Here is a 136,965-nt window from a genome sequence, read left to right on the forward strand (position 1 = left end):
TCGAAGATTTGAGTGATTCAAAGATTTTGTACACAAAGGTTTGTTTTCATCATTGGGAGTCATTCGGATCTGAGCACGAGCGGCACTGATTATCAGATCCATGCAGATGAAAGGAGTCAGTCACCTCCAGCTGCTGTGCAAAATCACATGGAGGACAATTGTGCTTCTGATGCTTGTCTTTTGTTTCCTAAACTATACTCCAAGTGATGTGGGTAAAAATCTGGGCACTAGAAATTTTTGAATGGAGCTAATGCATCCACATTCCATTACTCCTTCATTGAGAACATAATGACCCTCTCCTTCACCTGCTGGTTTCATTCCGTCACCCAACACGACAGGAATCTACTTGAGCACAAAATCTTGGTGTCCGCCGAAATAATTTGCCAACCCCTCAGACCTCTCTTCTGCTTCCATGAAAGCCAAATTTTAAAAACAGCCACGCCCTCTGCCCATGATATATTTATTATATAAATGCAGAGCTTAGCTTACCTCACAGTCTCTTACCAATGGCACAATTTGCACAATTTCTGTACAGTTATACATTATAAATTATTTTGATGTTCATAATTTGATGCTGCTACCTTGTATGCGACCTGATTGCCCCTCAGAGATAAATAAAGTTAATTCTGATTCTGATCTTGTTAGTGGACTTTTTTGTTTGTTTGTTCTGTGTTTGTGCTCTAAATGTCATTGAAGTTTAAAAACATGTTCCCTTTCTGCATAGATAATCATGAGTACTCACAGAGCAAAAGGAGAAAGAGCTTGCATTAACACACCTTTACATTTAAAAAACGGGACACAATTACAAGACTCATTTTATGTTGCAGTGCAAAAATGTGTTAAACTAATTCACCAAAAGCACCAAACTTTTTTTCAAAAAATAGTATAGTATAGTATAGTATAGTATAGTATAGTATAGTATAGTATAGTATAGTATAGTATAGTGACTATTTTCATTTTAAAATGAATTAACCCTTTGTCTAAAATGTGTTGCAATCTAAATTATTTGGAAAAATAGAGTAATTACCTATTGTTTTACTGATATTAGACTCGCTGACCTAATCACTAAGACAAAAGAAGTTCCAAAAAGTATCAAATCGGATGATCATAAGAAGCCATACTGCAGTCACAGGCAGTAAATAATTGTTACAATTGTAACAGACGGTAATTGTTTCCTGATGAGGCACAATTAAGTCATCAACTACAGATGACACATGATGTCATAGACTTCATCAGACTCACTGGAAGCCAAAGCTGCACCTGTTTTAAAGTCAGGCTCCTCTTATGATATAATGATACAAATAGCTCACAATACATTTGCAAGTATCAATAGTCATATGTTATAGAATGTTTCATGCCATATACCGCAATAAAACTTTGGTTAGGTAATATAAACAGACTTTTGTATGGCTTTAGCTCTAGATATGTGATGGGGTCAGCAAAGCTGTCTGTCAGGAGGGGAAGGCAGGCTGAATATGCTTGTTTCATCTTCCACCTGGGAATGCACAGGATGCCTTTCACTCGCAGTGCTAATGGACCTTCCTGGGTGGATGTCTGAGTAACTGGGTTAACAAAATATTGTTATTGTGTGTAGTCTCAAAATCCAGCACCAGGGGACATTTAACTGGGGCAGATTGAGCAAAACCAACCGCTGCGGTAATGGACGATTACAAACAGATCGTGTTACACCCCTCAGCCAGGACCATCTGCTGGTGGATCTGTGATTTAACCATAAGCTACGGCTTCGCCTTCTATCTCCAAGGATGCCCTCAGCAGTTTGGTGGCATGGTTTGAGAATGGAATAAAATCGTCTCAATACGTTAAATTGTTTCAATGTCAAACAAGTCAGAATGAGTTGTTGAAATCTGACAATCAGATGTGAGTTAACTCATCTAAGAGTTGCGTTACCAAGATCAGTGAAGGCTGGAGGGGCGTGGTTATTCATGAAAATTACATCATTTCAGTGTCCTGGATTCCGTAAAACTCTGATTTGTGTGTTTGATAAACAAAATAGTTTTACACATGTAGTGACAACTAAATGCAGAGGCTCTAAAACCTTTCACAGCTTGAACACTATAGTACAGCTGTCAGACCCATGACTAGATCATAATGCTAGACTAAACTGGCTTAATTATATATGAAACGTTTGAAAGATGAAGGAAGGCTGCCTAGAAGAAGATCAAATAGATTTATGGATTGAGTGAAAGAGAACATTGAGTTTTTCGATGTGAGAGTGGAGGATGTGGTGACCCCTGAAGAGGCCAGATGAAAGAAAAAGAATATAGGGAATTTTTATTACGATGCCCATAGTGGCAGTTATAAAATGTATTTACAAGTAATACCGAGAATATCATACAATTAATTAATCATTACATATAGACTTCTACATTTTTTTTTTTTTGTAAATATAAGCAAGGCATTATATGGCCTGTTAAGTATAACCAACTCTACCTACTGGTAGTTATTTACATCTAGCATTGAAGCCAGAATAATAGCTAGAATATCATACAATAAAAAAATCATTATATTTAGATTTTAAAACGTATTTTTTGTAAATATAAATAAGGCATTGTATGTTAAGTTTATCACTGCTGGTCCTGAGACATGGGACATGGGACATAACAAACTTGCAATTTAACTGATATTGACCATCAAAGAGGAAAGACAATCTTGAAGCCACACATCCTGCATCTACTGACCAAAAAGTGAAACTAAATGTATTTCCAATAGTTCACCACCACCTTAATTTTAGAAGAATCTCTGTTTCTATGCTGAAAATATCATGGGAGGGCTGGAATATCTGTGGTGAGAGTGAGACCTGCAGATTAATAAACATATTGGTTCTGGGAGGTTCTTTTCTTGTTAAAGGGGATATTTCCGCTCCTTATTTGATTTGGCCAAGTCAGAGATTAGGATTTCATTGTTTTTACTGCACTTTGTGTGGCAAAGAGGATTTCAATTAACTAATGTGCAGATTACCATCAATCTCTCATCCAGAAGCCAATCTCATCCTCCCTAATTTGTTGAGACAAACAGATAACTGGGAATCTTTGATTAGCTTCTTGTGACGTCCACGTCTGGCAGGCTGATGGTCTTCCCTCTCTCCTGCTGTCTATCATCCTGCGACAGGAACAAGCAGTTGGGGTGGGATGGTTGAAATGTTCCCATTACCCCTATTATCTGTTTCTTGATTTATAATTTGCTCAGATCAGCAGGTAGATTCACACAGGATACTTAAAGCCTACCTCAGTGGATTCATTCATCAGAGATTAGGGTTTGTTTGTTTGAGCTGCAGTGTCATGGTCCCGACAGAGGATCCCTGGAGTTTTAGAGGATCTGGGCGTCACCTACTTTGTTTTGTCCCCACTGCAGACTCTGTGGGACCAGATAGAAATCCAGCAGACAGTGATGCGCAGCTCAGTCAGATTCACTTTGATCAGTCATTACACAACGCAAAAGAAGTCCATCCTCAAACAAGACAAAAATACCGGCCAATGCAGCAAGACAAATTTATTTCAGTTTGTAGATATGTGACAAGACTGACCTCAATATAAACCTCTGTCTCACTTCGCTGTGCCTTGTTAAGTGATTGCATGTCACATAAAAGATGGCCAGATAAGTGTTTTAGGTGAACTGTGCATAAGGTTTCATTATGTGTACTTTGTAACACATTGTCTATCTGCAAGTACATTTAGACTGGTTTCACATGTGACCATATTTACCAGCTCTATTATAGGCCAGGAGGAAAAAATGCAGGCAGCATGGTTGTTCCATTGTAAATATACTTTGTCTGGTGTAATACAGAATATTAACAAAAAACTCACTATTACTCTCATAATCCAATGGCTAAATCAAACGCAACGGAGCAAGTAAATGTTTTCTGTTCCAACACGAAATACTATAATGCATGTCTGAAATTGGTTTTGCAGAAGGCCATCACCAAAAATATCACGCTGAAATCTTTTTATGTCTCCTTGACTCAAAATGTGTCTTTTTTTATGTAAATATCCCTGTAAAATGTCTGATCTTGAAATAACTGACTTGCACCTGTGCAATAATTGCATCAGGGTGCTTTTTGCTGAATTTCTGTGGTGAAGTTGGTAATTTCTCACACCTACCAAAAATCTGACAGTCACACCTCTGGCCAACTAGACGTGTTATGTCACTAATCACTGTCTGCCTCTGGGACATCCAGAGCAGACTGTCAGTCTCCAATAGGCTAACTTACACTGCACAGGATACATTGCCATCTCATACAGTGGAAGTCCTTGTTTTTAACCACAGGTAGACTGTGGCACTGTCAGTTGGAGCAGACCCGAATATGGCATGCTCAAAGCCCACTCTTCAGACAGACATCTCAAGGATGAAGAGACAACACAGCAACAGGCTCACTGCCATCTGCACTTATTGCCAGATTAAACAGTGGAAGATTATCCAGTTTGCTGGGGCCACAGAGGAGTCCAGTGGTTTGTTTTGGCTCAGGGACATAACAGCTTAAACAATAGCCAACGCTGCAAAACACAAAATAGGAAGCAAGCAGTGGGAGTGAGCAGGGCTTCATATTCAAGTCATTTGGCGAGGGAGAAAAGGTATATTTGTTACTGCCCTCCTCTAAAAGTATATTATTGGTCTGAGTAAGTGTAAAACATTTAATCTTCAATAAAACTTGATTATTTTAGTGGTGTCTATTTGAGATACCCTCAAAATGACGCCTACTCATTGAAGACCAGTCCAGTTCTGAACTGGTCACCAGTCAATAGCAGGGCCACGTACAAAGACATACAACATTCACTCACTCATTCGGAGTAATTTTCCCAATTTTTCCAATTAACCTCCCACACGTTTTTCGACTGTGGGAGGAAACTGGAGATCCCGCAGGAAACCCACGTAGACACGGGAGAACACAGAAAGGTTCCCTCGACACAATCGAACCAGGGTCCTTTCTGCTGTGAGGTCCAAGCGATTATGTATATATATGTATATGTATATATATATATATATATATATATATATATATGTACACACACACACACACACACACACACACACACACACATACACATATGTATATCTTCTTCTCCTTACCACTTTTCCCTCCAGGGGTCGCTACAGCAAATCAACTTTCTCCATCTAACCCTACTCTCTGTATCCTCCTCTCTCACAGCAACTAACTTCATATCCTCTCTCACTACATTCATATATCTTCTCTTTGGTCTTCCTTGAGACCTCTTGCCTGGCAGCTCCAATTCCAGCATCCGTCTACCAATATATTCACTGTCCCTCCTTTGTACATGACCAAACCATCTCAGTCTGGCTTCTCTGACCTTCTCTCCAAAACATCTAACATGTGCTGTTCCTCTGATAGACTCATTCCTGATCCTATCCATCCTGGTCACTCCCAAAGAGAATCTCAACATCTTCATCTCTGCTACCTCTAGTTCTGCCTGCTGTCTTTTGGTCATTGTAACAGTTTCTAGTCCATACATCATTGCTGGTCTCACCACTGTCTTGTATATCTTTCCTTTTATTCTGGCTGAAAGTCTTCTATCACATAGTACCCCTGACACTTTTCTCCACCCATTCCAACCTGCTTGGACCCGTCTCTTCACCTCTTTTCCGCACTCTCCGTTGCTCTGGACTGTTGACCCTAAGTGCCTGAAATACTCCAGCTTCTTGATCTCCACTCCCTGTAGCCTCACCGTTCCACCCGAGTTCCTCTCATTCACACACATATATTCTGTCTTGCTGCGACTAACTTTCATTCCTCTCCTTTCCAGAGCATACCTCCACCTCTCTAGATTTTCCTCAACCTGTTCCCTGATCTCACTACAGATCACAATGTCATCCGCAAACATCATGGTCCATGGGGATTCCTGTCTAATCTCATCTGTCAGCCTGTCCATCACCATTGCGAACAAGATGGGGCTCAGAGCTGATCCCTGATGGAGTCCCACCTCCACCTTGAACTTCTCTGTTACCCCCACAGCACACTGCACCACTGTCTCACAGCTTGCATACATGTCCTGCACCAGTCTAACATACTTCTCTGGCACTCCATACTTCCTCATACAATACCAGAGCCCCTCTCTTGGCACCCTGTCATATGCTTTTTCTTGGTTTACAAAAAAAAAAATGCAGCTCCCTCTGGCCTTCTCTGTACGTCTTTATTAGCATTCTCAAAGCAAATACTGCATCTGCAGTACTCTTTCTAGGCATGAAGCAATACTGCTGTTCACAAATGCTGACCTTTGCTCTCAGTCTAGTTTCCACTACTCTTTCCCATAACTTCATTGTATGGCTCATCAACTTTATCCCGCTATATTTGCCACAATTCTGCACATCTCCCTTATTCTTAAAAATGTCCACCATCACACTTCATCTCCATTCTTCAGGCATCTTCTCACTATCTAAGATCCTGTTGAATAATAGAGTCAGAAACTCTACCGCTGCCTCTCCTGGACACTTCCACACCTCCACAGGCATATCATCAGGACCAACTGCTTTTCCACTCTTCATCCTCTTCAATGCCTTCCTCACTTCACTTTTATGAATCTCTGCTACTTTGAGGTCTATAATAGTCACCACTTCTACCCTTGCCTCTCTTTCATTTTCCGCTCTCTTCTAGCATCTGTCAATACATTTCCCTCTCTATCCTTAATCACCCGGACTTCCTGCACATCCTTTCCATCATTATCTCCCTGTTTCTCCAGCCTGTATAGATCATTCTCTCCCTCTTTACTGTCCAACTGAGCATACAGGTCATTGTACGCCCTTTGTTTTACCTTTGCTAACTCTATCTTTACTTTACGTTATATCTCCCTGTACCTCTTGATATTTGTTCCGTCTCTGCATCACATCAACCATGTCTATACCTTTTTTCTGTCATAGTCCCAATATTCAAAGTCCTTAGTCTCAGTCCCACACTCTTTCCTTTCCTCTTCTCTCTTTGCTTCCGAATATGCTTTCCTCCTCTCCTTCTTTGACCCACAGTAGCCCAGTTTCCATTGGTTCCCTGTAGTACATACGCAGAACCAATGGCGGTCGTTGTTAACCTGGTCCTTGACCGATCTGTTATGATCTGGTTATTATGGTCTTTTTGCATGTTTGGTTTTGGCAAAAGTTTTACGCCAGATGCTGTTCCTGACGCAACCCTCTGCATTTTTTAAGGCTTGGGACCAGCTCAGGGAGACACTGCTCCGTTCCCCCTCGAGGCTGGCTCGGGGAGACCCTGGCCAGTGCTGCCCTGAGGCTGCATTACATATATACATATATCTAATTAATTTAAGACAAACTCTCCAGATTCATCAGTTTGTAACAACTACAACAAACTGAGTTTAAAAAATGTACCTTTTCACTCAACGAAGTGCACTTGTCATCTTTCATCATTGTGATATTCTACTATTTGGCATTTTCTACCAATACACTTAACTGACCTTACTTTACTAGGAGTGTCAAAGTGTGTCAAAATGATGAACAGACTGTTTTTTGCTATTGTTTTTTGTTTATTAATTACTCTGAAGGTATTTCACATGTTTTTGGCTTTAAAAGAGGGTCACTGATGGAACCCGGTTCAAGATGTGGTTCTGTTCTGGCTGCAGTGGCTTGTCATCATCCTTTTAGAGAGCCTGTCGCTTTGGATTGCCTTCCTCCTACCTGTCCCCGATTGTGTTGCGTGTGTCCCACAGCCTCTCCCTCTCTCATGCCTAGGTCCACCTCTGTGTGCTCAACAGATAAATAGCATTCAGGTCACCATGTTGGGTGTAGGGGGGTCCTCAAGTTTTTAAGCTGTTGCGTTGCAGCAGGACACATCTTGGGCTGCAGCCATATGAACCTCTGTGATTTATGGGCCTGTGGTGAATGCTTCAGAGGGCATAATTAGCCAATCTCAGTCTGTCATGTGCAATAAGAGTTGAGGGAGCAGAGGATCCATCATCCTTGCTCTGAGTCATTTACTAAGTGCTAGTTTTTGTCTGTTTTCTCCTCATGGCCATAGCCCTGTGTGTTACAGTGCTGGCTTTGTGTGGTAACACCTCATCTCATAGTTTGTGTTTTCTTTCATTACTGTAATTAAGTAATTTGTAATGATGATCCATCTGCTGCTATCATAGGATATTTAGCAGCGGGTTGAAATGGTAATAATGGTCTTTACCCATACTGAACTGGTACAGCAGGATTCATTGCTATCTTGATACGTGGTAATAATAAATACAGGTTGCCTACACAGAGTGAGCTCATCTTAAATATTCATACTAGATCTTTCTTCAAAAATCCAGTACATGCTATGAACTGGATTTTTTCTTTGTGAGCTATGAAAAAAAAACAACAACAACGAAAGCACGGGAACTATTTAATTTTACAGGATGAGATTGGTAAAAGTATGTTTCTGTTCCTCAATAATAAAACAGATTAGACTTATTCATTAAGAAACGTTGCTTGTTTCCGAATATTTTCATTCAGATGAACTGCATTTTTGTGAAAGACTATATTCCACTCTGAGGAAAAAATACAGTTGACTTCCTTCATTGAGGAAATGTGGCTTTGGTTAATAGTCCAGGATCTTAGACAAAGCTTTCACACACTGAAGGAATCAGTGTCAGTGATAACCGTTTGTGTCATGGGAAGTGGCCATTCAAACGTAGCCACATTGCTCTATTCCCATTGGGCGGTTAGCAGTGAGGCCTTCAATCAGCAAGTCTTAGACGCTGTGCCAGGTGTCTGCTGCCCTCCTCTGAGTTTGCTCATGCTAATGTCCTCAGCTGAGACGTATTAATCATCACCAAATTAATCAGAGGCTGCAGATGACTTACACCCCACATCTGGCTTGACTGTGTAGAAGAAATGTGACCACACTACAGCCATGGCACTGACACACATATCTCAGGCCTATTTGGTGACCCAAGTTCCAAATGCCATGAATAGAATAGGTTGATGGTATTTGTATGGATTGCTATTTAGTGTTTACTTTTTGCATCTTCACTTCCCTTGCTTCATAGGCAGGGAAAATTATTCTTTCTTGCAGGGGCATAAAAGTCCGCATTCTCTGTTGATTCACAATGTGGGCACTCATCCTGGTTGGTTTCAAAACAAAGCTGCAAAATTCTAAGTTTAATTAGTTGAAATCATCACAACAATTTACTTAGAACAAAATGTTACTGGTATGAAGTAAGCCACTGAAGCCATTCATTAGCTGGACTCAGTAGAGGACATGTGTGTGATCTCAATTCAGTTAAACAACATCCACGTGTGGCTACGTTTCCGGGCAGACATGGATATCCAGAGCCACAAGGGGATACACTATCTTTCCTTGCCTTTGTCTGCCTCAAATGTGGTTTTACACTATAAGAGCTGTGCATATTATTTTTCACCCTGATAGCCTCAGGATACTAGCACCTAATGTAGGCAACATCAGTTCGCACACTAAAAACTCCAAGGCTCTGCACACATTTATAGTCCCTCAACATATCAGTGAAGTGTTATCCCAGAAAGAGATTAAGCATTAAGATGTACAAAATATATGTAAAATCCCAAGGATACACAAAAACTGAAGAAATCCAAACGTAAATTAAACACCAGTCATATTTGCTTTGGATCTGTACTTCACTCTGTGTGGTCTCAAAAGACACAAAGAGCTTAGCTGGCCCCTTTTTCACTAAGGGGCAATGTGTTCAATGGGGTAAAGCCCTGTGTTATATGAGATGGCCTGTTTTGCATCTCTTAACCTATGACAGAAGTTCCCTGTTATCCATGTAATTAAAAGCCATGATGTGCAGTGGGATGCTGCAGTCATGCACTGTAGTTCATGTGTAAAGCTGGCTGGGAAGTGTACATGCCTTGAAGGCAGACATCCTGTGACCTGGAGTGATGATGGAGGTGGAGGAGCTGGCTACAACACAGTCTGTGCAAAGTCAGTGGTGCAGGGGTAAAGAGAGCGAGCCAAGAGAAAGAAAAGGATTAAATGATCTCATATCACTGATGCAAAAACCATAGTGTCTCTCCTACTTCAGACATCCTATTTCTTCAGAGAGATGGTGTCATCATGCCAGAATCAAACTTTTCTGATTCAGAATGTAGTCTTGTAAATTGCAATTCTTCCACGTGGCTATTATTTTACTGAGTGAATGCATTATAGCTAGGTAAATATTCAATTATTTGGGAGAATCTTGAGTTTGAAAATAGTACTTGTGCATGCAGTAAAACAGTTTTAAATAGTTTGTATCTTAAATAGTATCTTGACATTAAGTCCAATGATTAAATAAATGTACATATTTACTGTGAGTCACTGCTATGTGGTCAAGTTACATCTTTCTCCACCCATTTGGAATTTATTTATATGGTCAAATAGCACATGCTTGTTCATGCTGAGATATAACGGCTACAAGAACAGCAGTATGATATCAAGTCAGTGGTAAAACAAAATATTGAAAAAAATTATTGTCAGAAAAAATTCCAGTCTATTGAAAGGGAATATGAGTTGAAATTCTGTTATGAAAATTTAACATCATTAACCTCAATTCCAAAATGACAAATTTCCCCTCTTTGTCTCTGGGTGTTGAATCTTATTGACCACTTTTATGGCGTGTGGTGCTGGCAGGCAGTGACATAAATTAAGTCTTTTTGGTTTCTCCCACAGGCACAGAGTGACAAAGTAACACATGATGAAATGAATAAACATTAGGCTTTTATAGTTCCCCAATGTTTTCACGGCTGATGAAGCAAGGCTGTGGATGGTACATTCAGGTTCCTTGTGTTTTGTGACATATTATCCGGAGTATGAGTAACATAAAGAATAACAATAGCATAGTAAACTGATAAACTTGCTCCTTTTTGGAGCAAGTTTGAAGAAAATGTTCTGCGTACGTATCCTTTTCTTACAACATTAATCAGAAGTCCAACAATGTGGTTTTCCTTAAAACAAAAATCAAAAAATTGATTCATGCTTTTGCCATTGACTTTTCTAATAAAATGTTGGCCTGAAATGGAGGAAAGGAACAGAGCAGTCTCAGACATGTGCTCTTGACATTAGCAGATCAGCCTCTTGGCGGAGGGAGCTCAATTCTTCAGGACCCCAACCTCAGAATTGATATTATCCACAGGAGGATCACAAAGTACTATATTGTAATCATATTCTTTTTTCAAATCTTATTTTCTCTGTGCATATTTTTCTCTGTGCACTCGCTCACAATCATTTAACAGCAGGCTAAAAAAAAAGAAACATATAACATAGCAGCACAAGTGCAAGTAGATTGATTGTCTCTTATTAAAGCTGAACATATTTCTGTAAGTATATTATTTATGTTCCTAACTGTAATTGTGATTTTCTGTTAATTCATTTGCTTTGCTTTGACCAGTAGAACTCTTGCTGACAAAGTTAGGACTCTTTCCATCATATTTTCAATAATTGTATTCTGCATGATAACTTGTTTCCCTTTTGACTGTCTGTTCTAAAAATGTGATAATCATTAAAGCCACGCATCATACCCCTTGTTGATGATTTATGTTTTATAATCCATACCACCTTTTCATCTTCCACACTGGAGTTTCTCTATGTTGGTCTACTACTCAATTTATTTCACATTATGAATGGTTATTCACATTTCTAATCTCTTATGGTGACTTGATATTGTCGTTAGCTAATATCATGTAGTGCTTTATTGCTCTTTCAGAATGAGTTCTACGGGTAGCTTGTTATTCATGGTCGACTATGCACCTTCTTTCTAATAAACAACAGCTCGTGTTAATTAAAGTTCAACGATCAGGCTCCAGAAGCGAAAGACTGAAATTGAGCGATTGCCCCACATACCAGCCTCATCCCACATCCTGCTGCCTGGATTGCCCGGAGACTCAATCCAACCTCGGCCAGGCTATTTCCACTTCATTGATTCTGTCATCGATACAGATGATGGATATCCACCTAACAAGCATGGACTCGAATCTACTGCCCTGGCTCTTTCTCTGGAGTACAAAATGTTTCTTCAAGTATCTAGATCATATGTAAAGGTAAATAGATTAGACATTAAAGGTTACATTGATGCTGAGTTAATCAAACTGTAAAGACAACCCTGGCATATAAAGCAGACAAGTCAACTGGGTTTATTTGAGGAAACATCCCAATGGGTAGAAAAGATAGGGCATGTTTTGTTTTTCAGTGTTGTGCGCGTGACTTGCTACTCATCACGAACTCAGGTAATTGACCAATCAGTAGCACTTGCTCAACTCTGTACCCCCACGTTTTAGCAACTTACGACAACTTGCTTTATTGGCCTTCATTGATTAGAAATCTGTTTCATTTCAGCCCTCAGGGAATCTCCGCAGCCATCCTTTCTGAGTGCACATGAGACAGAGGATTTATATCTGTCAATAAAAACCTTTGGTAAGTGCTTCCTGACCCACTAAATCTAGCCTCTTTTCCTCTAAAAAGAAGGAATTGGTTTTCCAGCCGGTACAAATCAAGACTGCTAAAACACACATTTACTTACCTCTAATGACAGCTGGGACTGTAAATAATCACCTGAGCTGACACAAGTCTGGGGTGGAGGGTATATACATCCACCCAACATGATCACTCTTCCTTACAACCAGTGAAAAAAAAAGGTGTTGTGTCCTCTCTTCCTCACTGGCAGCTCTCTCTACATATTTTACCAGGTGATGGAACAGGATTGGGCTTTGGGGAAAAACATAACCATGGGGCAGTCAAATTCTTCCCAACCCATCATCTTCTTTGCTGGAAAACATGACAAAATGGCTTCATAAATGTTTATTATGATTTTGCATGGAAGACGGCACGACTATGAACTGAAGCTGCTTTGTGAGCCATGCATCTGCTCCACTTTTCCATCTCTGTAACATGATGTGAATCTTTGAATGTTGCAGCAGGAAGAATACATTTCATCTGTGAGGTGTAAGCAAATTCTTTGTGATGGTCCACAGGGGCCCCACTCATCGCTCACCATTACCTGCCTGGCTTTTATAGGCAGTTCATCATGCGCAGGTTATTGAGCTCTTGAGTACGAGTCCCAGCCTGGATGTCTAGAAGTAATTAACTCCCAGCTAAGAGTCCTTTTTGGCTCCACTTCAGCTGACATAAAAAAATAAAAAAAGTACATCGCAAGGAGACTCTGGGAAGCGGCCATTTTGCATTAGATGATATTACATCAAACATTCCTGCACTTAGAAACAGACAGGGACACGGCTGGCTGGCATCGCTCCGAGGGGCACGTGCCAAGCTGATGCTTCATACCAGTCCAGTGAAGTGTCCTGCCGCTCCTGACCCCTGAGTGTTATTTATCTCCAGTCAAGGATTGATAGACCATTATAACACGCTTGTTCACACTGTTCTCTTAACATTTGGTGATGGCAAAAGCACAGAATTAAATGATGACAATGATCTATTCTGAGGACAAATGTTCTCAGCCGACGTCTATGGGCTGTTTCTCCTTCCTCTTGCTGGAAAACATGTGGTTGGTCACAGATGTAAAGGACTGGCAGGGTGGATAGGTATTTATTTACCCTGGTACTGATCATGGAGCAGAAAACTCACAGATGCACTCTAACAAGTTATATTAATCATTTTTCTATATCAACATAATATTAATTATGCATCATATTCTACTTAGATGAGTCAACAGGAAGTACTCTCATTTCTGCAGGAATATCTGCTCTCTAATCTATTCCTGAAACTGCTCCTTCACATTCATTCTTCCACAGCATTTGCCTAACATTGCACCTGTTATAATTATCTTATGAATCTAACCTGCCAAGCTTAAAATGATTAATTTTTGGCTTTGCCAAAAGTGGATCAGTCAGTCTTTGTAGGGATCAGGGAGTAAGAAACACCTGTGGAAGCAATTCAAACAATGGCAGCAGCTTCTAAAGGAGTGGTCTAAGTCCTGAAGAGCTTTGTGAAAGTACTGCTGTTTGTTATATTGTAAGTGAATGGAATTTCAACACTGATGCATGGTAAGAGACCCTCTGAAAGTTATTGTCAAATAAATGTTTTGGATCGTTTTCAGCTCGAGTGCTGATAGACCTGTGACTTGGCCTGACAGTTTTGTTAGCTTGTTTGTTTTTCTGCATCCAACTCCCAATGTTTTTGCCTCCTTCTATATGCTTAGTGAAATCATATAGAAAACAAACCATTTGGGCTGTAAAGTCACTATTTCCAGTGAATAGTTTAGAGCATGAGTACCATGGACTGAAGACTGCCTATATGGCTTAATTAGAGAATTAATGTTGAGATTAAAGTTATTTTCCATATAAATTGATTGCAAAAACTAAAAACATACAATGGGTATTATTTAGCATCAATTGTATAGATCTATCAACAAAGAAATGTATTTCCTTGCTTTGATATACTGAATATATACTTACAGTATACTCATGCTCATACTTTTTGCAGATGATGTGATTCTATTAGATTCATCAGGCTGTGATCTCAACCTATCACTGGAGCAGTTGATTGTGAAGTGGTTAGGACAGGGATCGGCCCCTCCAAATCTGAGACCATGGTTCTCAGCTGGCAATGGGTTGAGTGCCCGCTCCACTACCTCAAGTGGAGTTAGTGAATGATATACTAAAGATTATAATGTATATGTTAAACAGAATTAATGATGGTAGACTAAATTGTGGAAATGAAGCAGAAGTTAAAGGGGTTCCTTGGATAGTATTGCCTCACTCTGGTCAAGGACTAGGGTGAAGGGGTGTCTGGTATATCGTGCAATCTGTAAGATCCCCTGGGCCAAACTGTGATGAGAGGCTGAAGTTTACCCTAACTGATACAGATTACTGCAAAATACATGAAACAACAATAATGTGGGGGAAAGATGTGAATATGATGTATGGAATTCGTTCAAACAGAAGTGGCAGGACTTTGTAGTTCTGGTTTAACTACTTGTAATTTTGCAGTACTACAACAGCATCTAAACCAATCCTGAAAACCTCAGTCCATCTCCTGCCTTTTTTACATTGCTATCATCAGTTTTTTCTCATTTAGACAGAGCAGCCAAGTGAGACAAGAAGCTGTGTAAAAGTTTAAAGTGAAAGATGTGTGAACTCAAGACTTCCCCTCAACTCAGGGGAGCATTGTTGTTGTTTTTCTCTGTAGCCAAGATAAATATTCTCAATAAACATGTTGAAAGGTGAAAGGTTGAAAGGTGCCTAATCCAGTCTCACCATATTCAAGATAATGTAGACATCTCTACAGTGGATATATTCACAAAATCAGAAACTTAATCAGAAATCACCTAGATTGAAAATTTGAGTTTTGTTAAATATTTGCAGTTTATTTTGACATTAAAACTTTATTATGGTATAGAATTACTGTAAATGCCAATTTTTCCTTTCTTTCCAAGGATGAACTCAATCTTTGTGTATGTTGCTCACTCACTCCTGGGTTTCTCCTGTCGAATCAGCTGAGAGATCCACTGAAAGGAAAGCCAATGGGAGATGCTCCTCCTGAGCCTATGGGGATCAGCCCTGTGGGTCATTTTTTTACTATGTTAGGGAAAATTCTTCAAAAATATACAAATGATGATTTATTTTTGTTAGTTTCCCTAATTTCATATATGTGTGTTTATGTATGTGCATATGTTTTTGTATTAAACCTATCCTTTGTGTTTCATGAATTTAGTTAAATGGAGTGATGTTGCACCTATTTGATGAGTCAAGCAGCTTAGATAAATGAAACAAGTTAGTACCTCATAAATGTGGATCTTTCACAATAAAACAGGTACTAAGCTCAAAACCCAGTTTAGAATAAAAATGTCGGCTCTGCAGTGGGAATTTATCTAATGCCACTTATATTTTGCACAAAATTGACTAAATCAAATTTACTGAGGTGGTACTTAACAAATTAGCCCAAGTGATTCCACAACACACCAGGCCAGCCATTATGAGTCTGTTGCCATGGCCACTCCTCCCCCTTCTTTGTGTGAATGTGTGTGAGTGAGTGTGTATGCAGGTACCATCTGCTGTCCAAGTGACAGTACTTTAATAGGGGTCAAGATGCGCAGCTCGCAAAAGCATTTCATAAATACGCACAACCTCTTACTAGGGACTAAGTTCCTTGAAAATCAAGGAAATAACTCAAATCCAATTTATCAGAGGACCAAGACCAAACCCGCATTTACACACATTTGTATGATACAAATGTTTTTGAGCATCTACATAGGCGGTATGTGTATCATAAGAATGCCATCTAGTTAAGAAAATGACACAGAATCATTAGCTTTTTCCAAAAATGAAGAGCAGTTTTGATTATTAAGAGAAGTGTTTTGGTCAACTGCATAACCATGTCAGAATATCCTATTTGGGAAGGGTACAGCAGCTCAGACAAATATTCCGGGCCTGAATCGTGGAGGGGTATCAAAGTAATTACTAAATTCTTAAAATCAAGTTGAAAGCCAATGTTTAGTTTGAAAAGCATCATTAAACTGGGATTGCATCTTACATTTTGTCTGTTCTTGTTAACAATCCTGAAGCTCCTTTTTGCACAAGCTCAAGTTTTTTTCTTGCTTAAAGCTAATTCAATTGTTGAGTCACGGCAGAATACAAGTGTGAGTGAATGTCATGGATAGCATGTCCTTGTTTGTATGTTTTCAAGTAAATGAGATTAGAGACAAAGGCATACCAAGGTTTCTGATAGCCAGTGGAGCACTAAATGTCTGAGAGATGATTGGATGCTCTGACGTATGATCTCGAGACTAAATCTCCGGTGTCTCAGTTTCTCTTAGGTCCTTCAAGATACTCTGTAAGACTTGAGAGATTTAAGTAAAGCTGTGGTTCCATTGGAAGATGAAACTATTTGTCATCAGCATAATGATGGAAACAAGCCCTGCCCTTGAATAACTGGGTTGCAGCATATGCTTACAAAGTAAATGTATTCACCCCTGAATGTGACCCCATGGTTTTATACAAAAGCGAGGGTATTCGCAGGGAACCTAGAGAAGATGGAATTGAGGTCAACAACTATCACCAGTACAGTCAGGTTTTTTGTATTCTAAAAGCATGATACAATGATAAAAAGAGGAAAAATTAGAATATCAAAACTCAAATAAAGAAACCCCCAATGTGACAAATACCACTGGAAACTTAAATATTGGAATAATTGCAAACATATATAATCCATCCATTGTCTGCCGCTTATCCTATTCAGAGTCGCAGGGGATGCAGGAGCCTATCCCAGCTGTTATCGGACAAAAGGCGGGGTACACTTTGAACTAGTCACTAGTCAATACACAGACAGAAAACCCATTACTCTCTCATTTGTACATCTGGGCAATCTTCCCAATTAACGCGCTGCATTTTTTGAACTGTGGGAGGAAACCAGAGAATCCAGAGGACATCCACAGACAGGGGAAAATGCGAACTCCACAAATAAAGAAATCTGTCGGAACCGAACTGGAGTACTACATGCGGTGAGGCTGAAGTACTAAGCACTGGGCCACCACCAAGTTGCACACTGTGGTTGGATATGCCATGCCGTCAAATTTCCTTGTTCTTATTGATTATTGGACAACATATGTCTCAGGATACCTATAGTCTGTCATATGTCACTTTATCCCCGATACAATATTCTCCAGCTGAAGACTCCTTTAATAGCCCATATCATCTCCCTTGATATGGCAGGCAGGATTACATTTGTCCAACTACCCAGAGAAAGCCTTTAAAAAGCATCTGATCCACCGATGAAGAAAAAAAGCATTAATTTAAGATAAAAAAAGATGTTATATAACATAGATTAGATTCTCTACCCATCAAAAAAAGAGTTTCAAACAATTTCTAAAGGCTACTTGGCCTTCTAGGCTTCTTGGTCCATCTAGAATAAAATAAACAAGCTGTTTATGTCACATTATTGAAAAATAACATGACCATTAGTATGCAAAGACTCAAATGCAATGGTTGTATGGTTTTTACACTGTATTGTATAATAAGGCAAGTTTTCATTTTAGTGTACACATATTCATCATTGTTGCTATCTGCGATAGTTATGAGTTGCATATTAGATCATTATTATGCATTGTTAGTGATTCCTTATTTTCATTTCTGCATTAAACAAGTGATGGTAAAGTGAATAAAAGGCTTGAGAGATTTTGCTCAATAACCTCGTAATTACTGCTTCTTTATTGTAAAGGAGGGCATTGTGCACGTATTATGATCTCAATTTGTTTTGTTCTCTATGACTCAGGTTCAGGTTCAAGCACAAGAACAGTCATCCTCTCTTAATAACATTTCATAGCCGTTGTGACATCTCTTGTGTCTCAACACAAAAATTCAAGTGTTAGTAGTGTTTAAAATGAAGTCTAAATTGACTTATTTTTCATAACTAATCTTCTGGAAGACTGATGCTAATTGACCCGAAATGTTTCTTCTTGGAGTCAGACAACATTAACATGCAAAATAAAGAGTGAAATGGTATTTCATATGAGCAAATATGCATACTAAAAAGCAAGTAGTCTATTTTATATTGATTGTGTGCATAAAAATGTTTCTTACAAAAATATAATTGTACAATTGCAGATAAGAGAACAATTCAGTTTGGTTTGATCAAAACACGATTGTTGATTGAACCTAAATAAAGATGCTTGAATATAGAGGCAGTGGTAGGGAAATGTTTTCCATTAAAGGAGAGTTACTGGAGTTCTTGAGAAGCCCCTCCATCCCCTCTGCTCCCTAGCAAGCTCCACTACTCCTGCATGCAGACATTGAAGCAGGAGTGATCGCTGAGTGAGTGACTGTCATCCTGCCCTCAAGGCAGCAGCAATGCATCACTCCACATCTCCTGTCACACATTTTAACACAGACTTCACACTCGGACACATGCCTGAGCGGGAGGAGGTCCCACACAGTACAAGGCACAGCTGACAGCAGGTGTTCTTCAGATACTTTGGAGAAGATACACACTGTGGAATATATGACAGTCAGATTGGATTGTTTTAATCTGGGAGTCATTTGGGAATCCAGATGTGCAGCAGGAAAATGTGTCTAAACAAAAACAGAATCTTGTCATCAGAGTAGAGCTGAGGGAAGAGGTAAAAGGAAAACTGAAAAAAGGGGTCTGATTTTTGCATGTCTGATCCAGTTCAAAAATGAATTCAATGTTTCTCCAGCATAATAAGGATTAGACTAAGCCATGTTTGGTTTAAATGTCTCTAATAGATTTGATATGACACAGATTAACTAATTTTCAAATACTGATATTGAAAACTTTTTAATATTCCTTCATTTTCGGAGAATGCTTTCCTCAAGGAGGTTCAAAGTGATTCTTTCTTTAGTTTTTAACAATTCCACTGTGATTTCATAGAATTCTATACTTTTTTCAATAAAAACTTAACCCAGTTTAAAAAAAGTGGTCCAAATTATCGAATTCCAAAACATAGAATGTTTGACAGGAAAAAAAATTAATTTGTATTTGATATGTGTGTGGAAAAAATACAGTACTTACAAAAGAAAATATTTGATATTTTTGCAGATCTTCCACTCTAATCCCAAAGGTTACTTTGAGATCAGAGTGGAAGAGAAGAGAAGAGAAGAGAAGAGAAGAGAAGAGAAGAGAAGAGAAGAGAAGAGAAGAGAAGAGAAGAGAAGAGAAGAGAAGAGAAAAAAAAACAATTACAACGATCAAGACTTAGATAAGAGATTTTGCTTGCGACTTTAAAAATAAAAAAAGCAAAGAAAACCCTGGCATCACACAATTAGTGATAACAGTTAATACCGGGTTAATGAGTGGACTGGCCTCGTGTTAAATTACGCTCCTGCGCTTCCTGTTGATGCCGTGCCGCCTGCTGCTGCGGAAGCAGTGGGGCAGCGTGTGAGGCGATGACCCTCCTCCTTCCCATCATCCCCCCCCTCCACCCCACCCTACCCCACCCCGGCAGCACCGACCAGTCCTCAGCCTCAGCCGCCTGCAGCCGCCTCTCCGCGAGACCTGGGACTTCAGCCGCGTCGTAAAAGCACCAGTTTTCACTCGTCGACTTCCTCCCTCCCTTGCCCCCTTTCTTTCTTTCTTTTTTTCCTTTTGCTGAAGTTTTTTTAATCATATTTGCATCCTTGAACTTTCACTTATGATTCGCGATCATGGGGTCAAGTTGTGGTTTCTCACTGGGAAACATCGCTGTGCTGCTGCTGCTGCTGCTGACGGAAGGTAAGTCTTCATCGCCTCTCCCTAGGAACCAGCAGGAGGATGAAGTTGCAAGGCTTTCTCCCTTAAAAAGGACTACACATTCATTTTTCGAATGCAAATGGAATTTGCAATGGAATGAGACATTTTGATTTTTTTTTATTCTGTCCATATCTGCACTATATGGGATCGTTTTCAAGGATCTTGTACTTCTCTGTTGCCTCTCAGAAAGGATCTACAGCAGAGACACAGTTATTTGGGATTTTCTTGTGCCTTTTAAGTGTTGTGTTGGAAGCAACATAAGAAATACTGTTCTCATGTCAAAGCTGATGTGCAATATTTTGGAGGCTGAGTGAGAAGTATCTTAAATGGCATTACACAATGCCAGCACTGTTTCCTGTTGCAGAAAGTGATCCCTGCATTGTACACGGGATGTTATGCATGGTATGGCACATAGTAACCTAGAGTCAAATGAATACAGCCATATATCATAACATTATAATCCCATTCACAATCCCACAGCCCAACTGTGCCAACACTGTGCTCCCATGCATCTAAATTTAAAGTGCTTCTCATAGTTTGGGAGTTTGCCTCAAGTATGCGATGCTCGGACAAATATAGGCCATTGTTTGTTTTGTGTGAATGGGACTTTCGAATTGTCTTAATAGAGGCTCTAATCACAGCTTTCATCAAATGTGTATTTGACAGGAAATGAAACGAGGCAAAGATATTTTTTCTTAATGTCTTCTGTTACATGTCTGCAAAACTGGAGTTCCCCATAAACTATGGGCCTATTTAATCACTCGAGGGGGCTTTCACTTGCAGCGTTGTTAAAATGATTAATGAAAATTGTAAGGTGCCACACTTATATGTAATGTCCGGTGATTATTTGTCATTTTGACAGCAGGTTTTCAGCATACAAAGGCTGGCCGATATAGCTGTACGTATATAGAGCATCGTGCGCAAACACGATGCTCAGATCCCACGTTATGTTCATTTCCATCCCAGCTCGGTTTTGGTGGGTTGTAATCGAAGGAGGCATTTCTCCTGTTAATTCAACGTTGAGCACTGTTGGTTCTGTTAAATTTCCAGTGTCAAGGTTGTGATGGTAATAAATTGGTGCTGAAATCCACATCCTACATAAAGCAGAGACCTTCACCTGCCCGTGTATTGCAACAAAAGACCTACACTTGTTCAGAGAAGAGAAGCAAGTGGCAGGCAGGTGTGCAGCAGCTGCTCCTATCTCTGGGCAAACACTGGGTGTTTGTTTTCTTGAGGAAAATATCCGCTGTTATACAAGTACACACTGGTCACATTGCAGGTCGCACGTTATTTGCCCCCAAAATAACACATCCAATTGATTTTAACTATGGGTGTGTGTATGAGTCAAGTATTTAGTCTCACCTTTTAGAATTTGTCTTATATCTCAATGTCATTTGTTGTGGCCAGTATTAACTGGGGTCATTCCCATCCCTGGTGTTTCTGGTTACTGATTAGTTTGGTGTTTCTTGCTGAGGTAATCAAACAAAGGAAATTGGCAATCAACGACCAGTGACTCACTGCGCTTTGGGGGTAAAGTAGAAGAAGTAAGGAGTTCAAGACATAAATTAGTGCGAAAAGGGAGGACGACCGGAGTTGAAAGATTATGAGTGGAAATTGCATTCTAGCCATTACAGTTAAATCTAGGGGCTTAGATGTTTTTTTCTTTTGCATTCGATTAGATTGATCAAATGTTGGGAATTGATTTTTCACAACAAAGGAAGGAATATGCACATTTCATATATTTGTACAGATATTTGATTATTGATCAGACTAGACTGAAAAACTGATGGACTGCACTTTTGTTGAAAAGCTTTTATCTTTCTTATCTTATTAAACAATTTGCAAAACCTGTCAAGAAAATCCTCTGAAATTTCCAGCAAATCAGCTGAAATCTACAAAAAAAATATATAGATAAAAATAGCATGTGAAATCATCAGTCATCGAACACCTGAAAATTACAGACGTTTAATTAGTACAAGCATATTATTAGTATTTTTTTGAAATACAATTATTTAAACATGCTGCTTCAAGTATATATGCTATGTCAGATTTTCTTAATTTCAATTTTTTGAGGTGATTTAATTAAAACTAAATTGGAATTATAACATTTATCGAGCTGCGGGACAAAATGTTTTTAGGTTGTGTCTGACAGAATATTTTCCAATTTATCAATCCTGTAAAACAGACTATTTCATTTCATGATATTTATTGTATTCCTTATCACCTTGCGTCAATTATAATTTGACAAATACTTTTCAGTGGGCTCTCACTTGCTGTCCATCACCTCCACAGATGTTTTAACATAAAAGCATTGAGCCATTTACCTTGCACTCTGACCATGTTACTGTATCTTTGACCCTCTTTGTCCTTTGACCTTTGAACCCTTTACCAAGTGGTGATCCCAGAGATGATCCCATCCCCACCCTCCACCCGGAAAGCCATTGTCCCCCGCCACTCCTTCTTCATGCATCTCAACGATAATTCTTATCAGGGTCGTTTTCTTTTGAGAGGAACCATGCCGATAAATCTCATTTGATACATGCTGATATTTGATTTAGTTCCTTATTACATTATATGATTCAGCAAAGCGTCTGTTTTGTGTTGCCCATGGAGGCATCATAAATCTTGTCAGCTGTCTTCGCTACCTGTCACTACGTCTCTTTTAGTATAATTGGAAAACACAATTCAAGATATTTACTTTCATTATTATTTTGATTTGGAGCTTTTGCCAGATACAAGAGCTTGTATTTTGTTTCCTGACATGTGATGGGGTACTTCTCATTCTTTCTTCATCGGTCAAACATCTTATTGATAATACCATGGATTAGTTTTGGTTAGAGGGAGGAAAGGATGTATTTTGTTTTTGTCATGCTGATTGACTTTTTTTAAGCCATGTGGAAAACAAAGGCTTTACCATGTGATGTTAAACCATCTGGCCACCCAGTTCTCCTCGGCATCCCGGGCCCTTGAATGATAGGCCACAACTAAGAACAACAAAATTCTGGGACTCCATCTGAGGGAAAATTTATATTAAATAGATAATTCATATATTTTAATACTGACACCTTTTTTAAATTCCCAAAGTTCACCTCAGTTATTTCACTTGAATGTTCCCAAATTTCTAGGAAAATGTAACAAATACATTGGCTACTTTTATGAAATCTTTGAAAAATCAGCAAGTAGCTTTGCAGTTATCAAGCAATTGCCCAAGAATATCAACAAGAAGTTGCAAAACCATGAAAAAAATGAAAAATTGGGTACCAAACATTGTTTCTGTCAGAACAATGGACAATGTGTTCTTGTGCACATGGAAAGGTTCTGAGCACAGTGCTTCTGAGATTTTCCCAAAAATGAACTGAAAGGGGAATAGAATTGCTACTTGAATTGTGAACATGGACATCTAATTTATTTTTATCTAAAGTATTGTAGCATTTGGCAGATTGGATAATATCCCAAATTAGATTGTTTTGTTTTTTTCCATATTTTTTTAAATTGTTGACATAGTCCAATTTGGAGCCATAGAATAAGTGAAAAAAGATGCAGATGAAAAAATGGAGAAGAAGAACTCATATCTTCTAAATAGGAACAATGCCCCCCACCATTGTTGAGGGCTTGCGTCTAACCCTGAACTGTTGCTGCTGGAGCTTCACGAAGGCTGTCAAAGCTCCCAGGCTGATCCTCTAGTCAGTTTAGGGTCACATTTCCTTCTCATGCATGGCTAGAATCTAATTTGCTGTGGTGAAAGGACAAGGAGACATTGATTGAAATTTTACCCCTGGGGGATTTTGTCCTTGTTTCACAAAGGTCCTGACAAGTTATTTTCCAGTTGCTTAGTAGTGTTTGACCCATTGTTTACAAGAGCACATCAAATCGAGAGCGATCAGAGTTCATCTGAAGCCATGCTGACCAAGTGATACTGCAGAATTTGGGCTGCACGAGCTTCTGATTGAATATAATTTTGCGAACACAGTAACCAGATTATTCTCTTGGAATTTCTGAACATTTAGGTCTATTTAGGAACTGACATTAGCCTTTCATCTAACAGGCATCGCTCAGTGTCCGTTTCTGTGATCCTTTACTTAAATTGAGTGGGCAAACATGTTGGAAAATATTTTTCCATCAGCCACTTATTACTTCCTCTTCCAGCCGTTGCAAGAAATTTTGAAAGCTCTCGTTCCATTCGTGCTGAACGATCCACTGCCTTAATCTGCCGATGGAGAAGCATCATAATACAATCCATCAAAAGCTCTGTGAAATCTGATGCAGTGACGCAGAATGTAATGCAGAGCTAAATAGCTCAGAGTTAATGCTCATTTTAACATTTTTTTGGCTCTTACTTATTTACTTGATTTAAAAAACTCAGTATGCTTTTCATTTTAAATGTATACACGAATGTGTGTGTGTGTGTGTGTGTGTGTGTGTGTGTGTGTGTGTGTGTGTATGTGTGCTCACAAGTGCAATGTACATGTACACGTAAAAGCCCAAACAAGATACAAGACAGCAACAACAAGACAGTCTATCATATGAATATATTAGATAAAATATTCAGCAGTGACTGATTTAGAACAGCATACTCGTGTTTATTTGGCATTAAAAATCAAGTTAAATGTTAAATTTACCACTTAGAATGATATGCCAATAAATATTACCGTTTGGTCAAAATTTGGATGACAAATGACAGTTTTAGCAAAACAGCTGAACTGAATACCGAAACTGGCCAAAATCATTTTGTGAAATCATATGTTCCGCTCTTCAGACCAAATGCTCTGCATCAGAGCCAATCACACTGTCCAAGCATGGAGAATTAACACCAATAATCAAGGTAGAAATGTAAAACCTTCTGCAAATCTACTAGTTATGGTGCTTTATTGGACACACTTTTACAAGGAAAGATTAGGGAAGATTTAAAGTTTCATTTGAGCACATTGACCTAAGGTCATTTTACCCTCAGGGCTATAACATTTTGGTTTCCCCTGCACTGTTATATAACATTTTTGACTTGTTTCATAATGTTGGACACTTGGTGGGGACAGATTTTAACACCTGGATAAGGAATTGCACCCTGAGTTAACAGTAGGCATTTAACTCTACCTTTCTTTTACTTATTGTATTTTTTGTAATAATTTTTACTTATCCCAAGCTGCTATGACACTTTAATTTCCTCATCTCTATCTCTATCTCTATCTCTATCTCTATCTCTATCTCTATCTCTATCTCTATCTCTATCTCTATCTCTATCTCTATCTTTATCTCTATCTCTATCTCTATCTAATAGAGGAAAAATGGAACACTGGAAATTGTTTTGATACCCCTTCATTTTACAATGTCACCTCGTTTTACTCTTTCAGTCAGATTAAAATAGACAGCTGCAAGATACAGACAAAATCTTCTTTTACAATTTGGGCAATTTCATACACAACTAAGTATATGTACAATATTGTCATATGTAGGTATTGTTTCATGGTGTCTTTTGGACCTATCTAAAGTACAAACTGCAAGAGGGAAGCAGCTGAGCCTGTGGTTCTACCTTGGAATCAAAGATTAGTGTCATGTCTCGCTCCTCCATAATTCTTGAAAGTTATTGGACTGGGACTGGGAGTAGTGGAAAACAAAAAACAGTGATTGATTGACAAATAGTAAAAATATAAAGCACTTCAGCAGCTTTCTTTTTTGTAAATCTAGCAATAAAAACAAAGCTGAGTAATATCGATTTGATAACATATAACTGCTGTCTAACAATATTAGCATTTTGTCATATCGCACAGCTCAGCAAAATTACAAATATCTCTTCAATATCTCTTCATAGTCAAAATTACCAGCAGGAGCCAGGAATCCGACAGTGATTTGGAGTGTAGCAGGACATTATGACACTTCAAAATAAACTTTTCATTTTCACTCACCATATAACAGCATCTAATACAGAAAAATAATCAGTAATTTACCAAGTAATTCTGCATCGGAACTTCTAAAAATAATAAACAGTAGATAGTTATGTCCAAGTCCCATAGATAGAGTTAGGATTCAAGATAGTATGGAAGATAGACATAGACTCCGCAGACATGTCTCTTCCACAGACATTCACTATCCTCAGAGGATTTATCGTCCTGTGCATTCAAAAGTTCCTACGTGTCTAATCCTTTGATTCACGCGTGACCTTCTCATAAACAACAATAGAATTTGCATCATCATGAACATCCCGTTCAGCTCGTTGATGATCCATGCTTTTTTAGACTAGCATTTTGCACACCTCACCTGAGGACAGCCTCAGTGAACTGCTGGCATACACTTGTAAAGTGTTGAATGGTCTGTTTTTCTGTTTAATAGCTGGACATGTCATTTGTTTGGGCTGTAGACTTTTGATGTCGTCTCCTTGTACATGTGAGTGAATCTGATGGCTTTTTACTGCTACTGCGATGAGCATAAAGATGTTTTTACAAACTAGCCTAATGACTTAGTCTGGAGCAGTATGATGTACCACGTGGTCAATTGCTGAAGCCACTGTCGGTCCCAGAGGAATTCCTAAACTGAATTTACATGTGCGGCTGACCCCTGAAGAGATGCTCTATTAGATTTTTTATTGACTGATGAACATGGTTCAGTGGATCTCAGCTCTTATACTCTCCTAAGGCTAATTGGATTACATCATGGTCTAATTGATTACTATGTGACGCTATGCACCTGAACCAACTACGTGGAATATGACAACCCCAAAGTGAGCTCTCTCTGAGGAAAAGGTAACATATTGTAACGCTCTGAAGAAAAGTTTGATGACTGGAAATTACTTCCTGTCCTTTTCCCGAGAAAGTGTTCCATCATAGTTAGATGTGTATATTTATTTCAAATATTTTCAGATATAGATTAATTATCAGTCCCCCTGTATTTTGAAAGCACTCAGATAAATTTGGGTACAGTGACTAAAAAGCATTTCATAGTAAATAACTTAAAATCCTTTCTTTTATCCAATTTTACAGTTACTTTTAAAGGACTCTTGCTTATATATAAATATGAGTGAGTTTGCTGAAAATATTGAACTGGCGAATGTCATAATTCATGAGTATGGGGGCTCTTTAGGGGCAGCTGTTTCAAAGGGTCTGTAACTATGTTTAATGTAGCTACTGTATCCTGGATGATATGATGCATCTCAGCACAGGAATATAAGATGGAGAGATTTAAAAAAAAAAAGTTATGATCAATAATAGATTTCATAAGCGGAATTAATGCTTTTTAGTTAATTGAATCCTTGGCAAGGACTGTTCTCATAAGTTTTACATCATTGAAAGCGGAGTAATCTTGATAGGTTTCAAAGTGTTTATATATTATGACTTGGTGAAATGTGCCCTTGATGTCACGGCTACTTTGTTCCAGGTGATTGATGATTTGAAAACTTTGAAGCCAATGTTGGCTGGATGGTTAAAATTCAACTAATGTATTAGAAGAAATATAACTGTGTCTGAGCACAGCAGTAGTGCCTAAAAGACAGAGACCATAATGTGCACAACAGAGATCATTTTACACATGCATCCCTCAGCTATTCTCCCTGTCTGGCTCATCAGTGGAAAACAATCAGCATCACTGTTGATTTTTATGGTTATTGATTGGTCTGCTGCCAGATCCTCTCCAATGAGTTGTTTCCAAGGACAGATGTAGTGTGTGTTGACCTTGGGTAACTGAGGGTGCCAGGCTGAGCTCACACCACAACAGAGGGATCACTGAGGGAATTAATCATGTAAAGAGGCAATAGGCAATTGGCCTGGTCTACCATGCCATTGACAAGGATGTTCAGTAGGAGTGGGGATGTATGTTTTGTTTTAATTGAGACTTCCTTAGAGGTAGAGTAGTTATCCTGTGGGTCAGTGCAGCACATGAGCTCATAGCTGGTAAATCTATCAGCCGAAGCATGCATTGAGCTAATTGAGTTCCCGTCTTTGTCTAGGACAGTGGAGGGGGCGTCTCACTCTATCAGCTCCCTCTAGCTCGAGGCACAGTGTGGTCTGTCGCTGTTTGAGCATTTGGTTCCAAATTTCAGAAAGTGGACAGGTTGTGATCACCTCATGAAAACTCATCAAGGGGAAAAAAGGAAGAGAGACCACTGTTGTTTTATTTCAGTGTTTTTCAGTGACACTCAGCTTTACTCACTACTCAGAGGTACATATCTAATAGAAACAATGATTGCTACAAGACTCCTCTTGTTCAAACATAACCTTTATTTGCAAAATTACTTACTGGCACTTTTGAAGAAGTGACACAGTGTGCAGCAGGAACAGTTTTATAGGTGTTTGGAAGCAGTAAAAGACCTGCTTATGATAGCAATGTTTACACACACTCAGTTATTGCAGGTCAAGGTTGTTCTAGAAAGAGCTTGTCCATCCACATGTCAGAGTCTTGACTTCCCAAAACAGTCGTACATCTCTCAGCCATTAGACCTACATGGTGCCAAGAGGTAAAATATCATTACTGTCTGTATTCCCATCATTTGTGTGTATCATTTGCGGATGGTAATGAGTCATGCTCAGAGGCCTGCTTGATCCATTCAATTAATTAGTTTGGATGTAAACTGCTTGCTTTCAGTTGGCTTCAGTCCTGTAGAGAAATTGAATTTTGAATTATATAAATGAATTGTGAGGCATGGGGTTCCGCCACTGCTCTTTTAAGCCCAGACCAACATTCATAAATACATTCAGCTTCCACCAGTGAGCATTATGGCCTGGTTTTATTTGCAGAGGCAGCCATCAGGACTGTCTTTCCTTTTTTCACTTTGGATGTTGTCATAAGATTTTAGCTTATACATCGTAAAATACACTCCTGTTTATTAATCTTTGGGATAAGGAAAACAAATTGTTTTCTCAGGTGGAATTACATTGGGGTTCATATCTTCAGGTCACTTAACACCCATTGTTCCTGATTTTTTTTTTTTTTTTATAATTTCTTAATTTAATGATTTGACTGTAGTCATTCTGTCTCCCAAAGGTTGGGCCTCATTCAAAAAGATAAGGGCACCCTCTAAAGGCGATTGATGGTATAAAAAGAGATCTGATTAGATGAGATGAGAGATACTTTAATGACCCCAGGCTTGGGAAATTGTGTAGCAGCAGCATCAGCAAGACATACAAGAACAAGACATTCACAAGTTAGCTAAAAGTGAAAAAAGTAAAAAAATGAAATAAAAATAAATAGACTTTGAAGTGTATAAGTATGAAGTATGATCTTTAAAAAGTCTCCATATTTGCCAATACATGGAAATAAATAATGAGCAAAGTGGCAATGTTGAAGTAGCACAGTGACTGATTAGAGTGAGTTATTGTATAGGGTTATGGCATGAGGTAGGAAAGATTTCCTGTATCTTTCCGTTCGACAGCGGAGCTGTATCAGCCTACTGGAGAAGCTGCTCCGCTGTCTATCCAGATTAATTTAAAATAATAATCCTAACCCTGGAATCTTTTTGTTACTAAACAACATGTCATATCATGTTTCAGACTTTTTATCATGTTCTTTTCAAGATTAGAATGCTGAACCATTTCTTTTTTCTCCATATATCGCTAAATGACCACAGAAAGAAGTCGATACTTATAATACAGACAACTTCATCAACATACATCCCACTTATCATTTTTGAAACTGCTTAATGCTCATTTTTCAAGATCATTTTAGATCATACTTTATTTACCACTCCAGGTTGTGACTTGTGGCTTTTAATCCTCAAGTAATGGCAACAATAATTTCTTCAAGCATAAGGCTACAATTGAGTACTCATAAAATATTACTTCGAAGTCTACAGAGAATAATCAAATATAGAAAATAACTTGAACCTATGAGAATGTCAGAATCAGTGCTTTTTTAATTCTAAATTCTTCGATGATATAAGCATCAACAAAATGACCTATGATTGTTGAATTTTCCTCAAGACAAATATTTTTATTGTTACTTTTGAATGTTTTCTTCACAGTTTTATAATTATAATTTATAATGGCTAACCGTAATGAACAGTCTAAACTGTGCACAATGGCAACTTGTTTCTGCTTTTGATTACAAATATCTGTCTGTAATTTTAATTTCTGTCTTATTTTTAGGCAATTTCTTTTTACTCACCTCATTCTTATTTGAAAATGACACTTCTGAGCATGCCATACATTTGAAATATTAATTTATTTCATGATATATAAATAATATTATTTCTTGTTGGTTTTTATTTTAATCTTTACTGTGAACACAGTGTTAGTGCCAGTACCATCTGCAACTCAGAAATAACTTTAGATAACATTTTGTAAATCTTAATATCTTACACATCTTGACCAGATGTCAATCACATTCCTTTTTCAAGCTGGAAAACAAATCAAGATTCATCAGCAAGATTCGATCAGTCAGGACAATGACTCCCGTCATCCCTGCTAGATTAACAAGCGCCGAGGCTGTTTGTTTTAGTCTCAGGAACACTTTTAATGAAAAGAGCTACAGCCTGCCTGAGTGAATCTCAATCTTTCACAAAGGACAGCCACATTTTATCCATCAATTCTGCCTCCTGTCATCCAAGTCCTGCCAAATTAAATCAATGTCTGAAACCAGAGCTGAAGCTTCAACTGCACCAACAGATATAGAAAATCTAGTTTTGCAGTCTGCTAATGATATTAGTATTCCCCCTAAATGGTTGCCTACTCTTGTCAAAGATGACCATAACAGGGATATAATCACAGGAGGAACACTAACATCTCCATTTTCCTCTTGAGAAAAACAGTCTGCTGCAGCCCTGTATAGAGCAACCCAATATGCTCACGTGCGCACGCATGCACACACACACACATACATACACATAACCATACCCCTCATCCCCCCTATGGCAGGTAATGATTCTTTTCCCCCATATCATGTGATCCCTTGTAATTAAACATCTGAAGGTGGATACAAGGACGGTCAGGAACCACATGTTATTGACCACATGATAAATTAATTAAAAAGCTGCATAAGTGTTATTTGAGTAATGGAAAGGATGAAAGATTTGTCAGAGGATGGGAAGAAAAAAATATCTGATTCCTTGTATGTGTTAGTTTACATACAGTTTCCTGAGAGTATTATAATCTGATATTGTTGCCTAAATGTTTGATTGTCCTTATTGTCCCCCACTGATGATTACCAAAATTCAATGTCAGGCCTTACTTTTTGGTTACAACACTGTTTTCTCAATCAAATTCCCCTTTTGTTTCCTGCCCCCCCCCCCTTTTTTTTCTGAGAATCTGGTGTTTTTTATGTCTTCGTTCTGCAGGAGCTGAAGGGCTATACTTCCCTCAGAATGAATACATTGAGACGGTTTATGTTGGCCAGCCTGCAGGGACACCGATCCTCCAGATCCACGCCATGCTGGACAATGACGCAGAAAAGCCCCATTTCTACCTGTGCTGGTGGAGTATAATCAAAAGACCACCGTACAGCTCCTGGTTTCAACTGGACATCAACACCGGAACATTATCCTTGAACAAAACCCTGGAGGAGAGTGACTTTGCCTCGCTAAGTGGGTTGGATACAAAAATTTAGTGATATTTTAGTGAAATGCTGCCAGGTGTCCTCTACAGAGGAGAGTAAATTACTTTCTTTATGGCTATGCTCATTGCATACTAATAACGTTCTCCCATCAGTTTAATAATGTTAAATTTAAGCAAAAAAGAGTTTTGGCATCAGCAGGAGTCTGAGATTAAGGGGGCAGTTCATCTCAAATTCCCAACCCAGCCAATTGCCTTCAATTCTCAAGTAGACCACATTTTTGGTTGCTGTAGAGATGGAAAGCATAAGTTTCAGGACTTCAGTTCTAAGAGCAGTGTTCTACCAAGTTGGTTCTTGGCAGTGTTCTACCAAGTTGTATAGAACCTAATGGTTCTACACAACTGCGAAACCACTTTATTCCGTCAACTATACAAGAATGCAAGTGTAGATTTAAATAATGAAACAATTAAGCAAGGTTTGGGAAAACATTGTTATTTGGAGAAAAAAAGCCATTAATGCTTTATTGCAGTATAATTTTTCAAAAAAAGTGGTACAAAAACTGACCAAAAAAAGGGCGATACTGCTCTCACAGCAAAGACCCTGGCATGGGATCCAAGGGTTGGGATTTGTCATCTCCAGACTCCTGTTCTACAACATCAGGTCAAACACATTATGTTTATGAAATAAATTCATCAACATAAATCCTTCCTCCCTCCTCACAGATCATAGCTCACATACTGAAAACATTCTTGTTTGGAGAAAATGTAAGTACAGAAAAACAGTTCTTTGTAAAGTGTCTAAAAGGAAACATGTGGATTATATTTCATCACAGGGCCATCATTTTTGGGAAGAGGTAATGCTGTCCAGTGTTTAAGTAGGCTAGAAAGAATAATTTTGTTGTACTTCAGAGGGCAAACATTGCTTCAACTGATGCTGCCAAAACTATCTGGTCAAATCGCACTACCGGCAAGGAGATACATAGACTTGTTTGGTTGTTGTTTTTTTCATTGAGAGGAAAAAGCCCTTTTTAAAATGTGTTTTCTGTTTATCTTTACCTTGTTTCAGATCAGAAGTCATGGTCGGTAAAGAAGCTGCTCTTACATGTTGTGGTGCTACCCAACTTCACTAAGAAGTCCCAGTGCATCAACAGAAGCGCCCCTCGGATCACCTTGGACTTTGTCAATGCCACAATGCCGCAATGTGCCCAGACAGACATGAAAGAACTGTGCTTCCCTCATAGGGACACATCCAACCCCCACATCATGGAAAATAGGTTCCCTGGGGCTTTTCGACAACTTCAACGTCTTACCAGGCTAAACATCTGCCCCAACTACACCATCTCTTACAACGTAGAATCAGGTTAGAGATATGGAATTTCCTTTTGTTGCTAATAATAATCCAAATGTTTTATGGCTTAACACTCACACACTCCTCTTGTAATAACAGATGTCCCAGCACCATTTGCAGTAGATGAGAACACCACTGAGCTGCTGGTGACAGCTCCTTTAGACCGAGAGGAAAGTGAGCGCTACCGGCTCCTGTTGGTTTGCACAGTTCAGACCGAAAACGTCATAACCAAAGTTGACACTCCGCTGGATGTTTTTGTCAATGATGAGGATGATAACACACCCTACGTCAATGGAACAGACACAGCAGATGTTCTCATCAGCTTTAATCGCACTAAAGTGAGAATATAAAACTGGTTTTAGAATCTTTTTTATCAATATTTGCTCAGGATTGAAATGGTCTGTCCTGTCTCTTCAGGGTGGCTCCTTTGGGACCTTGTTTGTCTTTGACAGGGATTTAACTCCCATCATAGACAAGACTCACAACAAGTATGTGGGGACATTACTCAACAGCGACCCCTGGACAAAAGAAACATTTGAAATAAAAGGTAGCTTCTCTGAAAAAAAAGCTGCTTCTAGAGCCATAAGGGAGACCATCCATGACTACCGTAAGTAACCCAGGGATGGATTGTCTTTTCACATGAAGGCATCGTGAACAGACATAGTCATGTTTTTTCTCGGCTCTAGAGCTCGTCCTCAAGAGGAACCTGTATGTGAAAGAGAATCGCACCCTGCAGCTGGACTACCTGGTCAATGACACCACTTATCCTGGCCTAGAAGGAACTGTATTGCTTCACTTCAACATCACCATCTTACCAGTTCACATCCGCTTCCAAAATATTACACATATATTCACATTGACACGCAGAGCTTCTCTCTATGCACAGGTAATCAATACAGTTTGCTGTTTCTTGTCAGTTGGTATGGTAGTTTAAGATATTTACATAACATAACAGGTGATGTGTACTCATGTCACATAACCTGGACTTGAATCAAACTCTTGAAAGCACAACCTGTATTTGTTTTTTGTGTGTTTATATATCAGCTTGGTGGAGTTGTTCCTCATTAGTGTGTGAAGAACTCACGAGGACTTGCCTGTCACTTGAGAAATACATGTTTCAGCTTGGGGCTAGACTCAACTTGAGACTTAAATAAGGACTTGAGTATAAAGATTTGGGGCTTGACTCTCAACATGGCTATTAAAAGTGGAGGCTTACTTGAGATATGCACAGCATTGATGTGGTCCCACCTCACAGCAGTGGGGTGTTAAATTCCACTGTCACACTGAAACTGAAACACAAGCTGAGCTCAAAACCACCTTCTCTTAAAATCTGACTGCAAAACATAAAGAATGTTTTAGGTTGTCAGTGTTCAATTTTTTGAACAGTTTTTATTTGAACCTATATTTTATCGTTTTTCTTTTGTTTATAGAAAAAGAAAAAGTTTGTGTCAATGAGGAATACAAGTTATCAAACTCATTATTATGTAATTTTGATGGATTGCATAAGCTGTGGTCCTGTCCTGTTTTTCATTAATTTCCAGTTCTCTATCGATTTATGAACCTTTTCATATCCAATCCATATTCAAGCCTCCAACGTGTCTGGGGTGGGGGGTGCGGGGTACAAAGATATTAGTTCTCGTGCTTCCCCTTGTCAGGTTACATAGATGTTGTCGAACACAAGTACTGACACATCATAAACTGATTTAACCCTCAGCTGGTCCCAGATATCGCCTACATCCCAATATTATTGGGAACGTTTTTGGAATATAATATTTGTCATCCCATGTTGTCTGTTGTGAAAACATGTTTCAAGCTATAAGAGAAAATAGTCTGTCTATATTCTTGCCGCTGCTTGAAGCTGGTTGTATCTAAAATACTGGCCTCCTGACAGTTTTGAATTCGAGCAATCACTTTACTTCTCCCCAGACCTTTATGCAAAATCATTCATTATTCACCCCTGCCAAATGTAATGTTCAGTGCTTCATTACACTTTTAAAGAGAATCCAATTTTAAAATTAAAATCACATTTGACATGACTGACACTCAAGTACGATGATCAGCCAGAGCTACTGAAGGCCAGCCATGTAAATGACGTGAAAATATTGTTCTCATCAGTTTCTATAATAATATGCGCTTTCGGATTTCAGTACATATGCATCTTTTCATTGAACATTTTGAATGTATTCAACCTTTATTTGAGCAGTTTTTTATTCTATAATGATCAAGTGTCACATTCTCATGTGGGACTCCTTGTAACACAGTACAGACAGTAAAAATAATCAAGAAAAGCAGAGAAATAGCATTGCTATAACAATCTTGCATTAAGGCAACCCATAATTAACATATTCTACCAAAGTTTTGAGCTTTTTAATTTATAGTTTATAGTTTAACAATAGTCTGTAAATAATATCAAAGTTACTAAAGAAAACATCCTCAAAAGCTTTTTTTGTACAACTTTAGAGCTCCGGAATATTTGACATGAGGATCATGCTATAGAGACCTGCAAAATATCCCTATGAAAATCTGATATGATTTGAAAAAGTATTTGATAAAGAAAATAATGTTCAAACAGCATTAAAAATTGAGAATAGAATATTAAAGCATTTTACCTTGTCCTTCTTAGATTAAAAAGTAATAAAGACTGTTTTTTTCTGTTTATTAAAAAGAATATGTTTGTATACCTGGATGCGCACATATATTTCTCCTTTATTTCCTCATATGCAATTAAGTAAAACACAAGTACTGGTAAATCAATACACCATATATTGTGAAATGAGGGAGAGTGAAAGAATTGAAATGAAAGGATTTTCCTGGCTATGATTGTGAATCTCCAACCTTAACGTTATATTTGTGCCAAAGCAGTAATTCAGTGTTCTGATATATAAAAAGCACTTACTTGCGCTAAAAATTAAATGCTGTCCACTATCTGTCTCATCCTGCTACCAGTCAAATTGCCAGTTCCAATAATTCTGTCATTCACATATAAATCTTGCATTCCTTCTTCTGTCAGGTTGGCAGAGTCTGTGTGGAAAACTGTGAGCAGTTTGATGGCTTTAGTGTCACATACCGCCTCAGGGTGCCAGAAAGGAACATGTCTGCAGATGTTCAGTTATGCTATGCAGCCATAAGCATCACACAGGCTCCCGATGAAATGTGGGGGCTGCTCTATGTGAACGATACTGAAGTGCTGCAAAGACCCGAGTGCCAAGACCTGCAGTATGTTGTTGTAGCCCAGGAGGAGGAAACACAGCAGGAGGCCAGCATTCAGATCCTTATCATACTGGACAATGAAGGTGAGACACCTGAAAAAAAAATTCTACTCCAGGGTGTGTCATAGGCTTCGCCTGGACAATAAAAAATGACTTCAGAGTGTACACCGGGCTTGGGCTGGGCAACAAATGCTGATTACTTTTTTTTTTTTATTTGACAATTGAAAATCCTCTGCCTACTAAGTAGACTACCATGACAATGTCGAATCACTTTTGTGTTCAGTAATGAAAAAAATGCCATTTAAGAATAGTTAGCTTCAAATGTAAGCAAAAAAATCCTGAAGCCCAAAACTGACCCAAAACTCAGCAGTTGTATGGTAACAGTTTTGAGAGTTTTACAAGACAAATTTAAATAGTCAGATAATTCACCTTTTATGGTGTATTCAATGGTGTTTTTTTATGGTGTTATGGTGTTTATGGTGTCATTTTATGGTGTTATCAATGGTGTATTAAGATGCCCTACACATATATTTCTATACAACTAGGATTAAACCACTACTAATTATGACTATCTTATACAATGATCAAATAATAATGGTTGAGTGGGGGATGTGTAAGATTCCTTTTATTTAAATGCCTGTGAATGTCGTCTGAGTTCAGTAATCTTCTACTGTCACCCCATCCTATACTGAACATCTGTATAAACTGACTGCCTCAAATAACTTTACACTGAGTGTAAGCAGCTTGAAAATTGCTTGTGTTTAGATGAGACGAATTTTACCTTTTTAAGGATCCAATCATACATGATAAATCACAACAGCAGCCACATATTTGTGTGTGTATGTGTCTGGCACTGGCCAAATAGGAGCCAAGGCCAATCCAAAGAGCCAGCAGTTCCTGTCCTGTGCAGAAAACAGACGACAAGGAGACTGTGAGTCAACCCGAGGACTAGGGGCAACAACAGGGCGATGCCAGTGGAGGCAGGGCACAGAGAAAGGTGCTGGCTTTGTAAATATGATGAAACTGTTGGTTACAAATTCAAAAAACACTTGTTTCTTTTACATTCATTGCATCTGGTTGGTTTTTATAAGAAACAAATGAGGTCATCTTGTTGAACATGTTTTCCTTTGAAGTGGTTAATGAGATCCAGTATGTGTATCTTTTTGTAACAGGGTGTGTTAGGAGTCATGAAAAATCTGCTACTTATTCTGCTAAACACGATGACCTCAAAAACATGATTGCTAAAACCAGTCTGAATCAATAACTGGAAAATCTTAGCTTATTCTTCAACAGAAGAAGTTTCAAATTCACTTCTTAACTCCCACTCAAAGTGTTTGGGTAAAAAGTGTCAGTCCTGTGATTGTTTTTCTTCTTTTCCCTTCCTTTGTTTTATATTTTAGGCATATCTGAGAATTACTCAACCTGCTCTCCTGACCTGCGGACATGTCCTGATAGTTTTTGTGATGCTGTTGAAAGCAGAGATTCTTCCATTTGCCCACAAGACTGTACAAGTAAGCAGTAAATGTCCTGTTCCTGTTTGTTTTCCACTGGCAGGGGCTCCTGATATATTCAATATAGGAAATATTAGCCAATTTGGTTTCGTGTTGTTTGCGTCTTTAGAGGAAACTGTCATCGGTGGTCATGAACGAGGACTGAGGAATGGGATCCAGGCCGGCTATGGAACCTGTTACTGCTATGCAGAGAAGTGTTTCTGTGAGAAGGAAAACATTGAGGGTAAGCTCTTAGACAGTGCTGAAGAAGAGAGTGGCATAAATAATCAATCAAAGTATAGTTTTGAGATTAACACAAAGTTATTGTCACACTTTGCTAAAGTTCACAATATAGAAATGGCATAGCAATGGTGTGGCTGGTCCAAGTTGAAACTATGCCTTTGTGTGCTACTTTTAATCATTTTGATCATGACAGCGAAATGCTGTATAATGTGACATCCTCTCCTTGGTCTCCTCCAGACGTGATATGCGACGACATGTGTAAGACAGTCGTTGCTACTGCTCTGCTGCTCTCCTTCATCATCTCCATCCTCCTTTCGTCATACTTCATCCACCGATACCACAAGAACTCACCCAAGCCTCCGATAACTTCTGCTGAGATGACTTTCCGCCGACCAGCCCAGGCTTACCCCATCAGCTTCCCCGGCAACAACCTACGTCGAGGCTCTCAGGAATCCATCGAGACTGACACCTTCAAAATACCCGTAAGCCTTTTTTTTTCAGATAATCTTCCTCGCTGTTGAACCATTCCATTATTTTAAAATTGTGATATTATTCTAACAGGAGGATCCAAAGTGGGAATTTCCTCGCAAAAACCTGGTACTTGGCAAGACTTTGGGTGAAGGAGAGTTTGGGAAAGTTGTCAAGGCAACAGCTTTCCGGCTGAAAGGAAAAGCTGGTTACACGACTGTAGCTGTGAAAATGCTTAAGGGTAAGATGAGCCAAAGGCCGAGGAGACAGAGCTGTGAAGTACATCGGATGTGTCTTAAATGAATGCCTGACATGATAAATGGTTTCAATATTTCAATGACAGAAAACGCTTCACACAGCGAGCTGCGTGACCTGCTGTCAGAATTCACTTTACTGAAGCAAGTCAACCATCCGCATGTCATCAAGATGTATGGAGCGTGTAGCCAGGAAGGTGAGACCTCAGTCTGCCTACTCTGTCAGGCCAGGTGTGTTGCACATGGAGTTCCAACACTGTATTTTTCTGAATAGGTCCATTGTATCTGATTGTGGAATATGCCAAGTATGGGTCACTCCGCAACTTCCTGCGTGAGAGTAGGAAAGTTGGCCCAAGCTTCATGGGAAGGGATGCTCACCGAAACTCCAGCTATTTGGAGAACCCAGATGACAGGGCGCTCACCATGGGTGACCTGATTTCCTTCGCATGGCAGATATCCAGGGGCATGCAATACCTTGCTGAAATGAAGGTGTGCATCCTCTCACTCAGCCCTCAGAAAGTTCTGGATGATTTGAGCCAATAATTAAAACTTACAAGGTGTATTTTTGGTCCACCAGCTTGTTCACAGGGACCTGGCGGCACGAAACGTTCTTGTTGCTGAAGGACGAAAGATGAAGATCTCTGACTTTGGTCTTTCAAGAGATGTGTATGAAGAGGACTCTTATGTAAAGAGGAGCAAGGTGAAAAACGCTGACAGGAAAACACTAAATACAGTTTAGATCTTTAGAGCTGAAGTGAACAATCTCGTCTTTGTTTTCTTTCAAGGGCCGTATACCTGTGAAATGGATGGCAATTGAGTCTTTGTTTGATCATATTTACACAACACAAAGTGATGTGTGAGTATAAGCAGCATGAAAGCTGAAGTCTGACATTTTGGGAAATATAAGTTTGATTTTTTTCAGCAGGTAAAGTTTAAAGAAGGAGCATTCAGCACTATTGTAAACTTTAGGGCAGAGGCCCTTGAACTTTTCATGTCATGACCTGGTTTTAAGGTTCCAGATAGTTATGAACTTTGATATCGCTGGAGATTCTTGAATTTACCAAATGTGACCACAATAAATAGTGGTCATTATAAATAGTGGTCACAATAAATACTGGTCATCACTAAATATTATCAGTTCTTAATCTTGTCTTTACTGTTTTGATTTTTATTTTGGATGATAACTGTCACAATACTTGTTCTATAGTACTTACTGTCAAAAAGGAAACAGCGTGCGATAACAACATGGCTGACTTTTTTAGCTTTTGCACATTTTTTTTGGCTAGTGCTGATCCTCTGACATAAGCCTTGATAATAGGATACAGTAGGTGTGTTCCCAACATTTCATGTTATTCTTTTAAGAAAACAGAGCTTTTCCAAAAAATGTTGTTTAAGAAAAGCCACATTGGTTTCTATTTTTTCTTACAGCTGGTCCTTTGGTGTGCTGCTGTGGGAGATAGTGACACTGGGAGGTAATCCATACCCAGGTATTGCACCTGAACGCCTCTTTAACCTCTTAAAGACAGGCTACAGGATGGAGAGACCAGAAAACTGCTCAGAGGAAATGTAAGGTTTAATTTTTGTTACTTCACCTCATCTCATCATAATCTGGTAACTGAGAGCAGCGTCGGGCAGCCTGGAAAATTATTCTGCATGCAGACTGAAATGTTACTTTTCCTAGCCAATATGCTAAAAAAATAATACATTTCCGTGGCAGGTATAACCTCATGCTCCGATGCTGGAAACAAGAACCAGACAAGAGGCCAATGTTCTCAGATATCAGCAAAGAACTGGAAAAGATGATGGTGAAAAGTCGGGTATGGTGAACACAGTACATAACATTAAGAGAAGATGCCCTTAGACTTTTCCAGGACAAATGTGAGAAGAAAGTCGATAAACAGCATGTTTCCATCCATCATTGCTACGGCTCTGACAAACACAGGCACAATAACAAATATGTGCTCAATAAAAGCAGGCCCTTACAAGATACAGGCACTCAGGACTTTTCTTTTTTATTCAAGTGGTAGAGCCGAGATGTCAAAAATGCACAAATGCAGCTTCACCTGCACATGATAGACAGGAGCACTCCCTGTTGTTCAGTACTCGATAGCTTATCTTCTTGACTTCCAAAGACTGGAAGAGGACGAGGGGGAGGGGAATCTGATTTCTCTACTTCCTTGATCGATCTTGTTGAAAATTGTCCATTAGTGCATCCAACAAAAATAGGACAGTTGTGCAAAGTGCGCAGTTTCTATAAGTGAGTTAAACTAACTTCTCATTTTAAATAACAGCAATCACTCAATATATTTTCATGATGACAGTGTAAAAGTTGATGACTCCTGTGTGAATTTGTAACAGGTTTATGAAAGTATACACCCCAGCAGTTAGTTAGATTTAGGCAAGACAAGTAATCCATTAGTTAAATACTGCAAATGAAAGAGTGTTTGTGTTTTAAGAAGCCTTGACTATGCATTTAATAAAGATGTAATTAAGGGGATACTTAAGCAGATATTATAAAAAATGGGGTCATATTAATCTGAATCATAAACAGTGTGATTCTAATTAGGTCACACATCAGCCTTGACCTGACAAAATCTAATTACAAAACAGTTGAGACCATACTGACTGTTCATTTGAAGGGCGGGCAGAATGCAGACACCCTAGGACACTGCAAGCTAGTTGTTTTGTCAGAAATTTGATTAAAAAAATCACTTCTCTGGTCACTGGAATCCTAGATAAATAAGCACAAACATGAGAAAAATCCGACTTGAAGGACCTCCCCTTTGTAATCAGCCTAAAAACACCTTTATCTGCTTTTGCCAGGATTACCTGGACCTGGCTGCATCCACACCAGCCGACGCCCTTCTATATGATGATGCTCTGTCTGAAGAGGACACACCACTAGTGGACTGTAATAACGCCCCTCTCACTCGAACCCTCCCCTCTACATGGATTGAAAACAAGCTCTATGGTAGAATTTCCCATGCATTTACTAGATTTTAGAAACAGGACACGCAAGCTCTCTTTGTTGGCAAGTTTTGAGTGGCTTTCATCGTCAAGTGTGTGTGACTGTGATTTAGGCATGCCTTTTGCTGATCAATACTGACATTTCTCCCATTTCATTGCAAATGAGAGGCTCAGTGGAAAAAAGATCTTGTCTTGCACATGTTTCAATTTGGACCTGCTTCCAATGTACATGAATTGCTGGCCATCAATGCTATATTTGTATGTAAAGGTAGAAAAGACCCTTCTCAAATTTTGAAAGCTTTGCTCATATACTTGGATTTTATTGGTACATAGCTTCTTTTTCACTCACATCACATTTGGGAAGTCATAATTTGTTTGCATTAAAGGAATTGGTGTAACATTTGAAACAGGTCCTCCTGGAATCAGTCATTCATTGTGGTTTGGATTCCAAATTGTCTTAAATTTCTCAATTCTCCAGTGTATATTTATATTAATCTCCAATGTTTCCACAATACTGAACAGAGAAACAGCAAGGCTTTTGAATGGATGTCTTTGGTAGAACTGCTTGGATTTGACTCTTCTGCCAACCTGTATTTTTGGAGAAAATTAAAACAATTAAAAAATGGAATCACCAAAAGTTTTAGACTCATAAAAAGTTTCACTATATGGGCACATATACAGAGGGAATTTCATTCAAGAGTCTTACTGTCTGCACGATGCTTACCTTTCACTGAGTGCAGAAAAATGATGTGTTCTCATTTTTAGGCATGTCATACCCGAACTGGCCTGAGAAGAGCCCGGTACCACTCAACAGACATGATGCCACTAATCCAGTCTTTACAAGATATGCCAATGATAGTCTTTATGCAAACTGGATGGCTTTGCCTTCACCCCCTAAAGCTGTGGACAAGTTTGATAGCTAAAGACAAAACCAACACTGTAGTAAAGATGAATAGTTGGTAGATGTGTATATTTCTATAAGACTGTACATATACTATCTGATGCTAAAGTTGGTTCCCCTTTATTTCTGTTGCATGGGTAATCAAACTGGGGTCTTTTTGCTGCAGAACTGGCTGGATCGACATAAACCATGCTTCTTTCAGCTCTTCACTGTGTTAATTATTACCTCACGGTCATGTTGGCCGAGTTGTATCATTGCATGACTGTTGTACCAGATTGTATGTCAGTGTCAATGTCTTTTAAGTGCCTGTGCCGCCTTGATGATAGCCTCTGATTATTAATGTACTACTGTGAAGATCATGTTCCAGCCCAGGAATTAAAGGGGACGTCTTTACCATCATCTGTTGTAGTGAGCTGGGATTGAGAGGAAAGAAAGGGAAGGAAAATTTTGAACCTTGTTCTGAAAATGTAAAGTTTCTACTTCATACTGTCAAATTTCCATTTTGTGTTCCTCCCACATGATGTTTCAAAGCTGTTTTTTCTTCCAAAAAACTGAAACATGTTATTCTTTTATTTTATTTGTTTTGTTTTGTTTTTTTTTACATGAAAAATATCAACCAGTGAGTGCTACTCCAGTATAAGGCCATAAGACATATTGTAAATTGTGACTGTGTCAGACTACAATTCATTCAATTTAGACTACAATATACTTGCAATCATTGTGGTAAAAAATATGATTATGTAAACTGATGAGTGTTATCATTGCCATGTTGATATTATTTGATTATGTTCCAGTTATTAATAAACAGTAAAAATCTACCAATGTTCTGTCAATATTGTGTTCTCCAAAGACAACAAAATAAAGACTCACTGAATATAAATAATGTCAAAAACCTTGCTGCCAAAGAACTATGGTGTGGATTTGTTTATTCTTGCTTACGGCATTGGGCTGGAAACTAAAAACTACTGCCACTGTATATAGAAAATTAAGTAAATTAATCAAACAATGACAAAAAAATAGAATCAAAAGTAAGCATTTCCTGGTTTATGCTTCACAGCATTGGTTGTCATGTTTGAATGTGAAGTATGCAATGTCTGCAGTAAGAGTGCTCACAAGATTCAGAAATGTCAGATTGTTTATCATGGCAGATAAGATGGTTATCATATCACACTGAATGACAAATGAAGTCATCAAAGGAAGGAAAGACACAGCAGTGAAATAATTAACTGTCAAAAGAAACACTGATTACAATTGATTGACAAAATAAATCAATTAAAAAGATGTATTTCTAAAGCATTTTTTGTATATATTACATGTTTTGCAGTGGTGAGATTTTTTTTGACATCATAGTCAAACATATTATTATCACCATATATATTTTGAGCCTGAGTTATTCATTCTTAAAATATGTTGGTTTAAAAAGAATTTTGAAGAAAATAATACGAGTAACTTGATTATTCAGTCAATCCAATGTGTTTGAATGTTATTGTGAACACGGAGCATGAAGGTGTTTGATGACGACACTTGCCACTAAAGATTTTATTGGTTCGCTCTGACCGGAAGTAGAATGTAACCCAATGTTCTCTCTTTGCTCCGTGGCATTTTGCAACACAGGCTAGGTACCACTCTTAGTTTCTCATTGAACCATGCTCTTTTAAGGACAAGTAAAGATGGAAGGCGTCGGGATTGGGTAAGTACGTATATTAAACCCTAAAACCTCTGTAACAGAATGCGTACATACCCAAAATAACCCGAGAACGTTATCGAAGCGACAATCATCGCTAAGCCAGTTGAAGAGTCATGTTAATATCCGGTTTCGACTTTTCATAATAAATGCACAAATCCTGATTACAGAACTGCTTTTGTGTTTCATCTTAGACACTTTTTCTCTTGCTCGAAATTTTGAGTAAGTAGGTCGTTCTGTTAAGAGTTTCTAAATAGTCCTTCTTGTATGTTTCACATTTTCAAATTAACGGAGGCAATGTAACATTGTACGACATTAGTATCAACTAAAAGACAAAGTTTACATTGTAATATTTGGTGTCACTCTTGGGAGCCCATTTTTTACTATATTATACCACCCAGAGTACACAAGTCTTTGAATTAGCATTTCTTATGACATTGGGATGTTTTGTTCATATCAGGTCTCACAGAGATATGTTGAAAAATATGACTTGAATGTCTGGTGGCCTCTGATTAAAGTTTGATCCATCAAAGTGTGATTTTGTTATTGGATACCCTTTCTAATATCTTAAGTTATGCTTAGAGTTAATGCATTCATTTATTCATTAATTCTTTCTCAATGCAATTCAGTACAATTATTTATCCTGCACTCAGGGTCGTGATGTTTGCTTGAATGCATCTTAGCTCTCACACGGCTTGAGGCAGGGTTTAACCCCTATCTGTTCATACCTGAAGAGTTGATGAAAAAAATATATTTATATTTGGGTTTAAGACATACAAGTAATAATAGAGTAGAGCAATGACCTTTAAGCCTAATAATTTCCAGTGGGTAACTAAAAGGACATTATATTGAAAATTGCTTAAGAAAAAAAAACAAAAAAACAGGAAGCGCCAATCAGTTTTTAGATTTAAGCTGCAGATAATCAATCCAAGAATCAGAGTTGCGCAATGAAATGCCAGAACTGCACAAAACTCAGTCCCGCTGTTTTCATTATAGCTGTCTTGTGAAAGATTTACACCCGTAAAGACTTTTGCTTTGCAAAATAGAAAAGCTGCATCTCTAAATGACCTTTATAAGAGAGTTATGATATGTTTTAGATAAGCACCCCTATAAGTTTGATTTTTTTTAAAAAGACTTCCAATAAACTGTTCGCAAGTTTACCAATTCTTCTCTTTGCTGAAGTCTCTGTCACAGCTTTAAAAGATCCTCCTCTCTGGGTGGCTGGTATCAAAAACATCAGTGCCCCCTCAGTATTGTCAGTTCATCTCAAACAATGTGTTGTTTATGTTGCCTCTCACTTTTACGGCAATTCATTTTGTGAACAGAAAACTACAACTTAAACTTTTATTTCAATTTTTTAAGTCGGTGTATAGTGTCTGCAGAACGTAGTGCTTTTAATTTGAAATTCAAACCATTTAACCGGAAGTGAATCATGAGTAGCTTGCTGGATTTCGAGCCCAATGACTACTGTCCTGTGCTGCTGAGAAGAAGCTGTGCACTCGCTCTTTTTTTGTTTTTTGTTTTTAAGATATGAAGTCCATTCCATTTAAGAACAGAATTTTAACATATTGGACGATTAAATAGTTTGATTTATTGTCTGCAAATGGTTACGCAATGTAGTGCCTAGTCTTAATGTGTAAGAAGGTCCAAACCCGATGATTCCCTCTATTCACGTGAAAAAGCGCTATAAATCTAATCATCCTCACAATATCCCTCCATTCATAGTAATATATATTTTGGTCTCTTTGCTGATTTTTGTGTTGTCCCCCTCACCCCTACCCCTTCCAAGGTAATCATCACATGGATTTACTGAGGACTTCTCAGCAAAAATCAGGACACTTTCTCCTGGTGGTCCATTCAAGTGTCTTAAGATGGTATGCAGAAATAGGTTGTGAGTAATGTGAAAAGGTGACTATCAAAGGAGATCTGAAGGGAAAGGGAATGCAGGCTTGCGAGCTATAGCCTGTTTGTGAGCGTGATGCCCAGGCGGGGGTTGTCACTCCAGGGCCGAGTCCGATGGCTCTTCCTGGGCCTATTCCTGCTACTGGTGCTGCTGCTGTTTGCGTACCTTCTGGAGTGCACACCTCCAGCAGATGTTAGCCTGATCCTGCCTGGCCTAGCTGGTGAGACCTATGGAAAGGAGTACTACCAGGCCTTGCTGCAGGAGCAGGAGGAGCGCCACCTGAACCGCGCTGCCAGCCTAAAGCGCCAGATTGCCCAGCTCAAGCAGGAGCTGCAGGAGATGAGTGAAAAACTGAAGCTGTTGCAGGACAAGAAGGAGCTCCCTGGGGTGCAGGGCCTGGCTGAGACTAAAGACCAAGAGCCAGGGGATCTCCTGGAGTACCTGCACTCTCAGATTGACAAGGCTGAAGTCAGCACAGGAGCACGCCTGCCCAGTGAGTATGCGTTGGTGCCCTTTGAGAGCTTCACCTCATCCAAGGTGTACCAGCTGGAGATGGGATTGACCAGGCACCCAGAAGAGAAACCAGTCCGAAAAGATCGCAGAGATGAGCTGGTGGAAGTCATTGAGGCAGCTCTGGATATTATCAACAACCCTGATGAGGAGGATGGCGTCGAGGATGATGTACCAATGCAGAGGCAAACCTACACTGAGAGTCATTTTACAGAAGGTAGGACCACCTCAACAAAGTAACAAACATTCACCTTAATTAAGGCTGGAACAGTTCGGGGTATGAATCTTAAATTTCATCATTCAGTATTGTATGGATTATTTGAACAATTATATAACCTCAACCGTTATCAGGTCTGGAACAGTTGTAAATTAATTAAATGTTGCAGCTGCAGTCTGTGTGAGATAATACTTTTCCATTTCGTACAAACAAGAGGTACATTTCTGTCAACCCAGGAGTATTCACTAAAATATGAATTTCAAATATTATGTTAACCCTCTCAGGCTCAAATTAAGTTGTGGCGTAATTAGCTAAGTAGCATTTGGCTGTCGCAAATCTGCAACATCTGCCTGGAGAGGGTTAAAACTGTCTCTGGAATCAAGAGCTCATTTTGTTTTGTCTACATTCAAATAATGACATTTATATACAAGAGAAATATCAAAGTTAAAGCATGTAATTGTTCACATAATCAGTACATGAAAATGATTTACCTGAATGTCAATATACCTTGTGTATGTTTATTTGTTATGCTGATATGTAGCAATAAAAGAGGGAAAACATGTTTTTACATGTATCAGTTCAGAGTGTGGATTTCGAGTGTTGAACTGTTCTTATAATTTCACCCTCAAATTTGTGATTCTCAATCGTCTAATGCTGGCAGGACTTTACAGGACAGAGCGAGACAAGGGGTCCCTTTATGAGCTTTTCTTCACCAAAGAGGATTCTAGCAACTTCCGTCATGTAACACTCTTTAGGCCTTTTGGTCCACTGATGAAGGTCAGGAGCATGTCCGTAGAAACATCAGGAATGTTTATCAACATCATTGTGCCGCTGGCAGGCAGAGTTGAGACCTTCTCACAGTTTTTACAAAACTTCAGGTGAGAATGAACAAAGTGCTGCAAGCCCCAGCCTGTCCACCTTTATTGTGCTCTTAAATGAACAGGTTGATCGGGTTTGCACCTTTATTTTGCTATAAGGTGCAGCCTCAGTGTTTGTGTGTGTGTGCGTGCGAAAATTAAAAATGTACTGAATGTTTAGGGAGGTGTGCATACAGCAGGACCGGCGAGTTCACCTCACAGTGGTTTACTTTGGGCAGGAGAACCTGCTAGAGGTGAAGTCATCTCTTGAAAGAATGTCAAGGTTAGTTCTTACGTCCAGGAGCAGCTTTTGATGGACTTGTGCTACTTTTGTGGGTAATGTGTCATGAGGTTGTGCACTACTTCTCAGGGAGGAGAGCTTCTCAAACTACACCTTGATCCCAGTGGACGAGGAGTTTTCCCGGGGTCGGGGGCTAGACATTGGCGCACACGCTTGGAAGAAAGGCGATGTCCTCATGTTTTTTTGTGATGTTGACATCCATTTCACTCTGGACTTCCTCGATACGTGTCGTCTCCACGCTGCCCCGAGTATGTTATACATTTTTTCAGATTTAGAAATTGAGATTCACTGTTTTCAAGTCAGTGCATCTCATTACTTCATTTCAGTTAGATTGAGCACCTGTTATCAATTGTATTTATTCTGTGTTTTAGATAAGAAAGTCTTCTACCCAGTGGTGTTCAGTCTGTACAACCCAGCCATTGTCTACGGAAATTTGGAGCTGGCTCCACCCATCGACCTGCAGCTGGTAAACAGAGCCAATTTTAAGACCAACAAACACATTGTTCAAGTTTGGCATGTTTTTTCCTACATTAAATATAAATCCAATTTCTTCATCTTCAAAAGTTATAGAAATGGAAACCCTTTAACATTTTCTGTATTTTTTTATGAATGTGAATTAAAACATCATCTGATTTCCAAACAGGCTTTAGAGTAAGATAAAGAAAATCACATTAATCAAATGTGAAAAAAGTATATGAATGTGGTCATGTATTTATTGAAGCAAAGAATCTAATAACAGATTTGGGACAAATGTAAGTGAAATCTGATGATTATCATGTAACTCAAAGAGGAAATCACAGTCTGTCGTTCAGTCAGTGGAATGACAATCAGCTGCGAATGGGAAACCAACTTTTATTTAAAGAACAGGGATCAAGCAAAACCTAGTCACACAGGCAACACACCGGTGGATGTATATCATGGCTTGAACAAAGGAGTTGTCTAAGGACCTCAGAAAAAGACTTGGAAAACTGGAAAAGTTTACAAGACCACTTAGGTTTGGACACCATCAAAACCACAGTCAGACAGAGTTTATACAATGGAGGCAATTCAAGGCCATTGCTTCATCTACTTTTAGGAGTTATATGAAAATGAGACGATGCTTTATGTCACAAAAATATAGACGATTCAGAGGGGATCATTAATTTTCAACAAAAAAAGCTCTAAGAAGTCTGTATCAATTTACCTTGACCTGGTAAATTGCCCTTCTTTGAGGCCGGATTATTTACATTGGCTCCATTTTTTTTTTTTTCATATTTTTAGCTTTTATTTTTAATAGAAGTAGAATTGAAGCCTTGTTACGGAGACATTTGGATTGTGTGTCTTTTATGTTGTAATCCATACTTGAGCAGAATGGCAAAGAGTTTAGGATTATTGTTACGCTCGCTCTCTACATGAACAAACCAACATGTAACTCAGAATTGGTCATTGATTATCTGGTTTGAAATAGATTCACAAAAAGGATGCTGGGTTCTGGAGGGACTTTGGCTTTGGAATGACATGTCAGTACCGGTCAGATTTTCTGGACATTGGTAAGTGAGCGGTGCAGTTATCAGTTGCTCTTTTTCACTGAATATTAACAAGGATTTATGTCTCGTCTAGGAGGTTTTGATCTGGATGTGAAAGGCTGGGGCGTGGAAGATGTCCATCTCTATAGGAAGTACCTCCGGAGTGATCTAATAGTGATCCGAACGCCGGTGTCAGGTCTGTTCCACCTGTGGCACGAGAAGCAGTGTGCCGATGAGCTGACACCGGAGCAGTACCGCATGTGCATCCAGTCCAAAGCCATGAACGAGGCCTCGCACTCTCACCTTGGCATGCTTGTGTTCCGCGAGGAGATTGAGGCCCACCTACGTAAGCAGGCCTTCAAGACTCAGAGCAAGGCTGAGGACTGAGCTGCTCTCTGCATACCCAATACCATTCTAGCATTAAGACTGGGGTGGCCACTCTACCACCACACCACAAACAGATCCTCTACAGTCCCCTCTGCATTTCACCGCATAGCTATAGACAAACGAATGTACAAACCAGACTGATCAATGTGAAAGGGCATAATACGGAACAGCTCCGACTGCAGAGCCGCAGCAGTCGAATCCAAGCTGCTGGGTGATCGGCTGGAATTTTGTACTTTATATGCCAATTCAATCAAGCAAGCATGCGGTCATAAAATCAAGCGAGGCCAACCTGCTGGTTTCCAACAGCGTAAGAGATCTTGGGATCATTCACCGGTGTCACACTTAGCTGGGCAATGTAAAGAGTGGGGGAGTAAATATCACCTTTCTAAAGCTCGTATGCCATTATCAGTACACATCGCTCTATCTGCTCAAGTACAGGAAGTCACAATGAATGCGTTTGTCACCAGCATGATGAGTAGATTCATTGGTTGTATTTAAAGGCTCCTGTATAGGCACACCATCACTCATCTAACCTTCAAATATGTCAGTGATAACATGTTTAAATAATCCACCAATTTCCGGGTTATTTTCTTGTAATGGCTGACTAACGTTCAGACAATGTCACAGATTATCAGGTAAATTATAGCTAATTTTCAGGTAAATTCTATTTATCAGGTCAATTTTTTTTTGATAATTTCAGGTAAAACCTCGAGAATTCTTAACAAAATCTCAATTCTGATTCTTCCATGCTTGTTTTAAGGAAATGTCTTGTGGACTTGAACAGTTGGGAGCTATCAGATCATTATTATGTTTTTTTCAAGGATTTTGAAAAATTATTTTGGTTATATGAGAAAAACAATTTGAAAGTTGACTAAATATAATATATAGAAAAAATCCGATATTGGTCAGTTGAATTTTCACACACTGCTGAATGTGGTAACAAGTAAAAAAGAGCATCACATCTAATACAACCACCTGTTAAAATATTAAAGGTTCAATTCTTAATTTATTAGAAACAATCATTTCAAATACAACTAATTTTACCAGCATTCTACTTAATTGCTGTGCATTCCCACTGCCTCAAAATAACCAGACATTAGGTGTGGGTGGAGCCATAATGTTCTATTTGTAGTTACTTCAGACTGTAAAAGCAGTGATTTAAAAAAGGGACTTTTGTTGTGTTTTAATGTGGCAGTAGGTATTTAAAAAAAAAAAACAGGTTGGGTGAAAAAGTTCGAGCCAGGATTGAAGACCTGCTTACAACATACAGCGTTATGTCAGCACCAACCATAACTACTGTTGGGAGTTTTTAAAAATCTATATATAAATGCCTAGTGTGGCCCAGTGACAGCACTAAGACTAGACTTGGATTGAATGTTACAGCCACTCTTGTAAATACCTTTCTAAGGATCCATGTTTCCCCCTACCTGTCAGTGGACCATGCCTTTGGGCTGTTTGAAAGACATTCCAGCTAAAGTTAGAGGTGAAATGTTAATATCGGGCTGGCAAACTGGCACACAGGTTTTTTATTTTTCAATCTCAGCTTCATCTCAAATGCACTGTAATTTCTTCTATTGCTTTTTTTGCAATTACTTAACAGTTCATGGTTTGTCCCATAACTCTGTTACAACAAAACATCTTTCTCAAAGTGGTCAATGCAGTGCACAATTCAGAAACCGAGAACTTTTGATGAAATGATTTTATTTTGTCCATGAAATAAACTCACAGAAAGCTTCATAAATCCTTGCAGTCACATTTCTGTTAAAATTTAATTTGATAGTCATAACTTCAAGTAAACTTCCCCTGTTCTGTAATTTTTACTATAAAAATCTTCTCATCTACACGTGCATTCATATTTTCTCTTAATTTAAGACAAATGGCATTATACAGTATCATTTATCAGTATACAAGATACCACATGGAAAATAAGAAAGGCATAACCAAAATTCAGGAAAACTGACATGAAGTGAACCATAGGTGTGCTCGTATTAATGTATTATGTTTTCTGGATGGATGCCCATTGTCTTGTAGATCTCTTTGAGAATAAGCAAAGCTGTGTCCTCGGACTGCCTGCAAAGCAACAAGCATGTTAGTTGGAACTTGGGGCTTCACAGTGAAATGACTGATTCTGGATTATATAACTTAAAACCAAAACAAAACAGTAGCTCTTCCTCCTTGCGCTCCTCTCTCAAATGTGCTGCGAACATAGTGTGGGTTTTGTCTAACACTTTAACCCTGGCGAACTGTTTGACACATGAATCCCTTCACTTATCTGCTTTTATAAAACAGCTACAAGTGCTACTATATTTCAAGAATGGGCAGCTGAGACAAGAAGTGGAACCATGGAAAAAAGTACATTTTCACCCAGTTAACTAATAAATGCCATTTCACAGTCAGACAGGAGACATCATTTTTGAAAAATGTGTCAGGAAATTGTGACTCATTGGTGACAGAAACTGAAAGAACCTAAGCCAGGGTGTTGTCTTAAAACAGTTTAGCTTTTTGTGTTAAGATTCTGTTATACCAAAGTGCACTTGCAGTACTTAACATTACATTTGCATACCAGTTCCCCTGCTTTTCAGACATGACTTCTCACCAGTGGGTTATTCTTTTTGAATGTCTGTTTACTGAGTCTTTGGATTGAATGTACATTCAGTTGCTCTAAATATAAACTTAATCTGTAAGAATAAGGCTGTTAGCCAGATAAGGAAGGTGTGATCATTCATTGAAGAGGTGCTATGTTGAGCTCAGAGGACAGAGATGGTAGCTCACGGTGGAGAAATATTTTCAAAATTGAACAAGATGTAGAAGAAAACTTTAAGAATGCCGAACTGCCTTTAAAATCCTATTACTGGCACCTCAGTGTATCAGTTATTAATCAGTTTCGCTGAAGGGAGAGGGAAGATAACTATTACTGGTAATCGATTGTGTGAGTCTTATTGTCTTTATGGAAACACAGCAGCAAAGAAAATTGCAGAGTTGTAAACCAACAGAATGAAAAGGTGCTGCGTACCAGTAGCAGAGGTGACTCTGGAGGGCAAACAGGTACTCGTTGAAGCTCTCAATGGGCTTCTCCTGCAGGACATAGTCTATTCGATTACCTCCATTCAGCATCCCAATTTTTACCTGAGGCTCTTCTTCCTTTTGGGGCTCAGGACTCTCTGAGATTTTATGCTCTGTGATCAAGAACAACTCAGTCAGTGTCACAAAATGCATATGTCTGACCAAACAGACAGCTGCTTTTGAAGGTAGCTCACCCTCCCGCACTTGCTTCTCCTGCTCTTCGATTTGATTTGCCACTATGGCCAGCTCTGCCTGGAGCTGAGCAGAGGAGGTGTGGGCTCGAGCAAAGTCATTGAGTGTCTGCCAAGCACTCCTCAACGAGCTGATGAAACCCTGTTTCAGGTCCGAGCCCATCCTGGAGAGGGACTCCTTCAGCTCTGAAACAGCCATATACTGGTAAATCTATTTGGACTGAAAGGCTACTTATCAACAGACAAGTGATCAAACAGCAAATTTACCTCAAGTCATGTAAGAAATCACATCTAAAAGACCATCCTCTGACATTCAGGTTCAAGTTACCTTTCCCCCTTTGCTGAAGCTAGTTAAGTTTCAGCCTGTTTTACTCAGGTTACCCACAAGCCAATTTTCAGAGCAATCATGTTCATATGATAAGACAAATTATGTTTCTCTCAATGGAAATGCTGAACTAACTTGAGTCATTAAAATAGCTGCAGCCATCCATCAAGGATAATTGGACTGATGAATCAGATAAAAGACATTTTCTTCTTGCAATGGTGAATATAAAAAAATAAGACCTGTCCGTTATAAAAAAAACAACAAAAATACAATGTCCTCTTTAGAATAAATATATCAATTCGTCTAAATACTCTTGTCCATTGTGTAAGTAAGACTCGGTCAATCATCAAATCTTAACCTGGCAACTGGACTTAGTCTTGAAGATGTTTCATCACGCATCCACAAGGCTTCTTCAGTTCCAAAACAATAAGGGAATTGAAGAAGCCTCCTCAATCAGTTGCCACAAAAAGATTTGACGTTTTGTTCCATCAATGTTTTGAATATTAATTTGATCAACAGCACCCCTGCCGTGACATTTGTCAGTGTTATTGATTGTGAAAATGATGGAAAAGAAAACAGAAGCCTTTTCAGAATATTTTGTTTTTTTTCACTCTGATTTCTATACTGCACCACCGAAATGTCACAAAGACTAACTTCTTTGTATTTGGCTGAAACACAAATTAAAGCACCCCACCCATAAGAGAGGCCAGAGGCCAAAACACTCCCAACACTTAACAACAACAATGTTGTTTGAGAGGCCTCCAAAAAAGCTTTCTTCAGTCTGTTGCCATCTTTATCTACTATTCTATCCAATTTGAAGTATGGGATTGGGATAAATGCTTGGTTAAGGTGTTCATAAGCATTAAAATTATACAGACATAACATCATCACTGTTAAATAAATCATGTAAATATTTAGCAATTGATAAAAATGTTTACATAACAAAAAACTTGGGGCAGTTTATTTCAGATTATTATTGATACCATTGGTCAAGTGACTGTACGCCATTTTTTTTGTCACTTCAGTATAAAATTGTTAGATTTTTCTGACCTATTTTCAGTGAAATTGACCTATCTTTAAGGGTAGAAAACAAATGAATGAATCAATATCAATACTTTACAACTCCAAAGAAAACATCAAAGGGATTGACTTTGATGATCATTGCAATGTGGGGGGAAGTGGGGTGCATCATCTTACCGAGATGGAGACGTTTCCTCCCTTTGTGATGTGGAATCAACACAGGCTTCAGCTCCAAATCCTGGAGGATCATTGGCTCAATCCTGTACGCCACCGGGTCCAACTGAAAAAAAAAAGATTGTTAAATATACAAGTGACAAATCTCAAGTTGGATTTCCAAAAATCTGAGAACCCATCAGTGAAATTTAATGTAAGGAATAAAAAGATTCTAGTAAAGGGAGATCAGTTTATATTGAATAAATCCATCATGTTTCCACTTATATATATCAAGAGTTAATGTAGCTTTCTCTGTGTCCTCCTTTGTTCACAAAGCGTTCCCGTTAAGTGGTTTCAAGAGCACCTTAAATTGTGTCACATGATCAAAACAGCAGGTGTAATTACAAGTGTCAACCCAGGGTCTGCTGCACAACAATTGATCTGATTTCAAATATTCCAACAAGAAGTGTTTTGTCCCTGACATTATTTGAATAATTATATTGATTAGCCAGATTAGTGGGTGCACAAGATGTGCAGATGATGTAGGTGTCATAAATGAAACATCAGTGACCACACAAATTCCCCAATGAGATAGTTAAGTTTTTCACAATCACAATAAACAAACAGCATGATATCTGTTGAGGAATTATATGAAGTCGTGCTCTAATAAAATCAGCAAGATTTCAGTGGGTCAAACAATAACAGATTTTGACCAATATCATTTTAATTCTCATTAAACCTTTGTGTCAGACAAGTTGTAAGACATAAATACCGGATGGTAAATATTGAAGAATCCTTTGCATGTTGGCAGCTGATATGTCTCTTCGATCTTCTCCAGGCCTCGAACAGTCAAAAACATGCCAATTGGAGACCCCAGGGCAAAGAAATTCGCCGGCTCGAAGTCTAACATATGGTAGACCACTGATACCTAGAACAGTAGAACATTCATGTGGGAGATTTTATCTTCAAAACCAGACTTGTCTTTGAGCTAGTTGTTGTCAAGAAGGGAAGAAAATGAATAACCCAACATTGAGAGGCACCTTTTACATCCATCCATCATCTAATGCTTATCCTGCAGTGAGGGTCGGGGGGAGGCTGGAGCCGATCCCGGCTATCATTGGGCGAGGGTACATCCTGGACAGGTCACCAGTCAATCACAGTGCCACATATAGACAAACAACCATTCATTCACTCCCTCATTCACACATCTGGGCAATTATTTCAATGTGTTCCATTTAACCTTCTGCATGTTTTGGAATTTGGGGGCTATGGGAACAAACCCGGCGGAAATCCACGCAGACAATCAGAATCTGAATTCTTTATTGATCCCTAAAGGGGAATTAATTTTTTGTTGAAAGCAGCTCCTGCCCACGTAATAAAGTGAAAAAAAATCATAATAGAACTTTATGTAAAAAGAAAGAATAGTGAAAAATAGAATAAAATAAAATAAAAAAAATAGAAAAACAACAAAGATCAGAAGAAATAAAATAAAGTTGAAGGTCTGTAAAAATATATGTAGTGTATATACATGTGTATTTACAAGTACATGAATATAATCACATGTAGTAATTATGTGTATAGATTTATGTGCACTTATCTCCCCTGACAAGGGGAGAAAATGCAAACTCCACACAGAAAAAAATCTATGACAGCTCACCACAGCTACGCATGCCTAATTATCTGTCAGCATAATCACACATACCTGTCCAGTGCCAACTTCAAAATAATCATAGTCAACATGGATTGACGAGACAGTGTTGCCAACTGGAAGCTTCCTTTCAGAGGACTGTGGGACTGTTTCAGCTGCTTGAGGAAGCGCCACAACCTGGCTGACCTGGACCTCTGCTTTCCTACCCTGAGGTGGAGCCTGTGTACAAACAACTTAGATTGTTAGTCCTCAAACCCATCCTAAAAAACTCACTCAAGGTTGAAATAAATGCTGACAAACCCACCGGCTTATTCACCCTCTCTTTGACAAACTTTGCAATCTTCTTCCTCGGCCCCAGTGGGATTCCCATTTCCTTTAAATCCTCAATGGTGCACATCAGCTAAAGGAACACGAGAAAGAAAGAAATAGTTAAATACCGCTGGTAGGCGCATATAATGAGGAATAATAAAACAACTTCAAATTAGCTTCAATTTTCAAAAATCAGGTGCTGTTGATATCTGTTCACGCAACAAATACTTAGAAAAATAACATTCTTTGGTCATTATTTTACAGTTGCCAAAGAAGGGCGTCTACTAAATCCTTATGCCTATTAGGCTTTTGTAAATAATACGATTTAGTTTTGATGAAATAATGTTATTAGAATGAAGAATTGGAGGAAAGAACTAAATGTGTTTTCACAGGCTAAGATGAGTTCTGTGTACGAATAAGGTTCATTCAGTGAGTGAGGTTCTACAATTTGCTAGTATGAAGTAAAAACAGTAATCAGATCAGTGTTTTAAAGAATTGTGAAAGTCTTCAATGACATTTTGTTGGCAAATATTCATAAAACTAAGTTGAAAGACTTTTGCAGTGATCTGTATAGTACATGTTGCCATAAAGACTTTTTATGGCAAGTTAATACTTCAGCTGACTTAATGAGGATGTAAAAAAATCAAAATCAACTGTATGCATTTCATCTAACAATTACTCCTTTCCTTTTTGGAAATGAAAAACATCAGCATAAATATTACTTAAAGATGCAACCAGTTTTCATACAATTCAACTTCATGATTTTTCAGTATTTTTTGTCTATTGATGCCATACACCCCAGGTCTTGCCATTTTATAGTAAGTCTAACTTAATAAAAGAAGTGTTTGTTATAAGTCTTACAAAAGATTCAATGTCAATCTTTTCCTGGTCAAAAGTGCTCTTGTACTCAGACAAGCCCAGATGTTCCAGCATGGCAGAAAGATCCTCAAACTCCTCCCTATCTTCTTTAGGCTCCACATCCACTGCTGCAGGGCTCACAGCCTGAGTGACCGGGGCAGTCACCTGATTCGAAAGACACAAACTAACATTATCAATCACATCATTATTCATATACATCATTAAACTCCTCAAAGCTGAACATTTTATCCAGGCTCAGAAAAATATTTTGAAAAGCTACAAAGCTTACTTTACAACCACTAACTGTATGTTGTTAGGGAATTATGAGATCAAGTTAAAGTACCTGTTTAGTGTCTCCGTTGGTTGTGGGCACTGAGGGCATAGCAGTTGCAGTCTTCTGATTGGAAAGTAGGTCAAACAGAATAAGGGAACCTGCAATTCAAATGAAAACCAGACATCTTGTGATTAAATGAATCTGGATTGGTCAATATATTGTCTTGAAAACAATTCTAATGCATTATATTAGTCCGAATGCCCCTTTTTGGGAGGTCTACCAGACCTGCAGCCTACATACTGTACAACCACCAAGGCATAAGCATGTTCACTAAAGGGACTCAAGTAATAGGGAAGGATTTGGCCTTTCATCAATTCCCCTGAACTACTATTTATGTTCCAGATCAATTATGATACTATCAAAGAGGATGTTTTTGCCTTGGGGTATAAATATATGAAAACAAGGGAAATATCACCTATTCCACACAGACCAAGGTATTTATTAATTTTTTTTTTCCTAATGGGAGGGTAGTACTGTAAATTGGATTTATTGAGATGAGCAAAACTGTTTTATGCCTTTTCCAGTTACTGCCTTACACAGGGAAACACATTTCCACACTGTACATATGACAATAAACACTTTGAATCTTGAATTAGGTAATATTGTAATTATTTGACAGGCCTAACTCAAGGACGAGGAGAAAAATTACAACAGGAGCTTCTATTATCTCCACAACTTCTAGGAAAATAAGCATTTTAAAAGGATATCTTCACAATATGCCACTCTGCTGTTTATACGGTCTTCATTTTTGCTATATCTTTATATATTTTAATTTCAAATATCTGCGAGGTTTATATCTTTACCTAAACTGTGTCCAGCCACTGATACGCTTCCCCTGTAATCTGGGTTCCTCTTCATGAACAGGGCCTGAAGTCGGTTAATCTCCAGGGCAACTGTGTCCATGATGGTCTGGCAGTAAGTGGGACTGTTGTAGAACAGTACATCCAACAACGTCTCATTTGTAAAGTGACGTAAACGTCCAGTGCTGGGCAAAGTGATTTTCTTTATCCGCCTAGAAAAGAAATAAATTTTAAAGGTCAGCTGATCAGTTGAGACTTCTCTCTTATACACCGTTCTTGGTCTGTGCCTCTGACTCCACCTAATGCAAGATACACTGCCACTGCACTAAATATCAGCCAATATGAGAGTGGATTATGATAACATGATATTCAGAAGCTAGTTTTTAGATATCACTATAGATCAAGCATGGAAAGTCATGCCATGCACACAAACAACAGCAAAAACTAAAGAGAGACCCCTGATTAAGAAGGGGAAATGTGATAGCTTATTCATCAAGGATATTTCCCTCATGAAATCTTATAGAGCATCATTGATTCAACCTTCACATGTAACATTTAAAATAATCAAATGACCTTTTAAGCATTAACTAATTCCTTGCTCATTTCAAGATAACGTTTCATTACTTGGGGGGAAATATCTAACAGATTCTCATATACCAGGTAATTTCTTACCTCAGAACTCTTACTATATATACTGTATATACATATGTATTAATATATATACATCCAAATATATACACATATCTCCTTTTTTAGCTTAACAAATGACTGTTTATAATTTAAGTAGGTCTTTCCAGGAAACTTATTTCAAAACTTCCAGGCCTCCTCACCTGTCAACCCCTGTTGCATCCCCATGTAAAGCTCTGTGCCACTGAACAGGGAGAAACTCTACCCGGCTGATGGCATACTCATCCAGAGATTTCTTAAAGTGGCTCTGCAGCAGCTTCAGTGACACACTGCGGAAGTCATCAACTGGAAGAACAATGATCAAGTGAAATACACAATGACAGGGGATTTTAGTATGTCCTTATATCCTACATATCTTATGTGATAATGTGTCCTTGATTTTTCTAATACTGGAAATTGAAAGGCTTAATTTTACTGGCAAAAAATGGCAATTAGTCACATTCAAAAATAAGCAAGATAAAAATCACTACCTGAAACTTGAAATTTAATTGTTCACCATTTAACAAGAAATGTAGTTGTTCACCACTAACAAGAGAATGACAAATCAGAAAAGCTATATACAGAAAGTATGTGTGTATGATATAAGTTCTAATCCTCTCGTGTGAAAATATGTACTGCATGTATGACGAGATTTTCAAGAACAAGGAAGATGTGATTAAATATAATCAATATTGAAAACATGCTTATCAGTATTATGATATACTTTTCCCACCAGTAAGCCTCACCCTAATATTAGCACTCACCACACTCCACCATGCTTCTAAACCTCAGATCACAGACGGGGCCGATGCCATGAACCATGAACACGAGATGATCAACCTTTGGGAGTTCACCTGAAAAAGGAGCCAATACTAGAAAATGTAGCTCAAGCCCTAATCTTCATGGTCAGTTAATACCTTTCCTGGGCAGTGCATACAATCACTTAACTGTGTTAAAATATAACTACACTACATTTGCACACTAACACTTTTTTCTCCTCACAGCATAGATTAATGATGACTGGCACTGTCTTTTTTTTTTTTTTCATCCATGACTTTGCATTGATAAGCTAAGTATACCTCCAAGTATCATGGGGGTAGTAAAACATATAGGCTCTGAAATTTCTATGTGCCTACAGTTTAATTAAATCTGTATATAAAGAGACACAAGACTACCATCAGGCACTTCATCATGGTCATCATCAATCCCCCTTTTAACCACTCTGGGTCTGGTCTGCCCATCCTGAGTTGTTCCCCACTCATCTGGCATGGAGGAGGGCTGGAATTGCACAATCACCTGTAGGACATTCAGAGTAGTGATACATAGGAGCAGGACTCATCAGTGGCCACAACTTCACACAAATCTGCCTCCTTTACCTTTGGGTTGTGCATGACAATAGTCTCTCCAGATGGGAACTCCAGTCTACGATGCCACTGGTTGGTAGACACAGCTTTCTTGTATTCAGCCTGGAGATTAGAGACACAAAAAAATGTCATTTACATTTGTAATTTGTGTTGAGAACCACTCTAGCCACAATTAAAGTATGCTTAAAAAACTAATTTACAACAGAGACTGACGATAGTAGAGACCGAGCAATACAGGGTTTGGACCCGATAAATATATCTGGCAGTACAACAATTAATGTGTTGATGTATCATGTTATATTTGATAGGCATTACATGTTGCATGTTGTCATCCACGATAAAAGCAAGTGCTGTTGAATAGTATGGAACAACCAGCAGCACTGGTATCAATTTAACGTCAGATATTGTTAAAGTTTAAAATAAAAATAGGTCTGGCAATAGAATTTAATGCTGAAATAAAGAATAATATTTACCTCTTGCAGTGAATTAATGCATATAAGGCAAATATAATATCACGCATAAAATATCAATGTATAAAGTTTAATTTCATTCAATATAAAAACAAAAACTTTTCAATCGGTCTATTATAGGCTGAAAACCGTCAATAGAAATCTCATGACTATCTGGCTGTAAATGACGGGCATTTTAACTCAGACATCGATACATCTCATGACACAATAGGAAAACCGTGTCAGGCCAGTCTTGGGAATAGCTAGTTCAACTTTATTTACAAAGTAACACCTCATCAATTTGTATCGTAGTGCATCACTACTTGTACACAACAGGACACAATAATCAGTAAATATTACAAGTTCGCTTTCCAATTAATAAAAAAAATGCTTCTGATTAAAGGTAGTTTTGAGGCAAACCTCCAGTTTGTCGCTGAACTCCTCAGAGTAAGGGATAAAGCGGCTATCTGTATCTCCTTTGTAAAACCAGGAGCAGCGCCGGACCTCTGTTGGCTCTTCTTCCCAGTAAACAGCAGACCGCATGCGGTCATAGAGCTGCACGTCGTATCGCCCTCCATCTGTACGTACAATCACATTTTCTGGGTCTGGCTGAACTGGACAATTAAAAGGGGGAAAACAGAAATGTATATCAGATGATGATAGCCAGATACCCGTACCCAGGTATGGAAAAGCATAGAAAGCATATGGCTGGATAGCTTGTCAATATATAAAATATCATCTGTCACAAGTCAACATGGATCTTTCAATGCCAAAAATTATGGTACGTTTTATGATTGGCATCCAAGCTATGGCCATTCTCACTCAAAAAAAAAAACAAAAAAACTACGATGTACTAATTTATTACTTTTTTTTGGAAAAAGTGTTCCCCAAGTTGGAATTTCATGACTAAATTGCAAATGCATTATCTTTAAAATGTAATGAATCAAAACCATGACTTAAAAATTAAGATCTTACAGATGAGTCATCAAGAAATAGGGTTAAAAATCTGAAATGATTCATCAAAAACTTTCGAATTAAAAGAATGCCCCAAAATTAGCAACATCTCGTTAAGCGTGTAATAGAAAATGTTCAGAGAAGAATAGGAAAAAAGAATGGATTCCTTAATTTTTCTCCTTTTAAAATATATTTTAGAGGTCTGATCTGTGATGTTTCTTGGAAGTCTTTTGTTTAACAATTATTGTAAACATCATTATGACCGGGCACTAACATGCTTCTGTTTTGTATCTAAAGGGATCTCTAATATTAAGCAGATATTGAAAAGTATATCAAGAAACACATATTTCCCATGTTGCCCAGCCTTGAAAGTCTTGTAATACCTGAATTATATGTCTCCTCAAGCTGAATGGAGTCAATGATGCTGAAAGGGAGCCAAACACTTTTTGATTCTACTAGCTTGCAATAGAACCAGTGGGGCTGAACAGGCTCATAAATGTTGTAGTTGTACGCCATCATTGGTCCAGCAGGGACTACTGCTCCAGCAACAGAGGCTGAAGGAGAAGGAGCCTGAATATGAGTAGGAGGTGGCTGCAAGAGAAGAATAGAGAACAAACCACTTTTTCATTAGATCAACTTCAGTAAATTAGATAGGAGGCAACTTAATCAGTCACTAAAGAGCTTGCACATACCTTTGTGAATGTGGGTCCTGACAGTAGGAGGCTTTGTGAAGCAGAGCCAAGAGAATGGGGGTTCTGCTGTGGTATGTATGATTGGGTCGGCGGTTGGAGCTCAGGCGCTGGAATATAAGGACTTGCTTTGCTACTAGTTGGGGTGTGTCGGTATGGGTTATGAGTCTGTGGCTGCATCTGGGTAAGTGGTGGTGGAGTCATTGTGCTGGGGGTAGGAGTGTGACACCCCATGGGGCTCAAAAAGGTTGAACTCCCAAATGCTGGTGGTACAGGGTTCATTTGAGAGGCTGGGGGTGGTTGTGGAGCCATGCTGATGCTGCTTGGAACTGAAACCGGGCCAGCTGTCATAGTAACTGTTGATGGTGTCAGGGGTGGACATTGTGGCTGCCCAATGGTTGCAAACGGGTCACTCGTCGTTACAGGGTTGGAGAAGTAGTTGAAGGTTGATGGAGCTGGTGTTTGTCCAGAGGTCTGACCTAAAAAGCTGTCCTCCTCTCCAACATCAGTGGAATCATCTAATGAGCAGTAAAAGGTATTATTGGGAAAGCATGTGACTAGGTACAACACAAAGCATATAAATAAGTTAATGAACAATGAACAAATAAATTGCAGTAATTTAATACTTCTGAAAATGTCTGCAAATGCTGATTTCGTGAAAGTATAGCATTTTCTTAAGAAAAGTAAATAAAGTTGGGTGGAATAAAACATACAGCTCAGACCAAGGATGCACTGAAGGCAATGTATTATCACATCATTGGTGCCACATGTCTATTATGTTCTAGTGTCTGTTTTAAATGATATCACACAGAATTCAAATTTTTACTTAATGATATCAGTTTTCCTTTCCACAGCCCACGTTCCACTTTTTGATATCACAGATATCATAAGTCCCCATTTTCACCATCCCACTAAGACTTCACAGACACGCAGGAGGATGCATGGACTTTACTTGAGTATAAGTAAAATATTTATATCCCTTGCAAATGTAAATGACATTTGAGTAGATATCAGGAGCACTATCCAGTTTTTTTGTGGCCGTGTTGGTCACTTTCTGTTTTACTGCTGCCCTGTGAAGCCATACGAATGAGCAATTCATTTGAGACCGTTGTCACCTCAGATTGCATTTCTGACTGCAGTCTGAGCCAGACAAACTGGTACAAATTCAAGGCTAAACTGTCATTTGAAAAAAAGGCCAGCCGTAACTACAGATTGTTTTTACTGTGGTCCTTTTCACTAGAACAAGACTCATCCCCCAAAGGAGCAGGCTAATTGAGTTAGCTAGCTCGTCTGATAGCGACGTGGCTAATGTTAAGCTATGTTACCCGCAAGTAATTTGTCTCACCTCCTGACAACACCGCCGGGCCAGAGGCCTGACTCACTGGCATGAAAGGTAGATTGAAGTTAAACTCCGGAGCACCACTGAACAGCAAATTAGCACTAGTGTTGGGTGCATTATTGTTTTTCCTATCTGCCATTTTACCATGAAATTACACGTAGCCACTACCGGAGGAGGTAGAACTCAACTCTCGAGATTTCTTTTTTTCTCAGAGTCGCAGATATTGCAGATTTACAATATACGAAGATGTTACAATGGATGGAAATTCCCGCTCATAGATAGTTTGTAGATCTACTGAACTCACGCCGGTCGTTAAGCTACAGCTTGTTCGTGGTAGCGAAAACAGTTACGCTGATTTGTTGCTACCACCTAGAGATTAAACGAACTCACTGCACCGGGACATTTTATAGTTTCATATCATATGTAAAAAAGACAATGCATCTTGGTATTTTCATAATATGAATGTGGATTTTCCGTATAACAGCACTGAGTGAAAATTATTACAAATAAATTTAAGTGTACACTAAACTAATTCAAACACCACTGAAGCTCCTCGTTCCGGTTGCTCTCTTGAAGCAAAACAAGCGAACCACTCGTTCGTCGTCTGACGCAAATTTCCCGCCCTGGCTTCTGCGTACCTGCTTTGAGTGAAGTGCACTAACTACTACATTAAAATAGATTTAAGCCTTTTAAAAATTGTTTTAAACTTCTGGTATTTGTGTCTGCTAAATAATGCCGTCAACGCATGACTGGATTAACAATCCCCTGGGCGTTGTTGAGGGGATGTTTGGTAAGAGACACGCCGGAACTTTGCCTGTTAACATCTGCAACGCGTGAACCTAGCTAGCGTGCTTGGTAGCTACGAAACGTGTAAAATAGCTAAGGTAGTATTTTTTACACCACTTGCAAGTATTCTATCATTAAGAAGCATCAAACAGTGTTTCTGTGAACAACATGGGCCACGGGAGCTGCACTGCCTCCCGCTACACCTCTGTTTTCCTCCGTTTTATAACATTCATGTGCAACATGAACCTAACCGAGTTGAGCTGAGACACGCATCGGCGCTCTATCAGATTCTTTAGTTGGATATTTGTTTTAGCTCGTACCGTGTAGGCCACATACCGCTACGGAGGCTGTGAGGGATAATACCTAAGTTATAGTCATTGTGTCTACGTTTTGGGCATGAAACTTTCTACGTTTTCCGTTAAGCATATTTTTTTATCACTACTTATAGAGAATGAATGAAATTATTTTGTCATATTTATTTTTAATTATTGTTCTGTTCTTGGGATGAAAATATGCAGCGAAACTGAATACTGTTAGATGTCATCTATTCTAATTCAGACATAGTTATACAGTATCAACAATGCCTTTATATTCATCTCATGATATTGTCATTAGGACAGAAAACACAGCTTAATGTAAGATAAAAATACAGATACTATTTTATGCCTTTGCTTTTTTTCATTTAGAGAATATAAATTCCATGATCACATTTTTCCCATCCCCAGTAAGTTTTCCTTAATTGGTTTAAAATGAATATCTAACAAAATGCTGCATAATTTTCCAGAAATCTCCATTCAAAATCTTGTGAGATTGCTTAAAAATCTGTGATCCTAATCCAAGGAGCGCAATTGCCCCTAAATTGGTTAGAAATTAAAAAGCTATAATATTAGAGATGAAAGGGGGACGTTTTTTTACATTTCCCCTACCAGTATTAACAACATATTGCTCTTGTTCAGGTTTGCTGATCAGGTTTCTGTTTTCATATTTTGCATACCATTTTGTAATACTATGAATGACAGTTTCATTATTTTGATGATATCACCTTAATTTGCAGTTGCCTCCCAGAAAGACCCAAATTTAAGATGGGAAGCCAAAGTGGTGGAATTCTTCAAAGAGCAGTTGAAAGAAAAGTCTGCCCATACCTGGGTAATGATTTCAGGTCCTCAATAAGCATCTAATTCGCAATCTGCTTGAGCACATATTTTTTTATGATTGACCTATGTTTTTTTTGTGTGCCGTAGGTTCCATCTATGAACGACATCCCACTTCATTACCTGAAACCCAACAGCCTGGTCAAATTTCGCTGTTTTATTCAGGACATGTTTGATCCAGAGTTCTACATGAGCGTGTATGAAACCATAGATTCTTCTACAGAAGTCAAAGTGAGTATTTCCCCATCTTTTCTTAGCAAGAGATTTGGGGTTATCACATTAATTCTTTCAGTTAAAATATAAATGTTAAAATTCTCAGATGTTTATAATAATAATTAAAAGTAACTCTTCACCGGTAGTCCTTCTGTTGATTCACAGATACTAGGCAATTTAATTTGTTTGTAAATGTATGTTTCTCGGTGTTTGCGTTGTCAACCTTTTCTCACAACATAGCTGCTAGACAGTGCCTGCAAATGATTATTCAAGAAGGGGAAAAAAACTTGCCGTGAACTCACTTTGTTAGTCTATCGTTTCATATTAAGTACGTCGAGGAAATTTTCTTCCCTCATCTTCCCTCATTGTTCTGCTCTTCATCATTACCTGCTCTGTGTCCTTCGACATCTCATGGGCCAATTTTAGGTGGTTGTCAGGCTTTAATGATAAACTTGTTCGTAGAGGCAGAACTATGATTAGATTTGTTTATGTACAACATTTGGTCTCTTCTTAAAATTGAAATTAAACTGGTCCTCATATTGTTGGCAAGGCATATGATTTTAATGTTGTGCATCCGGTAATCTGTTCTCCTGTAAGTCATGATATTCACTTTTTTGACATATTTTCTCAGCTCTATGCAAGTTTCTCACATCCATCCTAAAAACATTTTAATTGTCTAACATTTTATTGTCTAACCTGCTACAGGTGTTACGATGCGGGAAGTACAAAGATGTGACAGAATACGGGGTGAGTTCACATCTTTTATTATTTAAAGGATACAGAAATGCTCTTTCTCAGGTCTGCTAGTATTGACTGCCGTTATTCTATCCAGTTGGATTTGAACTCTGTAAATACAACAACTGCAGAGAGACAAACATTCTACTGCGTGCCTATTCCTGGAGAAAATCTTTGGGTTAAAGAGATATCCTTTTTGCCTATGAGATGACTGAGGAGCTAACTGAAAGCTGTATTTTTTGTTTCAATAAAATGTTTATTTTCCTTAATTAGTCTATTGCACAACTATGCCTGCTCTCGTCAAGCGCGAGTGCTCCCATCCACCTCTTATGTGCCAAGCAGACAGAAACGCAGCTACGAGGAAGATGATGACATGGACGTCATGGATTCCCAGCCACAGAGACAGAGAGAGCCACAAAAAGGTATGAGCCGATGGCTAATCGGCTGGACAGACCATAAGCAAGAGACAATTAACATTGTAATTGCTATTGTCTAGTGAGAAAAGATGCAAGCCAACAATCCTTAACAGCTCAAAAACAAAGGTACTGTACAGATTCATAGGAGACAAATGGGTTCTTAGTACAAAATGCAAGGCTTCTTCTGGTTATACAACATGTGGCAGCAGAGATGAAAGGAAATTTGGAATCTGTTCTGGAGCGTCTGAATGATACATCATTCTAAATATCACAAACTGCTTTAACAAATTGCCTTTGGCTATTTTTATCCTTGATCTGTCAGTTGGAGATTCCTGGAAATGCAGAGATGCTCACAGTGAAATATGATTGGAAGAGGAATCATGAGAAGTGTGCACACAAGTGTCTAAAGGCTAGATTACTTCCTAGCAATTAAATGATAAGGAAAATTTATCACAGTCTTCTCTGTCAACCTTTAGCATCCACCGCAAGCTCTTGGCCAAATGTCCTATGTTTTCTCCACTCTCTGCAGTTCCTCAGAGCCTCACAGAGCAGCATGGCAATGGCGACTGTAAGCAGCAGGAGAAAGAGGCACCTTCCAGCCTGACAGCATCTACCTCGCATCTTGATCTAAACTTCCCTCTGCCGGGAGAGAAGGGTCCTGCATGCTTAGTCAAGGTATGTCATCCACAATTAGACACAAATTATACGTTAGCGGCACTATTTCTCAGCAGAAGTATATGGAGTGAGCCCTGAATATGACCAAAATCACCACAGATTTCCACTAATTACAATAAAAGCATACACACAGAGTCACTGCTGAATTCAGATGTTGTTAAATTTATCCAGGAAACCACAGATTGTACCAGGTGGTGCTGGTCATGAGCCAACGCGTAGACCACATGTTTGTGATGTTGCAGTGACGACTACATACACTTCGACCTAGAGAATTGTTCTGATGCTGTAGTTTTACACAGTCAAACATTTGCGTTATGAGTTAGTTCATTGGTTTATTTGTCCAGAGTCAATTTGATTGTGTGTGTTGTTGGCAGGTTTATGAGAACTGGGAAAGTTTTAAACTGAATGACACAGTAGAGGTCTACGGTATCCTCTCTGTCAGTCCTGCTCTCAGTGCTCTGGCAGATGACAAGTGAGATCTTCAACCTCTTCAATACTTTTTTTGGTTGTGATTAGTGCATCTGTAGCTCATTCTTAGCCTGTCGCCGCAGGGACACCGCTTCCTCCATCATGGACCCTTCAGAGTGCATGGAGACGCCAGAGGAGCAGAGAGTCCATTGCCCACCAGCTTCACTTGTACCTCGCCTCCACCTGCTTTATGCCAAGTGTCTACACCACAACAACCCTCTGCTGCCGTCTGTCCTCTTGGACAACAGTACTTGTAAGGATAAATTGTTGTTACCTTTATTTTTCAAATACTGTTTTTCCACAATATTTCAAACTCACTTTTAATTGAAGCCTGCTTTGCCAAACAGGTAATTGTATTTCTCTGAATGTAATCAATGTCTAAGATTTCTCACACCACAAATGAAGTAGTCACATGAATAGTGCATCCTACAAGGTGATGAAGAAATAAGACTTTAGGATTTTGAATTAGCTTTGAACTAAAGTTTGAATGACTTGGGTTCAGGCCAGATCAGCCACAGATTGAGCTGTCCTCAGATTCAAAAAGGAAGACTTAAACTTGGTTTTGACCTTTATGCGAAACACTTTTTTAGCCTTTAACTTGATTGATCGATTTGAGGCTTACTTTTTAAAATTAATATTACTCTCTGTTAGGAGTGTAGGCTCTGTGTACTTTACAAATAAATGACACCAAATTCACACATTTTCCCCAGGTTTCAACAAGATTCTTTCACCAGCCACAGCTGAAAGTCTACAGAGCCTTTCAGAGCCTTGACATGGCTCTTTTTGTAACTGCCAAACAGTGCTATGGCTTTATTCTTAAAAATTGCACCATGTAATTAATCATCCTCTTTCTACCTTATGTGCAGAAGCTCATCTGAATCCACTTGTTTAAAGCTGACAAAAACATTGAATTGAAATGACCACATATAAAGTCAGTGACCTGCTGCTTGCTGTATTGCAGTATTACGACTATCACTAAAAGACCCAGTCAGGTTTTCGATTGAATATCCAGCTTATGTGTGCTTATGACTGCTTTAACATGGCTGTTACTCCCATTTCTAAATATAGTTAGTACTGCCTTCAGTCTCCTGACTTTTGACTTGACAATTCCAGTTATTATGAAACTTCATCAAACAATGAGGCAAAAGAAATCTTCCACCCTCCAGCATTATGCAGAGTTGCAGAAAAAAGTAGCTTTTCTGCTAATTTTCCTTGTGATGCTTCAAGCAAACTCACTGAATGTTTTCAATTGTAGAAGTTCCAGAATCAAATATATCCTTTGTCCTTCCTCTTTAGTTTTATCTTCGACTCAGAGTGAGATGGTATCTGTCAGGGCAGAGCTACTCACTTACTTCACTCATGTGCTCTTGGGAGATGCTCTGGCTGCTGAGTACCTTATTCTGCATCTTATTTCCACTGTGTACGTATCAAAAACAAGTCAGTCGCTCTTTGTTTTGTGGCTCTATGCCAAAAGCAGCCTTTCTACAAAGCTTTAAACTTGGGCTGGGTTTTGTTGTAGGTACGCAAGAAGAGATGTTCTCCCTCTTGGGAAATTCACCCTGAACCTGAGTGGCTGCCCCACTGTTGCTTCATACACTAAACTCCTCTACCAGACTATCCAGCACCTCATACCCTCTGTGAGTCAGTTTTCTTCCTCACAGCAACTGGCAGGATGGCTACATATGACTTTATGATAAGTGTTAAACACTCAACCGCAGTTTTACAATGTGATAACTCAAATTTGCTGCCGAAAAGTTACTTGGAATTTGTTAGCAATAATGTTTCCTAGTGGTTGTTAGTGGACTAGCAATTCAGACTTCAAAACTTTATCTAAAATGAAAAATGAATGTTTAAATATATGTGTGAAAAAAAAATCAGATTTCACATATTACAAGAAAATATGCAGAAACATTTTACAGAAAACTAGGTGTAGATTTGGTCTTTTAATTTCATTCTGGTCCAAAGTGCTGTGGAAGTTACAATTATCATCAAAAGCCTGTTTGGTGTTTTCTGTGCAGTCATATTATCTTGGCATGAGCCTCCAATACATGAATCAGATGCGTTTAGTGCCAAAGAAAGACTATGTGGCCAACCGGCTGGTGAGTGGAGCCTTGCAGCTGGCCAGGAACACTTCCCTCTTCTTAGATGAGACCCAGCTGGAGCAGGGACAGCTTGAAACAACAGGTGAGTCTTCTTAAAATCAAGAGTGGGGGGCACACATTCACAAACTGCTGTTTGATACCACCTCTGCTGATAGCGGTGGGCCGAAAGTAACATGGTCGTATCTGCTGCTGTGGGTTTTGTTTTGTAGGTGTGCAAAATGTCACCGCCCTGGGGAATCTGATCTCATGGCAGAAAGTTGATTATGACTTTAACTACCACCAGATGGAATTCCCCTGCAATATTAATGTGATCATCACATCAGAGGGACGGTCACTATTGCCGGTAAGCACAAAGACAGTCGTGGTGTGTGAATGCCAGGGCAAGAACTCCACCTCCACTTGAATTCGCAGTTAAGGGGTAGGTTAGGTTTCTTCCAGCCCCTCATGAGACACCAGCTTGTTGGACGCTGGTGGTTGTTTCCAGCTGGCGTCACATTGTCATCTCAGTCTCCATTGGCTGGCAACAGAACCCCCTCCAGCTGGAGGCTTAGCCTGGGTGTCACTGTGTTGCGAACAGCCCAAGGAATGTGCTGTGTTCTATTCTTGTGTGTTGCCCTAGTAGGTTGCCATGGTGGCAGCTGTGTGGTAGAGGAACAATCCTAGGCGAGGCATCAGGTCAGGGTAACTATTAGGCCCACAGTGAAGGGCACTGTGCTCTACACAGGTCCAAGGGTTGAAAGTCATAGCTACACATCTGTTAGATTTATCAACAATTAACTGATTGAGTAGGTAGCTCAGACTTACAATCTTTTGCTCCTGACACACGTGTGCTGACATTCCAAATCAGTCAAGGAGACACCTGGATCCCACGAGTGTAGAAATGGATATCCCTGCTCTAAAGGTATTCAGTGATGCGGTGTGAATATTTTCTTTTTCTTTCTTTGACCACACAGTCTGACTGTCAGATACATCTCCAGCCTCAAGTTGCTCCAGCTGACATAGAAGAGTATCTGAACAGCATCCACATGCACTCACAGACTTTGTCACAGCTGAACAAATTCAGACTCTACCTGAGTGTGGCTCGGCTGCTGGAATACACTATCTCTGATGATGTGACAAAGGTAAATACATATTTTCATCCTCTTTATGTAGTTGTAGTTTGAAAGATAAAGATGTACTCAAAGTTGGTCAAACTTGTCAAAAATCATTAATGTCAGCTGTCTCCCTTTGTGGTCCATTACAAACAGCATTAGACTTAATTTTAACCGCCTGTCCTCTCTCCACCGGTTTTAGGCAGTTGAGGATGACTTTGTAGATATGAGGAAAGATGATCCTCAGAGCATGACTGCTGAAGACCTCCACAGGATGCTAGTTGTGTCCAGGTAGGCTATGATTCCTATGATCAGGGATTTCAACACACAACTGTGCCAGGGATGCACTCACCCTTCCTACCTTAACCAAAAATCATCAAAAGTATGCTAGTGTCTCACACACACTACTGTGGGCCTGTCAAAATATAAATGTAGCTAGTTTCAATGCTTAGATGCCTTTAACATCTGATGACATTTCATATTCAAAAACTGCATGATAGCATATCATGACTGACTGTTTGTGTTGTTAGGTTGTTAAGTCTGAGCCTGGGACAGACTGCTTTGACCAGAGATTGCTGGCTAAGAGCCAAAAACATAGAGCTGCTACGAAGCAGAAGGATGGAACAAACTAAGTGTGTCAATGGCAATGAGCCATAATCACCAGGGGAAAAACTAAATGGCTTTTGTTTCTTTTTGATGACAATAACATTTGTTAAAAAGAAAAATGGTACATTTTTTTCCTAAAAGTTTGAGTTTAGTTTTCTTTTGATTAAAATTAATTATACTGTATTTCCCATATAGTAATTGTAGTAATGTTATTGTCCATTATTTCTGTCATTGTGCCTTGAGTTTTTGTTGCATCATCAGTTAATTCTGTGTAACTTTGTGTAAATAAAGTTCTGGAAGAAAAGTAAAAGTAAAGTTTGTTCATTCACTGAATTCTGGCATAAAATTAGTGTAAAGGATGTTTTTATTACCAGGACCAGAAAGGATAAGAATAAATAGGATACTTTAATATACAATACAATCTCAGTACACAGTGGAAAACTATGACAACGATATGTTGATCAGGGAAAATGTGACAGGCAGTCAGATTAAATGGAACTAATGCTTGAGAATGTACTGAAAGTGCAAATCAAAGATTTTAAAACCGCTAGTCACATGACCACCTCAAGGTCCAGGGTCCAAGGGGGGGGGGGGGGTAAAGCAAGTAACAATCACTTTTTGTAAGGAAAAAAAAAAGGTCACTCCATATATCCAGAATGAAATACACCTATACCAGCATTTGCAAAAAAAACAACACTTGATATTCTAGTATTGTGGTCAGTGGGGAATGTTCAGGAAGTTCCGTTCCTTTCGGCTTGTCACCAGTTCTGGATAGAGATGTGTGAACTGCGCCAGTGTTGTAATCTTGTTAAGTTGAAAATACACCCGAAACCTGCATTACAGCAATGCACCTGAGGGCTTTCGAAGCACCACAAACTAATCAGCAGGTTAAATTACTATATATCGCAGCAACCACAAAGCAGTCGGGGCTACAGCTAACCTGATCGGTCACCATACACAAGCTATTCCATTAGCCATTGAGCAAGCTGAATGAGGTAAACCGGCAACACAATACATGAAAAATGTGACCATTTATCTTGGGATATTTCAACTGAAGGCGGTGCTAAACATCAATGCAGACAACTATATGCTGACTATTACTTTCTTCTAGTATAACAACCTGACTGATACTGGACTTTCTGGGCCTATTCTAAGATTTGGAAGTTAAGGAGAAATGTATGAATTAATTAAATTCTTTGTGTACCTACATTATGCCAGCAAAATGTATTCAGTATAAATACAAGAGGTCATGTAAAGTGTACCAAGCAGGGTTTAAATATATTCAACGTAATGTAATATATGTATTTTTGACTGCATTGTGATATCTGAGCTTTTTTCACACACAATCTTGATGTTATTGTTAAGAGGAATCAGCAATTTACACTGGATGCCTTTGATTTTAGGGCGTAAGCATTAGAAAAATATCAAAGTAAAAACCATGTTGTAAAGTTGATTAATTTTAGTTGCAAATGAGAAATCAAAACCCAATGTGGAACTAAAAACCTAAAAAGAAAAGTCAAAACTTGTTAACCTGTTGTCTCTCTACATGAACCATTCTCATTTGAAAGCTTAGATTATGATTACGGAAGTTAACAAAGCCAACTTTGAAACAGGAGCTGCTGTTGTCAGTGGCAAAATTAAATGGTTGGCAAGAAATGTCCTGACATGGATATAAGAAATTACATTTGAGCAATATACATAAAAATGTTGATTACCGGCTACGTGTCAACTTAGGAGCAGATTTAACAAAATGGTCAGATATGATTATTGTTTCAATATCAGCTAGCATGTGTCAGTGCAAGAACATCAGGGAAAGGCCAAAATGGGGTAGTGAAAGCAGCTGTTTGCTATAATAGGTCGTGTGTCATACGCGTTACAGATAAAGTGGAAATATTGAGGCAAAACCTGCCAACAGGCATCACAATTTTAAGTTTCTTTGACCAAAAAAAGCTCTGAAATGAGTGTGAATGAATGCTCTCAGTCAGTCACACGTACGCACACATACACACACAGCTGCTGGTCATAAAACCTGCTAATTTCTAGAATATCCCATATATGCTGGCAGTATAGGAAATATCCCAAGATAAAAATATTTACCCTGAACATGATATTTTACAGTACACCAAATGTAACATGAAAGACCAGACTTTAAAAGGTAGATTTTGCGATAAATACCTGATATATATTCATATGTATACAGTGGGGAGAACAAGTATTTGATACACTACTGATTTTTTCAGCTTTTCCCACTTGCAAAGCATTTAGAGGTCTTCAATTTTTATCGTAGGTTCTCTTTAACGGTGAGTGATGTAATCTAAAACAAAAATCCAGAGAAACACATTGTATGATTTTTAAGTAATTAATTTGCATGTTATTGCATGACATAAGTGTTTGATCCACTATCAACCAGTAAGAATTGCGACTCTCACAGACCTATTACTTCTTCTTTAAGAAGCCCCTTTGTTCTCCTCTCATTATCTGTATTAACTGTACCAGTTTGAACTCGTTACCTGTTAAAAAGACACCTGTCCACACACTCAAACTAACTCCAACCTCTCCACAATGGCAAAGACCTGAAAGCTGTGAAAGGACATCAGGGGTAAAATCATAGACCTGCACAAAGCTGGGATAGGCTACAAGACAACAGGCAAAAAGCTTGGTGAGAAAGCAACAACTGTTGGCACAATTATTAGAAAATGGAAGAAGTTCAAAATGACGGTCAATCTTCCTTGGTCTGGGGCTCCATGCAAGATCTCATTTCACAGGGCATCAATGATCATCAGGATGGTGAGGGATCAAGCCAGAACTACACTGCGGGACCTGGTCAATGACCTGAAGAGAGCTGAGACGAGTCTCAAAGAAAACCATTAGTAACACTACGCTGTCATGGATTAAAATCCTGCAGTGCACGCAAGAAGAAGGATGAGTACAACCCCAAGAACACCATCCCAACCATTAAGCACGAAGGGGGAAACATCATTCTTTGCGGACGCTTTTCTGCAAAGAGGACAGGACACCACATTGAGGGGAGGATGGATGGGGCCATGTATCGCCAGATCTTGGCTAACAACCTCTTTCCCTCAGTGAGAGCCTTGAAGATGGGTTGTGGCTGGGTCTTCCAGTATGACAACAACCTGAAACACACAGCCAGGGCAACTGAGGAGTGGCTCTCTAAGACGCATCTAAAGGTCCTGGAGTGACCTAGCCAGTTTCCAGACAAGAGCCCAATAGAAAATCTTTGGAGGGAGCTGAATGTCCATATTGCCCAGTGACTGTCCCAAAACCTTACAGATCTGTATGGAGGAGTGCGCCAAAATCCCTGCTGCAGCGTGTGCAAACCTTTTCAAAAATTACAGGAAACGTCTGATCTCTGTAATTGCCAAAAAGGTTTCTGTACCAAAAATTAAGATGTATTTTTCTGATGTTTCAAATACTTAGGTCATGCAATAAAAAGCAAATTGATTACTTAAAAATCATACAAAGTGTCTGCATTTCTGGATTTTTGATTTAGATTCCGTCACTCATAGTTGGACAGTACATTTGACTAAAAATTACAGACCTCTACATGCTTTACAACTGGGTGAAAGCTAAAAAATAAGCAGTGTATAAAATACTTGTTCTTCTCACTGTATATGTATAATCCCACTTCAGTTTCCTGTTAAGGCAAATATGCTTTCAGTTTGGGGAGTGCATAAAGTATGAGTGTTTCTAATAACTGGGTGGGCGTAATTGCATATATACCTACTATATGCTACACTTCCTTCTCACACACGCGCACACAGAAATGTACAATGCTGGCCAAGGACCCAAAACCTCAAAGTTAATTAGTACAACCATTACCACAACAGTTATTTAAATATAACTATCAAAACAAATCCAACCATCAGTTTCCATGTCATTCATGGTTAGCAATGGATTAAGGGTGATAATTTAAAAATATAATGCTCTTACGTCTTTGAACATATTAAGCTGCCACCCTGCCATCAATACAAAAAGCATAAGGGAAGGCGCTACACAAGAAACTGTTACACAATCGATACTCTATACATATTAACAAACAGAACACTCTTACTAAGGTCTTGTCTAGTCATAGTTTGTATACCTTTAGTATCACTTGACAACACTGATATTATACTGGACAACTACATACAGTTTTCATCTTGCTAGATTCTAAGCTATAAAAATGGCAATATTTAACTCGGAAATAACTTTCAGGAAACGGGAAATTCTGTCAGCTTCTACTACAACTGATGCAAATTGGTTTCTACCACAGGTGACCTGAATGAACTGGATGGCAGGATAAATTCCCATTTGGTTTTGACAGGTAGTTAGTAATTACTGTCTCAAAGTCTCTTGTTTCCACCAACCTCTCATGCGAGTATTGTGAGTAATCTATTAAACTTAACAGGAATTCAAGGACAGTGTTTACATGCACAAAAATACTCCCATACTACAAAGAGATTATCAGCTAAGTTCAAAACTTAGTATGAAAACTGTACTTTATGATCTGATCTATTCTTTAGAGCTTCTAATGTAACTTGAGAAAAATACACTCGACTAACTAAAAACAATCACGGGATCATCATGGGCAGAACGAAAATACGATCAAAATAATAATCAATCATTAGAATATGTTAAAGTACGTTAGCAAAAACTGCACTCCACAAGGTGTATTTTCAGAGTGCATGTAAACACAGCCACTGCAATGTTTGGTCATTTAAGTAAGATCATTAACATGGGAAATTTCAACTAAAGGGCTACTCTAAGGGGGCATTTCTTGGCCAAGCAGTGATACCATGTGCAAGCTTTTGCTACTAAGTTTTGGATACATACAAGATCCTCTACCAGGAGAACCAGCGACAAGGAAAGCACTAGATCTGAATGATCCTGGTCTGGCACTGTGTGAACATTGCCTTCAGCTCGTTCTCTTGGGCCGCGTTGACAGTGTCAGGCTCTGGGCTCTTTTGTACCTTTGCCACAGCAAAGTTGATGCCCTGGGTAAGTCCTGCCTGGGTGAGATTGGCCACCTGGACCATGGAGCTCTTGATCTTGGCAAAGGGGGAGACCACTCTGCTGCCATTGCTGTCAGCAGGGGAGGGACCAAGGCTGCCCTCCAATTGTGAACTCAGACTCCTCTGAGAGCCTCCTGAGGCTGCAGATGTGGGCTTCTGGACGGTGAGGAGGTTGGGACTGGAGGTAGAGGACTGGACGTCAAGCTGGGATGGCCGGGGGAGCTGGAGCTCTGTCTGCTGATGCTGGTGGTCAGTGACAGGCTGCTTGTCTGAGTCTATTGGGGACTTATTCTGCACTATAGCTACAGGGTTGGTTAAGCACGGCTCTCCAAACACCTCAACAGGCTTAGTCTGTGCATCCTGGACAAACTGGTGACAGTAGACATCAATGGGAGTACCAAAGTCAATCAGGATAGCTTCTTCGGCCACTGACGCGGCCCCTGGGGACTTGATGTCATTGACTTGAGAAGAGCTCTCCTGTTCTTCACAGCCACTGACCCTTATAACAGAGGGGATATTTAGTTCCACACTACCAATGGACTGTGAGCGACTGCCCAGTCTTGGGTTGGATGCTACAATGCCACAGCTGGGAAGGACATAGTCCACATTTTCTAACGAGCCAGAGCATGGCTGCTCTGGTTCAGAATTGTAGGAGTCTGTGTCGTCCGACATTTCAGAGTGTTCATCACCAATATCTTTCAAGGCTCCAGTGGCAAGATTGCTATCTGACGTCTCCAAGCTGCTGTCCGATTTCCAAAGGTTGACATGCATAGTGGGCTTTAGGAAGTTGACCTTTACATCTGGCTTAGAGAGGGTTCCCAGTCTCCCAAGAGGCTTGAAGGGGCTGATGTTGACGTTTGTTTTGGTCTGTTTCACTTTTTGATTAAGAGAGGAGAATTTATTGAGAAGGAAACTTTTGCCTTGTGCTAAACCAGAGCTACCTTGAACCTGATCTGGAGGTTTGTTCTGGATCCCCATGATATCTTCATGAGGTTTGCTCTGCCGCCTAAAAAAAAAATCATATAACTTAATTTTTATCAGTGATTTAAACTCCAAAAAAACAAAATCATACTGAAAACACATAGATTCATTAGCTTTTTAATATCTAATCATATGGAATAAAAATGTGTTAATGATGGCTTACCTCTCGAGCTTCTTTTCAACAATCAGCAGGTCCTGCCCTGTTGACTGCTTTGTTATACGAAGCATCTCAGCAATGCATTGTAATGTGTCTGAAATGGATAATAATGCACATCTCAACCACTGTGCAGTTAAGGAAATGTTCCTCGTCTAGCCATTTCATACAAGTCAAGAGATCCATTCTACCTTTTCCGTCATCCTCAGGATTCCGAGTAGCAGCTCGAAGAGTGTGAAAATATCCACTTGTTTCTTCATTTCTGTAATGCAAACGCATACAGCAGAACTTTGGCTTCCCAAATAGCGTGGGCTCTGGACCTGTCAAAGAAAATACATACATAAGACTTTCTAAAGCTGTTCTTCCTTTCTATGAATCATTGTCAGCAGGAATATTGGTTAAAATGTTCCTGAGAAACTGTTAAACACACTTTTGGGAAGTGTCGGATGACTCACTGAATATATAAAAACTCACTTCTCCTTTGAGTGAAAGCCATTAGTACTTACCAATTTCAACCTTTTCTAGCCCTTCCAAATTCAGGCGCTGAAATTGGTTGACTTTGTCAGCTTCTTCGTCATAGCTATAATCAGAAAAAACTAATTCATTAGAAATGTTATATATTCTAAATAATAATTTCAATTGTACAGTTAAGACTTACTAGGCAATGTAATATGCTTTGTCAGAAAGGAGCAGCAAAACATCCACATCTTTGTTGGTGGCGTCAATAAGGCTGATTGGGAATACAAGAGATTGTGACAACACAGCTCCAGAAAAAAAGCTTAGTACTGAACACTTGACACATTCTTAAGATGGATTTCCTAAAATAAAAAAGCAACAGCCTCAGTTGTTCTGATTTTAATCGATTCTGATTTCTAATTTATATACGGTAAGAGCAAAATGGCTTTCATTGCTACCTAATTTCTTGAATTTTTTGAGTTCCGGTAACTGCTTCTTTCAACGATTTGGCAATTTCTTAATGTTTGATGTTTCAGTATTTGTCTGTTACAATTTCCTCTAAAACAGGCTGGGTTTTTTGGAATCTTTGTAAGTTTGACTTGATTTCTGAAAATCTTTCACATGTCACATTACCCTTGCTTTGAAAGCACTGGTTCTAAATATATATTAGAAAGACACTTCACATGCATCCATAAAACTAGTTAAAATTAAAACTTAATAAAACGTTGGTAAGTCATATCTATGATCAAATATTGTGAGGAAGACAGGAAACTAACCTTATGTCACTGTTAATCAGGGCCCAACCGCCATGAAATTTTTCATCATCTAGCAGCAACAGCTGCATGTAGGTCTGCAGCAGAAGGCTGACTTGCTCCTGAGCCCCCCTTTGGCTTTCCTTCTCTTTCTCTTCATGCTCCTTCTCCTTACTGAAGATTGAGTACAGGTCCTCTGTCACCGGCAGGCCCATCATAAGGTCTGTAGGGAGAGGCAAAAGATGCATTCTGGGACAAAACAGATACAATCACAAATATTAAGGCAATAACATCTATCTTCTATACCAATGACAGCTTGTCTGTAAGCATCCCTGAAGCGGTTCAAATAGTAGCGGTTGGCTGAGTTCACACCGTCCTTCATCACGCCAGCCAGTTTCCTCTCCCCGGTCCTGGTGAAATCCCCCTAAAAGCATATCAGTGGCCTAATTTAAGCATGTTTTCAAGCACTGCTGATCTAGTGTCCATAAATGTCTATGGATTAAACATTTAACACAACTCCACTTCAGCATTGAGAAGAGAACACAAAGAGGACTCTTGTGAATGAGACATTTACAGAAAGATTAAAAATATTTTTGCTGAAAAGAAACAGGCAAGTGTGGGAAAGCTGTGTTGTTACCTTGAGTGCAGCTGTTCCTGCATATTGTCTGCTAATAGTGTCACCATTGTTGGCCCACATGATCTGGTAAATTCTGTAGCATTTGAGAGGTAGAGGCTGTTCTGGGGGCATCACTCCCAACTTCTTCAGCTACAGAGACAACGGATAATTTTGAGGATATGATGAAATTAAGTTTCATGGATCACTAGATGACAACTTCCCTTGGTTCTATCCAAAACAGAATTCCCAATCAGCTTCTAGTTTTCTATAAACTGTGACCTGTTGGTATATATATTTGCTCTTTGGTACTGATTTGACATTAAGGTTTATGTTCAGAGTGTGATTTAATGAACGAATGTACAGGACTGTCTCAGAAAACTGGAATATTGTGATAAAGTTCTTTATCTTCTGTAATGCAATTAAAAAAAAAAATTACTCTAATATTCTAATATTTTGAGATAGGAGTTTTCTTAAGATGTAAGCCATATTCAGCAATATTAAAATAATAAAAAGGCTTGCAATATTTCAGTTGATTTGTAATGAATCCAGAATGTATGACATTTTTGTTTTTGTAATTGCATTACAGAAGATAAAGAACTTTATTGCAATATTTTAATTTTCTGAGACAGTCCTGTATGCTGATGTTGGTTATCTACAGTGCAACAGGGCTTAAACAGGCTATTAATGGACCAATACCAAAACAATCCTGAATCACATTTCTATAAAGTACTCAGAGAAAACTGTAAGCAGAAGGAGGTTAGTGAAATATTCTATTATCACTTTAAGACAATCCTATCGATGTGGCCCCTTCTTAGTAAGTCCTTTTGAGTTTGATAAGGAACAATGTATGTCTCAGATTAAAGGGCTATGGGTGCAGGAAGAGAGTAATTTCATGATAACTGCATTGATAATGGCTACATTGGTCATCATGGCAGATATGATGATTCTCCATAATGACATGAATAAATCAGCACAATATTTGCAAGATTGCAAGAGACCGGCAACAAGCTCAATGGAGGAAAAAGTAGATATTAATGGATATTTATATTTTCCTTTTTCATTGCAAAAGGGTACAAAAATGCAAAATGGGAAGTGGTTGTAATGAACTTCAAAAGATGAATTCCTCTTCTTGCTTCTTCTTTCTTATTTTAATTCAACATAATTAATTCACTAAAAATTATTCCTCACATTGAAAGTGTGACCAGTTATAAAAAGAATGAATGGGATGAGTGGGAGGAGATTGTTGTGAGCTTGTGCTGGGCAACTCACAAAACTATTATGTGTTAAGTTGTATTATATAGAATATCTGCTAAGAGTTATCATAGTTTTTTAAGGTGTTTCAACATTGGCAAAGCAATTGTTATCAAATCTTATCACGGCAACTGCTCTTTATTTCTCACTATGAAGAGGTTTTTTCAATTCTAAAAAACTAAAAACCAAATCAAGTTGCCACGATAAGATTAGACAAAATCTATTGTCCTAGATAACTGAGAACCAAGAAGGACATCATTGGCAAAGCTTTAGATTTGGATGCAAGCCATATTAACTAATAAAGCTTTGAAATACAAGTCTAAAAGAAAGTCTATCCCTGGTAAAACATTTTTTAAAGCATATCTCTCACCTGTTGTTCCATCACCACCCGAGCAACAGCAGCCTGGACAACATTGGTCCTGTCCAGGCAATCCATACAGTTGACTCTGAAGATTCCCTCCTGCTTGCAGATGACCCCAGCCTGGTCCACCCTGACAGAGAAACATACAGCAGAAAGGACTGGATATATTCTTATAATCACCAAATTTAACAAATATCTAAAATTACAAACAAGCCTAATAAATTGTGCTTGGGCAATACTAGTCACGAGGTGTTTATTTATTTTAAGTAACTTAAAAACTCATTCATATTGTAATTGAAACAACCAAATGTTAATGTCCAAGACAAATAATCCATTTATGGTATCAGTTAAATGATAAAAGGGGCACAACCGAGAGACCCAAATGATAATGAAAAACAAAGAATCACAATTTTGTCACATTTTTAGAGTTGATAACAACTGCTTCAAAACATGTAAGATTAACAGGTAATTTGCCATTTAAAAATTGATGTGTCCCCTGGGAGGAAAAAATATGAACAAAAAGGTCTTCAACTCCAACTTCAAAGAAATATAGTAAGAGATCAGCTAAACAGAAAAGAAGGCAAAATGATCCAAAATCAGACAGAAATAAAATTCAGTAGACAAATTATGAAAAACACTTCAAAGAAATATGTCAATAAAACATTCCCAATGACTTCTCAATAGCTTCTCACAAGCAAAGAATTAAAACAAAATAATGACGAAAAATGCGTGAGAAGAACATAGGTTGGACATACACAAGAAAGAATCCTGAGGCTTCTATGCCTTTACCATTACAGTTTTATACTTAAGGCTCAGGATCATTGGAGCAATATCAGTTTCAATGAGTAAGCTTTTAAAACTACGTTTAGAAATGTTACTTTTTGCAATTATGAAGGGGGGCGGACTGACAGCGTAGTCACTACAGGGCTACACACTGTGTTGATCTGGGCCTCGATCCTCAACATTCCACTTTAGGTCAGAAAAAAAAGACACACACACTTACCAGGCCCACTTCATGTCAGTAATGATATCAGCAATGGCATCTGTCAGTATTTGCACATTTTCAAATTTCATACCTCGGCTGAGAAGCAGAACATAAAAAGGGGTAAAGAGGAAGTAAATGCATTTTGACGGATAAAACCATTACAGACAGCTGTACTGCAGCAGAGTGTCTCTTACCAGTGCTCATGGAAGTCAAAGGAAACATAAGTGAGGTTTGGGTTGTTGTAAAGTAAAACCTGCTTTAGATACGCATCACCAATCATCTTCTCTCGTCCACTCTGATCCACTAAGTTAATGATGACCTAGAAAGGAAAATACAGAAGGAAAAGAATTCCACTTAAAAACAAAAACATTCTGATGGATATTCACAATATATAAGAGCAGTTGCAACACACAGGCCTCTTTCAGCACCTTAACAGCAATGCTACTGTTAAACACAAATTCAGGCCTGCTGAAATGGTCCTTCAAAAGTAGTACAGAGCAAATGTTAAAATACAAAGGTATTCTTACAAATGTAACCAAAGATGCTTGTCACCTCTAAAGTTCTAAAATTACGTAAAATAACAAAACTACCAGACAAAGATGCATTTGTCAATATCTGTTCACCACAAACCCAAGTGGGAGAAAAACCAATGCACCTGTTTATTGTAGAGTTTAAGCTGTTCTTCAAAGTGGGCAGCAAAATAAGACATGGTCTCCTTCTCCTCTGAAATGTCAGACAAATATAAACAACTGATTTTAGGCGCTTAATCTGTTTCATAACTATTATCAGATTGTTCATAGAGGTGGTGGCACAGAAATAAAATCAGTCAGAAATGGACTTCTCCCGCCAGTAACTGCAAAGTATGACTGGAATTGTCATCCTTATAAGAATTTCATTTTCCCTGTTCTATTTATTCTCCCCAAATTCCCCTTGGCTGCACTGTCTTGTTCATCTGGGATATTGCCATGGGGTCTGTCTTTGCTTAGTTAGGTCTGATTTCAGGGTAGCTGATAGGGATGTGAAATAGAGGGAGCCCAATATTATGTTTTGATAGAGAATTTGATAGACAAGCTTGTGGTTTGATGTAGTCACAACATATAAAACAAGAAACGGGGAGAAAGGGATTTTGCAGATATGAGAGTATTCATTTATTCTTATAAATAATACTGTTAAAAAGTAATTTCTCTTTTCATTATAGTTTCTTCTTTCTTATTCTGCAAACTTAATTCCAGTACAAAATGCAATTTTACTACCAACACATTTGAAAATAAGAAACAAAAAAACATCGGAACAAAAAGCAAAACTTCAGTAAAAAAATTGCCGAGGAATTAGCAAAAAATAATTTCAAGAAATGACAAGGAAATTTACATGACAAGATGTAACCTCTTGAAATTTAAGTTGTAATAAGGCTAAGTTTATGTTAGAGGCTGATTTAGGAAAAACATCTTAAAATTAGCCAGAAAAATGAATAAATGAATAAAAATCAAAGACATACAATAGTGTACGATGAAGTAGACACCACTGACCTTTCTCTAAGCGTGGCCGAGGATTGTAACGGTAACCTGCCTGGCTCCAGAAGACAGGAACTGAGCCACGAGTCAGCACGAAAGATAAAGTGTGGCTGTGTACATGAATCAACTGCTCTGTCTCCACATAATTGGCAACATGACCATCTGTATCAACCCCTCTGCGTTTGTACCGCATCCCTGTGGGTAAGTAGAAAGCTTCAACAATTATTGTTACAGCGTGTTATCATTAATTTCAGAACAAAAAAAAAAAAAAAACCCTTAATTTTAGTCTTGAAAACAATCCTATTGTTCCCTTTGGAGTCAAGTGATTGGTTAATCACTTGTAGTCACATGAGCTAACCTTCACATTTGGACTACAGTACTGTAGTACAGTACCTGCACGATGGCGACTACGTCTTGAGATTAGGGCGACTGTAAAGCGGGGATGGATGTCATCAACACAGGTGACCTCTTGTGGTGGGGTTTCAGGGCTGCTTCGCTCCTCATCAGAAGTCTCATTGTAATTAACTATAAGCTCTTCCACCTGAACAAAGCCCTGGATGATTGGAATCACCCAGAAGTCAACCTCCGGGACCTGGAGTATACAAAGTAAATAACGTTTTTGTTTGTTTACTAGATTTTAAAACGATTTTGTATACATCAAGTTCCCTACATGGATCATCTTGGCTAAAGCCATGCTGTAAGCACTTTTATTTCATGGTTTTGTGATAAAGCCAGGTAATCATGAGCTAATGCCAGGCAGGGCCAGCAGCTGTATTGAAAAATAAATGACTGCATCAACAATCATGTAAGAATCCAATATGTAGCTAAAGTCCCTTTACTAAATTCTGAATATAGAAAAACAACACAAAGCAGTAGTTTTCTGTTGTTTTGTTTTGTTTCATTTTGTTTTGTTTTGTTTAGGAATCAGTTACCTGGAGATTGATGAGGTCTTGGATCATGTATTTATTCCAGAAGAACCGGTCATCAACCTTTGAAAAATAATAATTAAAAAAAATAAACAATTAACCAGATAAAAGGGTTTTTTGCATTTACTGTGTGCATCTAAGAAAAAGCTGCACATGAAGTCTAACATTTGCTTTTCCGTTCAAACCTGTTTCCAGAAGGGTATTTTTAATTTCTCAGAATCTCCCTGGCGCTGTACACTGTTCGTCAGGTCGTAGGTCATACTATAGTAGAAGGAATCTGAGTCCATGAATATTTTGTACAGTTCATCAAGAAGCCGTCTCTCTAGTCTCTCCTTCTCTTTGTTTTCCTTTACCTGGAAGGCAGGGGAGTACTGGATAGGAATAAGTGGCGAGGTGACAAAGCAAAAAATAAATCTTTACAAGGGTGAAAAACAGAAACTTTTCATGTATGGGTTTGACCATGACATTGTTTTTTTACTGGAATATACAGAAAAAAATACCTTTTTCTTTATGGGCACAGCCACATTGGACTTGATCTGGCTTAAAGTTTTCATCAAGAACTTAGACTCATCAGGAGATGGGGCGAGTTTCTCTGATTTGTCAATTCCAAAATGATGTTTCTTGCAAAGCTGAGAAAAGATTTTTGGTCAAGGTTATGTGCTGTCTTTTTTTTCTTTACATCACAATCTTATCTATTTGGACCAAATCAGATAAAACATTAATCTATATTGTCTCACTGCTCACAAATACAATGGCTACTTATAACAACTATCTGCTAGGGGTGGGATACATGGAAACAGCTGAGCATCATGATATCCAGAAGCACAATCAACCCTTTGAAAACCTGGAATAGTTTTCATATTATCAAGCTAGGATAGAATAGAATATTGCTTCAATTCTGCCACAGTGGGGAAATTTCAATAAACTATTTAAATTCAGTTGTCTAATGTCTAGCTTTAGTGCATAGGGGAGGAATTATATTTCTGAAGTACAAGCACAATGTACAACTGGATGGGCTCTAAAACCTACCTACAAATTCTCTTAACCATCATTACTCACTTGGAAACTCTCTGTCTCATCCATGAAGCTCCCCTGAAAGACTGGAAATCTTAGCAATATTCAGTTTCTGACTGAGCACATTCACAATCATGATCTACATTTAATTTGATCAGATGTGTGGGTGAAAAATCATCCTGGATTTTGATGAAACCAAAACAATCAAAACACATTGTGCACCTCTGACAGCGCATAAGACATTAATCATATACTGACAACAGTGACAGGCGGTGAGGTTCATGGCTGCTGAGGCACTGCCATGATCACCGCACATCTCTTCTTCATATTTGAACGGTAAATGTGATTTTTTTTAGCAATTTTGGAAAAAAATAACTAAAAATGTTGAAGCTATGTGGAAAATAATTTTATAGTACAAATCACTGAATAAATATAACCATTTAATTCATTTTTCATTTTGCATTTTTTTCTTTCCGTGATAACAGGTGAGGCCCGGGCTCCCCTGCCTCTACTGACTTCACGTTACTGACTTACACATAAATAGTACTGAAAGCATCTAATAAATACTCACAAGAACTAACATATTTTCAGTGGACTGAGAGAATTAATTCAACTGCTGCTTTCCATATATTATTACAGTATTAGGATGCACACCTCAAGCTCAAGCTCCTGAGGATCTTCCTCAGACAGAGGAATGACAGCTATCTTGGTGATCTTGTAGACTTTGTGGTTCCCTGGTAATTGTCCAACCAGTGCATTCTGGCGGATTAATATGAGGCCAAGAGGAAGATCTGTTATGAGAAACAGAGACAGGGAGTTGCATCATGGGTGTTCATTCTGAAATGTCTGAGAAAATCAGTTGCCCACAAGCCAGAAATCTATTTTACCAAAACAGTCAAAGACATCAAGTAAATTCATCAGGTAAAAAAATATATGACTGTCACCTACATGTAATAGGTAACATTTCCCAGGACAAATCTATTGTCAGTGACACATTTTCTTTTGTAAAATATGTTAACCAATTACCTCTTGAGGTATGTATAGACACAGGTGTGAATACAACTGACCCCCAGAATTGTCACAGATTGCATCATCAGAGTCAGCGGACTCCTCTTCAACAGTAGATGTGAAGTATTACTACACACATTTAACACCTCTATTTGTGAGTGAGAAACATACAAATGACTGGATGATTTGTTAATCCAAGCCCATGGAGGGAAAACTCAGAGCAACAAGTCTGTTGACTCTATACAGGAAGCAGATACCATGTTAAAGGGTAAGGGTACGGAAATTTAAAGAAATAAAATAAAAAGCAATACCTTTATCTACTTACCAGTATGAAGCTGTATCTTGCCTATGATACCTTCCACTAAACCCAAGCACACTGGGTTCCAGGCAAGAAGCAAGTCAGTAGCTGAAGTAAAAATGCAAATAACAGAGCAATTATAACATTGGCATGGCTGAACAGAAAGGCAGCACATGACATGATGCTTTATTAGTCACTGCTGCACATTTGCAAAAACAACAGTGGAAAAAGCACTTAACTCATCTTTCACATCTGAGCTTATGTAGCCTTCCTGTCAGAAACAGCTTGACATTGACACTTACAAATGTGTGAACAAAACTCGATAATCAAATTTTTCACAATTTCCCTTGATAGACCACTAAATGAAAACAACATCAACAAATGTATTAATTGTGGTAAATGATATAAAACAGTAAATCTACTGGTGGTTGTCACTTTCAATGTGACCTTACATGTACAATAACACTGTTGGTGTCCAATGCTAATAGTTTTTATTGTTCGGGGTAATTAAAATTTACATCTCCGAACATTTTCAAACTCCAGGTCAACTATGAAGTCTGTTATGGCTACACATGGGCTATAGGAAAACTGGAATGCTTGCCATTAGTGATGCATTAAACATCATACTGGAGAAAATCAGAAAAATGTGAAGGGTGGGGCTAAAGGCAGACTTCAGCCAGTGACTCAAACAAAGACTCTTCCTGTTCAACACGCCAGACAAATTCATGTATAAGAGAACACTTACAAGGACATGTTTTGCTGGAGAAAATACAACACAGCAGTGCAGCCTCTGTTCTCTAAATGTGTGATGTTTATGCAAAATAATTCGAAATGTGCTCAAGAGTGGAGTGGAAACTGGGTAAGGAGTGTAAACCCTTTTTCCAATTAAATTATGAAACAGTGGTGCAACTGAAAACCTGTTCAGGACGGCTGCACTGCCATACAACTTCACTAGCAAAGAGGACACATCCACTCTACTCTTACTGCTGATTAAACTGCACAACTAACAGTATTTCATCCAGCATGACCACTAGTTTGTCATAGTTATGAGTCACAGTACCAGGACTCAGTCACGCAGTGTAAACCAACTGCAATGGCGAGAACAGCTTCATTAGGCATTAGTAACAGTAAATAAGGTAGTTTGAAACAATTTGATGTCTCTGTGTTTTTGTGAGAAGATATTCTTCTGATGTATGAATTGTTCATTCAACAAAAATTGAAAAAAAAAGTGACACCTACTGTGACTTAATTAGAGCGACGTCCTCGTTTGGTATTATGAACTGGAATGTCTAGTTTTTACTTCATTGTGTAACATCAGAGAAACTAGAACATATATCTGGGGAGTTGTCTTGACTGGTATGACAGTTCTGATGATAATTTCAAGACATTAAAAAAGCTACACTCAGCTTTATTATTTCATTATCCTGGTTAATTTCAGATGATTTAATACTGACCCTAATATCGTGTAAAGTTAGCGCGAAATATAAATGAATGGCATTTGTGTTGAAGATGTTATTTAGATAGACCTTAAGTATGTAACACTGTATGTAACACCAAAAGAAAGTAATCCCTCCTTTCGGTCAAACAAACTCCCATAGTCACATCTCAGTCTATTAGGCTAATGATAACCGTTCAGGTAAACGGCCGGCAGAGGAGCAGCCTTCATCCACTACATACCAGGTCTGACGGTCATGGAGCCGTCTTTTCGGCTGCACCACAGAGCCCGGTCCCCGCTCTGAAGAATGTACTCGTCCCTGGCTTGGAACAACTCCATCTCGTCCCCTGACGTTACACCAAAATAACCTACTGTCGGGCTGAAAAGCCGGGTAGTCAACTTCTCGACTGTTACCCGTAGTTTGCCAGAGAGAGCGACTGGCTAGCTACAGTTAGCTCGTCTCCAACAAGCTACGGCAGAAGGCTACGACCTAGCCAGCTAGCAGCGGCAGCAGGATGCGTGTCAGATTTGCTGATTTGACTTCTACGCATTATGATAGGTAACAGCTATCTATGCCAGATACGCATTCCTTGCCACGGTCAAGCTGAACCGAATGTAGGCAAACACACCTCAATGAATGATAATGCACCTCCGACAGCAGCGTCTGTTCAAGACGTAAGTGACAGTTTCCTGTTCCAAACAATGACACGTGACCTGCCCGTCATCACCGGAGGGCAGGTAGCCTGCATACTATTATTATAACTGCATGATTACTATCGTTCTTAATTGATTTTAGTGGGAAAAACAGTCTCATAGGAATTATTTCAAGTCTCACTAATAATTATTCTGGTAAAATGTTTTTAATATTTTTGTTATGCTGTAAGAACTATGTTGCTTATTCCTAAAACTCAAAGATAAAGACGACTGTTTCTCTAACTGAAACAAAATATTAAATAGCTGCCTTCGATCAAAAAAAAATGTGTTGTAATAGTATCCATTTGATGGCCTTCGGTACTTTTAAACGTATCTTGAGATGATATTTGAATTAAAAAAGGAAACAAAGGTGAGGGGAAGTGATGCAAGGGAAAAAAAATACTTTCTGTACGAGCTCCCTTCCTTTTGGCAAGGGTTGTATTAATTTAATGGAAATCAAGAGACCACGATTAGACATTGTAATCCAGAAATGCATTAAAAAATGTGTGACTATCCCCAAAACTTCAAATCTTTTATATCATTGTGGTTGCATGGAATTTCTTTCCTACATATTCAGCCACACTTTAATGTATGCATAAGACAATAAGAATAGACCTAGACATAGGCTATAAAATGTATTGGGTTTTTTTTTAAACTAAATGTCTCAGGGTTTCAATGTCTTAACACAATGTATGGCATGGTGGTGGTGGTGGTGGTGTGTGTGTAAACCTTTAACATATTTCTGTGTTTTTGATAACTGCCTTTTTTGGAGTTATTACTAAAAGTACTGTAACCAAATTAAGGTAGCAATATCATTTTGAATTGGCTCATTACTGAAAATACAAATTTTTGATTGATTTTATCATGTTGTATGGTACAATATTGTAATATCACAGTACACTGTTGTTATCAAAGCCAGTATTGTGTTAGCATAGCATTGTGTGACTGTACTACCCAATTGCAAAATCAGAGGTAATTTCAAAGTGGATTTATGTGTAAGAGAGTTAGGGCATGAATGTTATCTGGTTTTTCACTTCAAGAGTACAATTTGGTTGGTAGAAGTAAAATAAACATTCTCACATGCCATATTAATGTTCACACACACACACACACAACACACACACACACACACACACAACAAATTTAAAGGTCAACATGTTCATTGATGACTCAGCTAGAGGCAAGGCAGGCAATAATTAAAGGCAGGCAAAAACTGATGGTAACTTAAAAAAACAAGAACTTAAAAAGTATGCCGTCAATTTAAAGAAGTCTATCCTCTGTGTAATGAATGGGAGCTCACATATTCAAAATTAATGTCAAATACATTTTATTTCAACCATACCAACACAACTTGCTCTTGACAATGCATGATTCTGCTACTCATCACCTGTGAACACTAAGCCACAATCCATAATGCTCAGGCAGTGACACTACATTTAAGATTGCTTATTTTGCTGACAAACGTGAAAACAAATGTTAGATCGTAAATTCATCTGCACACAAGGAACGCTGTTATCCTCTTGAAATTTTTGTGCATGGGTTAAATGACTAATTACGCAGGGTTTTTTAAGGCTCTTGGACTGCATTTGTTTGGTGCTTTACAGATTGTGGCTTTGGTAGTAATACAAGGACGTTATAGAAATTTAAATTATGACTAATTAGCACAAAGTGCTAACTGTTTCTTGTCTTGATAATCTCAAGTCAATTTCTCAGTACACATTCATAGGGGTACGAAAATATTATACGGTATATAAATACAGATATAATATTTGGAAAATTACAATAAAACCAAACCATATACAAACACCCAAAACACATCAATCAAACTGTGAAATTTATATATTTCAAATGAAGTGCAGCTAATACACCAGCATGGAACAACTCAATGATGGCAAAGTGCAGAGATGGCAATATCAGATAGTCACCTGAAACGCAGCAATTGATTAACATCTTTGTGTTTTGTGACAACCCAGCCCTTACATGGCTATAAAGAGGAAAACGCTATATTGACTGAGTATTGCAGAAAGTTCTGCTTTAAAGCCCCAATGTTTGCACTCATTGATTTATTGATGTGCACACTAGAATAAGGAAAGCTTCATACAATATTTGATCAAGACCAAAGGCAACTACACATACCATTTGTTAAGAAAATATTTTTTCCATTTGATGATAAAGGCCTCTTATTCAAACTTTAATTTGACTTAAAAACTGTTCTCAATACCTTACTCATGACATCTGTCTTATTATGAAGACATTGGCACAACACAGAAGGCAACAACACTGGTTTGAAAACATGACTGCGTTCCCATTAACTATGTGCTGAATGGCAGGACATACCAATGCCACTGATCAATGCATGCAACTTTCACAAATGCCGCAGAGACTAAGCTGGAGTAGACTTGTTCACTATCAAATATACAGCCAGCCATCCTTCTTCCCCCTCCATTATCAAGTGTGCAGTGCTTATGATATCTCATTTGCCATCTCCACATCCTCCTTTGAAATCATGGTGGACTCTCGTTTCTGTGTCAGGTGGGCATTCTCATTTGGAGGCTCCCTAGTAGGTTGGGTCGGCTGCTCCTCCAGTTGTTCCAGTTCTTCCAGTATGGTCTGAACATGACGCACACCGTCTCGTCTTGCCTGTCGTACATCTGCACGACCCTCCGGGTCAACTGAGTCAAGTGCTAAGAGCTCTTTGGTCAGCAGCTCCTCCAATAATAAGTATTTCTTATCATTCTTCTTTCCTTCAAAACATCTCACCTCTTGCTCTAGTTTGGCAACCCTCTCAACTATCTGCTGTACTTTTGCCAAGCCAGGGTGGACAGGGCACTGAGGATGCTCAACCTCCCCCTTTGCAAATGGGACGTCTGCAGAAACAGCTGGCTTGTCCTGGACTTCAGGCTTTGAGGGTATCTGGACTGTGATGTCTGCAGTATGTTGTTGCTGCTGTGGCTGTTGTGGTTGCTCTGGTTTCTGAGGATGCTGGTACTGTTGCTGCAGCGGTGGTAAATGTTCAGGTTGCAGAGGCTGTGGAGATGCCTGAGGTGGACCCACTTGAAACTGTTGTATCTGCTGAAACTGTTGAGGTTGCTGAGTTGGAAGCTGTGGAGGCTTTTGGACATCAGCTTCTGTGTGCAGTGGTTGAGGGGGCTGTGCATTCTCTGGCTTTGGTTGAGGGCTATGCTGCTCTGTCTCCACTTTTTGAACTGGGTCTCTCATAATGATGTGTGGTTGAACCTGACAGTTTTAAAACAAATAATTAGAATGGCATACAATACACAGATGAGAAAAAATATCCCCTTTAATATATTAGGTGCTCAAGCAGGACAGTTGTATTTCATTTGGAATAACTTTAGATTACCTGCGGTCTTTCACCCAACACCTGTGTTACAATGGGTGACTGGCTTCTTATATGGTGTGGTAGGTGAACAGTAGTTGCATCACGATGCTGGGGTAACAATATCGGTGAAGACCTTTCCCGGGGAGGCTGCATTACTGCAGGGTAGCTGGGCCATTCATCTGTCTGAAGGCGATGGAAGGGCTGCTGGTTCTCTGGGTAGGGGACACGCTGAGAGTAGACGGAGGGATTTAACTGAGGTTGTGTCTGTGTTTGTCCTCCTCCACCCTCATGGATCACTGGGATAGGGATGTAACCTGCCTGAAGGCCAGTGCTGCTGGGTCGTGGAGGCTGATAATGCGGGGTAGCATAAACCTTGAAAACAGATTAAATTGAAACACCAACTGTTTAATATTTGCTCACTTAGTATTATTAAAATGTAAACGTGTGATACTTGATTTGTTACTGCATTTCTGTATTTTAGTCAAAAGACCAACCTCTGCTGTTTGTGAAACAGGCGAGCTAGCCTTTACAGGCTCAGTGGGGCAGCTATCTGAAGGGCTGTGTAAAGGCGATCTTGGCCTGCAGTGCAGGCCTGGTGTCGGAGAAGGTATACATCCATCTGTCCGGATATTCTGTGCAGTGGTTGGATGGATGTAAGAATAACTAGGGTGGGGTTGCTGCTGAAGTTCTGCACCCTCATGGAAGACTGGAATTGGGACATAGCCTGGGCGAAGGATCGGGTGCTTCATCTCCCTAACAAAAGTCTTCTGTGGCTCCTTCAGAGGCTCCTGGGGACTTGGTTCTGGTGGTATATTGGGTCCATTTGCTGATACTTCTCTGACCTGAAGATAAGAACATCTTTATTACAAAACATCAAATACCATTTCAATTCTTTACATTATTATATTCAGAAAAAATATATAATATTCAAAGCAATATAACTAATCAGTAGCCCTTTTGATTAGACATAAATAGATTTTTTACTGGTTGTTTTTTACAATTGCAAAGAAATTGACAGTAAATCACAAGAGCAAGTCCAAGATCATCCCGGCACTTCAAGTAACATGTCATTATGATAAACATTTTAAAGGTAATTATTTTAATTGTGCAGTTGCAAAAAATCCTTACCAAATGTTTGATTTTTGTTAGTTAGATCACAATACAAGCAGAGGGAAGGACACTATTTGTAACTCATAAATTATTCAGGTACTTACTCCCCCACAGATATATGCATTTAAATCAGGTGAACCCAAAACAGCAAACGGTAAAAGCTACCAAAATGTACCAAACTGTCTCATGTTTAGTGCTCTCAGGCCACAGATAGTTGCAAAGGTTAAAATGTCCTATTTCTACACTTGGATGCCAAAAGTATCACCATCTTGAGTATCTGACAAATGCAAGTGATTTTTTCATGAACAAGAAGTTTAACATTTGACTATTTCTGGATAGACAACTGATGAGCTCATTTGTCTGATTGATATTTCCCACATGATACCGTGCACTTAGCCAACACCAACCTGCCATATATTGTGATGGGGGGGGGGGTGCTTTTCTAAGAGTGTTCCAATAATTAAAACGATGATCCATAGTATCTAGACAGAGATTAGTGTCAAAATCTACTTCAAATTGCTTTGTGATTTGTGACAATTCACTGCTTATCAAGTAGATTTAGTCTAAATCACTCTGTTGCTTCATAAATTCACTTGACAGCTTGTTGTTTATAAAACATGAGAACATCTCATTTTCAATGCCTGCGCAAATACCTTGATAAATCAATATCAAAGAGCAGGCCTTTGAATACTATCTTATATATGTCTTCCCATCCATATTGCCTTGGCGTGGTGGCTTTTCAGAAATCCAGAACTTGTTAGGAATTGTGCAGGACTTGATTTGATGACGGAATTTCTCCCTAGACTCAGTTTTGTGGGACCACACCTTTTCATTTTCTGAAAAACACCACGAGCTATCCTAAATTACATGTCGCTTGACTTACAGCTGCAGGTTAAATATTAAATAACATCCCAGGATTTAATATTTTGTATAATCTCTAATGAAGAAAGTCACTTAACATCCTTCAATGACAGCCAAGGAGGCTTACAAGCAACAGGTCCCCTCATAGTTCAGTACAAATGACTGAGGTTTTGTCAGAAACCCCCGAAAACCTCAATGGAACCGATTGGGGGGGTTAAGTACGTAAAGGTAATCCACTGGTTTTTCATCAAAGACCAAAGTTGTGAAATAGCCATGAACGACCTTTTGCCCGCTGCCATTTCAGTCAGGGACGCTTCACGCTGCCTGCCAGCAGCATTGCACCAATTTTATCCCCTGACAGCTGTGCCTTTCCAGCAGATTCTTCGGAACACTGACTTCTGACAACAGTCTCCCCCTCAGACGAAAGATTAGTGAATGGCAGCAAGTGAACCCCACTCTCAACCATTTCACGGGGGGCTCAACCCAGACTCGTCTGTTTATTTCTATGCGGGAGTGGGGGCAGCGCCTTTATCACTAAGGTTTACTCCGCCGAACATAACCAACCGGGAACCGCGTCGAGCCATGTAAGGCAAAAAAGTTTAATGCGGATGACGTCGCAAGCGATCCCTGTATTGAAATGACCAAAATATCAAAATACCAGTAGCTCATTTAAGGTAGCCTCAACGTACTGCAGCGTTGAGTCATCGCGTAATTTTAGTCTTAGATCATGACACGGAACATAGCAGTGCTGATCAGCCGTTATAATAGGCTTGTGAGCTGTGTGTAAGGGGGTGGCATCGGTGCCAAACAAGGCCTGTGGCCAACGAGATTAATATTTGACAGTGATGTGGCACCGGGCTCCGGCCACTTTAGCTTTCCCAGCCGAAAACGCGCCGTTCAGTCAACGCAGTTCGGTGCGGGATGACGCGGTCGGAACAGCTGTCGCCCTAACGTCGCCTCGCCAACTTAAGTTCGCAGGTTAATTTCCCCACCCCCCTTTCTATTTACCTTGATCGTGTCGTGTCTCGGGTCGTTCCAGGTTGTCGTGCGATTATTGTGGTCCACAAAAAAGGGCCATCCAGTCTGAGGGTCAATTTTTACCTCCCATCCGAGGGGCAACGGGTCGTTGTCATTGCTCGCCATGCTCAGAATCGGAGAGTGTGTCTTCATGCCGTTCATTTTGCTGAGTGTCGAATATTGAGACGTTTTATACGGGCGACGGACGCTTTAAAGATTCCTTTAAGTGACGTGGAAAAGTGGGCTGGAAGTTTCTCGAAATAGCAGGATTAACATAGGGGGTGGACAGCGCTGGATACAGTGGCATGGGTTCCCGAACTTATGTCGCAGACCTCTTAACACATCAACCAAGTCCCAGCGATGACTCGTTTTTTTTTCTTTGAATTACTCATGATCAACAATCGTGATTAATTCAACACAATGCTCATATTCTCTTCTGCTGACGGTGAAGATTTTGTCAGCTTTGTTGGGGACCTCAGTGACCATCAATGTGTAACTTTTATTCTTGACACCAGGGAATCCACATGCTTGTTCAAAATAAAACAATAATAACCGAAGTACACAAGACTGCCGCTTGACAAATTGTCCAAGGGAACTCACTCTAGGCTTGCTATAGGCTTGCTCTTCAGTACACAATTACTAAGTAGTACTAGTACTAGTACTACTAGTAGTGTGTCCTTTACAATTAGGGTTAGATGGAGACGGTTAATTCGCTGTAGCGACCTCCGAAGAGAAGAGCCAAAAGGAGAAGAAGAAGAGGGAGAAGAAGAAGTGTGTCCTTATAAACCAACTGTTCAAATTATCAAGGCATATCCATTGAACCAAATCATCTCTCCATTCAGCTGAAACAGCCGAGCTTTCACCAGAATCTTGGTGGGCTACTTCTACATGAGGTTCTTCGAGGATGCAGTATCTGGACTGCAATCCCATAGCTGGTGTCCAAAACAGTATGGCAAATCTAGACTGGCAGCTTGCACTCAAAAGTCACTCTTAGAAGAAATAAATGCAAGAAACAACAGGCAGAGACGGATGAGCACTGATCAGTTCTGTTTTGGGGAAGATTTTGTTCCATTAGGATGTTGATTTCATGCAAACTCAGACAAGTTCTGACCAAGTAAAATACTGCAAAAGTTCTTTTACCAATTAGCAATATAAAAGTCACACATCCTAGTGCTCCAAAACTGCTCGCGCCACCAGATGAAGATGCAGCAACAGCTTTAATTACCCTTCCATGTTAACCAATCTATTGTTCCGGACAAACAGTCATTGAATGATCATTAAAAACAATCACACACCAATGACTGTTCAGACGCTTTGTATATTGTCTACATACATTGCATCAGTCCTGGTAAAAATAGTACAGTAAGGGCATGGTGCATCAAGTAAATAATTTAGATGAAACACTGAGATAGACCTATCTGCTGACATGTGCTGGTAAGTGTACACACAAAACAACACACCACAATGCACAATCTGATCTTATATTCCAAAGCAGGTTAAAAAAGTCAAAGTCAACTTTATTGTCAATACTACCATATGTTCACACCTACAGAGCATTGAGATAGCGTTACTCTAAGACCCATGGTGCAAAAGTACAAAAATTTATAAATAATTTGTCACAGAGACCAACGAACAATCACAAGAGATGCTAAGGTAGATATTGTGGGGTTTGATTTTTTTAAGTAACAGGAGTGCTTAGGTGCAGTTGCAAAGAAAAAAAGTGGTAGCAAGTGCAGTTGCATCAACAGTTTACAGTGCATTTTCATTTTAAGTGAATGAGTAAATGAATCCATGGAAGAGATCTTATGGCAGGTACAGTACTTGATGACTCGATGTGTGTGTATGGGTCGGTGGAGGTGGGGGGGCAGTGCTTGGAGTGCATGTGTGTGGGGGTGGTGGCTAAGAGTCCATGGTGTGTGCATGGGTGGGTGGGGGATCTCAGAATCCATAGTATATTGGTTGGGGTGAGGGGGGTGGGGGGGTGGGGGGGCAAAAGAGTATAGGGGGCAGAGCAGGGAGGGAATTGAGCTTCCTGACAGCCTGGTGAGTGAAGCTGTCTTTTAGTCTGCTGGTCCTGGCCCGGAGATTCTGTAGTCTCCTTCCTAGTGGCAGCAGACTGAAGAGGCTGTGTGATTGGTGCAAGGGATCACCTGCAATACGAAGGGCCTTTCAGGTCAGGGACAGCAGGATGCAGTGCAGGCAGTCAGGATGCTCTCGATGGTGCCCCTGTAAAAGATGGCCATGATAGGGGGTGGGGCTCTGGCTCTCCTCAGCTTGTGGAGGAAGTAGAGACGTTGGTGGGCTTTCTTGGCCAGGGACGCTGTGTAAGTGGTCCAGGAGAGGTCCTCACACATGCACACCCAGGAACTTGGTGCTGCTCACCCTCTCCACCAGGGCATTACCATTGATACCATTGATATTTATGATGAGTGTGCTGGGTGTGTTCTCTCCTGAAGTCAACAACAATCTCCATCTTCTCCATGTTCAGAGAGAGATTGTTGGCACCGCACCACACGGCAAGATGGCTCACCTCACTCCTGTAGTTTGTCTCATCTCTATTGTCGATGAGGCCAACCACAGTTATATTATCTGTGTACTTGATGTAAATATTGGAGTTCTGCATCGGTGTGCAGTCGTGTCATCAGCGTAAACAGTAGGAGGCACAGCACTCATCCTTGGGGGGCCCCTGTGTTCACAGTGATGGTACTTTATGCGTTCCTGCTGACCCGTACTTCCTGTGGGCTTCCCGTCAGGAAGTCCAACAGCCAGCTGCACATCGAGGCATTGGGCTACAGCCGGTCCAGTTTGTGAGTGAGCTTCTGGGTAATGATCTTGTTGAATGCTGAGCTGAAGTCAATGAACAGCATTCTAACATATGAACCCTTTGTGTTAAGGTGTGTGAGGGTTGAGCGGTTCGACTGATCTGCAAACTGGTAGGGGTCCAGGGAAGGGGGAGGGTCGACTTGAAAAAAACCCATGATCTCTTTAAGAGATCTCACTTGACTAATCTACAAGGGTTGGTAGATGGCAGAGAAAAAATGGTTTTATCAGCTCAGTCAATAATCCAGCTAGTACCACAAAGTTGCTGGGCTTGAAGATTACCCGTCAGTGACATAGTGAGTTATATACTAAGCTCCAAAAAGCAACCAAAAAATATTTGTGAGGTATAAATCAATATGACAGACTGAATGTACATAGAAGCCGCAACAGGCAAAATCATGAGGAAGTCAAATTTAACCATGTCAATGCTTTGCTGATACAAGTGTTAAAACAACTTACAATATAATGAGTTAATTATATAAACGTTTTGAGACATGTAGATTAATTAACTGTTCTGATCTGGAGTTGAAGTATTTGTACTTACCGGGAAATAATCACAAAAACACACTTCAAAGCCGTAAACAGCTCACCATAAGGTTCTTGTGTCATAGCCAGTATCTGAGAGGGTTTAATCAATGTTTCTTCTTCTCCTTTGGGCTTTTACCTTCAAGGGTCGCCGCAGCCAATCAACCATCTCGATCTAACCCTATTCTCTGTATCCTCCTCTCTCACACTAACTACCTTCATATCCTCTCTCACTACGTCCATAAATGTAGTCTTTGGTCTTCCTCGAGTCCCCCTACCTGGCAGCTCCAATTCCAGCATCTGTCTGACAATATATTCACTATCCCTCCTCTGCACATGACTGAACAATCTCAATCTAGCTTCTCTAACCTTCTCTCCAAAACATCTAACATGTGCTGTTCCTCTGATAGACTCATTCCTGATCCTATCCATCCTGGTCACTCCCAAAGAGAACCTTAGCATCTTCATCTCTAGGCCATACAACATCGCTGTTCTGACCACTGTCCTTTCCACCTTTCCTTTCATTCTGGCTGATAGTCTTCTATCACATAGTACCCCTGACACTTTTCTCCACCGATTTCAACCTGCTTGAACCCATCTCTGCACCTCTTTTCCACACTCTTCGTTGCTCTGGACTGTTGACCCCAAGTACCTGAAATCCTCCAACTTCTTGATTTCCACTCCCTGTAGCCTCACCGTTCCACCTGAGTTCCATTCATTCACACACATATACTCTGCCTTGCTGCAACTAACTTTCATTCCTCTCCTTTCCAGAGCATACCTCCACCTCTCTAGATTTTACTCAACCTGTTCTCTGCTCTCAGTATAGATCACAATGTCATCTGCAAACGTCATGGTCCATGGAGATTCCTGTCTAACCTCATTTGTCAGCCTGTCCATCACCATTGCAAACAAGAAGGGGCTCAGTGCTGATCCCTGATGAAGTCCCACCTCCACCATGAACTTCTCTGTTACCCCGTGCACACCGCACCACTGTCTCACAGCGAGCATATATGTCCTGCACCAGTCTAACATATTTCTTTGCCACTCCAGATTTCCTCATACAATACTAGAGCTCCTCTCCTGGCACCCAGTCATATGCTTTTTCTAGATCTACAAAAACACATTGCAGCTCCCTCTGGCCTTCTCTGGACTCCTCTATTGGCATTCTCAAAGAAAATACTGCATCAGTAGTACTCTTTCTAGGCATGAGGCCATACTGCTGTTCACAATGCTGACTTCTGCTCTCAGTCTAGTTTCCACTTCTCATTGTATCAACCTCATTGTATGATTCATCAACTTTATCCCTCTATAGTTGCTGCAATTCTGCACATCCCCCTTATTCTTAAAAATAGGCACTATCACACTTTGTCTCCATTCTTCAGGCATCTTCTCACTCTCTAAGATCCTGTTGAATAATAGAGTCAGATACTCTACTACTGCCTCTCCTAGACACTTCCACACCTCCACAGGTATATCATCAGGACCCACTGCCTTTCCACTCTTCATCCTCTTCAATGCCTTCCTTGCTTCACTTTTACTAATCTCTGCGACTTTGTGGTCTACAATAGACCTCTTCTACTATTGCCTCTCTTTCATTTTCCACATTCATCAGCTCTTCAAAGTACTCTTTCCATCGTCCTATCACTCTTCTAGCACAGGGGTGGGCAAACTACGGCCCGTGGGCCACATACTGCCTGTTGGTCTTTTTAGTCCAGCCCGCCAATGATTGGTACATAATACATAATTGATGTGAATGCTTGAACGATTGGATCTATGAAGTGGGAGCTCATACAGGAGATTATTTCATTTTTGGAGCTACTTGAGAACACTCCAGAATTTTCCTGAGCTGAATAACACAGATTGGCTTTGTAATTTAGCCTTTACTGTGGACATACTGACACTCATGAATGAGCTAGACATGAAGCTACAAGGTAAAATCTGGTTTGTGCATGAAATGCAAGCACATGTCAGAGCCTACAAAACCAAGCTGGTTTTATTTTCAAATCAAATGTCAGTCTAGTCTGATATGTACTGTTAACAAATGCGTTTTTTTATATGTATCGTATCTTGTGGTGACCTGGCCCGTCGTTCAAATTTTAAAAGTCAATGGGGCCCCTGAGCCAAAAAGTTTGCCCACCCCTGTTCTAGCATCTGTCAATACATTTCCCTCTATCCTTAATCACTCAGACCCGTTGTACATCCTTTCCATCATCATCTCTCTGTTTTGCCAACCTGTATAGATCATTCTCTCCCTCCCTCCTGTCCAAACGAGCATACAGGTCATCGTACACCCTTTGTTTTGCCTTTGCTACCTCTATCTTTACCTTACGCTCTATCTCCTTGTACTCCTGTCTGTTCTCTTCAGTCCTCTCAGTATCCCACTTCTTTGCTAACCGCTTTCTCTGTATATACTCCTGCACTTCCTCATTCCACCACCAAGTCCCCTTATCTACTTTCCTTCCAGATGACACACCAGGTACTCTCCTGCCTGTCTCCCAGATAACACGCTGTTGTTGTCCAATCATCTGGAAGCTCTCCTTGACCACCCAGAGCCTTTCTCAACTCCTCCCTGAAAACCATACAACACTCCTCCCTTTTCAGCTTTAACCACATTTTCCTCTGCTCTTCCTTTGTCCTCTTGACCTTCCTTGTCACCAGTCATCCTACAAACCAGCATCTTATGCTGTCTGGCTACACTCTCACCTACAACTACTTTGCAGTCACTGATTACTTTCAGGTTACCTCGTCTAAACAAGATGTAGTCTACCTGTGTGCTCCTACCTCCGCTCTTATAAGTTACCCTATGTTCCTGTCTTTTCTGGAAAAAAGTGTTCACTACAGCCATTTCCATCCTTTTTGCAAAATCTACCACCATCTGTCTCTCTGCATTCCTATTCTGTATACAATTTCTGCCCATCACTTCATCATCCCCTCGATTATCTTCACCAACATGCCCACTGAAGTCTGCACCAATTACCACTCTCATCTCTGAGGATATTCTGCATACCTTCATCTAGTTCATTCCAGAACTTCTCCGCAAACTCACATCCCACCTGAGGGGCATAGCCACTAATAATATTGAGTGTCACACCTTTAATTTCCAGTTTCAGACTCATAAGTCTATCCGACATTCTTTTACCCTCCAGAATGTTCCTAACAAACTCCTCCTTCAAGATAACTCCTACTCCATTTCTCTTCCTGTCAGTGCCCTGATAGTACAATTTAAAGCCTGCTCCTAAGCTTCTAGCCTTACTACCTTTCCACCTGGTCTCCTGGACACACAGTATATCGACTTTCCTTCTCTGCATCATGTTGACCAACTCTACCTTTTCCTGTCATAGTCCCAACATTCTAAGTCCCTCCTCTCAGTCCCAGACTCTTGCCTTTGCTCTTCTCTCTCTGCTTACAAACATGCCTTCCTCCTCTCTTTCTTTGATCTACAGTGGCCCAGCTTCCATTGGTTCCCTGTAGGTCATCAGTACCAATAGCGGTCGTCGTTAACCCGGGCCTCGACCGATCGGCTATGATCTGATTATAATGATTGATTCGCATGTCTGGTTTTGGTAAAAGTTTTACGCCCGATGCCCTTCCTGATGCAACCCTCTACATGGATCTGGGCTTGGGACTAGCTCAGGGAGACACAGGCATAGCCCCCCCAGGCTGGCTTGAGAAGACACTGGCCCATACCGCCCTGAGACTGCATTTGCTGCCCTAAGGCTGCATGAAATCAATCGGTTAAATCAATGTTTATCAGGACCAAATACAAGACATTCATTATTCTTTTGTCTGTCAATTTATACCGTACATGTCACATACTTATTTTATGGATCGACTTCAAAACCGCTGAGTCTGAACACATGTATACATTAAAAAAAACATGATTAAAAACGAAATCATACAGAAAGCCATTAAGGCTTAAATGCTCAAATTTCTGGCAAATCAATAGCTTAAATTATTCCAGAAAGGTCCAGATGACTCGACCAGCTTGTATATCTGCCTGGAAGCCGCCGACCGGAGGTAAGTAAAGCAAGTGTACACTTGCAGTTGACTTCAAAATAAAACTAAGTGACGAAACATTGGACGTTTTTCACGATTTGAGGTAACTGACCAGCTACTTGATCCACTAATCATATTGTCAACCAAATGCTGAAACGAATGCTACTGCCCAATCATTAACTTTTCACTTTTAACGACCTTTTTTTTTTTTTTTTTTGCTTTATTCTACCCCACTATGACCTCGCCGCAACGCGGTAAGCGCGCACGCTCTGAACTCCTATCGTGACGTATGCCCTGGCTTTCGGTTGGTTGCTACTAAGCTAGTTTGCTAGCTTTCGGAACGCCGTACACCGGAGGCGGTTAATGTCATCTTACCGCAAGTTTACCAACGTTTATCCCCTAGTGACAGTCGGTGTCGGCCATGGACGACGAATCTCACCCCAGAACTCTGTAAGTGTCAAGATGTAGTTCACCTTTAGTAATAGAGGTTTTCTTAATGTCAGCAACCAGTGGCTAACTTAGCTCTGTCCTCCCAATCCCGGTGGCGTTTTCTGTAAGGATAGTTGGGCTGCAGTAACAACATTAACCGCACATTGCTTAGCTAAAAAGATTTTACGGGGCAAAAGTTTTTTTTTTACTTTTATCTGCACGTCAAATGAATCCGTAAATTTACACGGCGACTACTTAAAATCTGCTGGTCGCTTTAAAACGTTAGGCCACTTCACTGCTGGTCAATGAAATGTGAAATACGTCACGGTATCAATAGAAAGCGTTAACAGAATAATGCCAAAGTAAAACTTGGTTAATTGCAGAAAAGTATCGCAGTCTTACCTGACGCCATGTTATTACCTGAAAGGTGTTGCAGTTTTCTACAACACACCCTCTTGTTATCCTTCAGGTACGTGGGAAATCTTTCCAGGGATGTAACCGAAATTTTGATTCTTCAACTCTTCACCCAGATAGGGCCCTGCAAAAGTTGTAAAATGATCACAGAGGTAAGTTTCTTAGAACATATGATTTGTCTGTCTTATTTTCGTTTTGTTATTCCCTCAGGAAAGCTTAGGGAAAACGTGGCAGGTGGTTAAAATGCCAAGACACTTTAGTTGCTGATTTTACTACCGTAGTCCTTGTATATTGTCGAACTCTTAACATGTGCATCCTACATTTTTTTTCTTACAGCATACAAGCAATGACCCTTATTGCTTTGTGGAGTTCTATGAACACAGAGATGCTGCAGCAGCTCTTGCAGCCATGAATGGGAGGAAGATATTAGGAAAGGTAGGATGTAATACCAGGGTCAAAGGAATGGTCAGGTGTCTTCGGTTAAAGTCCCCTGTTTCCTTCATCCTCTGAATGCTTTCTGTTAACCCTTGTGTCAGGAGGTCAAAGTAAACTGGGCTACCACACCAAGCAGCCAGAAGAAAGACACCTCCAGTAAGTGCCCAGGGTTTGGTCTCATCATTTACTTTCATCATGAGGTACTGTAGAGTTGTAAATAGATTTTGTTTGAATTCCAGATCACTTCCATGTTTTTGTGGGTGATCTCAGTCCAGAGATCACCACTGAGGATGTCAAGGCTGCATTCGCCCCTTTTGGGACAATCTCGTAAGTTTTTTGCTTTTGAAGATTTCTTTTCTAATTTTTAATCCTACTTAAGTGAATCTTGGTAGTGTTGTTAGTGTTCTGAAAAAAAAACAAACTGTTGATCATGTTTACATGCATACTACATAGACCTTGACCCTAAATGATGTTAACAAAAAGAAAAAAGGAAAATTGTGAACAGGCAGAAATTTGAGAAACAAAAGCTAGCAAGAAATTACTGAATTTTCTTGAGCATGTGTGCAGGTGATACTATTGTGTTTGGCTGTCTGTAACAACAAATAAGCAGTCTATCATTTTTATGACATAATTGAGTGCTCTAGAAACCGTTACCTGTGCTGTCCTTGGAAAAAGTATATCTGGTTTTAGACTACAGGAACAAGTACGCGGCTCAAGATTGGATGTGATTAGTTAGGATCTGTGTGATGCTGCATTATAAAGTACAACCAGGCAATGTATAGCTACATGAATAACAATTTTAACTGCTACATTTTGGTTTGTTTTTAATGTAAAAATCACATCATACAACTTTACTCACTGCCTTGAGATATTTTGTTCTTTGACAATTTTTTTATAATTTGCAATCTAATATGAAATTACTTTTTTCCTCTTCAATTTTTCTTGAGCATGAAGAACATTATAAAACGTGCAACAATTATTCACCTTAAATCATTAAATAAATCAACAAGAATAACGCAGCGAGATAAAAGTGAGAAGGCAAGAAAATCTTTGCAAAATCAGGAGCGATTTTTCTGCGAATTAGCAAGAAATTGTACAGCAGCCAAAACCAAAATTATCAGAATATTATTAATAAACAAGGGGTATTTATAAGATTATCTTGCTTAGTTATTTATAAGTGTAAAAGATGGGTTCATCGTTCACGTTTTATTCATTTTTTTTAATGGTAGGGTAAAAGCTGTAGTCTGAATGTTTTGGAATATAATTTGGATATGTTATTGTATTTGAGTCCCAATTCTTTTTTTTTTCATTAACCTTACATTGAATTTGAATATTTTAATACGGTGCACATATACAATTCAAATTTGACTTTTTTCTGCAATTGGGCAACCATGGAATTAAAAAAACCTAAACTTTTTAAATATTGTTTTTCATGTTGTGGTATGGAATCCTTCAAGGGATTCCAAAGTAAACCAGACATAATTTTTCACACTGGCATGGATGACAGATATTTGATCACATAATCTATGCATCAATGCATCTTTTGTCTTTTGAGAAGAGAGCTCTGAATTAAGTGATAGTAGCCTGTGTTCAACCTGCCCTTTTTCCAAATTGTGAGACCTTATTCATTATTAGCTTGAAAAGTATAATTGGTTTGGCCTGTTTTATTCTTTTCAATCTTGCATGTAAACATAGTTAATCTACCAACACAATGTCAAGCATCTCATGACAGTAACTATAGGCCAACTGAATATTAGCATTACTTAGCATTAGCATTACTACTGTTGCATTAAAATATAATTAAATAATTTGGACTGCCATGAACACACTCTGTGTACCATATTAAGTACTATACATTTTTCACTTGTGATCTGTACGTACTACCTTTGATGTTTTGACTGAAATGTCAGCTTTTTGCCAACGTTGTGGTTTTCTCTATATATTCAGCCTGTGGTAAGTAACATGTCTATCAGCAAATGTAAGATTTGTGTATGAACCTGAACACCTTTTAGTTGTCGGTCTCAGTGAAGTAATAGCACTTTGGTTATTTTACAGAAATGCTCATAGGATTGGACAGGAGCTTGAAGGCTAACAGCAAGGAACTGTGCACTCTGGAGACTCAGATGTAGTTTTTTTTCCTCTATTATTCCATTCTTTTCATATGTCATTTTTTTGTAGATGCTATGTATTATGATTTAGCTTAGATTTACAAAGTTCAGTGCTCAATGTATTCCTCTAAATCTTTGTTTAAATTGTTTTAATTTTGGTTATCATAGTATTGTTTGTAGTGCAATGATCTTCCAAAATTTCTGAAAAATGTCAATTTCTCAAAATTTGCAGCTCCCCAAACTCCATACTCCATATTGGTGGTAACGAATTGACCAGGAAAAATACAGAAATCTGTTAACAGGCCATGTATGCCGTTTAATTCCTTTTTTCTCTTTGATATTTTCTCTCTCTCTCTATATATATATATGTTATCTGTAGGAAGAGCACCAGCAGGAGATTTTAAGAATGCATGGTAATCTGTATAATCTCTTCCTTGTGAATTAAAACATTAGCCTATTATTGTGAAGAAAAAGTGGTGCTCTTGTGGCCAGGATCCTCACACCAGAGATTTAGGTCAAGCCATTACTCTAGGCTGCATGTCTATGTACTTTTTTTTTTTCGTTTTCAGTGTTGACGTTATATTATGAGTCAGTGCTCAGTTAAGGGTTAGGATAGTTAACGTACATTAAAAGCAAAGAACAATGTAGAGGATTCACAGTTCAGTGTGTTTTGCGTGGTTCCTTTTTTTATTCACAGTATTCACAGTAGAAGGTGCACTGAAGTTGTTTGCATGCTTTCCTCCAGGGATGCCCGCGTTGTGAAGGACATGACAACAGGCAAATCAAAGGGGTATGGATTTGTGTCCTTCTTCAACAAACTGGTAAGGGTCCAGCCCAGAACACAGAACGAAGGTTATTTCCATTTTATATTCATTATTCTACTAAAGCTTTGACAGTAGTTGAAATAGAATCACTTTTAGTTAAAAAAAAACACAACTTTAATAATGTCAATGTTCTTTTCAGACATTCATTTACATTAGTGATTTTTCTGAGAGTTCAATTAAAGAAATGAAAGAATTTTTGAATAAATTCCATCAACTAGGAGCGTTAACTGGTGATTTTTGTTATGAAGGATGCAGAGAATGCCATTGTGAACATGGGGGGACAATGGCTTGGAGGACGACAGATAAGAACCAACTGGGCAACTCGAAAGCCCCCTGCCCCCAAAAGTGCTCAGGATAGTAAGTTTACTTAAGCCAGAAATTCCATCCTGATATTTTCCTCTCTAGTCCATTGGTCAGAAAGAATTGTAGTTTTAATTAGCCCTAGCCTAAATTTTTCCAATAGGAATTGCTAATCTTATCTTTTAAAATCTTAAAAGTTCTTCATTAAAAAAATAACATTGAAATAACATTTTAGTTTTTAATAATAATTATAATGGAAGACTGTAAATTTGGGAGGGCCTGCTGCCTTTGTCATGATCAGCAAGAGACATGGACGTATTTACATTTTTATCTGTTTTAGAAACAAAGTTTTTTTGTGTGTGTGTGTTTCAGATGGATCCAAACAACTGAGATTCGATGATGTTGTAACCCAGTCCAGTCCTCAAAACTGTACAGTTTACTGTGGTGGGATTCAGTCAGGACTATCTGGCAAGTTACTATCGTTACAGCCTTACTTTCAGGTTAAAACATCGCCTTTCCTGACAATACACCCTTATCTCTTCTCAAATTCTTTAGAACATCTAATGCGACAGACATTCTCGCCATTTGGACAAATTATGGAAATCCGAGTTTTCCCGGATAAAGGATACTCTTTCATCAGGTACGAGCTCGTTGGACGGCTGCATTTGCCCACTAGATGTCGTTAAAGCCACATGAAATGCTATTTCTGAGTGCGTCTCAGGAATTTATCCAGAGCAGGGTTGTCAAACTCATTTTCAGCGAGGGCCACATCAGTATCATGGTTGACCTCAAAGGCCCACATGTAACAGTAGAAATGGAACGACATGTAATATAAAATAAATATCAACTACTCCTTCATGTGAATTTATGACTCATTCGAAAATGTTACATTATGCATGTGCATAGATGTGAAAACCATGATGTTTACCAGTTGCTCTGTTCCAAAGCTCGCTTTCACTGGTGCAGGGATTTTTGATGCGCCTTTCGTGAACACATTCTGCTGCCATCTTAGTTTGGCTTTTAATTCTTGTACAATTTGTTGTTTTTTTGGAATGCTAACTTAAGCATACTTAGCTCCGTGTTTGGACGTAGATTGTACTCTTTGACAACCGACGCTGTTACTGGATTTTCTCCTTGAAGCACAAACATGCATTGGCTTTCCCATCTTTCTTGAAAGAGCCTTCCATCTGCATCAACTTTTCTCCTGGACATTTGGGGATCATTTGTATTTCTGAAAATGTTATTGATGTGGATACACTGCGATCTAATGGCGGGATACCGTCACATTGCAGGTAACATGATCAGCATGAATTGTGGGAAATGTAGTTGATGGTCCCAGCATGTACTTGACTTATTTATTTGGAGACAATCAGACCTTTCAAGATGTTCTCACAGGCTGCATAAAATGACGTGGTGGGCCACATTTGGCCCACGGGCCTTGAGTTTGACATGTGGGGTTTAGAGCAGGGGTGTCAAACTTGTTTCTCATCGCGGGCCACATACAGCCTAGGTAGATGTCAAGTGGGCCGGACCATTAAAATGGTAGCACACTCAGCAATAAATAATCAAAATACCATTTCTTTCCCTGTTTTGTTGTAAAGAAGTACAACGACATTAAGGAAAATCTTGGAATTTAATGAACAATCCTTTCGCAAAACATTTCATGAAACACTTCATATTTCCTTAGACAAACGTCTAATTTACTTTTATCATTCACATTTATGCATTGCAACTGATCCCACCGATTGTACAAAGGCACAAAACTTTGACAAGTAATTGGTATTGAAAAATATAGTAATCCACTGTAAGATTAAATTAGACTTAAAAAGAAAGGATTTTAAACCATTTACACGTGTGCATATAAAATCTAAATTGAATCCCTGCCTACACCTTACAAACTAAAGAGAGGTGCTATTAAATGTGTAAGGAAGAAAGTTAAGAAAGTTACCTGTCCTGTAAATGTGTAAACTTCATACATGAAACATACATACAATACATACTGAAAATGTATGGAGTCGCATGAACAGTAGAATTCCACCATACTCTTTTGTAGTGAAGCTAGTGACTAACATTAAATTGCACATTTTCGCAAGCAATTAAGTAGCTGGCTTTTACCACCGCTTCACTGATTTCTCGGCTATCGGTGAAAGTGGTCTGCTGTCTCCTTTGACCCACCAGCAATTTGTTGATTGTATCTCTTCTCAGTTGTAAGCTCTTGCAACATGTCATATTTTTTGCTGTTCTGAGTCTCGTAGTGGTGTCGAATATCATATTCCTTAAATACTGAAACTTGTTGCAAACACACCAAGCACAAAGGTTTCCCGTGCGTCTCCGTAAATAAATAGGACATAGCCCATTTTTCTTTGAAAATTCTACACCCTTTATCTACTTTTATCTGTTTTGATAATGACAATTTGGCTAATGAGGGAGTAGCAGAGAGGTGAACAGGGTAGAAACAACATCGTAACAAGCAGCAGATGGCGCATTGACAATGTCTGTTGATTGGTTTGTCTCTGTGATGCAGCTTGTCTTCTACTCTGACCAAAATAGTGCGCTCCCTAGTGGAAAATTCTTGAATTGCATTTAATTGAAAAAATTAAATCCTTGTCTTTTATGCATTTTTTTCACTTTCAAATTATCCTGCGGCCTGATCGAACCTCCTTGTGGGCTGGTTCCGGCATCCGGGCCGTATGTTTGACACCCCTGGTCTAGAGGAAGATGAGAGATGTACCGTAATTTTTGGACTATTGAGCGCACCTCTATATAAGCCGCACCAGCTAGCTTATCGCTACCTTAGGCTTCCTCCTGTGCACTAAAACTGCCAAAGTAGTCATCTTTGGTGTCTGAGTTGAATGGCCTCAGAATTTCCCGGTCATTTTGTCGATCCGATGTGACTATGATGAATGAAGCTCGTCAGCCCCCCCCCCCCCCCCCCCCCAAAAAAAAATCCATAAATAAACCGCATCATTGTTTAAGCCATAGTGTTCAAAGTGTGTGAAAAAAGTTGTGGCATATCGTCCGGAATTTGCAGTACTTTAATGGTCCATGCTTGGGAAATTGTTTTATTATCAGCCTTATCTTTTTTGTTTTATTACTTTTTCTACTAAGTTGTTGTTCCTTTTTTTCTAGGTTTTCTTCACACGACAGTGCTGCCCATGCTATTGTTTCTGTGAATGCCACAGCCATTGAAGGACACCCAGTGAAGTGCTACTGGGGCAAAGAATCTCCAGATATGGGAAAAAATACACAGCAGGTAGGCAAAATTGCAGCATAAAAAATAAATGCCTATGGTGCACTAGCGTCTCATTCACAATGCTGATTTGCAAATTGGATACAAATCTGGAGTCCACAAATATAAGATGTGTGAAACATAAAATCTAGCATACATTGATAAAACGATACGGGATCATATTATTCAATGTTTCTCCATTCAATCTAATAATTTATTGGTTGAAATCTCTTTATTTATGGAGTAAATCATCATCATCATCATCATCATCTTCTTCACACAATCATATATGAGGTATATAAATGGATCGTGTGTCCATGTAAACCTATATATTAACTAGATTTGCTTCAGTTTTCATTTCATTATCTTTTGCTATGTCTGTGAGGCTGTTTCTGAACTATTTTACTGTTTTCCTTCCCAACACCAAAGGTTGAATATGGTCAGTGGGGGCAGTGGAATCAGGTCTATGGAAACCCCCAGCAGCAATATGGCCAGCATTATGTGACCAACGGATGGCAGGTTCCCTCTTATAGCATGTATGGGCAAACGTGGAACCAACAAGGATATGGAGTAGAGTGAGTGTAACTAGTTCAGTTATTGAGTTTACCTGATATTTGTTCGACTTTTGTCAGACTCTAAGCACCTCTGAATATATGTAGATGATTGATAGAGATGTGATGATCAAAATTATAACAACTAAATATTGGTTGCTGTTTCACAGGCAATCTCAATCTCCAGCCTGGGTTGGTGGCTTTGCATCCCAGTCAGCACAGGCTGCTGCCCCAGCTGGTCCAGTCATGTCCAATATGGCTAACTTTAGCATGGCTGGCTACCAAACACAGTGAACCGGCCAAAACTGCGGGCTTTTCCCAAGCGGATTTTTGCAAAACATTTTTTTGACCACAAAGCACTGTTTAATTTGGACAGCTGCTCTGGTTAAAGGAGGATTGGGCCTGTATTCATTTAGCCTTTTGTATCTAAAAATTGACCCATGACAACCATGTTGTGAGTAATTTTTGTAACTTTTTTTTTAAATTATACTGCCCTTTTCACATCAAACTTTAAATTCAGAATCAGGCTCCCTGTAGTATACTCAAATTCTCTGTCCATGGGAGTTCACACAAACACAGAACTGACAGATTAGACAGAACTGATTTGTTTCCCCACACAGTGCAAATGCTTTGGAAATCCATGAGCACAAGGATCACACATGTTTTCATCTCAGAGCAGGTGGACTGAGACCTCAGGCAAGTCAATCTTTGGAAGAGGGAGATTTGCAGTGGAATGTAGTCTGACCCAACTGTCAGATAAACTTCGGAAGGTGTGCTTAACTTATAGGTGCCTCTCTTGCAGAAAAAAGAAGAAGCGGGGAGCATAAGCTTAAATCACCATTTCAGACAGAATCTTCTTTCTGTAGTCCTTGCATTTACTTCATTGCTACTGCTGAAAACCTTTTTGATGTCTAGCTAGCCAAGGTAACACATGGGTTATGGTGGCGATGTTGCTCTGTTTAAGAAGCCAAACTCATGAGTAAGCTGAACATTTGATGGAATAGGAACCTACGAGAAAGAGAAACAGGAGAAGTGTGTGGAATGCCAGTGTAGGCAGGTAGAGAGAATTAACACATATTCTTCCTATCATATACCAAACTCATATGCTAAGCTTTGGGAAAAAAATCAATAGCTGCCAGACAGAATATATATTTGTATTTGCTTACATAGATCTTAACAAATATTCCTTTCACAGTAGCTATTAACTGTTTCTCACAGTCATGTGAGAAGGATTACTGTTCTTGAAAACCTCAAACCTTCCAACATTAACCTAAAATTAACAAGCCTATAGCAATATATTCCCTCAGATTACAAATTTTCTTTATAATTGATTTACTTTTTCCAGTGAAACATTTTTAGGCAGTTGCAGAGTGTTTCGTTGCATGTTATAATGGGGGGGGGAGCATTTTCTATAAAATGACTGAGTCTTCATTTATAAGTGAATATGTTTTTTGCAATGTATGTTTTTTAAAGAACACACAGGTTATGGTAGATGCACAGGTTCAAAATGCGTGGCAGGCTGACTTAATTTTTGTACTACAAATGAGACCTGAGCCACCAGAACCCTCTTTAAATGATATGTGGTCTGAACTCAGCCCTGTTTTGATACAGTAGAAATGCATTGTGAATACAGGGCTCTGAACAGCAGTTTACTTTTCTAGTAAACTGAAAACTCCCCTTGCTTGTATCAACTTCAGCTTTAAAAATGATATCTCCTCCATAGCTGTTAAAGCAAAAAAAAAGATGCCTGATTGATTATGTCATGAAAATTTTGATGAAATGTTATTCTAGTTAACCTTCCTGTGGCCTGGATTCCATTATAATCTGTGAGAGTTAGATGCCATAAAACATTCAATGCATACAATACTGAAGTTTGTAAACATAATTAATGAATTATCCAAAAAATCTAGGCTGGTTTCATAGAGATTTTTGTCCTTCTGCTTTCCTCTTGTTAGAGAAGGTTAGCCTTCATTGGCTGTAACAGCTTTGCAAAGAGCTTGGGGCTTGAATAAGCACCTAAACTTGTTCATAATTACATATTTTTCAGAATTAATTTGGAAATGCTTGATGCTCAATGTTTTCAAGGTTATGAATATGCCTGAATATTCTCATTGGAAGCTTGATTATAAGCATAATTTTGTTTTTTGATCTGCAAAGTTTGTGAGGAACATCAAAAATCTCTCACTATTTGAAAAATAAAGTCTTTGAGATTTTTGACACTTCTCTCTAGGTACATTAAAAGTGTTTAAATTTGGTGTAAAGATGTACTCTACCTGTAATTACAGGGTATCTCCTTAAAGCAACTCACATTTTGTAAACATAGTGAGTCAAATGGAAGAGACTTTCTTTGAATTGTAAATTAATTTTTATGTTAATTCCATTTGGAGGGGGATGTTGTATATGTATGTTGCAAGTCAGCATAGACTGCACTATTTCAACCCTCTGTGCTCTGGATTATTCTCAGTATTTGCATAAATCTTGTGCATTTATTCCAGAAATGTTGTTTAACAAATCACAGTAAAACTGTAACAATGGATTACTCTAGCAGCCTGGCATTTGGATTAATTTACAAATTTGCCACTTCAATGGATAATTATACTCCCTGTAAAGTCAGAAGTTCAGTTCCTGGTGTACCATCTGACAAATGTGATGCTTGATGTTCATGCTACTCAATGAATGTAAATAATGTAGGTAGTATGTTAATAAATTATGCCATCAGTAAATTTTAGCAATATAATCAAAGAAAAAGCCTTAAATGATCCCATTGAAGTCAACCTTGTTCCTTTACAGAAACTCCTGTACAAATCCAAGTTCTCCACTGTAGATTTTGCCATTTACTTGAGGAAACAGCCGTCAGGAAATGTTTTAGCTTAAATTGCATGTAATATATCAGTTGTTTAAAGTATCAAATGTAATGATCATAAAGTCATTACAATAATGCATAAGTTGAACAAATTAAGTGATGTTTAATAAAGGGTGAACTCCATTTACCTTTCAAAAGTGAAAATGCAGTAAAAACAGTTCAAATAAATAGAGATTTGCAGTTGGTTGTTTATGCGTATTTATTAGGCAGTAATCTGTAGTATTTTACATACAAACACAGTCTGACTGAAAAGTATTTCACTCTTTAAAACAACCACTATTTGTTGATTTTTATGTTGAATTGTCCGTGATCTTACTGTAAAATAAATACACTTGGTGTTTCTCCACAGTCTATCACATGTTTTTTGGAAGATGTAATATTTTCCCTGATGATGCGGAGAGTATTTCTTGTGTGCTTCATTCTGTGTTGGGCTGGACTGAAATGACAACATTCTTGACTGATTTACTGCATTAAAAAATACAAGTATATCCTTTTGCAGACATTTTGTTGAATATATATCGTTGGACAAACTATTTTTACAAGTTAAACAAATACAATAAAATGCCACAATTCAAGAACATTCATCTGCTATTGCTATGTTAACATTGACCTAATCATTTGTTACTTGGCATTTATTATTAAATGATTTGCACAACTTGAAGTCTGTTTAAATACATATGTATTGCACAAGTCTAATGCAGATTGACATTCAGGTAGCTTTTAGAACATTTAGGTTTTCTAGAGCTTGAACTCATAAGCACAACAGAAATCATTTTTGGGCAAATGTCTTGTACTCCAACTCAAAAATATGTCTATACAATATGAACATGTTATTTTACTTTTGACCGTCATGTGAAAGCATCTAAAATGTAGTTATATTTCACGGATCTTTTTTCTGATCTGACCAATGTTTTCAAAGCACAAAATATTGTTCATTTTGTATCCCAGTAATCACACCAACCGATCCCCTCACCACCATCCAGGCTTTGATCACATGTGACAGTCACAAGTGGAGTTGGTGTGACACGTTGACCTCATTGATGACATGTCAGACCCTCGATCCACGCAAACCAGGACACCTCCATGAGAGGCTGGTCGATCAGCCTATGTAAAAGGGGTTTAGAAACAAATCCACCAGGAACTGACATATTGAATCAAATGTGGTGAACCTGAGCCACAACTAGTACCAGTATCTTTGATCTTGATAAATCACAGTGTTGAGATAGGGGAGCATATTTTTACAAAACCAGCCCTGGGATGACTTTTAATGTCAAAAAGATGGGCTTCAATGAAAATCTTGTTGGTCTTAAGATGCAATGCTGGACTCATCGTCAAAAAGACATTGGGGGTGTCGCTGGCTATTTATTGTTAGAGCATTATTTTACTCACGTGATTGTTTATGGAGAGTTTCCCGGCGATGCTGTTCCCTTCAGTCATGTTTTGTATCCTCAAAGTGTCCATGATAAACTCAATTTTGTCTGTGATGCCCGACACAGAGCTTTCCAGGTGGAGGATCTGCCTTGTCAACCTGTTAAAGGATTGACAAATATTCAGAATCTGTATGGACCATCCATTGTGACAAACTTTAGTTTACTTAGTACTTCAAGACATGACCTCAGAAATTGTTCACGATCCACAGAGTAATGACCATCGTGGCTCTTTTGGTCACTGGAAGTCAGAGGATGATCTTGACGCAAATCTTTCCCATAGTTCATTCCAAGGTTGTTGAGCTCAGCATGAAGTGCATCCTAAGAATTAAAGTAACAAGACTGTTTTGCTGGAGTTTAATCCTATAATTATATTTTGCCAATTTGCAAATTCACAGAGAAATGTGACAAGATCTAACAGTCAGGTGAGTCACTTTATACATGGTAAATCTACAAACCCTCTTTTCTTCCAGCTCTGTTTTCATTCTCTCTTGTTCATCTTCATCTAGAACACGGTTCCCATCCCGGTCAAATTGTGTGAAAGCTGCTGAAATCTCATGATCTGCATGTCCCATCCTGTCAATGCATTCCATTTGTCAGGATTACATTTGTTTTTTAAAGTTTGAATGACTTGGCATATTGATTCATGCTCCTCATTAAATGTTTTAGATACTTACTCCTTCAGAGTTTCTCTGAAATCCTTGAATTCAATTTCTCCTGTGCCAGATCGTAAAGCCTTCTGTACATCTGATATTTTCTCATTTTTGATTTTGAGCTTCATAAATGTCTTCATGTAGCTCTAAGATAGGAAATCATATGACACTTCTGAATCAATTTACCGTACAATTTCAATTTTTTTGGACCCACATGATTTCTATTACCTGTTTGATGATATCGGTTATCTGCAACTCATCTTTTTGGGATGAGAGCTCCTCCTTAACTTCAGAATATGTGTCATTGATGATAGCCAGAAACATATTCTATGCATGGAAAATGCATGAATTTCATTGCTTGACTCATAATGGTTTCCATATCTATTCATCATCAAATGTATTTTTTCACAGCATGACTTACCAGTAGAACAAAGAAAACAAAAAACACATACGTAACAAAATAAATCGGCCCAAGGATTCTGTTGGCACGATCAATAGCGTCATAATCAAAGTCTCCAAGAATGATCCTGAATTGTGTAAATCTACATTAAGAAAAGAGAAAAAGCAATAAGTAAATGTTGTAAAAATATCAAAATATCCAAGAAGTTTTGCAAGCCCTCACATGCACTTGACAAAGGTGCTGAATGATTCAACCTCCATCCCAAAGAGTAAATAACCAAGCTGGGCATAGGCGAAGAACACAATGAAGAACATGATAGCAAATCCCAAGATGTCTTTTGCACATCGGCCCAGTGTGGACGACAGCTGGGTCATGGTTTTGTTAAAACTGATGTACTTGAAAATCTTGAAGAATGAGAGGTATAAGCCACAGTGTCAAAAGCACAAAGTCAAAACAGATGAATTTTCTCAGTCTAAGTGCAGTACTGACCTTGATCCATGCGAAAAACAAGTTCACAGCATTCATGTTGTTATATTGAGTTTGCCAGAATGCCAGAAATTCAAAATCGGCATATATATCAGGTTGTTCCAGCAGTTTGTCGAGCAGGTTATCCACTTTAACGGTGCGGAAAATATTGAACACGATTGCCACCATGGCGAGCTGAAAAAGAGAACAATGTTACTTCTCAAGAGCCCTCAGTCATCTTATGGTAACCGTAGCAAGTAGGAGAATATCCCCCACAAAACTCAATGCATTCCTCTCTATTCTTACAAGTATGACAACAATATCAAGTATGTTCCAGATGCTTTTGAAGTAGGAGAACTTGTGAATTTTCAGCTCGAGTATCTCTTCTACAATGTAGTACAGGATGAATAAACAGAAGACCATCTCGCAACCAAGGATGAAGAAGTCCCAATAGGTGATGTAGCGAATCAGTTTGACTGTTCGAATCTGGTATGAAGGGATTGCGCCACCGGTTGCTGGGAATTCTACCACCAGCCTGCAATAAATTGAGAAGCTTATGGTCAAGCACTTACAAGAGTCAACAAGGTTTCATGATGTAGATTGTATCAGTACATGTGAAAATAATCCACAAAAGTATGCCACAGAACCAAAAGTTTTATCGATAAGATTTTAAAAATCATACTACAGGTTCAGGAATGTTTTGGGGTTCTCTGTCAATCTCCCATTGCTTTTAACAAAAATTCTTAGAAGGTCCTTGCTTCGATTTGACTCCAATTCCAGTAGATCTTGTCTGCAGTTATGCACATTACCTGATGACGCAGAACATGTTGATATTTGCATTGTAAGTGGAGAAGTCGATGAAGACCACTCTGGTTCCTCTGTCAAGCCAACGGTTGTCCATCAGCTTGGTCAGTATGACAGCACTCTCCTCCTTGGTTTGACTCAGGTCTTGATAGAATCCACCTCCACTGTAGGTGGTCAGCAAACCCCAGTGAGAGGAGCCCTTGATCTCCTTTCCTGTGTGGTAGGTCCACCTGCAGAGGAACACGACAGCAGAAACATACCTAAAACCTCTTGTCGCAGACATTCTCACCCAGCGGCCATACACATTTTCCAACTCACGCGGTGCCGTTGATGAGACCAAAACTGTGATCATCCTCCTTCTTGTCATTGTAGGTGTCGTAACAGCCGCTAATTTTATCCTGGAAGTCGCCGTGGACCTTGCAGGAGTTATTCTTGATCTTGATCTGCCTCATCCTGGGGACTCCTAGCAGCATATTCTCGTAGTAGATGAAAGACTGGTCTCCACTTTTCAGGGACTGGTTATTGTACCACTTAGTCCAGTAGAGGCCATCCAGCAATGGCTCCTGGACAAACTATTCATTTTAAAAAAGGTGGACTTTATTTATAATTCGTGCAATCTATGCGAGGAAAAGGACCTCACATTTTGGTATTTCCTTAGATATATGATAAATATTGAAGAGATATATACGGGGGAAAACTCACAGTCCAGAAGTCTCCCATGGTGCTAATGGACTGAAACTTAACCCCATTCTCACCGGCTGTATTCACAAACAGGTCTGTCATGGCTTTAGTGTAATAGTAGGTGCTTGAGCTGGTCATACCGTATGTCACTGAAAGATAACATAGCCACATCGTTAACAACAAGCCATTGATTCCTATCTGGCTTTACTTAGGCTCAGCTATAAAGGTTCCTCCATTCAGTGAGCCCAAGATAAGCCAGCTCACCAGCAGACACGCAAGGCCACATTGAAGACTTGTTGTTTTGTTGCATTTATGTCCCAGCAGTCAAACAGGCCTAGATGAGAGGTTGTAATTTGTTTGAACAGAGAGCATGCTGGCTTGACATAAATAGCCTCATTAACAATGTAAATGTAACCCAGACAATGAAACAATGGATGAGGCGAAACGCTCTTATCGCTAAAAGGCAAGAGAGCAGCTCCCATGTCCCTTTCAATACTGATGCCATGCTAGACAATGGTTTTAAGGCAGCAGGGTGTGTGTGTGTGTGTGTGTGTGTGTGTGTGTGTGTGTGTCTGGCAGGTAAAACTTTTAATCACAAATTACCTGTTCAATCTTTTTCTTTTGGAATAAAGAACATTTTAACTTAAACTTTGAGACAGATTTGGTTGCTCTTGGATCATCAAAAATAAATAATTCAATTCAAGAGTAGTGTGTAAAAGTGAAGAACTTTCGATTCCAACATGGGTCCAAGCTGCTAAAAGGCAAGAAAAGGTTAAGAAGCACATGACATTCACTAGGGAAACTACTCTGTATCATATTAAAATCCAAAATGCACAGACTAAATTTGAAATTGAAAATAACCCCCTACTGAAGTAATCACAAAGATACTTCATGTATTCATGCTGACTGAGTCTAAGCAGGTATTCAAAATTTTACTTCTGGCCCTTTTTCTTAATTCACGTAGGACACTTGGCCTGAAAATATGCTCCAACAACTAATAGTAGTAGGGGGGAAACAAATTAGAAATGTTATTAACTATAATGTTTTAAGTAACACAATTTGCGTGTAACAATAGTCAAGAAAGTTTCAGCCAAAGAAAGACCTGAGAGAATGATGCCTTAAAGGCTCATATATTTTTATTTTTCATTTGTTTTGTCACAATCTATTTTACCTGAAAAAGAGACTAACTGACATAAAGTGATAGTTTTTGACATCTTTTACACAAGGCAAATCATGGTTATTAGCCATAAACTCAAGGTATCCAGCTAATTTGTGCCTTAATGCTTCAGTTTTTCAAAATAACTTGAGATGTGATGTAAATATTACAGTCTAACTCATTGTATAGAAGGCTTCAAATTCATCCATCTATGCATTATCTACCACTTTTTTCCTCCACTTCAGGTTGCGGGGATACTGGAGCCTATAAAATCCGTACGAAAGTGTAGGTATTTTATTTAAATTGTTTGGGTTCTTTTAAACTCAGATTTCCAGGGGAAATTATGAATAATGTTCATATTAACAGTGCAAAATGTAAAAAATGTAGAATCCATTATAAAATTCAAAAACATTTCAAATATACTCTAAAATAAAACCTTCCCAGCATCTCCCTCTCACTGTAGAACAATTGAACAATTTGAGTAACTTCATATTGTCATTCATAGTTTAATATCAGGAAGCACAATGTCATGTTTAGAAGCACAATATGGAATATTCATTGTGTGATGTACAACAGAACAGTTATTGTACTTTCTCAAGTTTAGTTCTCAAGTTTTGTAATTTTACTTGAATGAAAGTAATTAAATGACATGAAATCTATGATCTGGAGTTTGTTAAAATGATCTGTCATTGCAGTCCTTTTTTTCGGCATGTCATAGTCATGGTATGACTGGAATGTATAAATGCAATAAGCTGTAAAAATGCAAATATCCTTAATAAAATGTTTGTTTGATACAACACAAAAGAAAAGTACAATACCCATTTGTAAATTTTGTTTGACCAGAATAAGTCTTAACCTGAGAACGTCACAAGTGCTAGAAGTGGACATTTGAGTTACAATGTAACACAATACAACTTTAGATGTTAAGATTTAAATACTTACAAAGACAAATATCAACCAGGAACACCAAGTAGACGAGTAACTCTCGCAGTGTCGTGCGGACAAACAGCTCTCTGTTGTTGGATGTGTTTTCAGTCAATGTTGTCCCCCATAAACCTGCAGAATACAAGAATAGATCCCTGGACTAAAGATTATCATGCAGAAGATTTCATCCCTTCAGTCTGCACTTCATTTTCTATTGTTTGTCTAATTGATGAGATTATTATGTATGTTTATTTGTCAGGATGTACACCATTTTCCTACATGTATTCGTACTGGTAATACCAGACGCTCCTTACCTTTGATAAAAGAGCAACAACTCTTGCGTTTCTTCATCAGGCTCTGGTCAGCCAGCGGTGTTTCTCCTGGGAAGGGGTTCGGGGATTCCAGTTTGTACATGTTGTCCATGGAGCCCTTGAAGAGGGGCTGTGGGTTGTAGACTGTGCTGACAGCTCGGGGCAAGGTAGGAGGGGAACTGCAGAAACCCTGGTTCACCCAGGCACCATTGCCCATGTTGCCCAGCTCACAGTCCACCTGGCTGGTCAGGTGGCTGTCAGCCCGGTTGTTCAGGCTCTTCATGGTACCACCTCTATTTGGCCTGCTGGCACCCGGAATCAGTGAGGAGAGTGAAGCACCTGTTAGTGAGATGTTTATAAAGAGTGGATGACATAAGCCTGTAGAGGGAGGAGCTGCTTGTTTTTGGCAGGGGCCTTTGTATTCCAGAGATTTAGATGCTGTTATACGCAGAGGCACCTTTGTGACGTGTGATCTTGGACCACCTTTATTTCTGAATATTTCGGAACCCTCCGCCTCATGCTTAACACAGAGCCCAATATTAGTGACAGAGAGGGATGCTGTAGAGGAGGCCTTTCATAAGCATTGAAATAAAAGACAAGCAAAGTTGTCCTTAATGTCCTGGAGCACAAATATATTTACATTGTGTATCTGATGTATCATATTTAATTCTTGAAAAAAAATTGTGATGCATATCAAAAACAACCCATTATTGTGATATAATTGTTCCCAGACTGCTCAGCCGTAAACGGAAGATATGATGTATTGATCTAAAAGAGACTAAGGTGAGATGTACATCCATCCTCATACATTTGTTTATTGCATTAAAATAGGAATCTAGATTTTTTTTCCAGGCCAATATTAAAAATAGTGGAGAGAAGGGTAATATTCAGATGTGAATAATGTTTGTGGCCAAATTTACAACACGAGATATATTCAATAATAATCTGTTGTTAACGGATTTTATTTGATGATTTAAAATAATCTAGGTGGATACTGATACTAATTCTAAAAATGCTGAATACCTGAGGTAATTATTGGTTAAATACAATGATTCATTTTACTTAAATACAAGAATTGATCCCTCCTGCATTAATTACTAAAAATGAACACATTTAATCTACAATAACCTTGGAATATGAAGCACTCTGTCTGTAGTTCACTTGCAATATCATGATAGTAGGTTTTAAATTGCTTAGGACATCATTGATAGTCTCCTACTATTTAAAGAGCTTCTTTGTCAAATTAAAAGAACTTAAAGTACGTCTGTGGTGGAAAAAAAAAAACATCTGGGGATGTTATCAGGTTAAATTATTCAGTGGTTGAAAGACATTTTAATTTTGTTGGGCCCTCTCAATTACTGTCCTGCTGAGCACATTGTTGTCACCATTGATTAACAACTCATGCAATAATGTGCTGCTATTGTGGAAATCAATTAATTACACGTCAATGCTATTTTTCTGCAGCCAACTGTTCACCACTTGTTACCGAATTAATGAAGAGCGTGATTGCAGTGTCACTGACACGCACTTTTGACTCAGTCATCTATTCATTTTTGACATGCCAACTGTTAGAAAGCGTTTATTAGGAATAGATGAGTCATTATGGCCATCTGTATCAGTGCTTGGCACCCCATCTATTGGCTGTAGCTTTTCTGCAGCCCCACATGCCTTTTGCAGCATGTTTTGCACGTTAGCTCGGGTACCATTTTCATTAAGTTGACAAATAAATGTATATGTTGCTAACTTTTAATTTCTAAGTACCATCCATCGGCATATCTACCTTTGATTATGTTTTATTTATTTATTGCTAATAAATTAATAGTAAATAATGGCACATGTTATCGCTTGCAGGAAAGCAGCAGTTGGGCATTGCAGTTAAAGCCCAGCTGTAGATGTCTTGTTCTTAATGGAGATAGTATTCGGGTCTGGCTCTGAAAGTTCACGCTCCGGTGGCCCTGAACCAAGCAATTACACACAGCGATTAGAACACAATGGTGTTTAATTTCTGCTCCCCAGCTAAGGCCATGGTCAGATCTTGTTTGCAGGCTTTCTTAATCGGCTGTGGCTTGTGCCACCATTCAAACTTTTCAAATCTGTGACATCACTTCTCAATAGCTAATGATTACCATTTAAATCGGTAGCTCTGACAATTAACAGTTGTGCGTGGGCTTTCTAATGAGCTCAAGCTATGGGGAGAACTGAATCAGTTTCATACTATATTTGAAACTACAGAAAGTGTCTTTCTGAGAAATTTGAAAAAAAAAAATTAAAGAATCTTTTATTTAAACAAATACATTGCAAATGTTTGGATTTTAGGGTGGCAATGTGGCACGTGGAGTTTGCATGCTCTTCCCATGTCTGCGTGGGTTTCCTCCAGGTTGTCCGTTTCCTCCCACAGAACAAAAACATGCGGCAGGTTAACTGGAAAAATTGGGAAAAAAAAGTTGCCCCTGATGAGAAAGGGAATGGTTTTCTGTCTGTATATATGGTCTTGCGATTGACTGGCAACCAATGTATCCCGCCTCTCACCCGATGACAGCTGCAATAAGCGCCAGCATCCGGCGTGACCCTGAGTAGGATAAGCGGCAGACGATGAATGGATGGATGTTTGGAATTTTTTTGTGTGTGCTGACGTAGTTGTGCCTTATCGCGGCCAACAGGAGCTCCAGACAAAAAGAAGATTCATACTCCAGTGTCAAGTGAGAGATGCTGCCTGTCATCCTCAACGCTTGACACACACAGGGACATGCTGTAGATTACATACATGGAGATAAGGCTGGAATGGTTGAAATTCCAGTGCTCTGTAACTATGAGAAAATATGTTCAGTGAAAGTTAATTCACTTTGGGAAAGTAAACAGTGGTATCTAAACCCAAAGAATAATGTAGTTACACACAAATTGTAATCCTGCCAGGGACCCCAAAATGTCCTTTTTTAAGTTTTTTTTTGGTGTATTTATGGCTTGTATGACTCTGTACGTGCATATTCTCTGAAAAGAATCAGCATGAAATTCAAATGACGAAAGAAAGAAAATGAAATACCAGGGAAACATATTTCGTACAAAATATTTTTTATTCTCAATCAAAAACTATAATTCAACAAAATATAGGTCTGCATGTGAAAAATAACATTTGCTAGTCAATCTTTCAATTTTACACATGTATTTGTTCATGTAGACTCTTCAAAAGCAAAAAAAGCAAACAAACAAAGCAAAACAAAACAGTTGCATAGTGACATTCATTATGCAGTTAACAGTGCAAGGGTTTTTTCAGAATCCACCAAAAATTGCACATTTTAGGGCCATATCAAAACAACTGCTACAAATACAACATTTACTGTATACTTTGTACAGTCTGATGGTCATTATAAAGACACTACATGTCTGTCATTTCTATTTCTTGAACACTAGGATGCTCAACAAGCTGTGTCTTCTAGCAAAACTTAACAAAAGACTTAAAAAGAAGCCTTTCTGGTTTTCAAACAAACAAACAAAACATAGAAAATAATGCAATACAAATGTATTTACTGTCTCCCAGATTGGAGGAAAAATATTCACATTGTCACTTACAACATGATGGATTACCTATTACTTTTTAGTACTTTATACGTGGACCTGATGGCTGTCAAACTGGTATGAGAAGGAGGAGTGGATGTACTCCTGTCCAGGAGGGGAGTCGTATCTCATGAGGCACTGGTAGTTGTCAGGCTGCACACAGTCAAACTGCAGGTCCAGCCATTGCCTGTGCGGAGCATTGTGCCTCCTAGCGTCCGTCAGGATGCGGTTGAGGGCCATGATGTAGCTGAGGGCCATTTGCAGGGTCTCATACTTGGACAGCTTCTTGTCCTGTCCCCACTGGGGGACCACTTTGCGCAGGCGATCAAAAGCAGTGTTCAACCCCTGCATCCTCTTCCTCTCTCTGGCATTTGCAGCCATCCTTCTCCTTGTGGCTGTCTCATATTTCTCCGGGCTCTTGGTATCCAGCTCTGAGGACTCAGATCCCGAATCAGTGCAACTGGGGCGACGGGACTTCATGTTTTCCGGCTGAAGATTTCAAACGGGCAAATATCCTGTGATCAGAAAGACTCAAATATGAGTCAACAGATTTTTCTGACAGGATTCCTCAGTGGTCTCTATGTTACAACCTCTTCAACAATCCTTGTCCCTTGTGTGCCTAGTTAATGGACTATCTATCTAGAGAGATCAAGTTGTCTGTGGTTCAGTGAGGGTGAGGGTGCAGTTTATATAAGGCAGGGCAGCAGATGAACAAGTGGCAGCAGGTGGAGGCCCTGCCCTCTCCCCCCTGTCTCAATATTACCCAAGGAGAAACACACCCATGAAGACTCCTAAACTACCATTTTTAGTTCACACACATGCATAAATGCAATGTCAGTACACACACACACACACACACACACACACACACACACACACACACACACACACATACACAAAACCTTAATGAAATTCCAATTATCATGGGCTTGGCTATCTGGCCGTGGCTTCACTCACGGCCATGTGTCACAAACACTAAATGTACCATCTGGTAGCAGACCTCAGCATAGCTGATGATGCAAACAAAACTTTTAAAAAAGGCAAGATTTGTATTTGCCATTAGTGCATAAGTGAAATCACCAATAAACCCTTGTGCTTGATTCACTTGATTCATTCATATGAGATATCAAATTCTCTCAAATTGCCTCAGACAGTTAAACATGAGAAATGGGCACTTAATCATTAAAATTAAAAAGTAAATACAAAATGTATTTATTATGTTTTTGACAACAGTGTGATGAATTTAACTGATTAACAAAGTAAGACAAGAAAACAAGATAAATGGGAAATTCTTTTTATAGAGTTTTTGTAAGACAAAATAAACATGAGAATTCTTTAAAATTTTTTACCCATAATCAAAATTATCCACAGATTATATTGAGTCAGCATAACATTTTTACAATGTCTTTAATATTTGTAGTAATATGAATACATATATCTTTAATAAAGCATTTTCCTCTCACAAAACATTTAACCTCTGTACTTCTAAATGTATTTTGTTAAACATTGTTTACATGCCTTTCTAAAATCTATTTTTTTAAACACATCCATGCAAACTGAATGGGAATGTCTCATATACAAGTATGAGGTTGTACAAAGTCCCAAGTCACATTGCCTCCTTTCACTTCCGATGTAGCTGTGAAAACAACTATAATCTGAGATTAGCCTGAGGCAACAGAAGTGCAAGTGTGCCTCTAACCTGAGGGACTTTAACTGAATATCAGAGGATTAGTCTCTCAAACAATATGGGCCAAAAAGGTGAACAGATTACTGAGTACTTTTTAAAGTAATTGTTTAACTGTAATGGAGATTTCTCCCACTCTGTACAGTGACATACATAATGGTGTTTATGAGTGCTGACGCCATAATAAGTCACAGTATGTGGGGTGCATTAATGTTCCTTATGTACTGGTGACCACATGTGAGATGAATAATTGATCTGTGTATTGGTCCGAGAAAATGAGACAGACAGAATAATTTGTCTGTCTGTCCGTCCCATCTGCCAACACTGAATTCTGTAACTCAGGAGGATGCATCCTCAGTGGTGCTTATAGCACACACACACACACACACACACACACACACACACACACACACAGGTGCATGCATGTATAGCCAGACAGCACAATTTTCTGATATAGATTTGAATTCCCCTTACTTTCATAATACTTTGTCTATTATCACTGTAGTGGTTTCATGTTGTGCTCTGTAGTATGTGTATTACTACAGGCAATATGAAATCTCAAAGAGTTCTCGATAGTAACATTATTTCTTCATGCTTCAATTATTCTGCCACATGATATCCCAGACTGATTCTTTTATTCTTGTCACCTTTTGTAGCTTCATCAGAATTTGAACAACTTATTCAAATATCACCCACATTGACTAGTGTTGTAAATCCAACATTATAGCATGTGAGTGTGTTTATGTAGACAATATAATTACATGTAATTGTAATAACTTGAGATATACTGGCAATGTAAATGATTAAGCTATTGTAATTTGATGAATTCAAATTAATTGCAATGTCGTAATATGATTTACATGATCAAGTACAATTAGTGGCGTCAATTAATACATGCATGTGATGTTTAATACTTGGGTATGAATTGTTTGGACAGTGAAAAAATATACTTCACCCAAAACTGAACCCAGTCAATATGTAGTCCCCATGCTAAGAGAAGTGTTTTGTTTGCAAGTTTTCCCAAGAAAAAGGCATAACATCTCTGCCAAAGAAATAAAGATGCTAAAAATTTGAGATGTTAAAAAAAAATATCAGAATAAAGTAGAATGGAATATTACATAGTTTGTGTGTACATAGTGCAGTACTTAGTACAATAGAAGTATATTATTTTGTTCTCAGATTTAAGATTATTTGCACGTAATTTCTCTTAGTAAGGTTTATTAATTCAGTGTATGTTACATTTATTTTCATTTATAATGACAGTTTTATTTGTGCATTAACATACACTTACTTATTTTTGTGTGAATAATTGGTGTTTTAAATGTCTTTGAAATATTTTAGATTGCCTAATTCATCATCATTATTTGACTGAATGAGGTGAAAATCTCACTGTTATATTTCTGGTGTCGTCTTTGCCATTCTTTGTGATTGTATTGACAAAATAGAAGCTTGGGTTTAGAGGCAGGTTATGAATGATTAATCACCTTCAGAGGCCCAGAATAATGCCCATCACTGGTACTGGGTCATGGTCACAAGCTGATGCTGTCTGGTCATTTTGGGATGGACTGGTTAGCTGTGCAATTAGGCATATAATCCCATCTACCAGTTGGTTCATTGATTACAGATTGATGTAGTTTGCCAGCTGCTGCTTGTCTTGTCTGAGGGCTTGGTCTCAGACGTGGCCCGGCCCTTCCGTGTCTTCCACCCTAATTTTTCTTTTTTACACGACCCCTCACATGATTGGTCTGTTTGAGCCTTGCCCTGTTGTCAAAAGCCATATGTCACAACTGAAGAGTGACCCGTCTGCTCTGACAGAAACATGTACCGTATCAAGCCCAGATCTCTTGATGGAGGAAAGGAGATTATGCCAAAAAGCTTATGTCTCAGTTCTGGAGAAAGTGTTGCTGCACGTTAGCTTTGACTGGATTAATGACATTAATGTCGCAGGATTACTCTCAAACGAATATGATGATTCAGTTCACGTGCCTGTCGATCAATAAAAGTGTGTATCTGTGTGTGTGTGTGTGTGTGTGCACGTGGGTTCATATCCACACGTATGGGTTGAGTGTATGCGTGCATACATGCCTGTGTGTGTCTGTGCCTGCATGATGTTCGTTTTGTGATAAAACCAGAATATGCAGGAATTACATTTGTTGATGCTGTCAGTTGGGTTGAATCAGTTCAAATGATTGTATTGTATTTTAAGTCACTGATCAAGCGGAACAACATAACATGTGAGTAGAAATACCAATGACTACAATAAAGAATAAAGAATTAAATGCAATTATAGATAATGAATAAATAAATACAATTTATACCCGGTATGCCACGTTGCAAAACACATAGCCAGCAGCCAGCAGCAACTCCGTCTGACAGCTGGTTAAATGAGGCTTACGGTGTAATTAGGTCACGAAAGGTGAATGTAATTTTATGCCTATTTGAACCCTCCTCCACTCTAATTGGACTGATTAGCCATGCTTAATTGGCTTTCAGGATTCCCATTTGTTTTGAATTTAGCAGTGATTTAATCTAATAGGAGTCATCAAGAGAAGCTTGCAATGATAAGCGAAACATTTTCAAAACATTTTGATGTTCAGCTGAGGTGGAATGTTTGAATGCACATGGTTTTAATGGTGTATAGTATGTAGATTTATATGTAATTGTCACGCTTCCCACACATCATGGAAAAACTAGAAACCAGCAGGTCAGTTTTCAGTCATAGAACACATGGAGAACGAGACAAAAGTGAAATGACTTTTAAAATTCCCAGACGTAATGTCGAATGTTCCCGTTAAGATATCTAAAAAGGGACCAGCTGCAGTGGTGCTGAAAATGTCACGTGTACAAGTAAAAAGAAAGCAGTGCTCATTTTAATAAATATAACTTTATTCTGGGGACAAATCTAATTTATAATGTGCAACTTCACATCAGATGACTATGAGCTTCCTAGATTTTCTTCAAAATGCTTTCAAACTGACTTGAATTGATTTTAAAGTCTGTAAAACTTTAATAATAAACACTATTTATTTTGTTGGACTTAAAGCCAAAAATCCCACCGATCTTACAATGAAAAGATTTTTTGGGGGGTTTTAGTCTCATGTGACTCTTTTCTCTGGTTATGCATCAATAACTCTGAATACAGATGAGGTAAAAAGGTGAGCAGAATCACCTGAAAGCAAAAACATGGACGGACGGTGATGCAGTGTTTCAGCTGCAAACCGTGAACTCTCAACTAACAGAATAGTGTGAATAAGATGATTGTTCACCGGTACTGCATCTCCATCAGCCTACAATATGCATGCACAGTAACAATAAGGTGCCAAAGAGTGAACCAGTGGACAAGAAACATTGCAGAAATGTAGAATCAGTCCCACACAAAAGAAACCTTTTCAATCAACTGATCAAAATGGCTCATTTAATAGATTACTATACTCTACCTTGCTATACTCTATTACTACCTTTATACATTTAAAACTACTGTATTAAAGACAGTAACTATGATAACCAGTAATGGTCTATTTGAATTGCAATAGAAATATGTGCTTCTACTTCAAGAAAAAACCCCAACTAAAAATCAAGAACAGATGTTAAATTAAGTTAACCAATGTTAAACCAATACAGCCTCAGCCTCAGAGCCAAAGATATAGAAAAACAAATGTGAATCATTCAAAACTTCAACTCATCCCATGAGCTAAGACTTTGCAAATCTGTTTTATTTCTGTGTGTGTAATATTCTTCATATACTCGGAATGGAGACAAACCCACTATCAGTGCTGAGATTTTTGACATATAGCAGGTGTAGCAATCACTTCAAATGCATCACAAAAGTCACATGACATCTTTCTCCAGTGAATCCTCTCTTTCTCCCTGCGAGAGAAACGCCTTTCACAGCTCCTCGCTCTCCATAAAGGCCTCAGGAGGGCAACTCGAGAACAAAATGGGGCTGGTCTCTGTTGTGGGGAAGGCAGACTTAATGTCCAGCCCTTGGCCTGAGAGAGCTGCATAACGGCTGCCTGTGCGTTGGGCCATCTTCATTGGCGCAGGAACACTCTGATGCCACTGAGCTGAAGGTTCCAATACAGGCACATGATGAGTTTTGGTTCATTTCTGATTGGCGCTTATAATTACAGATTCTGCAGGTAAACATACCATAGATATCAAGTCTGCAGGTGGACGATACAACCCCAACATCATTTTTTGCAGACACGGTGTACCATCCGGCGTCATCTTTCATAGTCGGCTCGATGAGGAGACATACATATCCTGTGGCGTCCTGCTGTATGCTGAAATACAGAGCCAAGTCTCTCAAAGTATGGCCTAAATCTCAAGTTTCAGGCCTATGAAATTACATACAAGCCGTCATGCAAATCTCTGTAAAACTGAGTTGAGCATTCTAGACAAGGCCTTATATGTTTTCCAAGAATAAATAGTATATCGGTGAGTTTAAGCCTGAAGACAGTGTATGAAACTGACACGAATGAATTTGTTTTTGTGTTTTTGTATGATTTTTTTTTTTTTTTTTGGCTGCAATATCTTTTCCTTTGCTAGAAACAGCTCATCCATTTTCAACCAAATAATTCACTGATCTGGGTGAATTGAAAAAAAAAAACAGGAACCCATGATAAGTATATCAGATATTCAAAACTCTGACTCTGAAACTTAGGTGTAGGTCACATGACTGAAGTTCAGACCTAACATTTTACATTTTACTGCATCATAAGATCATTGGATGTTGTTTCGGTATTTTACTAACCTCATTCTGTTCTTCATTTTGGGAATGCTATCATTGTCTTTCTTCCAGAATATAATGGGAGGGGGCATGCCCACCACCCGACACTCCAGCCTTACAGGGGTCCCCTCAGGAACACCCAGATTTTGCAACTTCTCCAAAAAGTGAGGAGGGTGCTTCATCTCTCTCTCTGAAGAGGAAATGATGAACATCACTGGAGACCTCTCGAGTGAGGGCATGACGACTCATCACAATAATTTGAAATGGGCAAGAGCATTCCATTTTAGTCCTCACCCACAACTTTAAGCTCCAGGCTGAAGGAGCTCTGCCCTGCTTTGTTACTGGCAATGCAGGTGTACGTGCCATTATCATTCTGGGTCAGAGGGTCAATGACCAGGGAGTGGATGCCATTTTCCCGTACCAGCATCTTGTGGTTGATGTCTGGATAGATTGGGTGACCATTAACCAGCCACATTAGCTCAGGGTTTGGAAGACCACTCACCTGAAAGGTAGAAAGGAAAACTCTTTAGCACATTCTGTGTGCACCATTCTCTGTCATGCCAATGATGCTCAGATTTTACAAACCTTATACACTACTATGATACACTTCTATAATACTACTTATTTCTAGTCGGGCAACCAAATGAGCAGCTCTAATTATATTTCTCTCGACTGTTTCTCCACTCTCCCATTCATTCCCTTTTCCCCAAATTGAAAACTGAGCCAGTCAAAACCAGTCATCACAAAGAACACAACCTGTGATCTGGCCAGTTGCAAGGATCAGGAATGCCACTGAGTCATTTTTAGTAAATTCAAGTAGAGCTGCTGTCTTGGTATTGGTGAATAACATGGATGGACATTTTATGATTACTTAATGAAAAACAAACCGTCATTTTAGATTTCACAAAAAGGGGGAATGAATTTGACTGAAAGGATTCATTGAAAATCATGTTGCCTTTAATATATTTTTTCAGCTGTCAGCACTACACTAGATAGTCTGTTACTTTTGTTTTAACATCAAACCATTGAATTCAGTGGTCTGCAGCCATTTTATCTCTATCTGAACATTAAAATAAGCAGAGGAAACCAAACCAGACCAAAATGTTGTAGTTATCTGATTAGTCCTCCATTGCTGATGCTCAGGCCTATTTCTCACCTTACAGTCTAATCTGCAGAGCCTCCCCTCATGAGCAAGCATGTCTCCCGGAGCTTGGAGGAAGTGGGGCCGAAAAAAGCGCTCTTGGGTTTGCTCTCCCTCAACTTCCTGGATTCGAGCTCGAACCCTGACAGCAAGTGACAACGAGATGCAAACACAGTTTGACATTCAAGTCTGCCTTTATTCCTGCTTTTATTTATTTGGCAATAGTTTGCTTTCCCAAAATATTATCTTCAAGGGGAAAAAACAATAATTACACTCCTGTCCATGTTGCAGAGATGGGGGATCACACTACTCACCTGTGAGAGTTGATGGGTGTCAGCCGATTTCGGGGTGGTCCTGTTTGGACAATTAAATGACCAGAGCAGCTTAATCGTCCCTGACAGAATAATGTGGTAAATTAGAGCTTTCATAGGAGGAAAAGATGGGGACAAATTAGCAGGCGAGGGAAATGCATTACCTGAGGATTTGCAGCCATAATGGTGTAGTTGCCATCATCATCACTGGTCGTGGATGCAATATGCAAAGAACAAGTGCCATCCCCCTCTCTTATCCTCTTGTAATGGATATTCTTCCTCAAGATCTGCTTGCCATCTTTAAACCAGTATACCTGATGACAGAAGTGAATGATAAGTTTGACAAATTACCAAATAAGTATTTGCCTAAATCTCTTATTGACCCTCACTTTTGGAATAGGTATCCCAACAATTTTACATGAAAATGTAACAGGCACTCCCTCCATGGCTTTGAAGTTCTTCAGTTTCTTGTCAAATATAGGTGCGATGCATTTTCCTGTGGGGACGTCATCATGCTGCACCTCATCATCTGACTCCTCGACTGGTGTTCGCTCCAAGCGAAACTCAATCTCATTCATAAGCCTCTGCTCAAAATTGGACACTTTGTATTCCTGTGAAAGGGAAACTGCTTTGAAAAACAAATCTTTACCACACTCACAGTTCCAATATATAGCTTTTGGTGTTGGCTTTGACTTGATGAAATATGACAAATGTGTCACAGTACACTATACATATGTGCTCCTATGGTGTGTGCAGTGATGAGGAACACAAGACAACGTGTATCTCTTTGACTTTGAACCACTTAAAAGAAATCATCACGCTCTGGCATTTACCTGATACTCACTGCTGGCTGGCAAGAAAAATAACAATGTGATCGATCAAAGATGTAAGACTGAGAGGGTAAAACAGAGACCAGAATCTAACATAAACTATGAAGATGAAATAACTTAGATAATATTCACATTCTATATATCATACATCAATATTACTATTATGTGACTATACTATAATTATTAATGTAATGGTAGAGGGTGGCGTGGCATGGCTCAGGGGGTTAGAGTGGTTGTCCTTGCAACCGAACATTCCTGGTTCGATTACTCCTCGCCTGTTGAAGTGTTGCTGAGCAAGACACTGAACCCCTGGCGCTGTTCAGTAGTTGCCTTCTGCTCATAGTTCATCCATGATGGGTTAAATGGAGTGGTCAAATTTCACAAATGCTGTGCTGTATGTGTACTGAATGAAAAGTCTTTCAAAGTATCATTATACTTTACTTATAATAAAAGTATAAGTAAAATGAAACTATTATTATTTGTCAGTAGAAAGAATATTCAACATGTTTTAGTTACCCATTTTGATGGAAAATTGACTTGAGATTGGGATATGAGGGCTGCAGGAAGGTTCATAGAATTTGTAAACCAAGAACTTGATCATATAAATCCAACAAACTGTTAGTCCTTGTATTTCATGAGTATACAGTCCATGCATCCATAAAATGGTTTTGTGAAAGTTGCATATTAGTTGAAAGAAGCCTGATGGGTGAATTAGATTTTAATTAACCTGTTTAATTTGAGAAAAGTTAGCCAGAGAATCTCTCTTGATATGGACTTGAAATGCAATAACCAAAACAGCCTCCGACAAAGCAACGCTTGGGACGACAAGATCCTTGTACCTCATCATAGTTAAAGACAGTAGCAGGAATGTTTGGTCCAAGGGGTCTGTTCGGTGTTTTCCCCTCATAACTCTGCTTCTATGAGAGGATAAGGGTGGATGATGAATGGCAACAAAGACACACATACAGTACATACACACCGTGACTGATGTGACAGTCTGTGACATACAATGTATTGTTTTTGCGTGATCATGTTGTCACAGTACATGGACACACAATGATGACTAAACAAGAATGACTGTGAAAGGAACGATGTGCTGCTTCAAGCACATCTAGGGGTCATCTCTTGACTGTTACCTTATATCTTCTGATATAAGTGGTAGTTAGGTCATATTTTCTTTTTGTTAAACAGCTAGATGGTATCCGTCAGTTATTTTAAGATTAGTTATCACACACAAACATGACCAAGTACTCTTCTTGTCGTGTTCGACCAAAACATTTAATCAATATCCAACTTTGATGGACTGCAAATGTGGTCAGTATTTGTGCAGTCCATGTATGCAACATTTGGTCATAGTTGAATAGAATTTCATTCATTCACACCAACATTACTGGAGTTGAGCACAATCAGAGACACACTTATTGGCTACGTGGTGCAGGAGACTATGTAATACCTGTTGGTGTGCAAAACTTGACATGTCATCCTTCAGTTGATGCTTTTTTTCAGTATCTTGGAGTAAAATTTCTTTGCTCTCATGAAGTTCTTCCCTTGATGGCTGGCGCATCTTTGGCACTTTCTTATGAAGCCTGATTAGACAAAAGGGAAATTATGTATCACTACATGTGACAGACCAACAACATCAACTGTACAGCAGTCACTCAGAGGGGAAATACCCTAGAGGAGCCCCTCTAGGCAGGCCCATTGAGTTGGTGGGATGACTTGGAGTCAGAGAAGGCAGGATGGAGCTGAGAAAAGCCACTGGATTTTGGATGGGGCTAGGAGTAGAGCTGCTGGAGGTGGGAGAAGAGGCCTGTGGAGGTGACTGGGCTCTACTGGCCATCAGATTGTTAAGGGCTGGTCCAGAGCCAGGTGTAGGGGAGGATATTAGGGACAGGGGGCTGGTGGGAGAGGTAATCAGCGTTGTAGGGAAGATTGTGGCTGGCGGTGGAAATGCTGGAAGCGTTGGAGAACTGGCTGCTGAGGAGTTAAGCTCAGCTGCCAGCTCCTGGAGCAGGGGAACAGGAGATTCCGTGGGGGAAGGGCTCCTGGCCGGTGAGAAGGTCTGGGCGGCAATGAACTCTTTAGGTCTGGTATAATTAAAGTTGTGTGAAGTGGCGGTCAGATTCATGAGAGAGGCATGCGTTGTCCTCAGGAGAGCAGCAGGAGATGTAATCTGCTGTAAGGTCGCAGAGCATTCTGCATAGACCATGCTTAGTTTAGGTGCAGGCGGAGAGCAGAATTGGGGTGTAGCTGCAGGTCTTGCAAGAGCCGCAGGAGTGATGTTGAAATGTGACGCATGGATCTGAGTAACAGGTGCCAAACTGAGAGGTGAAACTGAGCTCAGGTTTGGTACAGGTGAAGGGGAGGTCACCAATGAGGAGGTCTTCAAATCTGGTATAGGTGGAGTGAACTTCAGAGGAGGAGGTGTTGTTGCGGTAGGCAGAGAGGATGAGGTGGTGTTGAGCACTGGAGCTAAGCTCAGTGGAGCAGGGCGGGCTGTGGTTACTGGGGCTGAAGAGTTAGGTGCCTGCTGTGGTTGGGTCAAGGGGCTGCGATTGGGAAGAAAATGTGGAGGATGAGGATCTTGGCCCACTCTGGGGGACCATGGTGAACCTTCAGCAGAACTTTGGACCTCAGGTTGATTCTGGAATGATGATTTGGCCAGGGTCCGGATGGGAGTTTGACCTTGAGTTTCGTTCTCCTGCAGCTGCTCCATGAGAACCTGGTTGTGCAGGAACTGGAGCTGGGCTGGGTCCCTGTCAAGCAGGCATAAAACAAACAACCAAACAGCTGATAAAATGAAGCTACACATGGTGAATACTTGGAAGGATCAGCACAAACATCTCATAAGTAACAGCAGGTTCTGGCTGTAAACCCCGGTAGGAATGAGCCAAACTCAGCTTGAAGTATAATCTGCCCTTTTATAGCCAACAAACTCTGTCCAAACTCAACACATTTCTACTTTCATTCCCGTGAGGATACTTGTTTGTTGTTATCTTTTAACACCAATTTCTATGAATTTCATTACTTTACTTGGAAATTATGACTATATATTCTATCTCAGCAGATATCAAATTACCAAAGATAGAGTTAAATTAGTCTTTCATTACACTTGAATCTGAAATATTGGCATATAAGAAAACTTACAAATAAAAAAAGCCATCCTTGGTTTTGGAAAGTCTGAAGATCCACATTTGAAGTCCGTATGCATGAGCATGTGAATCGCAACTGATACAGGCTAATGGGTGAGCTCCAGGAGGAGGACTGGAGTATAGGAGGAGGAGTAAAATGAAGACCAGACTGAGTGACTCATGCAAATGTAAGTATCAATATTTAATGTATCTTTC

At 39.1% G+C, this 136,965-nt stretch overlaps 10 protein-coding genes across 18 annotated transcripts in view; 4 read left to right on the forward strand and 6 right to left on the reverse strand.

The window, feature by feature from the left end:
- Positions 1-19,894: 19,894 nt before the first annotated feature.
- ret (ret proto-oncogene receptor tyrosine kinase) lies at positions 19,895-43,392 on the forward strand. The gene is made up of 20 exons (XM_086165615.1): positions 19,895-20,137; positions 31,410-31,655; positions 32,690-32,983; positions 33,071-33,309; positions 33,389-33,578; positions 33,658-33,857; positions 35,982-36,264; positions 37,046-37,177; positions 37,581-37,691; positions 37,801-37,914; positions 38,151-38,395; positions 38,475-38,622; positions 38,725-38,832; positions 38,910-39,124; positions 39,213-39,335; positions 39,421-39,491; positions 40,064-40,201; positions 40,353-40,452; positions 41,459-41,606; positions 42,368-43,392. The coding sequence occupies exons 1-20, from the start codon at positions 20,071-20,073 to the stop codon at positions 42,523-42,525; spliced, it is 3,330 nt and encodes a 1,109-aa protein (XP_086021741.1). The 5' UTR covers positions 19,895-20,070; the 3' UTR covers positions 42,526-43,392.
- Positions 43,393-44,046: 654 nt separating this feature from the next.
- csgalnact2 (chondroitin sulfate N-acetylgalactosaminyltransferase 2) lies at positions 44,047-51,608 on the forward strand. Of its 3 annotated transcripts, none has more exons than XM_086165681.1 (8): positions 44,047-44,193; positions 45,977-46,817; positions 47,479-47,695; positions 47,856-47,957; positions 48,045-48,223; positions 48,347-48,441; positions 49,423-49,504; positions 49,575-51,608. In XM_086165681.1, exons 2-8 carry the CDS (start codon positions 46,166-46,168, stop codon positions 49,865-49,867), a joined length of 1,620 nt encoding a protein of 539 aa, XP_086021807.1. In that variant the 5' UTR covers positions 44,047-44,193; positions 45,977-46,165; the 3' UTR covers positions 49,868-51,608. The 3 variants fall into 3 exon arrangements, with proteins under 3 accessions (XP_086021807.1, XP_086021817.1, XP_086021827.1); XM_086165691.1 differs by having other exon boundaries at positions 44,048-44,197; XM_086165701.1 differs by having other exon boundaries at positions 44,048-44,193; positions 49,578-51,608.
- sec23ip (SEC23 interacting protein) lies at positions 51,549-64,213 on the reverse strand. Its single transcript, XM_086165657.1, has 18 exons — positions 64,036-64,213; positions 62,694-63,208; positions 62,385-62,592; positions 61,468-61,661; positions 60,611-60,700; positions 60,410-60,530; positions 59,999-60,088; positions 59,399-59,540; positions 58,572-58,780; positions 57,778-57,866; positions 57,438-57,599; positions 56,572-56,667; positions 56,322-56,486; positions 55,392-55,547; positions 54,644-54,746; positions 53,125-53,307; positions 52,881-53,043; positions 51,549-51,937 (listed from the first exon to the last, which is right to left on the reverse strand). The coding sequence occupies exons 1-18, from the start codon at positions 64,166-64,168 to the stop codon at positions 51,856-51,858; spliced, it is 2,901 nt and encodes a 966-aa protein (XP_086021783.1). The 5' UTR covers positions 64,169-64,213; the 3' UTR covers positions 51,549-51,855.
- A 435-nt stretch (positions 64,214-64,648) lies between these two features.
- On the forward strand, positions 64,649-72,582 carry mcmbp (minichromosome maintenance complex binding protein). Its single transcript, XM_086165669.1, has 16 exons — positions 64,649-64,819; positions 65,870-65,961; positions 66,057-66,197; positions 66,885-66,926; positions 67,012-67,101; positions 67,198-67,336; positions 67,860-68,005; positions 68,380-68,477; positions 68,557-68,726; positions 69,770-69,893; positions 69,993-70,110; positions 70,492-70,657; positions 70,785-70,918; positions 71,529-71,696; positions 71,869-71,957; positions 72,197-72,582. The coding sequence occupies exons 1-16, from the start codon at positions 64,762-64,764 to the stop codon at positions 72,321-72,323; spliced, it is 1,902 nt and encodes a 633-aa protein (XP_086021795.1). The 5' UTR covers positions 64,649-64,761; the 3' UTR covers positions 72,324-72,582.
- A 4,428-nt stretch (positions 72,583-77,010) lies between these two features.
- inpp5f (inositol polyphosphate-5-phosphatase F) lies at positions 77,011-89,498 on the reverse strand. Of its 3 annotated transcripts, none has more exons than XM_086165635.1 (20): positions 89,275-89,498; positions 87,625-87,705; positions 86,946-87,082; positions 85,778-85,906; positions 85,463-85,630; positions 85,284-85,340; positions 84,745-84,943; positions 84,367-84,546; positions 83,496-83,563; positions 83,035-83,159; positions 82,859-82,936; positions 81,865-81,985; positions 80,265-80,393; positions 79,934-80,051; positions 79,652-79,850; positions 79,078-79,149; positions 78,926-78,999; positions 78,611-78,739; positions 78,429-78,516; positions 77,011-78,290 (listed from the first exon to the last, which is right to left on the reverse strand). In XM_086165635.1, exons 1-20 carry the CDS (start codon positions 89,369-89,371, stop codon positions 77,144-77,146), a joined length of 3,396 nt encoding a protein of 1,131 aa, XP_086021761.1. In that variant the 5' UTR covers positions 89,372-89,498; the 3' UTR covers positions 77,011-77,143. The 3 variants fall into 3 exon arrangements, with proteins under 3 accessions (XP_086021761.1, XP_086021753.1, XP_086021770.1); XM_086165627.1 differs by having other exon boundaries at positions 85,463-85,648; XM_086165644.1 differs by lacking the exons at positions 86,946-87,082; positions 87,625-87,705; positions 89,275-89,498 and adding an exon at positions 86,337-86,448 and having other exon boundaries at positions 85,463-85,648.
- A 1,537-nt stretch (positions 89,499-91,035) lies between these two features.
- Positions 91,036-96,276, reverse strand: bag3 (BCL2 associated athanogene 3). Of its 2 annotated transcripts, XM_086165726.1 has the most exons (5): positions 96,045-96,276; positions 93,560-93,907; positions 93,390-93,437; positions 93,087-93,299; positions 91,036-92,962 (listed from the first exon to the last, which is right to left on the reverse strand). In XM_086165726.1, the coding sequence occupies exons 1-5, from the start codon at positions 96,213-96,215 to the stop codon at positions 92,189-92,191; spliced, it is 1,554 nt and encodes a 517-aa protein (XP_086021852.1). In that variant the 5' UTR covers positions 96,216-96,276; the 3' UTR covers positions 91,036-92,188. The 2 variants fall into 2 exon arrangements, with proteins under 2 accessions (XP_086021852.1, XP_086021842.1); XM_086165716.1 differs by having other exon boundaries at positions 93,087-93,437; positions 96,045-96,272.
- Positions 96,277-103,495: 7,219 nt separating this feature from the next.
- On the forward strand, positions 103,496-113,905 carry tial1 (TIA1 cytotoxic granule-associated RNA binding protein-like 1). Of its 2 annotated transcripts, XR_015107564.1 has the most exons (13): positions 103,496-103,847; positions 104,296-104,392; positions 104,577-104,675; positions 104,777-104,831; positions 104,915-105,002; positions 107,529-107,604; positions 107,856-107,964; positions 108,280-108,375; positions 108,463-108,547; positions 111,037-111,160; positions 111,566-111,711; positions 111,858-112,383; positions 112,490-113,905. XR_015107564.1 is itself a non-coding variant. In XM_086165753.1 (12 exons), exons 1-12 carry the CDS (start codon positions 103,819-103,821, stop codon positions 111,979-111,981), a joined length of 1,128 nt encoding a protein of 375 aa, XP_086021879.1. In that variant the 5' UTR covers positions 103,496-103,818; the 3' UTR covers positions 111,982-113,905. The 2 variants fall into 2 exon arrangements, 1 of the variants encoding a protein (XP_086021879.1); XM_086165753.1 differs by having other exon boundaries at positions 111,858-113,905.
- Positions 113,906-115,045: 1,140 nt separating this feature from the next.
- Positions 115,046-121,681, reverse strand: pkd2l1 (polycystic kidney disease 2-like 1). The gene is made up of 15 exons (XM_086165738.1): positions 121,375-121,681; positions 121,079-121,192; positions 119,002-119,129; positions 118,618-118,871; positions 118,305-118,529; positions 117,802-118,030; positions 117,520-117,690; positions 117,253-117,434; positions 117,052-117,172; positions 116,859-116,957; positions 116,655-116,776; positions 116,436-116,553; positions 116,165-116,298; positions 115,940-116,078; positions 115,046-115,654 (listed from the first exon to the last, which is right to left on the reverse strand). Exons 1-15 carry the CDS (start codon positions 121,652-121,654, stop codon positions 115,541-115,543), a joined length of 2,430 nt encoding a protein of 809 aa, XP_086021864.1. The 5' UTR covers positions 121,655-121,681; the 3' UTR covers positions 115,046-115,540.
- A 2,829-nt stretch (positions 121,682-124,510) lies between these two features.
- On the reverse strand, positions 124,511-125,553 carry atoh7 (atonal bHLH transcription factor 7). The gene has a single exon (XM_086161265.1). It carries the CDS (start codon positions 125,401-125,403, stop codon positions 124,972-124,974), a length of 432 nt encoding a protein of 143 aa, XP_086017391.1. The 5' UTR covers positions 125,404-125,553; the 3' UTR covers positions 124,511-124,971.
- Positions 125,554-130,299: 4,746 nt separating this feature from the next.
- mypn (myopalladin) overlaps positions 130,300-136,965 on the reverse strand; it is a 19,774-nt gene continuing 13,108 nt past the window's right edge. For 2 of the 3 annotated variants that reach the window (XM_086165778.1, XM_086165770.1), the window contains 11 exons: positions 135,292-136,374; positions 135,072-135,204; positions 134,458-134,535; positions 133,178-133,399; positions 132,953-133,102; positions 132,792-132,871; positions 132,493-132,619; positions 131,631-131,838; positions 131,361-131,526; positions 130,757-130,890; positions 130,300-130,671 (listed from right to left, as the gene is read on the reverse strand). In XM_086165778.1, the coding sequence (XP_086021904.1) occupies positions 130,493-130,671; positions 130,757-130,890; positions 131,361-131,526; positions 131,631-131,838; positions 132,493-132,619; positions 132,792-132,871; positions 132,953-133,102; positions 133,178-133,399; positions 134,458-134,535; positions 135,072-135,204; positions 135,292-136,374 (2,560 nt within the window). In that variant the 3' untranslated portion in view covers positions 130,300-130,492. The remainder of the gene's footprint in view (positions 130,672-130,756; positions 130,891-131,360; positions 131,527-131,630; positions 131,839-132,492; positions 132,620-132,791; positions 132,872-132,952; positions 133,103-133,177; positions 133,400-134,457; positions 134,536-135,071; positions 135,205-135,291; positions 136,375-136,965) is intronic. The other variant, XM_086165785.1, reaches the window with a different exon arrangement.

This window comes from Fistularia commersonii, chromosome 2 (assembly GCF_037954325.1).
Source record: "Fistularia commersonii isolate RoL2024-O1a breed Wild chromosome 2, RoL_Fcom_v1.0, whole genome shotgun sequence".
In the NCBI taxonomy this organism is placed as follows: domain Eukaryota; kingdom Metazoa; phylum Chordata; class Actinopteri; order Syngnathiformes; family Fistulariidae; genus Fistularia; species Fistularia commersonii.

Excerpts from the sequence above, each read along its gene's own strand:
- ret (XM_086165615.1), top strand. The coding sequence starts at position 20,071 with ATGGGGTCAAGTTGTGGTTTCTCACTGGGAAACATCGCTGTGCTGCTG. Across the intron at positions 36,265-37,045 it reads TATCATACTGGACAATGAAG|GAGCCAAGGCCAATCCAAAG; the intron begins GTGAGACACCTG and ends CTGGCCAAATAG. Across the intron at positions 39,336-39,420 it reads CTTATGTAAAGAGGAGCAAG|GGCCGTATACCTGTGAAATG; the intron begins GTGAAAAACGCT and ends TTTTCTTTCAAG.
- csgalnact2 (XM_086165681.1), top strand. The coding sequence starts at position 46,166 with ATGCCCAGGCGGGGGTTGTCACTCCAGGGCCGAGTCCGATGGCTCTTC. Across the intron at positions 47,958-48,044 it reads TCTCTTGAAAGAATGTCAAG|GGAGGAGAGCTTCTCAAACT; the intron begins GTTAGTTCTTAC and ends ACTACTTCTCAG. Across the intron at positions 48,442-49,422 it reads CACCCATCGACCTGCAGCTG|ATTCACAAAAAGGATGCTGG; the intron begins GTAAACAGAGCC and ends GGTTTGAAATAG.
- sec23ip (XM_086165657.1), bottom strand. The coding sequence starts at position 64,168 with ATGGCAGATAGGAAAAACAATAATGCACCCAACACTAGTGCTAATTTG. Across the intron at positions 57,867-58,571 it reads AGTGGCTGGACACAGTTTAG|GTTCCCTTATTCTGTTTGAC; the intron begins GTAAAGATATAA and ends TTTGAATTGCAG. Across the intron at positions 53,044-53,124 it reads GGAGAAGCAAGTGCGGGAGG|AGCATAAAATCTCAGAGAGT; the intron begins GTGAGCTACCTT and ends TCTTGATCACAG.
- mcmbp (XM_086165669.1), top strand. The coding sequence starts at position 64,762 with ATGCCGTCAACGCATGACTGGATTAACAATCCCCTGGGCGTTGTTGAG. Across the intron at positions 71,697-71,868 it reads TCTCTGATGATGTGACAAAG|GCAGTTGAGGATGACTTTGT; the intron begins GTAAATACATAT and ends CACCGGTTTTAG. Across the intron at positions 71,958-72,196 it reads AGGATGCTAGTTGTGTCCAG|GTTGTTAAGTCTGAGCCTGG; the intron begins GTAGGCTATGAT and ends TTGTGTTGTTAG.
- inpp5f (XM_086165627.1), bottom strand. The coding sequence starts at position 89,371 with ATGGAGTTGTTCCAAGCCAGGGACGAGTACATTCTTCAGAGCGGGGAC. Across the intron at positions 84,547-84,744 it reads ACGTAGTCGCCATCGTGCAG|GGATGCGGTACAAACGCAGA; the intron begins GTACTGTACTAC and ends ACTTACCCACAG. Across the intron at positions 81,986-82,858 it reads ACTGACATGAAGTGGGCCTG|GGTGGACCAGGCTGGGGTCA; the intron begins GTAAGTGTGTGT and ends TTTCTCTGTCAG.
- bag3 (XM_086165716.1), bottom strand. The coding sequence starts at position 96,215 with ATGAACGGCATGAAGACACACTCTCCGATTCTGAGCATGGCGAGCAAT. Across the intron at positions 93,908-96,044 it reads CGAGACACGACACGATCAAG|GTCAGAGAAGTATCAGCAAA; the intron begins GTAAATAGAAAG and ends TCTTATCTTCAG. Across the intron at positions 92,963-93,086 it reads TGTTGGGTGAAAGACCGCAG|GTTCAACCACACATCATTAT; the intron begins GTAATCTAAAGT and ends TAAAACTGTCAG.
- tial1 (XM_086165753.1), top strand. The coding sequence starts at position 103,819 with ATGGACGACGAATCTCACCCCAGAACTCT. Across the intron at positions 104,676-104,776 it reads GGAGGAAGATATTAGGAAAG|GAGGTCAAAGTAAACTGGGC; the intron begins GTAGGATGTAAT and ends CCCTTGTGTCAG. Across the intron at positions 105,003-107,528 it reads GCCCCTTTTGGGACAATCTC|GGATGCCCGCGTTGTGAAGG; the intron begins GTAAGTTTTTTG and ends GCTTTCCTCCAG.
- pkd2l1 (XM_086165738.1), bottom strand. The coding sequence starts at position 121,654 with ATGAAGAGCCTGAACAACCGGGCTGACAGCCACCTGACCAGCCAGGTG. Across the intron at positions 118,872-119,001 it reads CCATGGGAGACTTCTGGACT|TTTGTCCAGGAGCCATTGCT; the intron begins GTGAGTTTTCCC and ends TAAAATGAATAG. Across the intron at positions 118,530-118,617 it reads GGTCTCATCAACGGCACCGC|GTGGACCTACCACACAGGAA; the intron begins GTGAGTTGGAAA and ends GTTCCTCTGCAG.
- atoh7 (XM_086161265.1), bottom strand. The coding sequence starts at position 125,403 with ATGAAGTCCCGTCGCCCCAGTTGCACTGATTCGGGATCTGAGTCCTCA.